This window comes from Neodiprion pinetum, chromosome 5 (genome assembly GCF_021155775.2).
Source record: "Neodiprion pinetum isolate iyNeoPine1 chromosome 5, iyNeoPine1.2, whole genome shotgun sequence".
In the NCBI taxonomy this organism is placed as follows: Eukaryota; Metazoa; Arthropoda; class Insecta; order Hymenoptera; family Diprionidae; genus Neodiprion; species Neodiprion pinetum.
Genome location: NC_060236.1, coordinates 25,868,813 through 25,999,117, shown reverse-complemented (window position 1 = coordinate 25,999,117; position 130,305 = coordinate 25,868,813). Strand labels below are relative to the sequence as shown.

The following is a 130,305-nucleotide window of genomic DNA, read 5'->3' as shown; positions in this document are numbered from 1 at the left end:
ATTACCCTGGCGCAATTTGAGCATTGCCTTTTTCTTTAGCGTATAATCTTGCAATAAATATTTATTCCAAAATACGCATCATTTGTCAATTTCCGTCGTTGTCGTTGTCGATATTTTGTCAAATTCGTAAAATACAAGCGTATAGAAAAAGAAATTAGATATATACATATATATATATATTAGGATGGTCCTTGTTAAAGTTGTTTTTGAACTTTTATGCTCCCAGGAGCGTAAGCGCTTGCAAATTCAATATTGTGCTCGCTGCATCAACTTTAAGATAGTTTTGCGATCGATGCAGCATATGGAAATAACAAATGGGAAAAGGGTTTTTTGGCTCTTTTAAATTTTACAAGTGCGTTGACGAATATACCGAAAACAACGGAGGATGCATATTTTCGCGGAGAATTGAAGACTCTCGACAAGGAATTTCCGATGCATAAAATTCGTAAATGAAAGCGTTCGTACGTAAATTACCTAATTTGATCAAACTTTGAACGTTAATTGTTAACATCGATTGTACAGTAAAAGAATGTGAGATATCTTCTTGGACAAATGGTGATTTCAATTGACAACGAATAGAATGCACAAGCCGAATATATTTTATTGGGAAAAAATTTTTATCATGATTTTATTATTCACCCAAGGAGCCCTTAAATACCTAGTTACGCCCCTGTGTCTCGGGTGTAGAAAAAAAAGGAATAAAATTGTAAAAAAATTGGGGAATTTATCGTGAGTAACTGGAAACGTCTTCTCTATGCTGCGAGTATAAACTACGATCGAGCGGACGGCCGACAGATTGAGGAATACTTTGCATATTTACGTCATGGTGAAGTAAAGGAATGTATCGTAAGGAAAAAAAAAAATAAAAATAAGGTAGAAAATTAAAGGTCAGTTGTTCTCAAAGCGATTCATTCAAAATTTACATTCGTCATCTTTTTCCCCCACAAACAATATTTTTACACATACGCTCGGGAATTTTGCGTACACTTTTAATTATTTTTTTTTTCTATTTTCTACAATCAACAAAGTAACAAGTACTTATCTTGCAAATGAAAAATGATTTATAAAAAAAAAAAATAAATGAATAAATAACGGAGATATAATAATCAGTCTGTGATTTTTTGTGTATTTTTTTTTTTTTGTTTTTCATTTTTTACGAAAAAAATACTACCTGCAGCCTTTATTCAATTCTCGTTCTCCAATTTTTGTACGTTTCGTTTCGCTAGTTTTCGTTTCATCTACAAAGAAAATTCCAACCAAACAAATCGCTGTACGTCAACTGTGTTTTACATGCGCTAATTACTATTGCCTTTTCAGTGAAAGTTATCGACGACTCGGTTCGTCGTTCCAGAAAATGGATTTAAAAAAATCCAACAACAATAAACATTTTTTTTTTTTCGTTTTACATCAATTCTTCGACATACTTTTACACCACGTATAAGCATGTATGACATTAATCTTTCTCGCTGAGTTCACAATGCTTGTAAACGCGTAGCGATGATGATAAAATTCGTATAAATTTCGATATTCAAAATGACAAAGAAATGTAAGCAGCACTTTAAATTGGTAATTTTTATATAATCTTGCAATAGATTCAATCAAATACATGACTAAAACGTAACGTATACTTTTTTATTGAACGAAATTGAATTCAATCGCGTCACCAAGTTGTAGGTAATAAATACAGTGTAATTTGAACGGTCAATTGAATTGAAAAGATATTTTTTCAACTCTGAGGATATTTTATTACTATTTTCAACTACAACTGGTAAATGTTCTCAAGTCATTTGAACCATAATGTTTGCACGCGTATAATCACCCACATTGTGTATAAAAATGAAAAATTACTAATAAAAATACCGAATCAAACCATCGATCGCTGATCACGAATCTAAAGTCGGAATCTGATCGTTTCTGAATCCAAGATGACGTATCCAGTACGGGAGATGTAAAATCGAAACAACATCAACGGATACCAGACTTTCCGTTAACAGCTAGAAAACTAATTTTCATTTTCCACCCGGAACAATATTTTTCGATCGTGGTGAAAAAGAATGAAAATATTTAAGGACCGAGCGACAATCGGAACTAAAAATTTCTCTCAGTGTACATTACCGATTGCTGGAAAGCCTTGAACTATCAAAATTCGATGATACTGGCCGTAAGTTAGATTTTTCTATGTTTCAACAGTCGTACGAAGTGGCAAAGATCATTCGAGGTTGTGAATAATATAAAAAAAAAAAAAAAAAACGTAGAATCCCGGACATCCGTCCAATGCACGCGTTTGACGGGACGTTACGAAATGCCTTTTCATTTTCCCCGTTTCTTCTTTTAATTAGCATCGCGTCAAAAGTGCAAAAAAACATCCACCGTCGCACGTCAATCAATGCGGATAAGATGAAAGCCATTGACAAACGTCGTCAAATTTCTCTGTCGGCGACGATCCTCGTACTCGTTCAAAGATCGATTTGTTAACTTTCCTCGGTTTGGAGGAGAAAAAGAAAATAAATAATTAAATAAAAAAAGAAAAAAAAAGAAACATAAATAAACAACCATTCGTTCATTCGCGTAGCGCGCGTTGTGTATTATGCGTCATATTTTATAAAAAAGTATGCACAAATTTATCCGTTCTGCGTGTGAATTTCTGCAACGAAACGTGCGATACAGTTTTATTTTTTCGGGATGGAAAATTTATCTTCGCTTGAAAAAAAAAAACTGCGCGCACTGTGAGAAATTTTCAGTTCCGGTTACCGCTCAGTTCTCAACTGTTTGTCACTTTTTCGCCTGACCGTTGCGAATATTTAACGCTTGCGCAACGATAAATTGACGTCAACGGCTTGTTTGATTTAAAACAATAGAGTAAACCGCACAAACTGATTTTGCCTTGCAATTACCAAAAAAGGATCGATAATAGCGCAAAATGTTTACGCGTACCTCGTTTGTCGTAATTCCAACGATATTCAAACAGTTTTTTTCAACGATACCCGTTTTACACAATTTTTCTAGTTACTGTAACGAATGAAATTTTTCTCACTGTGCTCATATCAACTCATATTTTATCACTTCTAATCAATTTTTACATGAAAATCCTTTCAGGATATGTTTCTCTTGTTTCTTTCTCTCGCCGATCCTTGTAATAAAATAAATCTTGAATTTTCAATCCAATTGCAAATACTGTTTTGAGCGCGGAAAAAAATTAAACGACTAGTTTGCACTCAATCAGAGATCGTTATTCTTAATTTCACTTAACTCACATCCAGGGATAATTGAAAAAAAAAAAAAGAAAATATACAGCAAAAACGTCGTCGTGGTCATCGGTTATTTAGCGATGTTAAAAATATCATGTTTCTCAAGTCTAAGCATGAAATAAAATCGGGCTGAACCATTCGCAACTTTCGAAATCGTTTTTTGCAATAACAACGTATACGGAAATAAGGCTTAAAAGCTAACCTGCGCTCTTGTATAAATACATTTCTATAAAAAAATAAAAACAATTAACTCCATTAAATATCCGATGCTGACCCTGCCGATTTTTTTATACGTGTAGAATCTTTTTTGATATGTAAAAAAAAAAAAACCAGCACGACATGCGAAGCCTAAAAATTTTCAAATTGCGTAAAAAAAAATTTGCAACTTTTTTCCGTTGCCGAATAAAGGTCGAAGATTTTATGGATGTGTGCGTGTGTGTGTGTGTGTGTGTGTGTGTGTGTGTGTGTGTGTGTGTGTGTGTGTGTGTGTGTGTGTCCTTTTTTTAATCCTTAATTTCAGCGCAAAAAAAAAAAAAATAACCCCCCTCCCCAAACAAATCTTTCGAATATGCGACATCGTGACATCACGTAAAAAGAAACCGAAGGTTGGGGGGATATCTTCGAGGAAACAACCAACGCGTTTTCAGCGATAATAAAAAGATTTACGACCGTGCGGTTGTAAGATCCGTCAATGAGCGAACGCGAGTGGGGGGCAAGTCGGCGAAGGAAATACAGCACGATAATATATATGGGTCGATCCATACCGTGAAGATACAGTCGGCGCAAAACTTTCAACCGTATCGTTTCGCATAGATTGACGAAAGTAGAAAGAAAAAAATAAATAAATTAAATAAAAAAAACAACATATTCGTGCCAAAGTCGCACAAGTCTCGTCCATTTTGTAATAAAAGTAAAACCGTGAGAACTGGATTAGAGTTTTCATCTTTTTTAAATAAAAGCACATAAAAATCAAAATATCTCATCGACAACCGCGAGTGGATAAAAAGTCGCAAGTAACAATTGCGTACGTGTATAAATTTTTTGAAAAAAAAAAAACAAAAAACAAAATCAAACAAATACACAAACAAATAATATAAAGAAAACCAGGCACAACTTCGACAAGAAAATGACGCCGTCAACCAAAACTTTCGCCAATCTGACGATTGCTCTGGTAATTTTTGCCGTAATTTACACCGAATCAGCGAATGTCGGATCGCCGAATGGAAATAAAGACTGCGTGTTGAGGCTACGGGATCCGAAGGAAGCGCCGAGCAACGAAACGATTGAAATTGGAAATAAATGCCTCAATCTTGCCCACACAGGAGCGGACAGTCTTCCTTGCGGTAACCCGTTCACCAAGAACATGGAGATCCAATTGGCCATAAATGCACGTTGCCACCTATATTTCAACGTCGAAGTCGTGAACAACGTCTACATATTATTAATCAAACCAAAGAACAGCGGGAAAAATTCTTAAGACTTGGCCGTTGTTTGAAACATCGCAACTACTTCTTCACCCGTGTAATCAATCCACCTGTAAGCTCAAACTTTTACAATGTTACAGATAAATTACCTGAAACGGTGTGAGAGTGTTATTTAAATGTATTTATTGTTCGTATCATACGAGCGAACGTAGTAGCGTAGACAATTAATAATAATCGATCTTAGATTAAACCGAATCGAGTAAAATCGATGATTTTTCCTAACACTTGGTTATCATTTTTTTACTTCCATGAACGATGCGATGCAATGTACTATATTATTGCGACTAAAGTATCGATTATTATCATCGTCTTACTTTTACGAATCACCCATTTGCTTTAAACAACATGTCAAACATCTTTATTATTATTACCGTTACCATTCATATTATTTATATTAATTTATTCGCATTATTTAATTTTCCAATCGACACACTGTCGGAGAACTGAAATTTCTGTACACAAAAAATTAATTTCAAAGCTCGTCATGGTCATATCAACCTCATTTCTTTTCTCAAGACATTACAAGTTTACCAATAATTTAAGATCAATGTAATAAAAATAAAATGTAACGTTTTACGTAAACGACAAGTATTATAATATAAGTAAACTCTACTCAATTGTATAGATTATTTATTAAAATTAAGAGAAAATTAACTTTACCGTATAATTTTATGATTAAGAATAATAACCCAGAACGCAACAGAAATCTTTGTAATTGAAGGACGAAAAAAAAAATATAACATACATACATATATATATATATATATATCGTCTATAAACATTCAATCCATTTCCTCGACCTCCTTTTCGCTAAATATTGGACGACAAACCTTTTTGAAACTTGGACTTGTTCCAAAAACTATTTCATAAGGTACATGATATCGAAGTAATGAGATTATATACTTATTGAATTTCATGATTTATAGAACTAGCTGCATATTATATATAACGAATAATAAAATTTATACCACTACAAATAATGAAAAGAACTTGGTATATTTAGAAAAACTAATGTAGTATCCTTCTCAATCGATTTAGGAATGGCAAAGTCGACTCTGACTTTGGTCAAAAACGGACTTTTCGTTGAAAATAGTCGATTGGTCAAAATCCGTCTTTCACGCTTCAAGCCGAGCTTTAAATGATGACTTTTCAACTTTTTTCAACTAATTTTAAATTTAATATCCGACGGTAAGGTGGTAAATAATTGATAACTCAAGTTCTTTTTCTTAGAACCCATTATCCCAAACTATAACCAACAAGAATGCTGTCTTTAAAAATGTTATTCCGCATTTGGTAATTTTCAACAAGATGATTGATTTACAGCACCTTACGCAACATCTTTCATTTACGATCGATAGGAATATTCAAAAAATCAACCTAAATCGAATTGTCGATTTTTAGAGACGATTAATCGATCTCGCAATTTGAAAGGTTTCGATCATTCGTTCAATTATTCTCAAGCCAGCATTTTAGACGTGGAACCATTGTATTACAATAGGTTATTGTTAGAAATGTGCAATATTGTTGCAAATCCCAATTCTGTCAATCGAAGACGAGATGATCAAATGTGTTCTATTCTCTAAACCAAAAAAACTGTCGTTGGGTGTTTTTATTCAATTACCAAACAGGATGAATGCTCGGGAGTTTCGTATCGCTGTTGTTGTGTTTTTTTAAAAATCAACTTTATGAGTTTTATTCGTTTATTCTAACGCGCAATCGTTATTATACTAGTTGGTTCTTTTTCTTCGTGATTTGAAAGTGTCGGTTCATTGTCAGGTAATTCCTCTCATGTATGTTAGCACAACATTCCTTCTTATTACCTAAACTTTTCACATTTAATTTCGTTATAACTAACGTTGTACATTATTTTTAAATTTTCTGTTCTCGACAGATGTTCTGAAATAAAATTGTTCCGAGGAGGGCCCCCATCCGGGCTGAAACGTTAACACAAAAAAAGTGTTTTTTGTTTATGACCTTCGTATCCAAGAATAATATTACTCAACAATATCTGATATTTGATTTTCCTTGAACTGCACGAATTTCTCAACATTACGAATACTTTTCGTCGCGATACTTTTTATTTTAAACAAATATAAACAATTTTTTCTCACACGGTACAATAAGAATTTTCATACGAAACAACCGATGCATTTGTTTCGAAAATTTGAAATTTATATAAGGACAGACCCGAATAATAGAAAGCCGAGAAATCACCGAACAAGACCAAGACAAAGCTTAACAGACCAAGAAAAGTCCAAGGCGAAAATGAGAATAGAGAATTTTCCGTGTAGGTATTCGTACGGATAGTTCTGCACTGTTGGACATGCGGTGTTGAATCGAATACTGAAAATATTCTACAGAAGTTCACGCTATTTTGGTGTTGATTTTAAGACCAGTTAATGTGAAGAATCGAAGGATTTACACCGATGATGTTTAATTTCACACTGATCGGTGTGAACTTTTACGGACACCGTAAATTTTCCGACAGTGCGAATCATTGAAAACTCCACGGGAGAATATATTTCAAATTATGAGCTTTTTCTTATACATTTTTCAAGATTAACGCTTCGAGCGGCGGGGATAATTTTTGTCTGAGTAACAAAAACGAGTGGAGTAAAGAATTAAAAAATACCGCAGCCAGACTTTATAGTGCGTCATGACAGGGTTTGTAAGATTTTTGTGTCATGCTTGAGGAATTTCAGCAACGCCGAATAAAATGGTCGGAGGGACGTAAACGTAATTAATTCGCACAACAGAAATTTAAAATTAGCACGATTGTATTTTATTTGCATTTCGAAATATAGAGTGTATTCATTTCTTATTTTTTTCTCTTCAGCTTTTAGGTACATTCGCAATTCTCTCGGTACATTTGCTTCGTTTACATGAAATTCCAGTCCCATGATTTAAATACATACGCCGTACACGTGATTTCGAAAGTCGCTGCAATTCAATCGCGATTTAAAGCTGATACGTGAAGTCTATACAAGATATACTTATATTACATATATTTTGTTCATACAAACTGGCGCTTAATAACTATACGATTGTTAAAATTTCACAATTCCGCTCGACAATCGTTGTCGATGTATACTTTATTAGTTACTGAAATCACTGAGATCAAACAAGCATTTGAGCATTCATTATTACTATACTTACAACTATACATTTATTATCTATTTTTGCACTTTACTAATACTGACAGTTTGACGATTTTGGCATTTAATTTCAAAGCGATGGAATGATTTTTTTCCGTCGACGTACAAACAACGAACATTTGCACGACCCGTGCTGTTAAACAATTAAATGAATAAATAAGTAACGAATGGTTGAACATGTTAATAAATAGTTGAATAAATAACGTTGTCGCAAGCGGCAGATGAAGTAACAAATACTTCCCATAAATACGAATCGAGACAAAGTCAAGTTTGACGCGATTGTAAGCTTTGTTGGGAATTGAGGACATCCAAGATGGGCAGGCAGATTCGACGTTTCTTCTCGGCAAGACGTTCCGACAGTCGTCTCCGTCGGCCTCCTTTTTGTCCCTTTCGATTATTCCAACGCGAGTCTCGCACGGTCTTCTCGGCATCTTCTAAGACGGTATCGTCGTTTCGCCGACCCGATAAATGTACACTCGTTCATCGTGTGCGGACTGATCCCATATTGCTACGTACGCCTCGTCCTCACAGTATGTCAAAATGTTCGGTTCCAAAGTCTTCGTTTCGAACGAACACACTTTCGACAAATTTTTTTGTTCAAGATAAGATCTAACCGCAGACACAGCAGGCTTGCAGCTCGATCGAATCGCGAGAGTGGCGAACACCAGCGTGATTACGAGGATAGTTTTCGGGCTAGCCATTTTCATCCGAAATCCCTGAGAGGTTCGCGCCGGATGCTCGAATTCCTTCGCTCGATATTCTTGATTATTCTCTTCACGAGCTTTTCGAGCTGACTGTTCGGAATATCGACTGTCGGCTTCTCGTCTACGATCGCCTCGTTCGAACTCCTTGTTCGAAACTGATGTCTTGCCTGTTTTTCCCGCCGGTTTTATCCACCGGCCACGTGCGGAAGCCCCACTCCTGTCTTTGAACGCGTGCCGCGGCTGCACGATTGTGGTTGCGACTTAACAAACCAACTGCGTCACTGCCGCCCGACGTCTTAGTTGTAAGATCGTATGCGTCATTTCTGACACGTCGATCGACTTTCCTCGTTTTACGGGACTGGACTCACGCCTCTCTCGCTGCATCCACGACCAACGCACGCGATCGGCAGTCTCACACGTTTTCTTACTCGTCCGACATCCTTGTTTCATAATCTCTGTATAATGACCGTCACTTGACGCGACGTCTTCGAATCCTGGAAAATCTCCATGACAAACCGAAGTTTGTATCCTCGGATGCGCGGTAAATACGGACAAGGCGTTCACCTCTTCCAATCGTAATCCGAACTCTCCAAGAGCCAAAGTGTCTACGACAGAATTTCGTTCCATCGTTCTTTTCTCTTCCTTCTTCTCTTCTTTCGACTTCTTTCTTCGACTTTGAATTGAAACGTATCGATGAAAGAAACTGCTCTGATAAACGCAATTCCTCTGGTTACTGATAATTGGACTTCGTCGTAATTGACATTTCAGAATTCAGATATCTCCACGTCTTCGGGGGATGATATTACTCTTACTGTTGATAACCAAATGCGATACGGTTATCAATCATTGGGATCCACAATCTGAATCAAAAGCTTGATAAGGCGGAACGTGTCCAGCAACATTATTTGCGTCAATGATATTCAATGCGGTTGAAAAGATTTCGTAAGTAGAATGCTCAAAATCCATAATGTCTGATGATTTTGATCCAACTAAAATGTGGCCGAGTTCGTTTTGTTCACCGTAAAAATCTCCAAAAATCGACAAAAGCAATTTTAGAAATAGTTATTTCCAAGTAAATGAAAACAGAATTTCGTAATTAAAGTAGAACGTATGTTCGTCAAAATTTACATTTTTGCATCAATACTATATACTATAATGTAAGAGTTCTCCAATATTTTTCAGTCAATTTGTGGATATCTGGTCAATGAGCAGAATTATTCCAAGAACGCCAGAGTTGATGACTTTAAATTGTGTAACTATTTGTAAACCTACTCTCAACTTGTTGAAATCTTATACAATCAACTTGCGTCATTCGAATTTGTTTTCTTACCTCTTGACGAAAAGATATTGGTCACAAATTCTCAAAGTGTGCGATCAGCTTGTATAAACCCGGTATATTAGTCTTCCTTTTTCTGTTACGTGAATCTTGATTTATATTTATATAGTTTTTGTGTATTCAGGACTATTAAAAATCAAAGCCGCAATCCATAATTTTTTTTCTTCTTTCATCATAATTATTATCGGTGCAAAGTTGGAGAACTGAATACAATTTAACGACTTCTACGGAATGAGGATACAAAAAAAAAAAAAAAATGCTCAGTGTGCAGGCGATTATGGAAAATAAGTTTTTGAATTAAACGAACTATCGTGGTGTAAAATGGAACGAATTTAATAGATTCAACAAAAATTTTTAAGAAACAATGTTTAAATGAAACATTCGCATCTATAAACAAGAAGAGTATCCGAACACCGGATCACGGATTCTGCTGAAACTTCCAAGGGTATTTTTTTTAACCCAAAAAATGAAGCTTCCGAGTAGTTTCATCCTGAGTGCAATGCACCAGATCCTAGTTAAATTTTTTGTTTTTAAATTTTCTTTGGGTTGGCTCGGTAACTTCAATGATCTACTGATTTTCCATTTCTCGATCCGATTATACCTATTCAGTAAAATACCGCATAATGGAGCATTTTACGTGACATTTACAAAACCCAAGCCTTGATCATATCGAATCCCATAATCCGTCACCGTTTACTCCGCTCTTATCTATAACATTGATAAAAACGCGATCCGAATTTCGTATTTCACGGATTACCAAATTTTTCAAGTCCTCGCAAAATGTGTCTCAATATTTATTCATCGTGCATAATATCGAAGCTTTCCAATTACCAGAGATGACTGAAAATCATATCCTAACTCTACCGAGAGCTGCCTAACACCCATCTTTCTTTGATCCACACACTGGGTTGAAAAGCATCGCAATTAATACCTGTGATAAAAAAGTGCGGTTCATTCGGTCGCTTCACAAATGAATTGCGAGCAGTTTTCTTTTCCCCGAGCTCAAAGTCCAGGCATCATCAAGTTACATTCCACATAATTGAGGATACCGACTCTTACTTTGGCACGCGTACAACAGGATGTATTATGCCTTCGGCAGGACTACTTTTTATCCCTCATATTACGATGAGGTTACATCGTACATGGTTTCGAAGTGGTCGGCAGTTGCGTGAAAAACCGCAGAGGAGGTAAAGTATGAGTTACGTGTTCGTGACGTCGTTTCATTCATGGATCAAAACTCCTCGACTGAACGTTGAGAGGAACTAACGAAAAGCTACATTAAGACACAAGTGGTCAACGTAAAAAATCACTCGTTTCCCCATTGCTCGATCCGATTACGCAACGCGTCTGCAATTTGGAGAACCAAACGCTAATGTGCAACAGTACCATGAGTCCGCCGACACACGACCAATGATTTTCAGTTACCCATATCTGCTTGGTAAATTAATCGTTACAATAGCCATGGTTTGAGCATACCGTGATAATTTGAGAAAACTATCGAACCATGTGACTAGTTTTGTTACACCATCGATATCTGTCAGTGGTGTAAGGTGGTCAATAACGAGTAAATGCACCGTCGAATTTCTCTCGTCGCTAAATGGATTCCGGTCCGGGCTGAGCAGCTCCTCCTCCAGGCATTGGTTGTGCATCGAAATGGACGACTTAAAACCTAGCTGCAACCACTCACGAGAGTTCCCAAAGAAGGCTGGGCGGATCAAATAACGTCCAATCGACCAGTCTCGACCAAACATTGGCCTTTCGGATCAAGCTTTCTATAAACCGATATAATCACCGATGACCTCGTACCACGAACTCATAGGAAACCAAAATGAGGATCCAAGTGCGCGTTCGTCAGGTTTATCATGATCTCAAGTACGGACGATAACTGTCATAATCAGCGAGCAAAATGTTGGATTCAAGACAGTTTCGTTATATTTACTAAATACTAAAATTAATAGCTAGTCTATAGTTCCATGATTTTTGTCCATCTCAATGTCTCAGTGACGTTTTAGTCTTCATACTGTGATTATTAGTAACAAATCAATCCAAATCGTGTGAAAATACGATTCACGGTAATCAAATTAAATTATACACCGTCGCATCATTGTTCATCGTTAAGAATCTTTTCGAAACGATCGGCAACGTCTATTTTTCAACATATCGTTGGAAAGATCATTGTTCCAACAAACATTATCTCGTTTTTCGTCAAAGTCTATGGATTTTTATGAAATAATTGTGACAGCATTTCCGTTAAAAGAAAAAATAAAAAAAAATTTGAAACAGCCATAAGCATGCTGTTAAAAATTCAACTGTCGAAAAGCTCGTTTTCGCGTTTTCAACCAGAAGGGATTCAGTTAATTCTTATTAACAATTAGTCTAAATCTCAATTACTACAATTAAGCTCTTTGGATTGACTATAAACGAACCACCTTAATATACCTACATGTGTGATAGTTTTTTCTTTTCTTTTATATACAGACGAAGTGTACAATGCCTTGTGAGTAACTTGGATTTGAAATCACCGGAAGTTTTTTACGCACAATATATAAGCACTATTTCCTCCTATGACCCGGCACGCGCATAACTGCAGAATGCGTTCAGATAAGACTCGATTTCCCGAAAGCATCAGGGACGTAATTCCGATGCCCACGAATATCTATATACGTCATGAAATTATACTTTGAAAAGGAAAGTTACGGCACGTAGCCACAAATCCGGAATTGCGGTCACGGTGATCAGACTTCCGAGGTTATTTATTTCTCCGATGTTTTCCTATGTCTCGATTCCGGACATGCCGATATTCACAATGAAAAATTCTAGTGAATAAACTTTTTTAACGTTGCACGCATTTTATCGACAGGTAAGGAACTTAAATTAAGTAGTCATTTTGAAAAACGCGTTTTATATCATATCTCGAAAATGGCTCGCTTTGGGATAAAAAAAAAATCCCATCTACGACAAATGTTCTCATGTTTTTTTATCCCAAAGTCAACTGTTTTCGATGTATGATAAAAAATGCGTTTTTCAACATGACAACTTACGCCGAATGGGTGTGACCGCAGACTTTTTAAATTAAGCTCCTTACCTGTCAACAAAACGCATGAAACATTAAAAACGTTCAATTAAAATTTTGCGCTACGGCACTATAAATTCAACATCCATCGATTGGACTATGGGCACAAGTTCGAGGAGGATTACATTCTTGAAATCATAAACAACAGAGAAAGTCTGTTTCGCGCGTTCTAAAGTTTCGAAAACATAAAGATTCGTTGAAAATAGAAAACGTAATATTCGATCGAAACCAATACCATTCTTATATCACGGAAGGTCATGAAAAGTAAAAGATGGCACGTCATTGATGACGTAAAAAATTATATATATATATATATATATATATATATGTAATACGTTTTCCTTTCGTCATAATGCAAACGTTAAACTTGATGCTATCGCAATGCAACCGCGGTAAGCGCGACAGAACGGAACCAAAAGCGGAAAAAGTAATACCCATAAAAAACCCAAACCCTTTATAAAGACCGCAGAGACATACTTAAAAACAGCCGCATCGCACACACGTATGAAACGAACAACTTTTTCTTCCGAGCGATTATTAAACCACAGGAGTTGACAATTTTTCCGGTACCGAGTTGACGCCTTATTCGCGTTGATAATATCAAAAGACAGAACGTGGCGTGCAAACTGACACTGAAAATCGTTCGGATCATGATGATCGCAATCTATATTAACAAAAATGAATGCTTCTTTGTTTGCTTCCTCAGTTTCAATACCTTTCATCCGATTGCGATGAATAAAGGTTGCACAACGAACTAGTACAACCATTTTACAATATAGGTGGCGCGCGAGTCGTTTCAACAAATGAGCATATTTCGCATAGTTTAAGGGCAGCTCGTTTGTTTGCAAATTTCTTTGGGGGTAACAGCTATACCCACCTATGCATAGGTATGTATGAAACTCAAAATCTTTCCAACGTATGTTTGCTTGTTACTCCAGAACGACTGAAACGATTCTATTTTTTCTGTGAATGGCTACAACGTCTGACCAGGTTTTAGGCTATGTTTCGTTTCAACCAGATTTGATAGTTTTTGAGAAGTAACGATATTTGTAAGCCAAGCCAGAATGGGATCACACACTTATGCGAACGCTGACTAAACTCTTACGAATAGAGGTTAGGTCGGGTTAGGTTAGGTTAGGTTCTATGTTAGATCAGATATTATCAGTGTTCGTTAGGGTGGTCCTGAAAAAGGTCTTCTTCAATTTTCACCGGTTCACCCCCTAAAGCAATTCCGAATAATTTAAAAATAAATCGCTACATTTTTCAGACTTTTATCTCAACTCTAACCCATGCCCGTAAGAGGGTGGAGTTTCCCATTTAAATTTTTCAAGGGTACGGTGAATCCAACAAACGGATTCGATTTAATTTCATATAGGGGGGATTTCTCGGATGCCTGACCTACGGACCTGAACTCGAAATTTGAAAAATCAAAATGGCGGATACAATATGGCGGATCAAAATTCAAAGAGCCGTTCGATTTCGATGAAACTCGGTGCCCGGGGGTTTTCGAGGTAGCTGATTACGAATCGGAATTTGAAATTTGCATAATTCAAAATGTTGAATCCAATGTGGCAGCATCAAATGATCTTTTAAATTTCGCCCCACCATATTCGATCCACAATTCTGAATTTTCAAATTTTGAGTTCAGATTCTTAATCAGCGACCCAAGAAACCCTCGTTAGACGAAATTTAATCGAAATCCGTTCGGTGGACTTAACGTACCCCTGAAAGAATTAAACGGGCAAATCTACCCTCTTGCCGGCAAGGGTTGAACTTCGGATAAAAATTTTTTTAAATAAGGAAATCATTTTCCAATTATTTGGAGTCGATTTAGGGGGTGGACAGGTCAAAATTCAAAGATGACCTTTTCAAGGACCACTCGCAGCTCTTCATTCAAATATTCTTAACTGTAGGTGTGATTTTTTTTATCTGTATAGAATTTTCATCTTATCACATTAAATCTGAATGCGAGCGAAGCTGCGACGGAATGCTGGTAAAAAATACATAAACCCAATCATTACCAACTGCGTCTGCAAGAAAAAATAAAGAGAAAATCGATGATGTTTGAAATTCGTATAACATGTAATATGTAACGATACATTTTTTAAAACCTTTATAATACACAGTTGTCTGAAATTCAATGACTCATTCAGATTTGTTATATAAAATTCCAATACCTATCAATTAATTATTAACGATAATTAACTACCGTTAACATGTTACGAATCTGTAATTAAATGAAACCGAACCGACTAAAAACGATTAAAAAAAATTACACCGAGACGAGATTGATCGTATTGAAGTAATACACTGTATAAACAGATTCTATACCAGAGTGATGATGTTACGAGTTAATAATAGCCTAGTTTTCCTTTTCGCGTGAAAATTATAACCGACAGAGGCTCGTTAACGCAACGGTATTGCTATAAGCTCGCATGAATTAAAATGAGCATTGCACCTTTTTGCGTAGGTAGCGGTCCGAGATTTCTTCCTGTTAAAGATTCCCCGTGCGCAAGTAAAACTGTGTGCACGCTTGACACGCGGACCCGAGGTCGCATATGAATGTGACATACATGTATTTATTATGTATCGCATGCGTCTTCTTGTGGTGTATGGAGAAAACCTAAGCTAAAATGCCCAAAGGCTATAAATAAACTGGCATGCGTTGTGAAAAACCGGTTATAAATACGAGTTATTCTTATTTGGTACGAAGCGTGATACTAACGATCATCGGTTTTATACCTGATTGTTTTGGAATGTACGGTATAACAGATTATGAGGGAAAATATTACGGTGAAGGTTAAAGGCACGGACTGAAACTTTATAATGTGTAGAAAATAAAAAAGATGTAAGGTTACACCGGTTGCCTCTTCACGAAGCGTGTTGGCTTTGGTATTTTTAGATTCATTCGCGTATGAATTCGAGAACCAAATAAAAGATAAACGAAAACTGGTATGTTCGGTTCATTCAAGCTGATCGCACAATCAAAGAATTTCTGACTATTATCGTTGGGTCGAGAGGTAGGGAAAAGCAAATTCGAATGACGCAAGTTGATTGTATTATTAAGATCTCGACAAGTTGAAACAGGGTTTTTAAATAATCGCGAAGTTAAAAATTATTAAACTCCGCTGTTTTTAGACTTATTTCACTCATTTACCAGACATCTACAAATCGTGTGAAATACATTTGAGAAATGTAACATTACAGTATGCGATATCCCGGGTTAGGAGATACACCTAGTTTATAAGTGTATATTTGTACGGAGATAAACACACACTCGGCACAGGTCTGATTGTAAGTGTCCGAGTGTGTGTGTGTGCCGGTAATCGATGGACAGTTACGACTGGGCCGTAGACGGGATCGGTAAAGCGGGATACCCAGAAATAAATACGTTTATAAATACCCCACGCATTTCCTCGTGTAATATCTCACACAGTATAGTATTATTAATGCAAAAATAAAAATTTCGACGAACATGTATTCTACCGTACTTACAGAAATCTGTTTTCATCGACATGGTAATAAATATCTTTATTCCTGACTCGACCATAATGTCAACTTTTTTTACCTGAAACGCTGAGACGATATTGGCATATTTATCCCTCCTCTTTTTTCCCCTCATTGGCCGGAAAATTGAGATTTGCGGCAAATATGATGGAATATGTAACAAATTGACGGGTAACATCTTAGCTTTCGGCATGAGGCATTTGGTGGGAGTAATTTCGCAAATACGACGAAAATTTATGACAGGAAGTAGGGAGAAGCGCACGATATTCAATTTACTATAATATGATTCTTCGGTGCGGCTTACTGTTGGTGTTTGTGCTACAGCGTGTTAGCAGCGAACACCTGCCGGATTTTTAAAAAAAATTTTCTTATTTTTGATAAAGTATATATTTAAGTGAGGGCCTAGTCATACTTTTCATTCGAATTGTGGGCCCCAATTATATTATCGATACGTTTCAATTCAAAGTCGAAAGAAGAAAAGAAGAAAGAGAAAAGATGAAAGAGAAAAGAACGATGGAACGAAATTCTGTCGTAGACACTTTGGCTCTTGGAGAGTTCGGATTACGATTGGAAGAGGTGAACGCCTTGTCCGTATTTACCGCGCATCCGAGGATACAAACTTCGGTTTGTCATGGAGATTTTCCAGGATTCGAAGACGTCGCGTCAAGTGACGGTCATTATACAGAGATTATGAAACAAGGATGTCGGACGAGTAAGAAAACGTGTGAGACTGCCGATCGCGTGCGTTGGTCGTGGATGCAGCGAGAGAGGCGTGAGTCCAGTCCCGTAAAACGAGGAAAGTCGATCGACGTGTCAGAAATGACGCATACGATCTTACAACTAAGACGTCGGGCGGCAGTGACGCAGTTGGTTTGTTAAGTCGCAACCACAATCGTGCAGCCGCGGCACGCGTTCAAAGACAGGAGTGGGGCTTCCGCACGTGGCCGGTGGATAAAACCGGCGGGAAAAACAGGCAAGACATCAGTTTCGAACAAGGAGTTCGAACGAGGCGATCGTAGACGAGAAGCCGACAGTCGATATTCCGAACAGTCAGCTCGAAAAGCTCGTGAAGAGAATAATCAAGAATATCGAGCGAAGGAATTCGAGCATCCGGCGCGAACCTCTCAGGGATTTCGGATGAAAATGGCTAGCCCGAAAACTATCCTCGTAATCACGCTGGTGTTCGCCACTCTCGCGATTCGATCGAGCTGCAAGCCTGCTGTGTCTGCGGTTAGATCTTATCTTGAACAAAAAAATTTGTCGAAAGTGTGTTCGTTCGAAACGAAGACTTTGGAACCGAACATTTTGACATACTGTGAGGACGAGGCGTACGTAGCAATATGGGATCAGTCCGCACACGATGAACGAGTGTACATTTATCGGGTCGGCGAAACGACGATACCGTCTTAGAAGATGCCGAGAAGACCGTGCGAGACTCGCGTTGGAATAATCGAAAGGGACAAAAAGGAGGCCGACGGAGACGACTGTCGGAACGTCTTGCCGAGAAGAAACGTCGAATCTGCCTGCCCATCTTGGATGTCCTCAATTCCCAACAAAGCTTACAATCGCGTCAAACTTGACTTTGTCTCGATTCGTATTTATGGGAAGTATTTGTTACTTCATCTGCCGCTTGCGACAACGTTATTTATTCAACTATTTATTGACATGTTCAGTCATTCGTTATTTATTTATTCATTCAATTGTTTAACAGCACGGGTCGTGCAAATGTTCGTTGTTTGTACGTCGACGGAAAAAAATCATTCCATCGCTTTGAAATTAAATGCCAAAATCGTCAAACTGTCAGTATTAGTAAAGTGCAAAAATAGATAATAAATGTATAGTTGTAAGTATAGTAATAATGAATGCTCAAATGCTTGTTTGATCTCAGTGATTTCAGTATCTAATAAAGTATACATCGACAACGATTGTCGAGCGGAATTGTGAAATATTAACAATCGTATAGTTATCAAGCGCCAGTTTGTATGAACAAAATATATGTAATATAAGTATATCTTGTGTAGACTTCACGCATCAGCTTTAAATCGCGATTGAATTGCAGCGACTTTCGAAATCACGTGTACGGCGTATGTATTTAAAACATGGGACTGGAATTTCACGTAAACGAAGCAAATGTACCGAGAGAATTGCGAATGTACCTAAAAGCTGAAGAGAAAAAAATAAGAAATGAATACACTGTATATTTTGAAATACAAATAAAATACAATCGTGCTAATTTTAAATTTCTGTTGTGCGAATTAATTTATATTTAAAATAAAAAGTATCGCAGTTCAAGGAAAATCAAATATCAGATATTATTCATTGCGGTTACCCTTTTACGTACTGACTAATCTTGGCGAGACTCTTGGCGAGGTTTGAGGGTAATCTTGGTATCTTCTTCATTGTTTCGAGCGTCATCTTTCGAGCATTTTTGACGTCGCTGAGGCCGGCAAGGGTATTAATCATACAAGGTGTGAATAAACAAGTGTGCCAAAGTTAACGAGGTAATAAAGTCTGCCTAAACAGGTGATTGAAATAGCCGACCCAGGATCTCGGAGGAATCGCGTTCACCTTCTACAAGGGATCGAAGTGAGCGGCCGTCGAAAGCTTTCATGGAGATAACTGACCGTTTGGTTTTCGATTTGTTTTATTTCTTTACGATAATTATACGAGTTTCCAGAAAAATCAACATGAACGTAAATTCAATGGGAATTTTAAATGTCAATCAAGTATAAGCATGAAAAGAGAGGAATTAATGCGGTAACTCTTCGAAATGTACTCGTTTCGGGACACTTAATCACTTTTATGAACCAGGAACTGCCGCATAAAAATTTTGACATTCGCTACACATTATAACTAGACGCTAATTGGGTATTAGTTGAATGGTTCATTGAGAAATTAGATGCACTTCGTTTTTACTCTTCATCACCTTTGGTGAGATAATAAAAGTACTGGTTTCGGTCAAAAATCACTTTTTCTAATTTCAACGAATCTTGACATTTTTGTTGTGGTTAAAAATTGTTGCACGAATAATTCAAATGCAAGTGAATCAAAAAATAACATTAGAAACTGATCACTTGGACCATGACATGTGATGGCAAAAAAAGAAACCAGTTTTAGTTTACACCTAAATACATTATTTAAAGCTTGACGTTCATTTAAATTAAATAAAAACGCAATTCAATTTTTTTTAACACTTTAGAACAGATGGAACATAAAAAATAAGCACTTATTGTAAATGAACTGATGAACTTTTCATTGCACGCAAGTCAACCATTTTTTCTTAGCCCCGCCCCCACGTCAGTTACCAATTGCTGCGACTTATTCCGGACGTCGCGAAACCGTTTCGATTGTGAGTCGTAAAGACGTAACGTTTGTATGTTGGGGCAGTGGGAGTGAGTTCGGAAACCTTTTGGAGGAGAAAATTTGCAAAAGAAACGATGTGACTAGCAGCAAGCATCTCCTAGAATTTCCCAAAATATCCCAACATGTCCCGCAATATTGCAAAATTTTCGAATGGAAAGGTTTCATTTTTTGAAACAATGATATAGAATAAAAATTAAATCTTTTTCAAAAAAAGTATAAAACTTCATTTATCACCCGAAGTGAAATATTTTTTATGCCGATTGCTTTGAATTAATGAAATCTCATAGGCTCTAAAGCCATACTTACACTCTTTCGTCGTGACAAAATTGTTTCGATGTAATTCTGCAGCTATTTCTTTTCTACATAATTTGAATCAATTCTCTATTTCTTCTAAATAAATTTCATATATATTTTCTTTGTCACTTGTCTCAAAAGCAAGTATTCTGAAAGTAGTTTGACCTTCTTCGTCTATTTCATCCTCTTTTTTAGAATATCTGATCGGTGGGATATCTCGATAATGAATGCGCTACTAAATTTAACGAAAAGAACACTTAACTTATATTTCGTCCTTCTTACCATCGACGCTACATGTCGGTTATCGGTATAGTAGAAGACCGACGAATTCCTCTTTACCGACAACGAAAGCCGAATGAAAACACGCGGATACATTTATACCGACAAAAGCAGTATCAACCGTTGGTAAGTGTGGGTATAGTACAAGAAGTAGGAAAGACTAAATCAGTCGTATACTTTATCTACGGAGACAGCAAGCAAAACACTTGCCAATACCTGCCGATACGTAGAATATTTCTGGAATTTTAGAGGAATGTAAAATATTTCTTTCATCAGATAACCCGAGAATGGAAGGTATTCGACATGTGGTATTCAACAATGATTTGGCAGTAATGATTAGGCGAATAGTAACATTTTAATAAAAATAATTTCATATAATTGAGTGATCAAAACTGAGAATATATCATGACATGAAAAACTTGTATACAATGGACGGATGGCATGACCGCAATACCGCTAAAACTCATGGTCTTTATCTATGATTCTGTGAAATATTCTACACATAACGTATAACAAGCGAGTCTTGACTTGAGCAAAATGTTGCCACTCGTATTCCTCAATTATGAAATTTTGCAATTTAAATATCATACGCGTATGTATTCGTCAGCAGTACGTGACAAGGAAAAGAGCACCTACTGCAATACTTTTATACGTGACTATTTAATTGCCTTCGCAAAAAGTTTGTAATCGCAATTGGTCTTACCACAAAAGTTTTATCCGTCGCGGTTTACAGCGACACTGAAGTTTCCTGTGTGGAATATTTTGTTTTTTGTTTGCAAATTGTTTCGATCGTCGTTTCGAATCCATGATACGCGTCGAGAAACTGCGAAAGCACATGAGACGTGAAAACTTCTGAAGATTAAATATAAATGAATTTTTTTTAAATTATCAAACGGTTACCAACTTTACTAAAGTGCGTACCAATGAAATTGTGTTAATTCAAACACATACACACCGAAATAAACATTGCACTATTAACTCTTGACCTAATACTCCTTATTTTGTTCCATGAAAAACATTTGTAGCATTCAACAACGTTGGTTATCTTTTTCTTTTTTACTTTGAAATACAGAGAACATTTTTTCACTGCGATCTAGTATCAACTAAGTATGAACACACATATACAAATATGCTCACTGTGTTGGTAAATATTTTGAACAGAGGCAACACTTGTTCTGTAATATATCAATCATTGATATTAATTATAAATAGAATACCGAATGAAAAATTACGTTAGCAAAGAAAAGGAAAACGAAATAAAAGTAACCATACGGTGAAATTTAACAGTAAATCGACAAATATTTGCGACTGAAAAACTTAACACGACTGTATTTGACTAACCGCCGACTCAGACTACTCTTCGTATTATTGTAGCTGGGTAAAGTCACGTAACGCGGAAATTTTCCATCACGTTATGTAATGGGTTTTGGAATTTTCGTCACTGGTTTAGCAAGTCTGTACAATTAAAATTTAAACGAATTAAGTTTCGGCATTGTATGTTAACTCCGTATCGTACGCGTCATATAACTATACATATATGCAAATATCATCTATTCATAAGTCTTCCACTTTCATAATGTATTCGAGTACGGATTCAAAAGCGCATGCGTCGCCACAAATGAAGAGATACAGTGGCATTACCTTGGAGTCGCGAAGTATCAAGTCCACGCACTAAACGCCACAAATCGAACCACTGCAACCGTTAAAAGTCTACATAAATATGGTATAAAAAAAAAAATTGGAATTTGTAATGTGTAATTGATTTCATTTGATTTTATCAACCAGAAATTCATTGTGAAACTAACATTACTGCAATAACGTGTTCAGATATTGTTCGAATTGCAAAGAAAAGTGGTATAAATAAACGTTGACCGTAATTACAGTTCTCAATACTGTATTTCTTAGCAAATGGGTCTTTTACTTCTTTAAGTTAACTCTAATAATTGTCCGGTTGAGTAATGACTTGAGAACGCTTTATTGTTATACCAACGTTAAATTATTGCAACAGTCAGAAAAAAATATGATACGTGTAAATGTAAAAACAAATATACATATATATACACACAATCGCACATTACCAATTTCCGACCATACTCTTTAGTAACTATTGCAAGACTTATTTTCATGCTGCACCCAGAACCATAGTTTCCGGTAACGAAAGAAACGGAAAACAGTTAAGAATAACCTGCGCGAAGTATTTGTCCTATCGCATAAAGCATTTTTTCATCTAGGTTGGGTAACAGGTTGACGATAAAGTGGAGATATCCAAATTCCTATCGTCAAAAGACTTCGCGTGGCGTTAAGACGCAATAAGAGTGAATTATAGACAAAAAAAACAAACGAAGGTATTTACGGAACATGTGCCTAATGCAAGTAGATCTTCATAGTAACATCACGAAATTTCGAGACATGTATCAACTGAAATTCTGTTCTATATTAGAGTTTTTTCAACGATATTTACGTGGCAAATTTTCACCACAGACGCCTACTTTTGCAGGACTAATCCTTTTCATTCATACATTAAACACGCATTATTGTACAATGAGCTTTGTATTCAAGTAGATCTAAGTAAAGCTCACCAAACGCCGACGGAATGTTGTCATACACCTTAGCACAGCTGCATTCTCATGCTCGTCTCAGGCTGCGACGCACTTGAATCTCACCCCAACACTTTCAACACTGCACATGTAAACACATCACCGAGAGAGGTCACGCCGGCGTTACGAATATTGAATTACCTCAGAAATCGCATCTCGGATAAACACCTGAACTGGATAAACAAATATTGTCATTTGATTTAGTAGAAATTAAAAGAAAGTCGAACCTCTTACGTGGCAAATGCGCAACGACCGTCACTCGCGAGTCTTTTTTTTTCAAGTTTGTAAAACATTCGACCCCACGACAAGGAAATGAGCCTCTAAGAGCTAGTCGATTGCTTAAAGGAATGTTCTAATTATCACGCAAAAGCAAATGGTAAAATTCTAACGAGTCAATCAGCCGATAGTACCGTCGTTCGGAAAACCACCCAAACTTAACGACGTTTGGGCAACTTCTGGCCACCGAACAGCTAACGCAATGCACGCGTCGGCAAGACTCGACAACGCTCGGTTGTTTTCGACCAATCGCGTCTTTCACTAGTTACCATTCGCCATCTTGTATCTCTGTTGCTCTGTCGATTCAAACGAAAGCTCTTGCTCTACTGCGACTGTATTTTGCTGCCCGTGCAAATCCAACCTACAGATGCATCATTCAGATAGAAATGAATGCAGAGATTAAAAAACGGAGCTTACAGACTGCGAATTCGTATTTCTGTTAACTGGAAATTGATAGACAGCTCGCTACGGGCAATTTGAAGCAATCAAAACGGCGTGACGGGCACGGGGGTAACGGCAGTACCGTACATTTACTAACTCACTTATAGGGGTTGCGATGTCAATTGAGTCAGTACTGTAGGAAATTTTTACACAGCAGCTTCCTCACTTACTCACGAGCTTTAAATTGCCCCATTTAGCCCAGTATTTTTAGCAAACTTCAGTCAACGAACAAACCCCAACAATTGATACCACTGTCCCGGTCACTGTTTACAACCATAGACTTTAGAGATAGACGGCGCGGTCCGTGTAGCTAGCTGAAGTCGTAAGAGAAAGAGTAACACCTGGAGCCAGCTCCTCACTTAATGGGTGACTTGGCGGGGAAAAAAAAACATAGCTTATACGAGTATACCTCCCCGCGTACCTTATTGCTTTCCCCGCCTAGCGGCTACACAACATTCTTTCGGTCGTACAAGCGAGAGATCCGGCTCCTACTGTTGCTCTCTCTTTCTAACTACGGTTTCTGCTCGGTGCACAGACCGCGCTGTAAATATAAGTCTATGTTTACAACATGGCGACGTAGATTTGTTTTGTTCGTTGTCCGCACTTTTTACACCGCGACGCCATCGCGACGCAACGAGCACGTGGGACACGTCACCGATTAAAAATTGAGAATAACGACATACACAATAGAACAAACTTTTAATTCAACCACTTTTTCCGTTTCATACATGATTATTCACCCCATAACTGCATGGCATGATGGTTCACGCAACGGATTCCAGTGATTCTGCAATTCTGCTGTCAAAGCCCAGCGATGAGAAACCCGTCGTCTTCGAAAGAACAATCGTCGAGTACGAAGACCTGTCCGAAAGATTCAAACACGGGTCAAAAGATTTCAGCAGACAATTTTTCCACGTTTATTCTATCAGACTCAGAGCTCTGACGGAACCGCTCGCTGAAAGAGCTAAGGCGAAGTGGGGTTAGTTTCCTTTTTGCAAATTATTCGTTCGGATCTGGTATTGGCTTGGAAATGGTGTACTGAATTTGGCTGAATTCAGTCACACATTTTCATGTTTCTGTCTAGGTTGCCTTTAGGCATGACTGAAATATCATTTTGACAAAATCAACTTCTCGCTTATTGATAGGAAATGTCACGATCTACAAGCTCGCCGACCTGGAGGATGCTCAGGGTAAACGAGCCGTTGTAATCGGAACACTCTACAAGCACCAGGAACTAAAACCGTCAATACTACGTGAGCTCAGCGAAGAACAGCAGCTGGCACCCCCGACACCCAGAATCAATTACTGTTCTAACAAAGACCAATTGTTTTTGGAGGATGAAATGCTAAGGATAAAAATTGTCGGGAATCACGTCAACATAAAGGATATGGTTACTGGAATTGTCTGTGCTGTTATAGGCAAAGAAAATGAAGACGGCACCTTTGATGTAAGATAGGAATATGAAAATCAGTTTTCAAGATTGACAATTGTATGACACCATTAATCATTTTAACATGAAATTTCGCACAGAAAATCAATTAGAATCTATTACAGAAATTGAGAGCTAGCTGCTCAGTACATGAAAGAAACAAGCGTTGCATTTAGCTGGAATATTCCATACATACATTCACATAACTATTTCTCAGGTAGAAGATTGGTGTTTTCCTGGCTGTGTGCCTAGACCAGCCATCTCAGCTTCACAAAATGCTGGCAAATTATTATTAATTTCGGGATTGGATCTGGCAAACAGAGTAGAAAGTATGTCGCTAAACCTTTTGACCGAGTGGATAGATGGAATGATAGGGGATCCTGCCATTCAAAGAGAGGAAGCCTCAATTGTCAGAGTAATCATAGCCGGTGATTGAAGAAACATCAAATTATCCATTGTTCTTTTTCCTACCACATTCTTATTTATGAAACTTTTCTTTCCCTTTACGAAATCACCTAAAATTCAAATCAATAATTCAAGGGTCTTAAACGTGAACAGGAAACAGTATCAGAGGCAGTGCTGAGATACACACGAGCAAAGGACATTCGGGTGGTAAAGCGCAGGATTCGGCAGCAGCTAAAGAAACGGCATTTGCTGCACAAAGATTCGATATGTTTCTGAGCCGAATTGTCGAATCCTGCTGTGTCACTCTAATGCCAGGCCAATTTGATCCGACCAATCATATGATACCTCAGCAACCGTTGCATCCATGCATTCTACCAAAGTCAGCCAGGTAATTTCTTATCGTCATGTTAGCACGAATTAGAGAAGAGCCTCAAATAGAAACGAACCATGTATTTGTGGTCCGTTTTCCAGATTCAAAAGCCTGCAAGGGGTGACGAATCCATGGGTCGGTAGACTCGGCTCTCGCATTGTGAGCGGCACAAGTGGACAGCCTATTGAAGATATAATGAAAGTGTGCGACGTATCCAATGTCTCGCCGCTTGTTTGGTTAGAGCGAACCTTGAGTTGGAGACATTATTGCCCCACGGCACCGGACACTCTATCGTCTTATCCGTATTATGAAAAAGACCCTTTCATTATAGAGGAATGCCCGGATATATATTTCGCTGGAAATATGGAAAAGTACGAGAGCAGTCTGTGGAAAGGTAAAGTCATGTGTGATAAGAAGAATCATTAATATTTTACAGGTCCCCCATAATTAACTAATCTTCACATTGCTTGACATAATTTTGAACGATTTTCCCAGGTGAGGATGGACAGACAGTAAGATTAATTTGCGTACCTCGATTCTGTGATTCTGGTACTGCGGTTCTAGTTGATCTTGACACGTTGGATGCTCAAGCTATATCATTTGGCTCAAGCTGAATCGTTACATCATAGTTATAATCACTAGTAAGTGCCTTACTTTTTCCAATTCAGAGTGTTGCAGTCTTCCTGAGTATCATGTTTAGTGATTTAACAACAATAAACCTTTCACAAGTTTTGTAAATATTTTTACATACGTTTAATTTACCACCATTTCAATCGTGCATATCAGTTTTTACCACGTCATAGATAAACCTTATTCATTTTAAAGCCCAAAAGGCAAAAATACACCTTTGTACATGTCGTTAAAATAGTGACTCTATGTCGGCGTGAAAAAATCCACAAATGTATTTCATCTAATCAGTTATCACTCTAAACTCATTCACTGAGCGTCAATATAATCACTTACTGATCAACACTTTTGATCGATTTTAATCATTAGATAAATTCTTTACGAATATTTGCATATGCTTAACCTATGAAAATTTACCGAATTGAATGTAAGAGAGACAGAGGGCACTATGATTAAATTGTTGCTGAAATTTATGAACGGAATTTTGGCACTTTTAGCATGCGATAAATCATGTATTTATTATCACGATCGAATTGACACATAACGCCAATTAATCAGAATATAATCTCTCTCAATTGAAGCTTTAATAATATAATTAATAGGATATTTTCTTTAAACCGTTGGGTATCGACAGATATAGACACAGTGTATACATGTGAATGTATGTAGATTATTTTAGAATATAATTTAATATACTTGATATCAGGAAGCATATGTGGAAGGTTGATTGTATTTGAATTAGAATTAGATGACTTTCTTCATTTTCTTCACACTTTTCTAACTGGCTTAAAATAGCTATAATTTGTCTAAAAATATTGTTTTACGTATTTGCATATGAGAATTTGTATCTTTTTTTTCCTCTTAGTATCTTCATTTTAATCGCTTACAATAATACTGTTATAGGATATTTTTTTTCATATAATTTTTGGCACTGATTTTATACACTAAGCTACGGTATCATTATCTTTCAACATTTCTTATTTTTTTGTGATACGCCTTGCACTCCTAAAATATACATATGAGTAGTGCAAAATGCTCTCACTGATTAGCTACAAATCAAACTATTATCACACTCAGATGAAAATCACGTAACAAAATATGAAAAACACGGATTGTGCAAGTAATTTATAACTCAACCTGCCATCGTTTCAACACCTTTAAACAATATATACTTGGTACAAACGAGGCATAGTGTGTGTATATATATATATATTTACTAATGGAACTACTCGAGTGCATTTTGCTAAAATATGTACGAATAATAATATAGTTTTCTTCTTCTCTTTATAGCCTAGGACTAGAATTACATCCCAAAATTGTGAGACATCTGAATTATTAATAATACCTTAAATTTGTCATTAGCATCTCATATTTGATTAAAGTTGAAAATATTCGAGCAGTCAGTATTGTTCGTTGATCTTTCTCTCAAAATGTGTGACAACCGTCCGAGTTTGCTTCCCATGGTAGCTTATCGTCATTGCTTTCGTAAAAACTCTGCATATCAGGGCTTGAAGATCTCGAAGAGCTTGGCGTGTTGATGTTTATGCGAACCGTTGTTCTCGTTTGGTTCGACACTCCTTCCTGAGGACCCTCTGGTGTTTCTTGATCTGCTGACTGCTCGTCGTTTCTCATAGCGCAAATCACATCAGTCAGAGCCACTATGTAGTTTTTGGCCAAAGTAAGTGTCTCTATCTTGGATAAACGTCTTTCTTTACTGACATGCGGTATCACCTCTCTCAAAGACTGAAACATAATCGAATATACGTTTTTTCTTTCAATTCACAATCAAGCAAGGAGAGAAATCTCACCTGAAACGCGTCATTCAAACTGTGCATCCTCATTCTTTCTCTTTCATTACTCTCCAATCTTCTAAGTGTTTTTTCTCTTGGTGTTCTCGTTCGGGAAGCCCTTGATGATTTGAAATTTAGCCTTTCTGTTCTCCTTGTCGTTCTTCGTATCATTTTACCCCCGTTTGTCTTAGTTGAGGACCAATCTTCTCCCAAACTATCTTCATTTTTAAGTCCAGACTTCATTTCGTCTAGAACCACTGAATACAAAAAATTTTTCTCTTTTCCAATTGTTCACTCTTTCACTTTTATAGTTAAACTTTCTTCTATCCATCCATCTTATGAATAATAAATATAACGAAATAATGTAATCCAAGTTGTCAGAAATTTGGAGACAATTTGAATCAAAGTTAACGATTTGAAGTGATCTTAAATTGTACAATATTTACATACGTTAATTTGAAATTCGATATTAAAGTTATTAACTTCACATGTTATCATGCAATCTAAACGGAATGTTTAAAGAAAAAACCGTGCGTTAGTAAAAAAAAAAAAAAAACCGACAATTTCATAAATGAAAATTGTATACGACATATTCTTAAAAAAGTAATAACACCGATATCATTTAAATAACTATACGTAATTATGTTCACCTGCGTGTAAAATTAGCGGCAAGACGCGGGTGATTTTTGTTCCAGTTTTAACGATAATTGTCTACTCGTTTTTTTCTATCTACAACGGAACAGCGAAATAACCAGAAATAATTTTTGAACCAGAAAGTCCCGGAAGAAACTTGTTGAGCACCGTCGAGACGACGACTGATGTCGCGACGTCGGGGTGCGGCCGGCGCCGTCTTTCACCCCCGCGAACTATATTCTCGAGGGTCGTATATAGCGCACCTACACTGCCATATTCCTCGTGGCACGTAAGGGGTGTTTTAAAAAAGCTGCGTCCTTACGACGATTCGAAATTCGAAAAGCGTCCGCACGATATCGGACGAACAGCGAAAGTTAAGAAGATGCTATAATCAGACGTAGTTACCAGCCGAGTAAAATGTCACTTACTTTGATCTTATTATTATCAAAGCCTACGTTTCACTAACGTGAAGATACCGTTAATGAAAATACCTTTGATGAAAAATTACATGCATCGCCAAACGGAATTCAAAAAACTTTTGCTTCATGCGAGAATAAAATGTATTATTGCAGCAAATGGTAGTTCAATTAACGGAGTACATTTTTTGACATTGTTGTTACGCAAAACAAAACTTTTTCTCGATATCTGTATTCGGTATTGCATATAGAATTGCGCTGACTGCGGCATTTTTAAACTAGTGTCGCGGAAACTTTGATAATAGTCAAAATAAATAAGTGACATTTACTCGGTCAGTAAATACTAACTATAACATCCTTTTCAAAAATATTTCGAAAAATAAGGTCAAATCCCTACAAACCATGTTTCTCGAGTCAACGAGCCTTGTGGTAATAATTGTGTCAACACAAATCGATTCGTTATCGTCATTCTGCGCGAATTACATTCCTGCAACGCACACCCGATATGTGGGAAAATACAGGGGTTGGTTTGTTGAGCGTTTACGTGCCTACAGGTGGGCGTATGACGTCAGTCGCCCACGCGGCTCCTTTATCTGTACCCATTATCGCGACAACATCCCGGCCTCATGTTGCGGGGATGCGACGCGACGCGTCGAAGATTCGCGCGGCTGCGCATATCGGGCGGCGCAAACGCGCCGCTATTTAGGTGAGGCCGGGGCTGATTCCCAGTCAAAATGAATTTTTTCCACCACACCTGTTGCCTGATATTGTTATTCAAATAGAAATCGATTACAGAGATGGGGGACAAAAACGCCCACGTGATGAACAAAGTCCAGCTAAGCTTAGCTTTGGCTTTGAATCACTTCCGCATTTTGGATAATGAAGCAATGGATCACAGAGCTTCGCAGCTTACACCAGAGTTCAAAAATTACAGACTTGATTTAGTTTGTTTTAAGATCATGTTTATTACTCTCAATAACAACATCCCGCAATTACTGATGTTACATCGCAAATTCAAGACTGTATTTGTTCAGGAGACGGTACTGGTAAATAATGTACGCGTACCGACAACAAATTACACGCGGAATGTCAAGTGAATCTTCAATTTCAAACTATTTTTCATTTCAAATAGTGAAAATCCTATTTCCTCTTATCTTCTAGATAACGACGTAGATTAGGCAAAGTTAAGCATACAACTTTTAGACTAGTGAACGGAAAAAATTCAAACGATAATCTGAAGGGTATACGGTTTACCTAGATTTCACGGTCGATATTCCCAGTAATTACAAAATATTCCTGATTCTTGCATTCACTAGATACATCATTAAAACTAAGTATAAACGTTTCAATACAAATATCAAATAGGATAGAAAAGACATTTATTTTTCATATATTGAATATTGGCTATTTGACTTCCTTGCACTTTCCACAGCATGCATCGGTCTGTTTTTCCAAATCTGCAGGTTTATGGTTTGGTGTCCACGGGCCTAAACTTGCAGAAGCATAAAAGTCCATAGGATATGGTCTGTCATTGTCCAACTCTGCTAGCTTCAGAGAAACTGAACCCTCGTAGGGCGTCAGTAAAGGCTTTTCAAATGCTGTACCCCAATCTATGCTCAGCCTTGGACATGCGACCTATGAAACAAAGTGTGTAATATAAGAAAACCGATTTTAGACTCGCAAAACTTGAAAAGCCTCGAACGTTACACAAAAGAAAGGTAATCTCAAGTTATATATATCTGAGGAAAAAAGACAGACAATGTATAATTTCCATAGCAAGCTAAGTATCGTACCTGTATAAATGCATCAATATCGTCAAATAACTTTAGTTTATCAGGAAATATTTCTGAAAGAAGAATAATAACGGCTTCTTTCTTCAATACTTTGATCCGTTTCTCAATAGTCTTTAATACATCGGGATTTCCCTGTCGACCCAAGGTGCCTAGTATAAGTCCAAATTTCTCCGCACTTTTAGAAGTTTCAATCGCGGTTCGTCTATTACTTCGCATTCTTTCATGGTCATAGAATTCCTCAGTTAAACTCTTGTCGTAAGGATCGTAACGATAGGCCCGCAATTTGGGGTTCGCAATCATTGCTGCCTCCAAATGAAAACGACCGTCTCCCAAGTATATGACCGCATCTGCGCAGCGAATCTGAGGCGCCGTACACCCGAGCACCTGATTAAGAAATGAAAGAAATTAATGAACACATTCATTAATATATTATGGTTAGTCAATTATTTTAAGACGTTTACTTCGCCAGGGCTAAGAGGTCTGCTTTGTGGTACGGTAACTTCATATCCAGCTTTTCTCATCTCGATAGCGACAGCCTGGAGCGTTGAGGCAAATTGAATAGTGCTGACTAATGCTATTTTCGTTGTTACCAACAAGTTTGCCTGCAAAGACTTTATGCAATGCATTGCATCGATTTTTATATCAACAAATATATACAGGACTTTGATTCCCACTGTTTTGTCAACTGGTATTAGGCAGGAATGACCATAATGGACAAGCAGATCGACCCCGAGAGCCTTTGCCGTATAATCGTCAATGCAGCAAGCACCTGGAAGAAACATTCACCGTCAAACGTCATTGTTGTCCTATTTGGTAAAAGAGTTTAAATTTACTAAATCTAAATATTTGAGATTATAGCTTCAATCAAGCATAGATTTTGTCAATGTATTATTCATCATATTTAATTTTAACATATTTGTAAATTCAATGGCCTAGAGACGATATACCATAAAATTTGAAGTTTCGGAATAGAAATCAAACTTGAAGTGAGATTCTAATGCAAACTAAAACCGAAAAAACACAAATCTAAAACAATTTTGATTGTAATCGTACCATAAGTAACGTCTCCCATAATGACAGTTTCAGCGCAAGTGAATTCTTCTATAATGTCAGAAATGGTGGTCGCAAAAATAAGGAGACCTTCAGGCATTTGAAGAGCTACTCTTTGTGACTTGAGTTCTTTTATTCTCCATATTGTTTTGTGAATTTCAAAGTTATAATTTGTCGGCAAAACTGCAATGGCGGCATTTAGCAACGGGTCGTTTAACTGCTCAGGGGGTATTTTATTTACCCTCACCGGGGCCTTATAAACCCTTCTTACTGGCTTTGCCTTCACCACAACAACTGTGGATTCACCTTGCTCACTCATTGTTATAATTCACGATATCAATCTGTAGATGTGCACTTTTGAACTGTTTTGTAATAAAAGTGAAGTTTGGCTACTTTAAATATTTTCTTATCAATTGTTCATCTACTTTTGTTACCGATTCTTCATGAAAGTTGTCAATTTACTTTATCTTTTCATTTTTTACTATCCACAATGTGCGTATAATGTATCCGCTACGTTTTTCCTACTTTTTCCATACCTTACGAGAATACTTCGGACATCATTGTTTACACTTTAAACTAATTTGGTAAATCCACGTTAAGAGGTAACTTTGCTTTTTGGACGTTTCATTTGCTGTTAGATTAGGTTAGATGAAAGTTGAAAGGTTAGGAAGCTTCATCTTGAAAAAAACGGATAGAAGAAGATCACCTTGATTCCAAAACTGGACTACAAAATGTGGTCAAGTCGGTTTCTACCTTAACCGCGAAAGGCAGTCATACAACAAGTGAGATCAAAGATGACGTTTGTACTTTGCTTTATTACTTGTTTATGCTGTTATTCCTGAGCCTCGCCAAATCTAATTTCCTTTGTAAGGAATAAATAAATTTTTTGATCCCCAGAATCTATTTTTTCACGCTCTTTTACGCTGCTAGAAACAGGCGTTTTTTCCCGCTGTTTAAAGTCCATAAAATGAATACAAGTAGAATTAGCCTTGTGCCCAGTTTAATTAGCGGTAAAATTTCTGCCAGTGGTTACAAATAAGCATCTAGAAATTATCGTCAATACATCTAATTTCCCGCTGAAAGAAGAACGGGGCTTTTTCAGAATGCATTAAATGCCCAGTGCGCATACGCCAGAGTGTGTAGTTTTGCTGTAAAAATTGGAATCCGATTCGGTTCTCGGTTCTGTCATTGTTTTCAGCCTACATGGCAACAATCAGTTCTTAACCGAAAATTTACCTCGCGTCATACACTCAAAAGCGTCATGCACAGCGTTATAATAACTAGATACATATGCACGCAGTTCTAAGGATGGTCCGATGCAGCGATACCGAAAGATTCTTTTATTAGGTTGTAAGTCTCGTTCTGTTCGATCGTTCGATTCCGAAACAATACGTCTGATCATCTAAGCCAGCTTCGCTGTGAGGTATGTAGTTAACAATCGCAAATTAATTTTCATTTACCAAAAATTGATCGAATCCTTTTAGTATATTCGTTATTTTATCAGTGTCGCGTGTGCCTTGTACGGTACATGTGTTTATGCTTGCTTTCTGCTTTCACCAATGTATACAATCAGTTCTGCCTACAATGTTTTGCAAAAATTTGTGCTTCCACCAATGTATCCAATTAGTTCTACCTCCAATGTTTTGCAAAAATTTACTAATACCTGTTACGATTGTTTTCATTAATGTTATTTAATCTATTTGAGAAATGTTCCTTAGCGTGTTGTTAAGATAATAGTAGAACATTATTTTTATTCAGAATGCTTTCTTTTTTCGAAAACTTGGAATGCACTGCCGGCCCACATTAACCCCTTAACATACGATTTAAGTTCCGAACGCGCGGGCCCATAATCAACAGCAAGGTCGGTCATACGTGTAAATACCACGGCTCTCACTCGTGATTCTCATGTTTGGCCCGATCGACGTAGCACGTCTCTCACACGAATATTGTAGGTGAAGGGGTTAAGAACTGTAACATTATGTACCGCTCTAAAACTAGTCTGTGGAATTATACTGCAAAATTTTAATGTATGTTGTATAGTATTAGTGAGTAAGTGATTGCCAAAGCTTGTGTACTCGTCATATGATATAAATTATATTTCTGCACCTATTGATAATAGCTTAACTATTTACCATATGTATAGGACAGTCTTACCTGTTGATTATTTATAAATAAATAAATAAATTATTCTGGAAGAAAGATCAATGTATCTTGTTGGTTTCAAATAACTTTACAGTATTGTTGCAATCCTTATTATTTGTAATATCTTATTTACCCAACATTCAACCATTAGTGATTTTTAATTTTCAAGTAAGAAATCACATTTACCACAGTCTTTAGTTTTGTTCGTTTAATAGAATAATCAATTTTCCTTCCAATGAAGACAAAAATTGATAAATTTTCTGTTTTTTTTTTTTTTTTTTAATTTCAACGTTTTATTTTTGCAGTTAGTTCATCCTGTCTTAATACTGTAAAATCCAACATGCCAAGACGAAAGCAACAGAAGAAACCAGCGATTGGTGAGGACACCAGAATCGCAGTGAATTTAACAATCAGAAAGCTTCTGGCTGCTCCGGAACAAAAAGAATTAGAGTTTCCGTCTTCTTATACGGCTGAGGAAAGAGCTTATATCCATGATCTTGCCAGAGAACATGGACTCAAGTCGAAAAGTCGCGGGTAAATAGAGAACAAATATTGAAAGACATACATGCGTAGCTGGAACTCTAATATAAGCTTGGTACACGCAATTACATTTTATCATTTTTTTTTTTCGTTTGCAATAGGAAAGGAACCAACAGATTTTTAACTGTTTACAAGCGGGAAGGATCAACTATTGTTCAAGCAGATGCCATAATAAAGCTACAAAAGTCCTCACGACAAGGGATTTATAATTTAATACAGAAATTTCCCTTGAGCAATAAGGAGAGACAGGATTTACTCCCACCCACAGAGAGGGAACGCATTATTAACACAGAAGGTAAATTTACTTAGTAATTTTCAAAGAGATATCTTGATACTAAATTTTGCAGGTAAACTGTTGATGTATTTCAATTTAATACCATTGCAACACACATCAATTCCCAATAAATATAATTTACAGTCAACACGAATACGAAAGCAATGGGCCGTTTGAATGGCGGAATACCGCAGGTACCACAGCTTAAGACAAATATGGATGTTTTACCATTTCGCGAATGTCTACCAGTCTATAATATGAGAGAGGAGATAATGCAGGTTCTACCATCGAGCCAAGTAATTATAATAGCAGGAGAGACGGGAAGCGGAAAAACAACCCAAGTTCCTCAGTTCATCTTAGACTACTGTCAGCAGAGGAATCAAACATGCAGAATAATATGCACTCAGCCTAGAAGACTGTCAGCAGTCTCGGTAGCAGAGAGAGTAGCTTTTGAAAGAGATGAAAAAATTGGGCAAACATTTGGGTATCAAATAAGGCTGGAGAGCAGAGTATCTCCGAAAACGTTGCTCACTTATTGCACCAACGGTGTTCTGCTCAGAACATTAATGGGTGGTGATTCGGCGTTGGCTACAATAACGCATATAATCGTAGATGAGATTCACGAGCGAGATAGATTTTGTGATTTTCTTTTAATCGCACTAAAGGATGCCCTAGTTAAGTTTAGATCTCTAAAAGTTGTCCTGATGAGTGCCACTATGGATACAAGCATATTTCTGAAGTACTTCAACCACTGCTCAGTAATTAACGTCCCTGGTAGACTTTACGACGTCGAGGTATTGTATCTCGAAGATATTCTCAAAGTGACTAACTACATGACTAAGGATATGTCAGCTAAGAAGGAAAAAATGGTCAACAAAAAGGACCAGAAGAAGGTTCTAGAGTCTTGGACCCAATACAAGCCTGTAAACTCAACCATCAATTACATATCTGAAAGAAATTTAATACCAGCACCAATTCTGGGCCAGCAAAATCAACCCGTACCTGAAAGAGTTGAGCTTGAGCCAAGACTGGTAGATAAAATGGATCGGTCAATATCAGAAGCGTGGCTGTGTGGTGGCGAAGACAACTTCACACAGTTACTGTATTTCATACAGTCGGAAAATGTTTCTGTTGATTACCAGCACTCAAAGACGTCGGTAACACCACTGATGGTTGCAGCAGGAAGAGGGTGCATCGACACGACGGAGCGTCTCTTAAATCTTGGAGCAAATCTTAATATACGCTCGGTTAATGAATGGACGGCTTTGGACTGGGCAAGAAAAATGAACCAGGTTGAATGTGCCGAGCTTATAGAAGCCTATATGAAGACGTATGACTGTGAAACGGCGTACGAGGATGTTCCTCTTGATAAAAACATCCCCATTTCGGAAGAAGACAAAATGCTGCTCGACGTTTACCATCACACATTCAATGATGAGAATGTCGACTACGATTTGATGTTTTCTCTAATTCTTCACATACACACGAAGATGCCGTATGGATCAATTCTTGTTTTCTTACCTGGGTATGATGACATAGTGACTATGAGAGAGAGGATAAACGCCGAGGAGAAGAGGATGAGTGAAAGATTCCGCTACAATTTGTTTGTCCTGCACTCTAACATGCAGACTTGTGACCAGAAGCGAGTTTTCAGACCTAGTCCTCAGGGGACGCGGAAGATAATACTGTCCACTAACATAGCGGAGACTAGCATAACAATCGATGATGTTGTGTATGTCATTGACTCCGGGAAAGTGAAGGAGAAGTCTTTTGATGCTATGTCTGGAGTTTGCACACTCAGATCCAACTGGATATCGCAGGCATGTGCCAAGCAACGTAAAGGAAGGGCTGGCAGATGTCAGAATGGGATTTGCTTCCGTCTATTCTCTTCGGTCAGATTCAATTCCATGCAGCCTTACCAAACGCCGGAAATACTTAGGCTACCACTACAGGAATTATGCCTCTATACCAAACACTTGGCTCCTGGGAATACTCCAATAGCTGAATTCTTGGACAGAGCATTGGAACCGCCGTCTAACGCTGTTACCCGCAACGCTGTTCAACTCCTGAAGACTATAGATGCTCTAGATCCGTGGGAAGACCTGACAGAACTTGGAAGTCACCTCTTAGATCTACCTGTCGAACCTCGACTCGGCAAAATGCTTTTATACGCAGTTGTGCTGAAATGCCTTGATCCAATTCTCACCATCGTTTGCAGTCTTGCTTACAAGTGAGTGTCAGATCAGTATCCAATTATTTTAGTAACTAGACCTCTAAAATCAATTACTTTCAATGTTTTCAAAGTTTTATTTATCGTAATACTGCACAGTCAGGATAAAATAACAAATTTCTCTTTACTTTGATAATTCTCTCAGGGATCCGTTTCTCTTGCCTTCGCAACCATCGCAAAAGCGCGCAGCCACTCTGTCTCGTAAGGATTTTTCAGCAGGTACATATTCAGACCACATGGCTGTTCTGCGAGCTTTTCAAAGCTGGCAAACAGCTAGAGCAAACGGTAGAGAGCGGCTCTTTTGTGAAAAGAATTTTATCTCTGCTGCAACGATGGAAATGGTCGTTGGAATGCGCACTCAACTTCTTGGACAACTCAGAGCCTCTGGGTTTGTAAGAGCAAGAGGCTCTGGCGATATCCGCGACCTCAACTCGAACTCCGAGAATTGGGCCGTGGTGAAAGCAGCACTTACAGCTGGACTGTACCCAAATCTGATCAGGGTAGACAGAGAACATTCGCAGCTTCGAACACAGTAAGTTTCCCTTTTTTTCAATTCCAATCAAAGACAAAAGTCAGTGTCAAATCAGTACCTAATTATTTTACTTATCAGTCATCTAAAATCGACCACTTCCAATGTCTTATTTACCATAATACTGCACAGTCGAATTGAAATAACTAATTTTTCCTCACTTTAGTAATAATTGTTAGAAGTCTGTTTCTTCTGCCTTTGCAATCATCTTGAAAAGGAAGCCCTGAATTTTAAGTCATTAGCTTAACATCTTAATTTTACAGAAAAGAAGTCAAGGTAGTCTTTCATCCTTCCTCCACGCTTCGAGATAACCCAAAATCACCTCGTACTACATCCGCACAGACCCACTCTGCTAATGTTAACGCTTTACCATGCGATTGGTTACTGTATGAAGAAATGAGCCGCTCCGGGCGTTTCTGTCACGTCAAAACAGTTACCCTCGTCAATCCTATCACAGTTGCGTTATTTAGTGGACCAGCACGGTTACCAATGGACGTAATTTACGAGGCCGAAAGTAAGGCGGAAAATTTTTGGAATTTTTTTCGTCTGTTCCTCGGACATTCAGAGCTGAACAATGATTTTTTTTACATATTAGCTATTCCTGAGAGTGAGTCGGACTCTGAGGCAGATGAGGCACAAGAGGGAACAACAATTTTGAAATTGGACGACTGGGTAGTATTCAAATTGGACCCTGAAGCAGCTCAACTTATTTTACACCTGCGACAGAAGTGGAACGCTCTGTTCCTTAGACGAATGAAAACTCCAAGCAAACCTATGTCGCAACTCGATGAACAAGTAGTCAGAACTCTAGTTTCTGTTATTACTAATGAAGAACAAGCTTGTGGTCTTCATCAACCATCTGGAATTGGGCAAAGACCACGTCCCTTGATCGTTGACTATTATCCAGCCAGCGCTAGGCGACCAGATGATTATGAAGAGGTAATGTAGTTTATTTTTTTCAAATGTAATTAATGGTTTTCTTGGTCACCTAATGATTTGAAATCTTGTCAATAAAGAACAAGTTCACGGCGACCTAAATTCTGTACTGAGAGATAAATTTTGTAACTTCGATTTACGGCTTTGAATTATGCAACTATTTAGTTTGGTTCAGAAATTCAATTGAGAAAACTGATTACTCATTATCTGTTTCAGAGAAATTTCTAGAATTTTGATAACAAAGACTTCAGGGGATGGAGAAACTTACGATTCCAGTTTCCTTTACTCCATAGACTGATTGCTATGTCCCTAAACTTTCTCACTTGGAAATTTTTTTCTTCTACTCATTCTACCAAGCAATATTCTATCGTAAAATCAAACTATGCATGTGAGAAATGTCGAGGATTTGGACCTCTCGATAATTGGAAAACGAAATCTCAGTATAAACAAAGGAAAACTTCACAAACTGGTGAGTACGGAGCATGTCTATAAAACGAAACGAAAGTTAATATGCAGATTTTGCATACGAGAAAATAATTTAGGACTAGAGGATTCAGACATTGATATTTTTTGTAAATTAAGTGCAGGTTCGGCGTCAATGCTGGATCTCGTAACGATAATACCTAAGAAATTTTGTAATTTTCATTGATACAGAAACGCGGAACTGTCGAAGCTGGAATACCTGGGCAAAGAAAAATTTAACGAGCGTAATTTTCATATCACGAGAAGTTTGCTGAACCCACTTGATTCCGACAACAAGAGGGTACGGTACGGTAAAATTGGCAGGGTAAGTGCTTGCTGAGTCTGTAGTGGAAAAAATTTTTCGGATCATTTGTTGATCATTTTTTTCCAGCAGTTCAGAGTACTGGTAGCTAGGAACTAATATATGTTACAGAACCCATGAGTATAAGTGGAACTGAACGTGTGCACTTTGAAAACTTGTCGTGATTTTGTACGGTGATATCGTAATTTTAACATTATGCTAAGGAAAGTGGCGAGTCGCTAATTTTTAGTTCGTTTCGACGTTATTTTTCTTATCACTACATAGTTGGTTTTAGCAAAGCCTCAATTTTATAAAACCATAGAGCTGTGTAGGTCTGTTCCTACAGCTGGTGACTTTTAGCTTATATTGAAAAGTCCGAATGTTGTTGAGTCAATCAGAAAACAAATCAGCCTCGTACATTCTCACATATTTACATGTTACCCATTGCAAATTCTAGGCCATCGATTGTATTTGTTGATAGATATTATATAATGTGATATTTTCTAGTTGATGGTCGTAATTTCAGATTTCAATAACTGGTCTTATAACAATCGCATGGAAAGTATATTTTTACGTTACATACCCCTTAATTTTAAATCATTATTCACTATATGTGATTGATACTACTTTGTTTTAAATATGCGTGTAGTACTTAACAGTTTCAAGACTGAACTGAGCCCTCTATTCAAAACTCAGTGATGGTTCCAGACAAATGAGCATTGTTTTTTTTTCCGTTCAATAATCGCGCAATGTAACTAAATTATGCGTATTTATAATTACACATTCTTACAATGTTGTTTTTTATTTTATATATTTCAAGTCCGTCCCTCACTAAATATGTACAAAATTTGTCTTTCATATACGTAGGTTGAGCTAGATCCAGGTGAACGTATGCTCTAAAACCGTAAAGTTTCTCTTTACTTTATTTCCTTTATTCTTACCATGCAAAAATCTAGTTACTCCTTCTTACTAACTCACTTTTTTTTACGAGATATAGCTGTACGTACATACCGTATCATATATGGTATCTGATGCAAACAAATGCTTAAACGTAATGCATGTACACCACAGAGATAAATATTTGTAACAATTTTCGGTACACAATATCTTCTGGGATCTATATTATTTTACAGCTTCTTGTATATTTGTGATACTGTTTTATGTATTAATAAACGTCACCGCCATACCAAATAAATTAATAAATAGCTATCTTCTAGCAATTCGTAAACGCCTGGGTGAAATTGAAACAAGTAATTAACTAACGGTAATAAATTTAACATTTCATATCGTGCCCCCGAATTTAATTAAAGTACTGTACAACTTAAAAAAAACTGTAGTTTCCCTTTATTTACAACGTTCCATGAAATCTGGTAAATCATTTGTAAATAATTATTTTTTGGAGACACAATTCGAACTCTGTAATGTACGAGTCATTTCATACCAAATTGACAAATTTTAATTTTCAGACGCAATGGTTGAACGAAATATGAGTCAACGATTTATAGCTCTAACATTTTGTATTAATTCGGAATAAATATCAATTTTATGAACTGAATATTTCGCAAGAACGGTAATGTCAATATCTTCGAGATGAAGCGGTGCCTTTATGCGGAATCATTTGTGTGGAAATTTACAGGAAAGGCTGTGACAAGGTCCATGTAATAGTCAAGATATTGGATGCAAAAACTGTTTATTTTCAGAAAATACCATGAGGTGTGAGAATCAGAATAAAAATAAAATCGAAAAGAAAACTGGGAATGTGAAAATTACCAAGTGAGAAATATCGTTGTGTCATTCAGGAACAAGATTAGTATTCTTCTGCTCCTTCGCCCTCCCCCTCAGCAGAATCCATGCCAACCTCTTCGTAGTCTTTTTCAAGAGCAGCGAGGTCCTCACGTGCCTCGGAAAACTCGCCTTCCTCCATACCCTCACCCACATACCAGTGAACAAAGGCACGCTTGGCGTACATCAGGTCAAACTTGTGGTCAAGCCGAGCCCAGGCCTCAGCGATAGCCGTGGTGTTGGACAACATGCAGACTGCACGTTGCACCTTGGCCAAGTCACCACCCGGAACGACGGTTGGGGGCTGGTAGTTGATGCCGACCTTGAAACCGGTGGGACACCAGTCGACGAACTGAATCGTGCGCTTGGTCTTAATGGTGGCAATAGCCGCGTTAACGTCTTTCGGGACTACATCGCCTCTGTACAGCATGCAACAAGCCATGTATTTGCCATGACGGGGGTCACACTTGACCATCTGGTTAGCTGGCTCGAAACAAGCGTTGGTGATTTCTCCGACAGACAGCTGCTCGTGGTACGCCTTCTCTGCAGAGATGACGGGTGCGTAAGTGACCAGTGGGAAGTGGATACGAGGGTAGGGCACCAAGTTGGTCTGGAACTCAGTAAGGTCGACGTTTAGAGCACCGTCGAATCTTAGGGAGGCGGTGATAGAGGATACAATCTGGCCGATGAGTCTGTTCAGGTTTGTGTATGTTGGCCTCTCAATGTCCAGATTTCGGCGGCAGATATCATAAATGGCCTCGTTGTCGACCATGAAGGCGCAATCGGAGTGCTCGAGGGTTGTATGGGTTGTCAGAATCGAGTTGTACGGCTCGACAACGGCGGTGGAAACCTGGGGTGCTGGGTAAATTGCGAATTCCAGCTTCGATTTCTTTCCATAGTCAACAGAGAGACGTTCCATAAGCAGAGATGTGAAGCCAGATCCAGTGCCTCCTCCGAAAGAATGGAAGATCAGGAATCCTTGAAGACCAGTGCACTGGTCGGCCAATTTTCGGACACGGTCCAACACTAGGTCGACAATTTCTTTTCCGATAGTGTAGTGACCACGGGCATAGTTATTCGCGGCATCCTCTTTGCCAGTGATCAACTGCTCAGGGTGGAAAAGCTGGCGGTAAGTTCCAGTCCTGACTTCATCTACAACATTACAACAAATTCTAGATGGTTATTATTAGATAAAAAACTCGATTATTTCGTGTCACCAATGCCTGAAAAAACGTGATAAATTAGAATGCTAACAGTACGTACCAACAACCGTTGGTTCCAAATCAATGAACACAGCTCGAGGAACATGTTTTCCAGCTCCAGTTTCGCTGAAGAAGGTATTAAAGCTGTCGTCTCCCCCACCGATCGTTTTGTCAGATGGCATCTGTCCATCGGGCTGAATTCCATGCTCAAGGCAGTAGAGTTCCCAGCAGGCATTACCAATCTGGACACCAGCTTGTCCAACATGGATTGAGATGCACTCACGCTAAAGCAAAACAGAATCAGCTTTGTTACAACTTTCAAGTATCTACTTCTGTATTCACATTCATGTCGGCACATCCTGCATCAGATGAAACAGCATAGTATGCATTCCCCTTTTTCAGAACATACATATCGAAATGCGGAAATTTTGAAGTACGACACAGCGGTCAGCTGAACGGTACTCGCTCTAACTTTTTTTGCTTGGCTTACAAGATCAATGTCTCGGTTTATTTGTAATATTGTATCTATCATGCATTATCATTTGCATAAGAACCTTTCTGAGACTGGACAGTTGTTTGGATTTTTTAACAATTAATCTGTTCAATATCAACATTGGTAAACTTTCCTCTACTTTTTAGCTATCCCCCCCACCTCCCAATTAGCCTTCAGGAACCGCCGTAATATTTAAAATTGTATAAAACGTACGATTACATTTCAGTCTTACTAACACCACAATGATATGTAACCCGATTCAACCGTTAACCGCGTTTCCGTTACAGGATACGCGTTTGCACGCATGACCTCCCAACGCCATTGAAAGAACGCCACAGCAACGGAAAATCGATTTAAAACGCTTTCCGATTTTCTCGTTGTTATATTATCCTTACTACAGTGCACGAAGTAAATACTATTCGTGCTACAGTGTAACGGTTTATAAAAAGCTGCCATTCGGTTTTGTGTACGTAAACGAGGTGTCGAAATGAGCAAAAATATTCACCGATTTTAACCATTTTCGAACCGGAACGCTCTTTAGTTACATTTTAGGAAACTCAATCGGACCCATATCTTAAGCATGAAGCCTAATCTAGGCCTTCTAAATCTCAGTTTGACTAATGTATAGTCTGCCTTCAAACTCGTTCGATAACAATTACGCGCTTTCTTCTCATAGAACGATCGTGGCAAGTCAAAAGATTGTTTCAAAACACCCTGGAGCCGCTCAAAGCACGTGAAAACGTTATAATCAATCACCTTTTATCCTTTTGAAGTTCAGATATAAAAATTACACTAATAATATAAAAGGAAAATTTGTATGATACGAAATATTTTTCAAGATTACTAATTCGGTATGAACAATACATCGCTGCGTTAATCGGTATACGATCGCGACGTACGCTAGATGCGAGAATGAACTCATAAAATCATTGTGAATTCAAATCCCAGAAAAGTCACGGGTTATTCCAACTTACATGATTCGAATGTATTACATACGTAAACAAATGAACGAGAAAATAAAAATTGTCATACGTCGAAGTGTAGGCAGAAATATAGCGACAAATAAGGTCACGATCGTGACTCATCACCAGCTCAGCAAGGGTGGAGCCGGCCGGCTTATCCCTTGTCAAAATGGCGAGGCAATGCGGTCGGCAACGAGCCTTCAAAATTCAGCTAGTGGCGAATCGCGAGTCCGATAAACCTTTATTGCGGTCAAAGAGCTGATATAACTCACCATTGTTGATTAAGTGATTGGTGTTTGTCGGAAGAGCGAAAAAAGACAGTTGAAGGACAAGGAGATTCAATAGAGTTAGCGGAAGCAGGTAATGGAGCTTCTACAAACGGCTATCGCAAGTCCAACGACCGTCGACGACTGCTAACGTAATGGTTCGAAAGAACAAACTTTGACGCATTGCAGCTGCCACTCAGCTTTATACCGGACCCCTTCCACGACCGACGTTACGTTCTGATTGGTCCGCAGAGCGCAGCTGCGACTGCGCGCGACCCCTACACCAGGGACAAAGTAGTCCCTTCTCAGTCGTCATCGGCATTCGATTTATAGGTAAAATAGGACGTTTTTGCCTGGTGAAAATAACGTACTTGGCGTACATATCGCCAGGATCGCGCCATAAATACGATGATTTACCCTATTGCATTCAATCGGTTCTGTTCATTGTTTGGCAACCGCCGATCAAACGCGACCCAGCTTTTAACTAATATTATACACATACGAGGCAATTCGTCCACTCGTTTAGGTGCATAAGTATCGTGTACGAATCGCCGGGTTTCACATCACCGCTGAAGGGGCGTCGACCGAGGTACACGACGCTCGGCTCAATTATGCTGTAAATTTACGTACACTTTTATAATGCGCAATTTGAGTTTAGATTTTCGTACGATTTCAGAACAATTATTCTACTAGCCGCATATTCACATGTATTTAGTGCATCGCACATTGATACACTGTATTTTGGTACACCACGCATGGTACGTGCGTATCCACCCGTATACATAGGTATATACGTGCGTGGTATACCTACAGATACTACACGTTCCATTCTAACAGGAAACCGGCGATATTAATTTACCAGGAAGCTGCTATCTCGTAACGGTTTAAGCCTGCTTTTTCGTGTGAAATGAAATTAAAGAAGCACATCTCAAAGAGAGTCTCACACATCTTTGGGTGGTTGAATAATGCTACATATACTTTATTTTATTTTATTTCCCAAGTATAATTTTTCACAAAGTTTTTTCATTGATACATCGGCAGTAATAACTAATTCAAGCGTCGTTTATCGGGGTGGACTGAATTTAAAACTGTCAAACCGATACGTTTTCTCATCTAAAAGGTATTCGAACGTTTTGATATTGTCAAATAACGAATGAGCCTAGTTAAATTCCCAACAATGTCTTTGCCCTTTGGTACTTTCTACACTCAAAATTACCACAGCGTCATTATCATGATGGATGTATTGTGAGAGAAGAGAGTGCTTTGTAACGATTAACTTCAGTATCGAGCGTTTCCGAGCAGTGTTACGTGCCTCGCCTGATCGTATACAACACGACTTACATTCCTGTTGTCAATGTTGCTAATCCGAGTGCGCGATTGTACTGCTGAACCAGGCTGAACTAATTAACCAATTAAAAATGGTCGCCTAAAATCCTACATAACCTTGAAGATACACTGGCGTGACCATTCTCCATTATGTGTATGATGATGGCTTGTGTTATGTTTTTCCAGCTTTGGAGTATTCGAATATTCGATCAACGTTGATCCAACTTGATTTTGTTCAGCGCTGGCGATATTCCTGTGTTTTAAATTAGAATTGAATTATAGGGATGAATTTCTATCGTCATTGCGAATGCATGGACGGCTCGAAATCAGGAACGTCCACCTTCCAAATAAACATAAATTGCGTCATCCCGATTTATAGCTCTGCCCACGGATATGGTCGACTTGCCGTGTTTGGAGTGAACGATCACGCGTACTGAGCTGTCGGTGACCATATATTTTACACTCATTGCATTTCACGTGTATGATTTACAGTGGCGTACGCATGACCGGAAGATACGAGTGTGTAAGTAAAAATTCCGTGGCTCCACTTCCACGAATCTCTAGAGCTAAAGTATCAACTGTGAGCAGCTCTTATGTATATGCATGAAATTTAATAATTACAAGATTGTATTATTTGCGTTCCTTTAATAACCTTTAATGGAAACGGGGAGGTATTACGTCAGTTTGTTCAGCTTATTTATCGTAGGTATATAACACACAGATATTATTTTAAGTTATACATTTACGTATCTATAATACCTAAAAATTGGAATGGTGTAGAAGGTCCCAATGAAAACTCTCCATCTGTAGCTAGAGGATGTAATAGATGAGGCAGTAAAAAATTATTGATAGTGTTTGAATTGGGTTAGAATTGGTTTTATTTCCATCAATGGTTTTCAGCGTTACACGAGTTAGAAAAGATAGCTTGAGTTTCGTCGTAAGACGTTACCAACGAGATTTTTATCGTGCAGAATAAAGCCTGTGATACAGATGCAGCGCTCAACTTTTGGTAAATTCTCAAGAATTAGCTGCGGGTTTAGAATTCTTCTGCTCCTTCGCCCTCTCCCTCGGCGGAGTCCATGCCGACCTCTTCGTAGTCCTTCTCAAGGGCTGCAAGATCCTCACGAGCCTCTGAGAATTCACCCTCCTCCATACCCTCGCCGACGTACCAGTGGACAAAAGCGCGCTTGGCGTACATCAGATCGAACTTGTGGTCAAGACGAGCCCATGCCTCGGCGATGGCCGTGGTGTTGGACAACATGCAGACGGCACGTTGCACCTTGGCCAAGTCACCACCGGGAACGACGGTTGGGGGCTGGTAATTAATGCCGACCTTGAAACCGGTGGGACACCAGTCGACGAACTGAATTGATCGTTTGGTCTTAATGGTGGCGATGGCGGCATTGACGTCTTTTGGAACTACGTCACCTCTGTACAGCATGCAGCAGGCCATGTATTTGCCGTGACGAGGGTCACACTTGACCATCTGGTTAGCTGGCTCGAAACAAGCGTTGGTAATTTCTCCGACAGACAGCTGCTCGTGGTACGCCTTCTCTGCAGAGATGACGGGTGCGTAAGTGACCAGTGGGAAGTGGATACGAGGGTAGGGCACCAAGTTGGTCTGGAACTCAGTAAGGTCGACGTTTAGAGCACCGTCGAATCTTAGGGAAGCGGTGATGGAGGATACAATCTGGCCGATGAGTCTGTTCAGGTTTGTGTATGTCGGCCTCTCAATGTCCAGATTTCGGCGGCAGATATCATAAATGGCCTCGTTGTCGACCATGAAGGCGCAATCGGAGTGCTCGAGGGTTGTATGGGTTGTCAGGATCGAGTTGTACGGCTCGACGACGGCGGTGGAAACCTGGGGTGCTGGGTAGATTGCGAATTCCAGCTTCGATTTCTTTCCATAATCGACGGAGAGCCGTTCCATGAGAAGAGAAGTGAATCCGGATCCTGTGCCTCCTCCGAACGAATGGAAGATCAGGAATCCCTGTAGTCCGGTGCATTGGTCGGCCAGTTTCCGGATGCGGTCCAGCACCAGATCGACGATCTCCTTGCCGATGGTGTAGTGGCCACGTGCATAGTTGTTGGCTGCATCCTCTTTCCCAGTGATTAACTGCTCCGGATGGAAGAGTTGGCGGTATGTCCCGGTTCGAACCTCGTCTACATAAAACACAATAGTGTCTTTAATATGCCGAGCTTACCACATCGAAACTCATCCGGTTATTAGGCTTACTACTTGTATATGCAGAATATATACTACACGAAGTAACACATCCAATAAATTACTCGGACTTTCAATGTCAGATTGATTTTGATTGATCCGCTGTTAATTATTACGTTTTATACCAGCCGTACAAACGACCGCTGCCTGAATGTTTCCACTGGCGCATCACCATCCGCAATATTCCCATACAACTTTATGCATTTCATTACGCTATACGCAAACTTTGCTCGTGCCTCAGGCCTGCAGCTACACATTGGACTTACCCACAACTGTTGGCTCTAAATCAATGAACACCGCCCTGGGAACGTGTTTGCCAGCCCCAGTCTCGCTGAAAAAGGTGTTGAAACTGTCATCCCCCCCGCCGATGGTTTTGTCAGATGGCATCTGTCCATCGGGCTGAATACCATGCTCAAGGCAGTAGAGCTCCCAACAGGCATTGCCAATCTGAACACCAGCCTGTCCAACGTGGATGGAGATGCACTCACGCTAGAAATTGCACGAACGAACGACACGATAAGACATCTTTATTTTATTAGTAAAGAACAGGAAGCACTCCCATTAAAGTTTTGCCATCCATGCCCTCGAAAATTCCGTCGCGTCGGATCAGTCTTTCTCTGGAAGTAACAGCTACAGCCATAAAAATATTGAATCATATCCAAAAAGAAAACTAGGCTTTCGATCCAAAGTTCCCTTTATACAAGGTAGATCAAGTATTGATCAACTGTCAGATCAGGAAGGCTCGTTCAAAATTACATGAACCACAATCTAGCGCCTCAAGTTACTCAAAGTTCCACAATGCACAGCAAGGTGAATTTCCAAAAACAGTCGTATGCGCAATGACTGCTAACTAAATACATAGAAGTGAAACGAAATTGAGAAAAAAGTTGTGATTTTTTTGAAAGAAACTTACCATTTTGATTGTTCGCGGTAAGTCGCAGTACGTGTATTACAATGAGGTGAAATAAGAGGTTCAGACGAAGCTGGCGATGGAGCTTCCCTAAACTCTGCAGGTTTCGAGCACTCGTGAAAGAAGCACCCCGCCGGCACACCCAGCCGCAATATATACTCCGGTCACCCTACCATCCGGACAAACCATGCGACGATGGGCGCGGGCGCTCTGACTCATACATCCTGCCCGATCAATAATCCGCTCATTCTCATACGGGGTGTCTCGCTAGGATGGCTTCTTGGCAATGACGTACCCCACCTTGGGCATCCCCAGTAGGTTTTTCAAAAAATAAAGTAATTACCCCAGTCGACGCCGAGGAGAAATTGAATAAAAAATAATTCTTTCGATTAGGAAATGCATATTATCAGATGAATTAGGATTCTTCACGTTTTAGAACCCCTGTGATATTCTTCCATCAACGTTCAAGGTATACGGGTTTATGGATTATTACAGAACTTTTGAACCAACGTAAAATGTCGAGAATTTCGACGGTTGTTTTCTTTCTCTGCTCTCCTCATTTTCATATCTCGTCCGTATGCTGAAAAATGCCGAGCACTTAACATTATCGTAAAAATGTCTTGTTACGGTACTGGGTATGGGTGCGATCACGCGTATCTTGGAGTGGCCGTAAATATTACTTAAGTTTTTGTTACAGATAAGTGATGATCCAACCCAGACGACGAAGACCAAGAATAGGCATGTGAGCTTGACGACGATTTTCTCTCGTTTCTTGATTATTCCATTGCGAGACATAATGTACCATGTGGTTCAGAAATTTCAGTCACAGACCATGTTTCATAATTGTTCATTCACAGCATCAACAAAAATGATCACGGTAGAAAAATTTAACCGGGATCCCACTCTGATTCAACCCTTTGAAGCATACATTTTTCCTTGTAGTCAAATTACTTGAAACTGGGTATATAAGGGTTCTCAAGGTCGTTGATATAAAAAATATCTGAGAAATTTTCAAGATTCAAAATGGCGGATCTAATATGAGCGAATGGGATAAATTTTTATATTCTCAGTCCACGGTATTGGATCCGGCATCCTGAATTTAAAAATTCTAACGTTGGATTCGTTTTCAGCGACCCCAAAAACCCTAGATTACAGAGTTCCACTTTTTTGGTCTCCATAACCTTCCAACAATTACATTTATTCTGTAAAGACAGGCATTTTCAATACTTTGTTTATTTATAGCGCTCACTATATTCGCAGAATTATCATAATCCCTCTTAAAACATGAACATTGACATTCTAGAAGTCCAATTATGCAAAAAAAAAAAAAATTACAGCGATATCTCAAAAATTGAATATAAATGTTGAGTAACCGATTCAAAAAAGGTATCTCATATATGAGACCCTATGTCGCAACGGGTTAAATCTCATTTCATTCTCCGATTGGACGGTAAGATTTTACCGAACCCAGAGGCATACCGCTGACTGCACGTTATAATATCGAGCTCCCTACGTAGGTGTTGGGGTAGGCAGCGTCATGTCTGAATATCCGCAGTACGGATATCCGCGGTGTATAAAGTCGATATTCGTTTGTGCATAGGTATCCATATTTGAAAGTTGAACGCAGAAAACTTATACACGTGGAGGTCCCCATAATCGATGTGCTTCTCTGCGTAATACTACACATTATGGCTATAAACACCGCGACTGTCTCTTTGAAAAATTGATATTTGACCAATTGTTTTGCATTCCAATATTAAAATGCTAACTGCCAATTCGCAAATTCAATACAAATTAGGCTAAAAACTTATGGCTTTATTCAATCTACAATGCTCGTTGCGCCTGCAGAGAAAAAACCATAATCTGTCAATTCTATTCACCTACGATGTCAAGTGCGCTCGATCAAAGATCGCATCCGATAAGTTTCTACTTCAATACACTTACTCTCTGTATCGTATACCTACTTGATATATCGGAGAACACCAGTTTTAAGTTATTGGAAACGTAGCTAACAGAGTACAACCTAAGTAGATTGATTAACGACATGAAAGAGGCAATTTCCCGCAGCAATCTCGCTACGAAAACCTACGTTCGTCTGCAGACTGCACGCGTTTAAAACCTACGCGTATTTAGGCTATTTGAAAATCACCCGACAAATTTTATTAATAGATCGTTATCACCAGTTGGGCTAGCGGTTTTCTCTCTCCATCCTGCATTGATACATATGTTACGTAAGTACGTTGTACATCGAACACCGGACGCGATACCCTGATCGCCAGGGTTTGATATCGAGTAATTTTTGAAACATCGATGGATTTGATTTGAATAAATTTTATATGTATTAGAATTAGGTATTCGTAGTGCGAGGCTGAAAGATTTATTACAGCAGATATATCGATTAAACACAAATTTCGTCAATCGAACGAACGACCCCGAAATGCTGTGTTCTAGATTCGTGAAGTCTGTTACGAAGAATTAATATTCTGAATAGTAAAAGAGCATGACGTTCGGGTGAAAACGGTAGAACCAACAGGAAACTAAAACCAATGTTTCAACTGGTTGTGTAAAGCAAGGGGGAGGAATCGATGCGGTAGTAAATATCAACTAACCCTTCGCGATGCCGCGGAACACATGTAACATGGTGTAAGGCGAATAATTTAAGCTCGATTACTGCGCAACAGGTTTTGTACCAGACAAAGGTTTCAACTACCTTCAGGATACGTTGCATACAGGACAAACCAGTGCTTATGATTGGAAATATTAAAAATAAAATGAGGAATCTGATATTTGTATAATTATTATAGTCGGGTTACTTTAGACGGTTGACGGAATAACCCACATGGACAGGTGGATAATCTGGTTCGGTAGTACATGCACACTTGGGGGGATTTTAGTTGCTTGATCGTGATGCGAGAGGGTAAAATTCAACGAGAAAATATTTACAGTTTAAAGGGAAAATCATACAACAATTTATTTTCAAAATAGGAGTTGTGGAATGAAATCAGATTATATTTAATATTGCAGTTCGGTATATTTTTCAGACTGTTTTAAATAGTCGTGTTTAGTATTCTTCGGCTCCATCGCCTTCGGCATCAACGGAGTCCATGCCGACCTCTTCGTAGTCCTTCTCAAGAGCGGCGAGGTCCTCACGTGCCTCCGAGAACTCGCCCTCCTCCATACCCTCGCCGACGTACCAGTGGACGAAGGCACGCTTGGCGTACATCAGGTCGAACTTGTGGTCAAGACGAGCCCAGGCCTCGGCGATGGCCGTGGTGTTGGACAACATGCAGACGGCACGTTGCACCTTGGCCAAGTCACCACCCGGAACGACGGTCGGGGGCTGGTAATTGATGCCGACCTTGAAACCGGTGGGACACCAGTCGACGAATTGAATCGTGCGCTTGGTCTTGATAGTGGCAATGGCCGCGTTTACGTCTTTCGGGACTACATCGCCTCTGTACAGCATGCAGCAAGCCATGTATTTGCCGTGACGAGGGTCGCACTTGACCATCTGGTTAGCTGGCTCGAAACAAGCGTTGGTAATCTCCCCAACGGACAACTGTTCGTGGTATGCCTTTTCGGCGGAGATGACTGGAGCGTAAGTGACCAGAGGGAAGTGAATACGAGGATAAGGCACCAAGTTGGTCTGGAACTCGGTAAGGTCGACGTTCAGGGCACCGTCGAATCTCAGGGAAGCGGTGATGGAGGATACAATCTGGCCGATAAGTCTGTTCAGGTTTGTGTATGTCGGCCTCTCAATGTCCAGATTTCGGCGGCAGATATCATAAATGGCCTCGTTGTCAACCATGAATGCGCAGTCAGAGTGCTCAAGGGTTGTATGCGTGGTCAGGATCGAGTTGTATGGCTCAACGACAGCGGTGGAAACCTGTGGGGCGGGGTAGATGGCGAATTCCAGCTTCGACTTCTTTCCGTAATCGACGGAAAGTCGCTCCATAAGTAGGGAAGTAAAACCTGATCCGGTGCCTCCTCCGAATGAGTGGAAAATTAGAAATCCTTGCAGTCCCGTGCATTGGTCGGCCAACTTCCGGATGCGGTCCAGCACCAGATCGACAATCTCTTTACCTATGGTGTAGTGACCACGAGCATAGTTGTTCGCAGCATCCTCCTTACCAGTGATCAACTGTTCAGGATGGAACAACTGACGGTAAGTTCCAGTTCGTACTTCGTCTACAATTGCAAATAAAATACATAATTAATTATATTTTTTAATATAACAAGAACAATTCTATCGATACAAAGATTTTGAACTTCTTACCTATACATCGATTTATTGTTTTTTAATAATGATTCAAGACTATAAAATCTAATGATACAAACAAAAGGTTGCATCCGTTTCAGTTTTCGTCACCTAATCGTATTGTGAGAAATATGTTGTTTTCGATTGAAAATGACGTATTCTAATTTCAACGGATCAACGTTTTCAGGCCTCTAGTATTCGAAAAACAGTTTTTTTTTTGAAGATTTCTGTCTATCTGTCTTTTACAACAAACTCGCGATAATCTTAGAAACGGCTCAATAAAAAAATCCGAAATTTATCGGACTTTATATTCAAATGATAGATATTAAAATTTGGATTGGTTTGTTCGGTGATGAAAAGTTCCGCGAAAAATGTTGATTTTACAGCTGGTTTTTCATACTTCCTATAGTACTGTTATATCCTATTGTATCCTTTCTACATATTTTACTATATTTCCATATTCCTATAAACATATTTCAAATATCCAAGTCAAATCCGTACATACCGACAACGGTCGGTTCCAGGTCAACGAACACGGCCCTCGGTACGTGTTTACCGGCTCCGGTCTCACTAAAGAAAGTGTTAAAACTGTCGTCCACAGCTCCCAGCAATTTGTCGGACGGCATCTGCCCATCAGGCTGAATTCCATGCTCAAGGCAGTAAAGTTCCCAACAGGCATTACCAATTTGGACTCCGGCTTGTCCAACGTGGATTGAAATACACTCACGCTGCAAAAAATTAATACATAAATATTGGTATGGGGTGATTTATGGAAAAAAAAATTCATATAACAGTTACAAGAAATACAGCAGTTACAAGAGTACAGTAATATTAATCAAAACGCCTTTCATTGTAAACTTCGAACATTTATTCGGAAAAAAATACTCCATATATCAATGTCAAGCCTGCGTTGAGCACAATTTAACTCCTGACAGGCAAACATCCGAACTGTATACCTCTCGTATCAATGAGTGTAAAAAATACCCACTGCAAATTAATTTGAAATATCTCAGCTTCTAATAAAGCTAGCGACATTTTTTTTTTTAATTAAAGTAAATATAATTCCGCAGAAAATGGTTTTATTATGAAAGTAATTAAATTAAAGTAAACAAGTAAGAATGAACGGTGAAGGGGTTCAATCCGTACAGTCTGCTTCAAGAGTACAAGATGGGGGGGGGGGGGGGGGGGGCGATTTTACCCTCATTGCGTATCAGGGGTTAAGAAACTGCACCTTTAGCGTTGCCTTTAGTCAGTTTAGACGGATCAACTCAACGTATTGAAAAAAAAAATAAACAAAGGTAATGGTAATCAAGGGTGTTTTGTACCGACTTGGACGATTCAACACATTATCTAGAGAAAACAATTGAAAACTAACCTAACCGTTGATATGATTTAAAAGCTACGAAAGGTAATGGTTGAAATGAATTTTTGGTACGAGTATGCTTATAGTATAGAACAGGAGACGTAACCCCCTTTCGCGCAACTCGCCATCAAATACCGTTAGGAAAAAGAACGAAAGACGTCCGCCCGGGCAAATGGCCGCGTCACACCTCTGTCTCACCTTGACAAAACTTCTACCAGGCGAGAGCTGTCGACGGATTACCATAAGCCGTTCATACGCTTGGCTAGAATTTTAAGTCCATATTAAACCGGAATTAGAATCGCACGGGTAGAAAAATGATGTTATTGAAAACCCTATGAGTAAAAAATAAGAACCGCTCATTTCCGATGATAAATCACACAATCAGTGAGTGTCCAGCAGTCAGTAGATTGGAAAAACGTTACGATAATAATTTGTTACAGCTCTTAACTTTTGTTCACATTTCTTTCGTTCTATACAATTTTATTACGCCATGTACACTATTTGGCTATATACACGTTCGCTTCGTTTGGAAAATAATCCAGGCCAAAATAAGAGGCCTGATCGATATCGCCCGGCTATCCGATTTCTGGAGATCAGATCGTAAAGTGCGTGCGGCCGCGGATGATACGCATACGTATGTACGCACTTCAGTGTAAATATATGTAATTAGGCTACTCTACTTACCATCTTGGAAAGTTGATAATTTAGTTTATCGAAGTATCGAAAGAAGAAGTCGTGAGAACTTGCTAACGACTGCTGGTGTCACTGTAGATTTTAAAATGGTTTAGAGCAGCTGGCGATGAAGCTGGTCTGAACAATGATGACGGAGATGTGGCGGCATCCGAGAAAGCGCGACCGTTTTATCGTCTTGGTTCTACCGTCTCGAAGCGAGCTCTGATTGGCTCAACGAGATCACATGGCACGTTGTTTCGAACGTCGAGAAACATAACTAGAAATCACCCCGCCCTAACCGCGGGCCATTATTTCAAATAATATTCGACAAACGGTCATGTATTTGAGGATCACTTACGTCGAAATTTTTTACATAATGCCTAATTCTAGGGTATCGATGCCGATTACCTACAATTCGTTGCACATATTTACCGACGAGTCGAATTAACAGTGGTTTGTGAGACAATCGCCTCATACCTATATAAGGATAGAATAATCGACACGTCAGCTTTAAAATTAGCTATTCAAATGATCCCTGTCTCATTCACTTGGCCGTTGGTATTTGGATCTAGATATCATGTCAAACCCACGCCAGTTGCAATGAACTAATTGAACGCGCCTACATAGGTACATACATACGGACATATTTATTCTCCGCATACTGAGTAAAATCGATTGAAATTGAAAGCCCTACACCCATTTAAACTGTGCTCATATTATCTGCCGTACGTTCATATCTTCGTGAATACCGATAGAACTGCACATACATCAGCTTCAAGATTAGAGATTGAAATGCTGCGGTTTTCAATGAAGTCAGCGAACATAACTCATGACGCTCGTTATAAATATCACGTAAAACGACGAAGGAGTGAACCGATGCACAATCATGATTAGTAACTGTTACCAACGATTTGACGATTGTAACTTAGAAATCAGAAGATGTGAACGCAGAAGTACGATCGCGTAGCCTCGCACAGCTGTACATTTACGTATTTTACCTCCACAAAAGGGCAAACGGTGTTTCAAGTTGCGTAATATTCTGGAAAACGCGTAATTTTTATTGCGAAATTTGATTCGTGGTTTTTTTCTTGAGAAACGCCCAGATGTAAAACTTTTCAATACATACGGTACTGATATTGGAGAAGACTATTAGCCAATCTAGATTTTTGGGTCGGATTTGAGCAAATGAACTGCAGTCACTGCTGCATTTTGAAGATATTAATGTAGCAGCTATTCTAGAGGGAAAGACTTACGTCCGGATAATCTTGAATCATGAATAACACTTTAGCTTTCGAGGAAGGGCAACTGAATGAAGCGGGGTGAAAGGATTAGGATTACGAAATAATACGTGAATAATGTAGGAAAATAAAAGTGCTGTTTTATTGAAAACAGTAGACAGAAATTTAATGACAACAGAATTGGACATCTGGGACTGATATTCAGACTTATAGTTGCGGATGAATATAAAAAAAATCAGATTTTATAACAGAATATGCATATGAGCTAGAATACGTGGAAATCTTGTCTAGTATTCCTCAGCTGCCTCGCCTTCGCCTTCAACCGAGTCCATGCCGACTTCTTCGTAGTCCTTCTCAAGAGCGGCGAGGTCCTCACGTGCCTCGGAGAACTCGCCCTCCTCCATACCCTCGCCGACGTACCAGTGGACGAAGGCACGCTTGGCGTACATCAGGTCGAACTTGTGGTCAAGACGAGCCCAGGCCTCGGCGATGGCCGTGGTGTTGGACAACATGCAGACGGCACGTTGCACCTTGGCCAAGTCACCACCCGGAACGACGGTCGGGGGCTGGTAATTGATGCCGACCTTGAAACCGGTGGGACACCAGTCGACGAATTGAATCGTGCGCTTGGTCTTGATAGTGGCAATGGCCGCGTTTACGTCTTTCGGGACTACATCGCCTCTGTACAGCATGCAGCAAGCCATGTATTTGCCGTGACGAGGGTCGCACTTGACCATCTGGTTAGCTGGTTCGAAACAGGCATTGGTAATCTCGGCTACGGACAGCTGCTCATGATATGCTTTTTCGGCTGAAATGACTGGAGCGTAAGTGACCAGAGGGAAGTGAATACGAGGATAAGGCACCAAGTTGGTCTGGAATTCGGTAAGGTCGACGTTCAAAGCACCATCGAATCTCAGGGATGCGGTGATAGAGGATACGATCTGTCCGATAAGCCTGTTCAAATTTGTGTACGTTGGCCTCTCGATATCGAGGTTTCGGCGGCAGATATCATAAATAGCCTCGTTGTCGACCATAAAAGCGCAGTCCGAATGTTCGAGAGTCGTATGGGTCGTTAGAATTGAGTTGTATGGCTCAACAACAGCGGTGGAAACCTGAGGGGCTGGGTAGATGGCAAATTCGAGCTTAGATTTCTTTCCGTAGTCGACGGACAGACGTTCCATAAGAAGAGAGGTGAAACCAGATCCAGTTCCTCCACCGAACGAGTGGAAGATCAGAAATCCTTGTAGCCCAGTGCATTGGTCAGCCAATTTGCGAACGCGGTCCAACACAAGGTCGACGATTTCTTTGCCAATGGTGTAGTGCCCACGTGCGTAGTTGTTCGCGGCATCCTCCTTTCCAGTGATCAGCTGTTCAGGGTGGAAGAGCTGACGGTATGTTCCCGTTCGTACTTCATCTGCAAAAATAAAAGATTGTTACAATATATTCGAATTTTTTTCAATAAATATGAATTTATTAAGCGCCTCTAAACAACTAGCCCACAAACGGAGATGATAAAAAGAAACCTTTCACAATATCGCCGAAAAATTAGAATTAGGTAAAACGCATAATTGATAAAATATCGCGAATAAAAATGATTATCGCGATATATCAAGTGCAATGTGCATGTTCTGTTTTGTTTATAACTATTGGAAATGTACTGCACAAACCCAATGCATAACAAAGTACAATCAACATGCCAATCTCGATTTAAATATGGAGAAATATGCTCCTTTTCTTCGAGTTTTCCTCTTGCAAAATGATTCTTTTATTAAATTGTAAAACCGAAACGTACCAACAACGGTGGGTTCCAGGTCGACAAATACGGCCCTGGGCACGTGTTTGCCAGCACCAGTCTCGCTGAAGAATGTATTGAAACTGTCGTCCCCAGCTCCGAGAAGTTTGTCAGACGGCATTTGTCCGTCAGGCTGAATTCCATGCTCAAGGCAGTAGAGTTCCCAGCAGGCGTTACCAATCTGGACTCCAGCCTGTCCAACGTGGATAGAGATGCACTCACGCTGAAAAATAAAATGATGCCGATATTAATAACATAATGAATACGCTAAAACCATGGCAAGATAAATTTTCCAGTTCAGCAAGGTATCACGGCTAATAGGTTTGCTGGAGCACCGAGAAGACATAGCAATCTGCCGGCTGACGGCGGCCATTTCGCGTCCCGGCGGAAAACCGCGATCCGCAACCTCCAAACTATAGAATTACGAACGTGGCTGACTACCTACTTTCTCGAAAAATCCATGATTCAAAGAACAAATTCATCACGTCATATTCTCGATGAATTGCGACCGAGACACATACTGGCCGCGTCATCGAGGCCGGGCTGTTGCGCGCGTGAAAGTAGTCCGCCGGTTCACGCGACACGAATATCTGCCCAGCAACAGAATAAAAACTACAAGACAGAGAAATTTTTCAGCTATTGGCGTGATTTATCGTTTCCCCGATTCTGCAAAGTTTCGAAAAACTCCGATTGCTTTGAGTTAGTCTCATTGCTGAGAAGTCTTACGCGACGTTCTACGCGGCGCGCGTCGGGACGCCCTTGAGTAAAACCGCGGTGACCGTTGCATCTGAGTGCATTTAGCCGGTCGACGAAGCGGCGTTTTTCAGCTGTTAAGTTGACGATACTACTTGGGCAATTCACTAATATGCTTACCATTTTGAAGTGTTGAACACGAGTCACTGATATACGACGAAAATTAACTCGTAAGGCTTTGTTCGTTTCCAAGGAAGCTGGCGATGGAGCTCCTCTAAACGATGTAGCGGTTATGGCGCCGCCGACCGGTGATCACGGGGTTTTATAGACGCGTCAGCCTCCGCGCCCATTGGTCCTCTCGACACGAGGAGCCGAGTCATCGCCTTTAGAATTTACGCTGCGATGCTTACGGACTATATTTCGACCCTCTGAATTTCATTCCTCGTACGGATAAACGACCAACTCCACGATCGGTGCTACACAGCAAGCTAGCACCCTTTCCACAAATATCGGTCTAATCATTCGTCGAGACGTTAAATAGAAATACGATTTCGGTCGAGGTATTATGCCGGCTACTAGAAGCTGATGTCCAGACAGTAAATTCGAGTTTTAAAGAAGTTTAAAGCCGAACTACCTATTCCATCAAAATCTTGTACTCTGGCGTTAAAATGCGCGCACGCCTCATTGCGCCCATCGATTATTTGCTTTAATATGTATATTGCAGTCTAACAAGTAATAGCCTTGTCTTCAAACTATTGTTAGACGTGTACCTAGTGTAATAAATTAATGCTAAACGCTGAGATTATCATTTGTTGCTTTATAACCCTGACTAAAAACGATTCAAATGATTCAGTTTCATTTTTCTCGACCTGCAATCTATATGCATTCGTGTTTTGTACGCATAGCGGATCCGTTACATTATAATACACGTAGCGTAGGATTGTAGAACCTTAGCGTACGCGTTCTGTCGTCCAGCGGTCGTTTATTCCAACCAGACTCGACATGTGGGCTCTTGTATTTATAGGTTAGCTTTGGGGGATGCTTCTCGTCGTTTCTTTGTTTCGCGGGGGCCCCCGTCGTCTTGGGGACTTCAAACCTGGATGCTGCGGACTTCTCCTACCTATTCCAAAATGCTACTAAATTTCTGTCATTAATCTCATATTGCGTGTATACCTGCGCGACTAATAAATTGTCAATTAATGATCTCTTGCAATCATCTGCCGACGCTACAACGTGTTTGAAATACAAATAACCATGGTATTCTAAGTCATGTCGAGTGCATTGCCCTCTGTCCGTTACTGCCAACGTGCATATTATACCACGCCTCGCTGCAGGCATAGTTCATGTACAAATAAATGAAAAAGAATTGCCAAGAAAGTTTCACTGAAATTAAAATTGTTCAAATTAATCAAAGCACGCGCTTAAGTATATCGAGTGTAATCCTATCGGTTTATACGTCACTAATCACATCCATTGTACCTGTTGTATCTATGTAAAGTTCTATGTTTTTGTATTGAAGATATTGCTATATTTATAATCCTGAAAATTCTGAAAATTGAACTCTGCGTTAATATATGTAGGGATAGAATACAAAAACCATTCTCAACTGTAGGTAGATAATATGCCTGTAGGTGTACCAAACGTGGGTGATACTTTAGAAGTCGGAGCCTTTTACGTCCGTTGATGGTTCCTGCTGCTGAAGCATTCAGCAGATCCATTCATTCATTCCTACCCAACGCCTAAACAATAATTCGTCTATACATATCCGTTCGGTAAACAAAAGACAAAAAAAAAAAAATAGCACAATGAAAAAAAGGGCTAGCCCAGAAAAAAAACACAGATGACATGTAAGTATAAAATTATAGTGTTTAAACAACGACGGAAAAATGTAACATCAGCCGCAATTTATGCGAGTGTATGCGTTCACGTGGCAATGCGGGCGCCTGAGCCCATGTTGTATCGATGTACGTAATGTTTGTACAAACATTGGGTATAAGCATGTACACAGATTAGATAAGCTATAATGAGACTTGTGACCGGATTACGATAGTCGAAACCAACAGAAGCAGGTGCCGATCGCCACGTTTTAACGCGCCTGCGGCGCGTGTAAGTGTATATGCACATATTAAGTGACGAGTGACGTCACACATCCCATGAACCGTAAATGGCGATGAGCTCACGAGAAGGCGTCCTCGCCAAAGCGAGTTTGGTCTGGCGACACTTGGTACCTGCTTGTTCACTCCTGTTATGAGACGAACTGTGACAGTGACGTAACTGTTGCAGTATAATGGGAACGAATTAGGGAGTCCTTCGGTGACCTGCGTGTACGAAAATGCATCAACGAATGTACGGACCTTGGTAATAACCGTGACGCATTGCTAACTTTGCGGTTTCGATTTGGATGCATCGAATTCTAGTGGATCGGTTGCTATATCTGCTTCCAATTCAAATTGTTAGAAAAAAAATAAAGTCTAAATTGATAACGAATTCATCGTGCACTTTAATCGTATTGGGCGTACTCGGGACTCTTTTTCCATTTCCCGATCGCAATAAGTAGATCATGTAACGTATGCCCGCGTATACATATAAATTGAAGATTTATTTTCTTCGAACGGAGGTGCACTACCTCATTCACCGTAAAAGGCGATCCGGAGAAACCGTGACAACATCCACGTATACTTGGTTGGTGTATATCCGACGATGAGAGTAGTACGCGACTTTTTTCTCCCACCTTATATTATACGTACGCAGAGCCTATTCATGCGTATGTGTACTGATCGCGCCTATAACGCCCATCTCATACCTTTACGTACTGCACTACGTGTGAAGGCTAAATTTTATCGTAAGTTTTGTTGCAGGACGACTAGCTAATACTGATATCGCTGAAATTTTTGGAAGAGATAAACTGTGAGGAGAAAAGATGCGTGTATAGTAGTGTTTGTTGTTCTTTAATCGTGTATTTAAGAAATTATTGAGGGTTTTCCAGGAGTCGGATAAAGCAATAAAATATGCAGACAATATGTGCATACGTGACATGAAACTCACGCATTGTTTTAACATCTGCGTTTCAATTTTGATTAATACATTTATAGCTTTGCAAATTCCCCAGTACGGATGGTCAATCTCCTGGTCTTACTTAATGTTGATATTAGCATATATTCGCTTTCACACAGCGCTGCAGCGGTTCGATCGCCTTTGCTCTCTGTGCATATACGTGCACGTCATGCACGTGTATATATCCGGTAGGGATGTACTATAAAAACGAAATCTCCATTGTGCCTGTATTGGACAAATTTTGTTGGCCCACGTAGCGGTGCATACATGCAAGTCTTGGGCCGAGATCGGTGTTGGAAACAGTGACGAAGTTATGCCAATGCGGTAGCAAGGGGGCCCCGGACTCAAGAGGTCCCCAACTAGGTACCAAAAAAAAAAAATTTTTTCTTTAAAACTATTTTCCAACGTGGACCCTCAACCAAAATCAACTCAATAATTCCACAGCAAAAAAAAAAGTATCGTGAATTGAGCCCACGCGACTCGAACTTCAAAACTTTTTACGTTGAATATGAATTTAACAATATTTTATATTGGAATTAACCGAATTTCATCAACATTTTGGTCAGTCACTGTCTCGTCTTTTACATATAGTTTTTTTTTAGGTAGGGGGGGGGCATTCTTCAAGTTTTTTCGCATTGGGGCCCGTAAAGTCTAGTTACGACACTGGTTGGAAAGTAACGTCAATATTACATTTGCCAGGGTACAGAGTGGAGCCGATTTTATCTTATGTACGTATGTACCGGAGAAAATTATGGATTTTTCTGTACATATTTGAAAGCCTCCATAGAGTTCTTTACTGTAGTTATAATAATAATAATCCCGTTTATATATATATTATATATAATAATAATCCCGTTATTATATATTTATTATATATTAAAAAAGAAATAGTTCTTTGCGATATATGAATTGAATAATATTCTTGATCTTCAAACGTCTCACGCCACAGTGCGTGCCGCAAAGAACTATTTCTTTTTTGCTAACCGCATCATGACGACATTGTAAGTTTGTAACGGATACAAAACGCTAGAAGAACTCTGGCATAATCCTTGAGGTCCATGGGCCAAGGCCGTACGGACACAAATTATTCGACAGTTAACACTGGTTTTCAAGATTTTTGATGTATATCCATATTTTTGGTTAAATAAAAATTCTGTTACAAGTTGACGATTTTTGCTGAGCGGGCCGTCCGTATTGACAAAGGAACTTAAACACGGCTACTCCTGGACATTCGGCATTCTGTAGCAAAGAGGATGAGATCTTTGTTCTAACATTTCTCTTCACGAGAAATCCCTCATAGATTAGCGGCGATATCTAGAGGTGATGCAACGTACTAAAAAGCTTTACAATGTTTCCTTTTTATCGACAGAAAGTAACACCGATGCAGCTGAATCCTATAAACTTGTATTCAAATTGGATTATTATATATTTTAGTTTGGTTTCTTGAAACAAGAGTGTCGGTCACGTGATTCAACAAAAATTCTATATCTCAATTAAGTTCGTAATTGAAATGAACTTGTCTGTGAACTGAAACGCTGTAAACTAAATTCTTTTTTCCTCCAGTTATCGAATTTTGCAATAAATTAATTTGTTTCAGGTCTGTATGCCTCGGAGTTTCTAAAAGAGATCCAATTATGTATTTGCAAAAGTTTCAAGTTAGTTTTAAGTGAATCTTGAATACCTCAACCAATAAAAACAAGAACTTGAGAAGTACGCCGTACAGACATAACAAGTGTAAGTGGACATTAATATCTAGAGATGTCAGTAAATAATGAATTGATTTAATTTAGTTTGATTTATTAACTAAACGTATATATCAGTAATTGGCGAATAACTTCCATTGCAAGCTTCTTTCCACTGGTGTATGTATTGCATACAAAGAGAAGCACAGAGATGTTAATCCGAATATTGGTTATGTTACAGTTAAATTATGACCAATGTACACTAGGAGCGGATGAGATGTGGCTGTTCGGGTGATCATTTCATCTGTTTTTCTAGCTCCGTCATCTCAACTGAAAATTACATACATTAAATTTAATCAGGTGGTATGAGTATATGGCAATAGAAAGCAGTCTACTGTGTTCGTTACTCTTTATGGTCCATAGAAACTTAGATAATTACTCTCAGCTAGACGCTTCTTTTCCGCTGCTATTTTTGCATCACGGATCGGCTTTTCCCTGGCCTCGACCTCTTGGAAAGCGGCTTCAAGTTTTGAAAATTTGTTCTGATGGTAGATACCCCAGAGGATACCAGCACCGAGGAAGGTCCATCGCCCAAACTATATGACACAAAAAAAATTATACAGAATTACTTACTACAGTTACAGCACAGGCGTGTTTCGAGCCAACAATTTATTTCTCTCCGTTGCGTTTTTGTCTATTTCGCGGAGATAATGAAAACACGTCGCCAATTCTTCAACTGTTTATTCGAACGTTATACGAATAATTATGTAACGCTAGGTGCAATGTAACTACTGTGAGTGCAAAAGTATCATCGTCTGCTAAACAGATGATTGATGTCAGTTATCCATGACACGTAATTAGCAGAATGAAACCACTACACAGAATTTTAATCGCCAAATGTCATGGCTTAATAATAACACCGGAATACCTTGATTAGGGGAGAAACGCGAACGGGCCTCGGATTCAGCTGTGCGGTCGACATTTTGATGATCGAAATGTAACTACAGCACTTCCAGCGGGAAAAGACTGTTCATTGGTCGATATTGAGAGTGTTCAGCTTCAAGCTGAGGCCCGTCTCCGTATTTCGCACACCTCGGTCGTTGCGGCTTCTTGACAGTAATACCAACTATTGCTATCCATTCCATTGTAACCAATTTTAACCTACCTTGTATGTAACATTAGTATTTATTAAGGTGCGGTAAGTCTGAATCTGTGCCTTGCCTTTGGAAGTTACATAAAGTTCTGTCTTACACATTTCTAGTCTTATTGACGTCATTTAGACACCCTCCCTGGGCTTCTAAAGTTTTAAAATAAAGTTCAGTTACTTTCACATCATGTTTGATTTTTTGTTGTTGGTACGACCGAGATGCAGATAATCAACTTTGAGGGTAATACCTTGTTCCTTCTTGGCCGACTGTAATTACCTTCATTACAGCGTTGACCGAAGATATATACCTCAGTCAACGATTACCGTTTTCGGAGTTACTCCTAAACGTTGTTTAATGAAGAGCAGCCAATGTAAACTGCGTGCGCAAACATAGCGGAATCTAAAACAGTTTGAAAATTTTCCGTATAACCGAAATTCACGATAATTGTTATCAAATGTAGGAATATTGAAGTTCAATTTTTCTCCGTTAGATATCCCTATATCGCTGCTCCCTCCTAGTCCGTTTCGACCCGCGAGTCAATGGGATATCGTCTAGTCTAGTCCGTGTTCTTCGTGGTTGGTTGCCTTTATAATTCAGTACCTCAGTGATCAAAATGGCGTTACTGTGGTCGGTGGTGTCGGTCGGTTTCTCGCTGCTATTGACGCCGTTTTTGATGTTTCTACTGGCGGTGCTATTTTTGGCATCGATTGGAAAGTCGCTAGGTGTCAGGAGACTTTACGTTAAATTGTTACTGGCAATTTTCGAGGTGAATAGTATAGCGCATCTATTTTTATGTATTCATAAACGTGAGACAGCTTATAAATTACCAGTACGTAGGGCTATAATACTCCTCGATATAAGGCTGAATCAGTCTTGTTAAAAGTTCAATTGACGAAGCGAACAATCCGGCCGTCATTTCCTTCCGGCAGTAATAGTCGCCGTAATAGATGATCATCAATTATTGTCAAACGAGTGTCCTACACCTGAGCAATCGATCCCGCATTTGTACGTTACCTTCGTCAAATCGTAACCGTACCGTCTATGGTACATACGATAGTCCTTAATTTTTTTTCATCCGCATGATTCCAACCAATGATTGCCTTACGATTTGTTTACGACTTGCTCTTTTTTCACTTACCGTGAAGTTTGTCTCGCGTAACTTATACTTTTATTAAGAGGCTGAAGTTAGTAACGTTATCGTAACACAACATCGGAGAAAAGAATCACTATTTTCATAATTTTACAGTGTTTTTGAAGGAACAAAGATTTCGAAATATAAGTGTGTTTTTCGTTCTATTACGGTTTACTAAATTTCAGACAATACCAAAATCGTGAAATAACGGTTTTACCTCAGCATGAATCGTTACGATAACGTTTACGTCCTTCACGTCGTTCGATTTTCAAGCCGTTTTTCGATCTTGAATTTATCCAAGGTTTACAGGTTTTTTACGAATGTAATTTTTTCACGGCCATGTTTCAAGTGCTCGATAAATTTCACATGTCACACCTACCTGAATCCAGTTAGGTATGCGATATTCACCTTCCTGATTTTAATTCCGTGTGACTAATTCAATCGAATAAATTACGGCCAGGGGGAGAGATGATACCAGTCATCGCGATCTGGATACATTATGCAATGATATAATTTCTTTGGTTTCTATACATTCTATTGGCTGTTCAATTATCACACCATATTTTGAGTCGTTTGAGCTTTGCCTACTTCTCTTTCCATGCTGTTTTATGTCTCGTGTTTTTATCTCGCGATCTAATGTTTACGCAATCCTCGCCGCACACTTTCGTGACGTTTTATAACTCTGCGTAAGTACGACAAGTAGGTTGGTACGTATATTATTTTGATGAGGCAACAATTTGTAATTTTTCAGGAATTTGGACTAAATCCGTGCATGTCGGCTGTCAGTAATGTATTCGTGAAAGAGCTTGGGTTCGAAACCACGATATAATTAATTTCTAATTAGAAGAGATCAGATTATCTATGCCAGGGTCTCGTTTTGTGCTGATAGATTTTTTTCACGCTTCCAAGTCGACAATGTACTCATTTCTCGCGATAATAGAAACGGGCAAAAGTTAATCATTTTATGTCTGTCATTGCCGCAAAGTTTCAACCGCGGTTTTTTTTTTTTTGATTTATTTTTCTTCAACTCGTTTGAAAGAAAGTTTAATTCTGTAATAAATCGAAGTTAATTTATAAACACCATACAGGCACGACACACGCGATGAGCTAAGGTCCATACGTGTTTTATGTATGTAACAAGTATGTGCAAAGGTCGGAAAAAATATCTAGCATTAATTCGTAATAGAAATCGTGTTGTCCTCCCATTTATTGCGTCCTTGTATTTACCGTTCAGCTGTTAGAATATTTTATTCAATATCGCATAAAGTGTCGCGTATATAGTATATGTACCGTTAAGACAAATCTTTTTTCATTCCTCTAGAATGTTGTTTTACCGGTTAATTTTTTATGATTACGCGGCGTACTGCTACTAAATAACAATTCTCGATTGTTCACTAATTCCGTTAGTAACATGGTAATTAATCAATATTCAAATTTCGCTAACACTAGACCGGTTTACAGTACTTACAAAGACAGCTATATGTATATGTATAGCTCTATTGAGTGATTGTGTATCCGTAAATCCTTACCTATTGTGTGCTGAATGTATTATAATATTTAATATCACGACTCGCTTGAATTTTGAGCATAAGGTGCTGGGAATAAATGGCAATAAAATTCATATACTTGTCATACAAATTATTTTGTCTACCATCGTAAACGTGGAATAAATAAATTGTTATCAATTTTTTTTTCTCACTTAGTTTCAAAATCGCGAGTGATAAAACTTGACCTGTTCGAATAGTCAAATAAAGATTCTTCTAAGGTTCTTTAAACATAGTTTTTTCTTCGATCGCTCAGATGGAATCTTAATTACTCTATCTGTTTTTTTTTTTTTTTATATATATATACCTATTCTAACCTACTTGAGTTCAGAGATCTAGTTGGTTTACATATAAATCTGTATATTCGCATAATATAACGCGCAAAAAGGAGCAATGACTTGCAAAAGGATCGGTCAGATATCTGATACGTCTTTGGACGCATGCTCGGATTTTGCAAAAGTCATAGTATGCTTGCTGCTTGAAATTCTCTGTCAGCTGTTGACCATGTGGTCAAAGTGATAAGGTGCAATTCTATATCATTTCTATATTCTATATGTAATGATATTGCGCATTGAATTTATAAACTTTTGTTACTGTATTACCAAAGGCCTCTGTTTTATTTCCGGTTATTCGCTTTGCTTCATCAGTAACTTCCATTCAGAGATAAACAAGCTTGTCTTGTATTTCAAAATTGGTGTTGAATATGAGTTATGCATTATCGAACCTGCTTATGTACAGTATTGACATTTTAATGTCATCAGTAATTGATGACTATAAAGCTTTCCTCATCAATCACTCTACTTATTTTATTGCCTTGTCTTTATTGTCTATTTCTAAAAATTGACATGAATTTAAAGTGACTAAAAAGAAAAAGTTTCTAATCAAAAAAATTTACCAATTCCTTAGTTAATTCTTAATTCTTTACAAAACTTCATTTTTCTCTTTCGTAAAATATTACGAGAGATATTAAACTTGGTTCTGGTGTTTAACAAAGCAATTATTAGGTGGCACTGGTATTAAACTCTGGCGGTAATCTTTTTTTTCTTCATAAGATAACATTGTTATCTACTGTTCAAAGGGCGTTCTGCATAATGCTTGTAAAAAACGAGTACTCCTTGCACCTGGTTGTTTTTAATTATCTCTTCTGAGCTTTGAACAACGACAAACTTTTACTATCGGTGATAAATCATCGCATTATCTAATTAAATTAATGGTGTGTTCTTTGCCAGGGTATTTACTCGACAAATACTTGTAACTCAACTCTGGTTAAGCTTATCAATCAGGATAAATTTTTCCATGGTGAATTGAAAAGAAAATGACTTTTGACTTGCGATCGCCTTTAATGACTGGGATTATTCATGCTTTCCTGTCACGTCTGTTAAAATATTCAAAAGTACACTCTAACCCGGCTCGGCTCTGAATAAATAACACTCTTGTAACAATTCACTGTGTACTTTGTTTCATCATTGCGTTAAAAGCAAGTATGTGTCAAATGTTTTTATTTGTGCTGTTAAGATAACGCAATATGTGCTTGCCTAAATTCCAATACCATTTTTTTCTTGTTTCTTGAGGCAAGTGCAAAATTTTTAATATTGAAAAAAATTTATCTGACTATTTTTGAACAAATACTAACCAATTTCTTAACGACTCTGATTATTTCTCACTTTATTCATGACTTCTTTCACGTTATTCCAACACTTTAAGAGATTTGATCAAATTTAATAGAAATTTTTTAAACGTTTTCAGTTTTATTTAAGAAATTAAAATTGGAAGGGAAACTTGTGTAAGAATCAAAATTTAAATTTCATACAATGATTTCTCAAAAATCTATTTACAAGGCTGATGAGTAAGAAAAATGATTCGGAAATTTTTAAAGAAAATTTTGCATAACATTTAAAAAAAAATTTTAAAACATTGCACGAGTACCCTCAATTTTGTTTCGTCAAGTTCTATGGCAATATGTGAAAATTTATTATAAAATTTTTGAGTGGCTCGAATTAATTGGCTGTATTGTCTGTCCTCAAGTCCACTTGCAAGCAAAGATTCCTCATTTCTTTATTGCTGATGTAGTCTTGATTATGCATTTCGTTATTATTGATTGTTGTTTGGGTTTTTTTTTCTTTATTAATTCTATGCCCCTGTGTTTGTGCTACCTGTATTATCATTCCATGTTGTCATGGGGTTATTGCATATATTATTGAATTAAATAGATGAACACATACAAAACTCGATCAGATCTCTGAAAGGGTTCGAATCACGTGAAAGTATTTAGAATATAACTAGAAACAATCGATATTTACAAGACTGTTTCAAAGTCGTGAAATTTTTTGAATAAAGTAGATGGAAATATTTGTTCATCAAGGTCAATATATCGCCAGGCGTTGAAATTATCCCGTTTTCTTACTGCTTGAACAATTCTCTCCGATTGTAAACACATGTCAGGTATATGGCACTCTCAGCTGATGATGCAAATTGAATAGTAATTCCATAATTACTTTAGGAACCGCTAAAGTTACGCAATAATTTTGAGTAGCGACGGAACAATGGAGTGCCAATTTGCATTGCTCAATCAATGATCATATACTTCGGGTTCCTAATGGATATTACATATTCCTTCCTCGTTTTCTGTTTCTTTTCTCTTTCTGTGTTTGTTCGAATCACTTTTAAAGTGCCTTAGCTGAGGAGTCGACAAAATATTAACAACAGCTTATGCAATGAGCTAGAGTAAAAGTCAGCAAATGCTCATCAAAAGGTATTCTTAGCTCAGACTACATTGACATACATACGGAACTTGATTCTTGTCAGTCTTTCCTTCTTTATCAAAGAAGAAGGTACATTTTTTCTATTTTGGACAAATCGCAAGAGTTTTTCGAAAATTTGAAGGACTTTCTACCATGACAATAAAATATATGCAAAGAATAAACGAGTCTCAGAGTTTAAGTTTAACAGGGAAAAATAAATAAATTCATAAACATCATTGCCTTTTCTAAACATTCGTGTCGTTAAATTTGACACATTGAAGGTACCATGAACATTAATATTTACATTGTTTGCTAATGAAAGTATAAGTGTGAGTTTGTTCAATATATAAAAGGCCACTTATCTTTCTGTTGATTGTAATTTGTAATCTGGATTTATTAGGGCGCTGGTATCTTTCAGTAACAAGTTGGAACGAATTGATAGATAAGACAATATCAAAGCTAAAAAATTATAGCATTTTCAGTTTGCATGTACTACCTTATTAGTTTTTTGATCTGTGACGTAATTGAAACTGACCACTTATATCATTCATATAAGAAAAAGTGCTTCAAGTTCAGATATATTTCTGCAATCGTGTAACTTCATCCAAGATTGATTGAAATTAGATTTGTATGTGTTAGAAATTCGAAACTGTTGTATGGAATCTATTAACAGCTGTGCCATAAGTTAGTCTGCACTCATCGTTAGTGTTGACTTCTGGAGTCTATTTTTACAGTTTTTTCATGGGTGTGAACTCAACGCTAATATTTCTCCCAAAATATATTTCTCGGTTCTATTTATGCACCCAAAGTCGCATTTTGTTAGAAGTTCGGAATAGCTTTACCGAATTCATGGTCACATACCTTGATTTATTCTATGGCCTGACCACTTTGACATTTTTGTTTCAAATGTAGATTATTCGAATTTATGACTATGTGATAAATTTACATTAATTTTACCTATTCTGATTTGCAGTTTGGAAGACAAAATATTGAGAAAGTCAGAAAAAGCAATAGAAATTGGGAACCTGATGAAAGTGAGGATGAAAGCGGAACCTCAGAAGATACTGGCAACGACACAACGTCTGCTAATCTTCCCAGAAATTACAAAAAATACAATGCGGCGGAGAAGAAAAAGAATGGAGTACTTGGAAATTCGGTGATTGCCAGATCGAAAGACCTGATTATGGTTCCAGAACCAGAAATGAATAACAAAAATCACATCAATCACGTCAATCACAGTCATTCTTATCAAAATACGCTGGAAGTAAATGGTAACAAAGAGGTAAAATGTTATCCATTGAAATTGAGCGCAATAATTAAATTTAGGACTCGAGGAGCATCATTTTTTATTTATGCCGATTGCACTTTATGGAATTTGAGTACGATACAGAAGTTTTACAAGGTGTGCAATAAGATCCAGCAGTTTTTTTTTGTTGAGATTTTGTTGTGAATGTATACCTATGAGTATATCATCATAGTTACAAGTGAAATATTTGTTTTGAATGCAAAGCATTGTTCCCACATGAGCTTATACATATACTGTCTATAAAACAAACGATAGGAAAGTAAAACATTTTGTGATTTCCTTAAAAGTTCAAAAGTTTTAGGAGATAATAAAGAGGTATTAAAAAAATTAATTTTTGTCGATCAAGAGTTCGACTTGTCCAGATTCAGGGATTGCTTGTACAGATTAATTATTTGCAAAATCTAATATCATATTGAATTATATATACAAAATATGAAAATCTCATTATCAATCGATGCGCACAGGCTTAAAAACCTATTGATCAGACAAAATTGTGTACATAGTATACGATATTTTTATTATTCCAGAGTAGTTTACCTAGAGAAGACTCATTCGAGATGTTGAAACGAGAATTTGACACATCGACCTGTTTGGATTATATCAAGGCCGGGGTCGAGGCCATTATTGAAGATGAAGTAACTTCCAGGTTCGAGGCCGAAGAACTTAAGGTGGGAATTACCGATAATGTTTATTATTTCATCATAATTGACGTTAATCAACAATACCCTGGTAGTTTTAGTACACACAAGTACCTACGACTATCAAAAGTAGGTAATGAGTGTGATGATGGATATTATTTGTTTCTGGTGCGATTTCTCACCATTTTTTGCCCCACATGTTGGTTCTTTGTTTGAATCTTTTTTAATTATTTTTTTATTTCCCTCAGCTTTCAGGAAATTCGTTTGTATAAAGTCAATTTGCACTTACAGAATTGGAATCTCTTAACAAGAACCAATAGACACTACGAGTTCATATCTTGGAAGTTGACAGTCATATGGATGTTTGGCTTCCTGATGCGATACTGCTTCCTTCTCCCTTTAAGGATACTCATCTGTTTCATTGGGGTGAGTTTACACGTTCTAGAAATATTTGTTGTAATTTTGACGAGAGCTAAACAAGCTCATTCATTTTTTATGCGGAATAGAATAAAAATTGGAATTATACAATCTGGGCACTATTAATACTGATTAAGCTCTTTAGGCAGTGTGGCTGGTGGCTACGACATTTCTTGTTGGCTTTATGCCAGACGGAGCAATAAAACGTTGGCTAAGTGAACACGCTTCCTTGATAGCGTTCAGAATTTTTGTACGTTCTGTATCCGGCGTTATAACCGTACACAATCCAGAGTATATGCCGAAAGGAGGAGGAGTATGCGTTGCAAATCACACGTCCACAATAGATGTTGGAATATTGTCTGCTCAGACAACATTTTCGTTGGTAATTCAATTTAGAAAATTAAACAACTTTGTTATTAAAACTACATTAGTCGTGTCCCGGGATATAATGTTCTGCGTCCAGCTACATTTCCATCCATGTGTACGTGTGTGTATGTATGGGATAAATATAATGCAGATGACATGTGCTTCGTGCTTAATTTTCACTTACCGGTCAACGAGAATTATCATAAATTTTTGTTCCGGTTATTTATGTGTCTGTTGCATATATACTGTGATTCTTCTTATTACAAGTACTACTACCGTAAGTCTCGATAGCGAGGAATAGTAAAAATGATGCAAATGTTTGATGTGGAGAAGGTTATGTATGTGTAAGTCCGAAAATCCAAGTTTACTATTTCCTTCACTTATTAAAATATTCCCTAATTGGTGTCAATGTGAATTCTTTATCCTCCTGTACAAAAATTCCAAATTTGTTAAAACCACCAATTGCGTTCTGGACAACTACGTATTTCGATATATACTGGAATATGAGGTTATTATCGTCCATGAAAGAAGTAGGTATTTTTTTTTCTTCTTCTTTTCCAAGCTTCAAGCTAATTTCTATTAGATGATGTTCAATGCAATGGTTATCCTCACATTTATGATAGAAAATCCACTACCGCACGGATTAGTTGCATTAGCAGAACTGATTGATAACGGCAAGTTGACCAACTGTCGACTACTTTTTACTGAGTAGCTGTATACAGCTATCTAAATGAAGAGAAAGGAAACGAGAAGATGATCTGTAATTTTCCTGCAAAATGTCTTCCTCAATATTATTACCATATTGTACATTGCTTTGCTAAGTTGTGAAGGTTGTACTTGCAGGTGATGTGGCTGACGGCGTGTACAGCAGTTGTGGGATATGTGCCAGAAGGTAGATTCAAAAGATGGCTGAACCACAGAGTATCGATAATGTGCTTCAGCGTACTATCCAGTGCGCTTTCCTCAGTTATCCACTACCACAACACTGAGAACCGACCACTGAGGGGTATTTGTGTCGCCAATCACACATCACCTATCGACGTGCTTGTTCTCATGCGCGATAACTCTTATTCCTTGGTATGTCCTCTACTTGCTCAGAGATTGAATTGTTAGAATTTTCTTTCGATATTTTACTATATACCAGCTATTAACTATTTTTACATTTTCGACTTGTTATACATAACATTGTCACACTAACAATTTTATTAATACCAGCAATTATGTATTAGCTAATTGAGCTCAAATTGGAATCAGTCGGAACTTCTCTAAAGCTGTACCCTCTGACTGATTTACAAAGGGTGGTTCAAATTTGGCTAGTTCTCGTCTCTCTTATTTATCTTTCCCATCCTTCTCCTAAGCTTTGTCTTTGTTTTATTCTTCTAATTTTAATGATCCTCTATGGTGCTTTACTGTTTTCTTCTCGACAGGCTTGTGAGTTGGGGTTTTTTTTTTGTTTTTTTTCCGTTTTCACTGGAAAAAATTATTCTTTTTTTTATACAAATTTTATACCCTGGTAGTGATGCAGATGTATTTATTGTTACTTGTTTTGATGGTTGCGTTTATTCATTTTTTGTGTATAAAATTTGCTGCATGCATGATTTTTTTTCTGCACTGTATAATTTCTGTGGAAATGAAGACGTTTTTTTTTGTTTATTGACACTTATGTTTCGAAAAATTGCATCATTTTAAATCAAGAATTTAATTATAATCTCATTGTTACTGTTGAGATTGCTGAAAGACGAATTGGTCCTAAGGTTTATGTAAAAAGTGCTAATTAATGCATTGGCTCAATGTTTGGTTGTTTCATAGAATTATTAAAACTTCGTTGTCAGACAAAATAAGGTTCCTAACTTCCTTTAAAACCATTCTTATAGATAGGTCAACGACACGGCGGGTTTTTAGGGATTCTTCAACGTGCCCTTGCTCGAGCTTCGCCTCATATTTGGTTTGAAAGATCAGAAGTTAAGGACAGAGAAGCTGTTACAAAAAGGTATTGCTATATTCTAGTATATGATAATCACAAATATACTGAAAGGGTAGGAAAAAAAATTGAAACCTTAAAACTTTCCAACAGGTTAAAGAAGCATGTCTCAGATCCTACGAATCCACCGATATTGATATTTCCCGAAGGAACCTGTATTAATAACACTTCTGTAATGCAGTTCAAAAAAGGCAGCTTTGAAGTAGGAGGTGTAATATACCCTGTTGCCATAAAGGTACAATGCATTCGTGTTTGAAGTTTCGTCCTCTCTCACACGATTTTTTGTTGAATTAAAAATTCAAATGCAGTGCTACGATGTCATTGCTACAGTCGAGAAATTCACGAACATGCAATCTGGCAAGTCTCAAATAGGCAAAGAAGTCATTTAGATATTTTATTTTCCTCACAGTACGATCCAAAGTTTGGTGATGCTTTTTGGAACAGTAGCAAATATTCAATGATCCAGTATTTATACATGATGATGAGTAGCTGGGCGATAGTCTGTGATGTTTGGTATTTGCCACCCATGTACAGACAAGATGGAGAGAGTGCAATTGACTTTGCTAACAGAGTCAAGGCTGTAATCGCCAGGCAGGGCGGACTTGTCGATCTCCAGTGGTAAATTCAATAATCTCTTCTTTAGATATTAATATTGAAGCGTTTCTCATCATAAATGTTGTGATGCTGCTTTTGAAATGCATTTTATATGTTTTGGTTGTAATATGACAAACCTATAGCCACTTATTTTTCTTGACTTTAGGGACGGTCAGCTGAAAAGAATAAAGCCAAAGAAAGCATGGAGGGAAAAGCAGCAAGAAGAATTTAGTAAACGAATAAAATTTGAATAAGTATTTAAAGAAGAAAAAAACGAAAAAAAAAATCTTTAATTCTAGCACAAAATGAGCGAGATTGGGCCATCCGATCTTAGGATATAATATTGATTGGAAATTGGAAACGTTTTCAAAAATGCAGAAAATTTCATTTGTGCAAAATCTGTCTATTTTCACGCAGCTTTTGCTGTGAAATGAAAAAAATAAGAATCCTTTCTTATTCAAGTCATTTGACTCGGTGCACTCACATTTCTTTGTTCCATCAATATCATCTGATGTACGACCAGCAAATTCTAACTTTCATGTCTTATTTTCTCAGATGTAGAATTTCGTCAATATAATTGAATGTATAGGGAAACATGTATTACATTGTGCACATATTTATACTGCAACACAAGGCTCTGACAATTTTTCGTCATCACTAACTAACAAGATTTTGTCAACTGAAATAACTATTTGTGAATACTGTCTCGATTTTCGTTTCTTTAGGAAACAAACGCGAATTGAGTGTCATTATTTCTTCGTTGTCAATAATCAATACATTTGTTGGAAACTAACTCGCTACAAGCACAAAACAGTGGTGTGAAATATTGTTTTAGTGGGGACAGAAAAAAAAAGTAGGAAAAGAACATTGTCATCACACACTAATAACTACCACTAAAAAAAAGTCAGTTGTCTTAAACAAAGTTTCTATAAATATGTCAATATTTCATCAATTTTAGTTCTTGGTATAATTATATTAAGAATACTTGCGAGGCAACAAAGGGGATTTGCGGGCGAATGGTTAGTGTAATTTATGTACAATAGAACATTAATAAATTAATGTTTTATTAGATGTACGTACTGTAGGTTGTGTGAAAATTTATATAATATGCGTGTGCGTGTGCGTGTTGTGTAGGAAAAATTCCGAATAGTGGGTTTTATTCTTTTTTCTTTTGTCATACTACTAGAAAATTGACATCTATACAAAAGAAAAAAAGAAAGTTATGTTAAAATCCTCAAACCCGTAACACAATGGAAAAAAAATAATCGGTTTATAATTGGGAAATAACAATTATTCTTCAATTACGGGGTAAATGGAAAACCGGAAAAAATTGAATCACTGTTGATCAAAAAATAATTCTCATTTTCCATTCCTGTTCCAATGTTTGGTTATTTTTTTAAAATTTTGTAATGGGCATAATAGGTACCTTAAGTAAGCACTAAAAAATTACCTAATATTTTCAAAACTAGATTGGATTTATAGTGTTCAAAAAAAAAAAAACTAAGTTAAAATTTGAAATTATTTATTAAATTATCAACGAAGTACGATGGCAGCCGGTTGTGAAGATGTCAGATGTATCAGTTGAACATCGCTAGTTAAAATTTTTGGTTACTTGATACTTTTGCCATTATGATTCGTTACCCGTAAAACCAAAAATAATTTAAAAATGTATTTTGCTACTTTTATATTATTATTATTGTTGTTGTTGTTGTTATTATTATTATTATTATTGTGGCCATCATCATCATTGTCACCAATATCATCACGATCGACCTTTGATCGATTACGAAGTTCAGTCATATAATGCATCACACTTTTTTTTACTAATCTTTTAGTTTATATTGTAACAGTGATATTAGCAAATTTGTAAATACATAACACATTGCTACCATAGTCGTTTAATTTCTGGATTATTCACTCATATCCTATGTTTGAAACTTTTCACGTGAAATTGACCATGAAGTTCTCATGATTGTGCACAAATATTTGTGAAATTAAATTTTATGCACTCTTCATTTTCAAAGATCAACTTTTTTTAAAGAGGTATGTCCATTTTGTGGCAGGTTTTACATTGACGAGAATACCTGTACAAATAATCACTGTTTTGTTTAATCCATCTATTGACGCAAGAGATGGAGGAGACAGTATAGAGTTCTAGATTTATCTCTATTTTGTCCACTGGTCCAGAGGATGCTACATGTCTCATTATCAACCCAAACTTCTATCTATAGCATTCTTAACTATCATTGCAAATAGTATGCCAAAGAAGTTTGTAGTGATTGAAAAAAGACGCGATAGAATCAAAAAATAATGTAACGTGGTTTGAAAGATTGTTAAATTTATTGTGAAAATTTTTGTCAATGTGGTTATCTAGTTCATGCGTGCGAGATAAAAGCTGTGCATTTTTCCCTTTTTTTTTGTGGTAGCGCGCGTAGATTTTGTAAAAAGAACGGTTTTTTTGTTCTGATTTTTAATTAGGATTTACTCTTTACTACAAGCTATATATTTTTGTAAGTTAGAAATGTGTAAGCCCTTTTTAAATACATGATATGAATATACGATGTATCGTGAACCATTAAAAAAGTTCCCTTATAAGATGTGCAAACTGATATAGTAGGGATAAACGAATTATTTTTGCACAATTTCTTTTTCTTGTTGTAATCATATGACTAATGGCTAAGTATTAAGTATTGGATAGAAAGTTAATTAAATAACAATTGATCGTTTTCGAGTTACTTGACTCTAGGATTGACACTAAATGTCAAAGATCAATTGTTATACATTTGAATTTTCTATTGCAAAGAAAAGAAAAACTGTGCCACGTACTACTTCATAACAGCTGGCATGAAAGAATTAACATTCAACAAAGTTTCTTGATGTTTTGATATCGAATATACTTGTTATTTGGTAATCGTTTGAACGTTGTAATTCGTATAAAAATGTACCTATACAGTATAATAACCGATAAACTTCTAGTTTATAAATACGTATGCCATTGGTTTCCTTCCAGCTATCAATGGATCAGAAGTATTGATCACATTTTTCTTGGTCAGAGCAGAGAGAAATAAAATCTTGTATATTACCAAAATGAAATGACTCGAGGTTTTTCTCTTTTCTCACAAGTTTCCTTTACTAAATTGAGAAAAAACACAATACGAGTGACTAACGACTGATGCGTTATATGGAGCGATATTGAAAAGTAAAATATTTTCTTTTGACAAAAGTCAAACTGATTTGTTAATATATATATATTTCCTATTTTTGAACGTTAAAAAATTTTAGTAGTGTAGGAGTCACAACATATGTGTATCTGTTTATACCTTAACTCAATAATATAAATAATTCCGAGCAATACCCTGTATTCGCTGTACATACAAACCGATATTTCGTATTCGTTCGTTGATTTCTTCTTCAAATTTTGATACTCGCTGTATATATATAATAATTAAATAAACAAATTGTTAATTACTATTTGCTGACGAGTTTTAAAACCTCATCATCCTTTGAGCACGACTTAGTTGAACATCATTAAAACGTGCACAAGTAAAAACCATGAAATTGAAATAAGAGTGATAAAAATGCATAAATGTTACAGGTATACTTCGTTTTATTGGAATGAAGTGATACAGCATAATGAAACGCTATTATATGTACAAAATTTGAAAAAAGCGACCCATCATCTGGCGTCAAACACGTAAAACATCATTAGTTACATTACCGTAATAATGTATTTTTTTAACTCATGGTGGTTAGTAGTTTCTTTTTTTTTTTTATTGCGTAAAAGAGAAAATATCGATCTTAACAATGCGAATGTACCCTATCCATGGAAAGGTGTACGAGTGCATTGAAAATACTCAATAAACTCTAATCACCGTTCCCAAGCGGTTAAAATAATTACTTATACAAATTCGAACGGGGTGTAGACTCGTGGTATTACGGTAATATACGTTGATGTACATAGGTAAGTAATTGAATTGAAAAGTAACTCATTATGATCAATTATACACATACGCGCTAAACTGTGTCAGCTAAAGCTTTTTCTATCCTAACGTGAAGTCACGTTTCAACGAAAAAACAGTCTGCACTCCTGGTGTTAGTTTTTTTTTTTCCAAATTTCAAAGTAGTTTTTAACTTATTTTTAAGAAATGAAATCTCTATTACATCAACAATCATTAATCAACATTGAACGAATAACTTGACACAATATTTCCGTTCCTTGTGTTTTATTAATTTTTTTGTTCTCTGAAAATTTTTCTGTGCTTCTGTCAGTAATACAGAGCGAAACAACGGAAACTTCAATACAGACCACAGCCATTATTATTATAAATGTGTTATGACGAACAGTCACCAACGTGTAGCAATTTTTCAAGTGGAATAGTGAGCTAAATAGTAATTCAATAAAATTTATTCGTTACTTCAATTTGGGTAGGTATAAAACAGTATACACAAAGGGTGGTGAGGTATCCTATAATAAATGGATCACAAAATTGGTCGATGTGATCACGTACTCACTTTTTGGGTACAGTCGACAACTTGATTTTGCGTTTCAAAGGGGATAGTGACAAGAAAAGTAACTAACAATAACATTTGTTTCGTTAAATATCCGAACTGATAGATAGTAAGTTATTATTTATAGTGCAGTGGTGTGTGTCGGTAAGGTATATCAACTTTGGCTACATACATTATGAACGACCCTATCAACAATTTCTCTTCTGTTTGTAATTGTATTTTCCTTTTAAAACTATCAAACAGCTACGCTTTTTTGAAATTGTATAAATTAAGCCCACTGGTACTTAGGGTTGGATGTAACATCCAGCGGTTGATGGATATAAGTATCCTGACGATTTATCCTGAGCAATAGGATAAACATCGAGTTTATAAGTCCTTCAGCATGAATATCATTGCCAATTATGAGAATAACGTTTATGTTGTAACAGGAGATGAACTTGGCCTAAGATCGTTTGAAAAATTGCTTTACCTCTATTTCGGTTTTTTTTTAATGAATAAAAAAAAAGAGTTTACATGCTCGAAGGACTGGGCTGGTCACAGCCGTTGTTAGTGATTGGTAACGTGGCTAAAAGCGAACAACGTTAGAAGCCTTCTTGATACTGTTTCGAATCTAGTCGCGTTTGAATACCTTCAAGCTGTCTTTTAGCTTCGCATTGAGGGAAGTTCTGCAAATCGTAGTATTGGGGTGCGATTTTAAGTAACCAATCGGCTGAAATGAATATGCATACATTGTTAGAATATTCGGTGTTTCGGTTTTTTTCTATTTCATTGAAGAAAAAAAAAAAGAAAGTTTTTTACAATGGTACTCACGTTTTATGTCTGTTACTGTCCTGATGTAATTTTTTGTCGTAAGCACGAATTCGTTGTAGATTACCCACTCAGGTTTATGGTCAAGGCAACTGCTCGGATGTAATTGCACAACCTGATTGTCTTTTATTGTAAGATAGTGTCCCGTCCTTTCTAAATGTGCAACCTGGTATAAAAAAAAAGAACACAATTCATTATTATTCATTAATCTTTGTCATTTTCCGCTTAAAAGTGATTTACTCTCATAAGACCAAATCAGTGGGAAGCTAGAATCAAGCTTCTTGTCTGAACAATTTTTCATTCATATATTAAAAAGAGACGCATCAACACAAGTAGAGTAATACTCTTACAAATGTTTTCGATTTCTTACCTGCATGAAGAATCCGTTGACCAATGCTTTTCTGATGTTTATGTAATAGTCTTTGGACGTGAAATCGGTTGACGTACGTTTTAAACTGAACCTGTCCATGATCCTACTTAATTGCTGTCTAACGTTATCTCCACTCTTAAGTGATCGGTAGTTCACAAAATGCTCATAACACCATTGCGGATCTTCCATATCTGAAAATTATTAAATTTCTGTGTTAACACTCATAGTTCAAATTTTTCATGTTTCAGAAAAACCATAATTGAAAAATCACAGCCATATTTTATGCGAGTGCCAAGAAATTACACAAACACAGAGATGAGGAATGAATCATCAATTTTGAAAAGTCATTCAATTAGAAACAAAAGCTTTAAACACTCAATCACGTCATAGATTTACACTATGAGAAAAGGCTGCAATTGATTTTAGAATTGTTGAATATTGTACTGTAGCACACTTGTCCTCGTAAATGACATTAATTTTTTTACTTACTCTGTTTAAAGGCATGATATACATTAAGAAGAGTCAGATGATCGCCATCGATATGCGCGAACCGCATTTTTGAGTCATCTGCAGCTTTCTTAGCCTCGTTTGGTCTCACAAAACACTGTGGGACTAATACCATGTCAATTGTCAATACATAACCATGTTACCTCACCACCATCCTAACTTGAATCTACTGTAAATTGCCAGCTTTCAATACATTTTATATTTTCTTACTATAGACTATAACTGATTTAGCGCTTTAAATAAGGAAGACACATGAAAATGTCTGAACAACATCCTCGACTATGGGGAATTTCTTATTTTCTGAACTTTGGAGCTGACGTTAAGCTAAATAAGAGAGATGTTAGAAAATTATGTGAATCTAAAATTAAAATAGAATCAACAAACCCCAATACAGTACCTGAAAGCATCGCGGTGATGCTGAGTATTTCATTACTGCAGTTATGGTTACATGAAGCTATTAACATTTTTGCCAGCTGAGGGTCGAGCGGAAATTCAGCCATAACTGCACCTAGGTCTGTTAAATTTCCGTCGTCATCAAGCGCCGCCAAGTAGTTGAGCAGCTCCAGTGCTCTCATAAGTGTTTCAGGCGCTGGAGGATCCATGAAGTCAAAATGAACCTGTAAAATTCAAATTTTGATTCAAATAATTGTTCATTTCATTTTATTAACAGTAAAAGAATCGCACTACTTACCAGATCATCAATTCCAAGCTTTTTCAATTGCAAAACAACACTGCCGAGATTTGAACGAAGAATTTCTGGATACGTGTTGTCCTGCATCTCATTTTTGTATGCTCTTTCTGTATAAAGCCGAAAACATTTCCCTGGACGAGTTCGACCTGCTCTACCAGCTCGCTGTTGCGCAGATGCTTTACTGATTGGCGATACCAACAAAGATTCTACGCGAATTCTCGGATTATAGACCTGTGGTAAGTGATACCATTTTCGTTAGAATATTCGGATTTAGCGTGTCATTTTTCAATACATATCAACATTGTAATTTCTGTGGGTGACGAAATAACTACCTTTTGCTTCGCAAACCCTGGATCAATGACAAAAACAACACCATCAATGGTCAATGAAGTTTCTGCAATATTTGTGGACACTACAACTTTTCTTCCAATAGCTCCGTTGGGTTTAGTAGGTGGAGCGGGTTCGAATATTCTTTGCTGAAGATTCGGTGGAAGTGTAGAATACAAAGGGATGCATTTTAACTCTCCAACTTCAGGTCCTAGATTGTCCATTTCTCTCTTGATTCTCTTACAAGCTTCCTCGATCTCCTCCTGTCCAGTCAAAAATAAGAGAAGGTCGCCAGCCACTTCTTCGCACATGTGAATCTGTATTACTGTTCTAATTGCAGCCTCCAAATAATCCCTTTCTGGTTCTGGTGTGTAAAATATCTCTACAGGATGCGTTCGACCAGGAACGTTCATCAATGGTGCATTATCAAAGTACTGTTGAAATTTTCCTGCGTCTAGAGTCGCACTCATTATAACCAGTTTCAGATCTGGACGCTGTTTCACAACTTCTTTTAAAACTCCCATCAATAAATCTGTCGCCAGTGTTCTTTCATGAGCCTCATCTAATAAGATTACTTGATACGCTTCGAGCATGGGGTCAGACATCCCTTCTCGAAGCAGCATACCATCCGTCATGTACTTAAGCACAGTATTTGCAGAGCTGCAGTCCTCAAAACGGATGCTGTAGCCTACCTCTTGACCTGCAAAAAGGTAACGAAATTATTTGAATAAAGTATAGCACTCGATGATTCAATTTATAAATTTTGCCCATTTCACTGCAGCCCTGGTACTATTTGTCTGGCCCGGAAAATTTGGCTCTTATGGAAAAGGGTACTACAATTTTGGATCAGGACAGAACTGAGATAATGCTCTAAAAGTGATCTTCTAAGTGTATTGAAAATTATGGATTGATGTTGACTTTGTTTAAGCCTTCCCTTAGTCCATGGGGCCATATACAGGCAAGTATTTCATGCTTTAATAACACTTGTTGCGATATTGAATAAAATTGTCAAGAAGGACACGATGGTACTTTTTCGCATGTTTATCTAGTCCTATGAAAAAATAACCTTTCACTTTTACTAAGAAGCACGGTATTATCTTTAACATCAACTTGGCCATATTAGAAACAATTGCGTGAATATTTGTATGATAGTCCTTGAATTATTATTAAATTTTGTGATTCGATTGCAATAATGAGGCATAATTCGACGCATAAAAATATGTCGTGTGACTGATTTTATCAATAATAATCATATTAATTTTAATCTGTGTACCCAAAGCGACATCCATTTCTTCTGACACCCTCTGGGCAACTGACATGGCAGCTACTCTTCTCGGCTGAGTACAAGCCACAGCTTTCAGACCCATAGATCTTGAGTATTCGACACACCATTGCGGTATCTGAGTAGTTTTACCAGATCCAGTTTCACCAACTAAGACAATGCATTGATGCAGCGCTAAGAGCCTCATGAAGTCTGTTCTATACTCGAATACTGGAAGAGTTATTCTCTTCTTATAAAATTCATGATAACGTGGCGTATATGGAAGACCGGTATATGGGTTATGCTGAACTTGATTTTTGGCCGCCGTTGAAGTTGGCATGTTATTGGCGACTGTTCCATCTCTGTTAAGAAGTAAGACAACATTTATTTTAACAATCACTGTCACGTTGTTTTATAACTGAAACAATTTAAGGTTAGGAGTTACCAGTAAAGCATCAAGATGATGAACAATGAGTGAATTTATTGTGAATAATAAGCATACATAGTTTTAAATAAATTACATCAAATCCAAGTTGAGCACCTTTGCAGTAGTTCTTACAGGTATGTATGTACTGTATGTATATAAAACATTACTTGCTAATATAGAAGTTCGAGTGGAACTAAAGAAATCGTGGAATACAGTTAAAAATATGCAGAATGATGGGTGAAAAAGTTGAGGTAAAAATATGTGTATATATGTGAATAGATGTAAAATTAGATTTTCGTAATGAGAAGGATCGCGATGGAATTTTAACAATGCACATGGCAAGATTTAGTCTTCCAGTTGTTTAACCGAGGTGATAGATGTGCTAGTTACTTACTTCTTTCGTTTGATATATGGATCCACCACTTCAATCCTCCGCTTAGACATCGTGTGATCTTTATTTAAATGTCTAATTTAAACGAGTATACTGTTTACAAATTATTTATGTATGTACACGCAAAGCAGCGTCACAAAATGGCAAAACCAGCGGACATCCGAAGTCAGTGCCTTACTGATCATTAAAAATCTCTCGGCAGTTTTTGCGGCAAGTCCGCGGATAAGACGATACTCCTAGATCTAGCTGGCTGTGGACCAACCAATTAATTCGAATTGTCCGTATCACCAATTGGTAGGTATATACCTATATAAATTAAATATATATATACCCGTGTGTGTGTGTGGTGTGTGCAATATACACACTGACTATTAATAATTCAATAGGTGAAAAGTATGTTTAAAAGTAAACAAAAAAATTAAGGTACTTGACGCCGACAGGCTACATTATGGGTGCGTTCCTAGCTCCCAGCGCTGTCGACGATCCTTTATCTCTTTTGCACTGCTGAGTTCGTGGGTGGCTTTGCCTCTGTCAAAGGGAGTTTGTTAACGCTGCCAGCTAATTTCGGAACGCATCCTAAACTAGAGTTGTGGCGTCATAGGCCTGCGTCAAGCTATATTTTCAGAGTGTCAAATTGACGCGAATAGCACTACGACGTCGCAGGAAAAGTTGCCCCTGAAAATGCCGCGCGTCAAAACCCACGTGATTAGGTCAACGGACCTCAATAACATTTCTATTCGCAGATTTAAGAAATCTAGGATTACTAATTGCAAGTGTGAAAAAATGGTGAAAATGAAGAAGCAAGATGAAGTAGCTCATAGCGTGTTCTGACTGCGCGCAATTTATTCCTCTCGCAAAATTACGTCGATATAGTGCATCAAAGAATTCATGCAACTATTTTTCAAAATAGGCCAAATTTCGACCGTCTAAATACAAAAGGGTATAGCCTTGCTTGTTTGCGATTTTCAGAGCTCGGAAAATTTTCGTCTTACAATCAGAATCTGTTCAAAAGCCCTTTCTAGACTAATTGGACCCCAAGGATTGCATGCAAAAAAGGTATTTATTGGAGCATCGTAGGATCAACACAAGCTGAGAATATACGGAAAAATATGATGAAACTTATTTTGGTATTATTCATTTTATTCTAAGTTACGTGCAATAGTAACAATACAATATCATACATCTCGCATCCTGCACAGGTGCATTGCCCCTATACACAGGTTGGAACTCAAATTGCGTACACAAACTACCTTAATTACTATCTCATACAGCATTGCTCATATTCTGCTTCGTGGCTTAAATGCAATGTATTTCGCAGAATTTTCCCCTTACTTGTATCGTCGACTGAGAATGTATAAAGTCTGATAATCTGGGATATTTTCACTGATATATATTAATACCTATATCAGTGGTTATTTTGCGTAACAGTTTGCCGGGTCGGGTGGGTTTGAGAGTATTAGCAGTTTCCCGTATTATCAACCAATTAGCAACTGACCACGCCGGTGAAAGAAGTGCCTCATAACCTACACTATCGCGTGCAAAACGTTGGTAACATACCTTCGTCATAGTGAAGTTGAAAATTTGACAAAATCTTGTTCAAGAAATGTCTGTTATGAGTGGTCAGGGAATTCATACTTCGCCTGACGTCGCATATTACGGCAATGCTCTAAACATATTTTGATCGCGTTGCGCGTAGCTTACGTGGTGTTTTCACCCGGCCGTTGAGACCATAGGGATACATAAAATAAAGCATAAACAACGGTCTAAGCGTCCCGTCAACGGATTCGAATCGGTTCTCTAAAGGACAGAAGATAATAATTCTTCCGCCCTCTCTGTCGGTCTGCTCATGGAGTGGGGGGCCACGAGAGGGGAAAAACAGCTAGGCGGGCGTGTGCAGCTACCCCCACTCCATGGGAAGAGCAGCATAGAGGGCGGGAGAATTATTATCTTCCGTCCTTCACAGAACTGATTTAACTCTCTTCTGAACGTCGTGCGGAATCAGTCGTTTCCGAGAGATGAGAACGGCGGAATGTGTACGCAGGATTATTTCAACATTCAGACCGCGTTGTTCGATCAGTGTACTTGCACCATACTCATCTGTGAACAATACACGAAGAGCAGCGTGTAGCTTGAAGAGAAACCGAGTTACTGAAATGAAAACATGTTCAAGGTGAATTTCGTGTCTCGAGTTTCCATTGTTTTGTGTACCTTTAGGTATCAGTGATGTCTATTTTAGCATCTGTGCGTCGTGTGTCAGTTTCATTTTATTTTTTTTTGCTGATCTTCGGTAAATGCGCAGTTGTATAGTTAAAAAGTTTATTCAGTCGGTTCAGACAGCTACAGCACACAAAGTGAATGAAGCCTCGAGTGTTATTACGGTGCGGATTTTTGGACTATGAGAGTGACGATCTAAATTACGTGAAACGTGCTTCGCTTCTCCAATAAACTTCAGATGTTGCACGAACTACTACATGTAAAAGTGTGGAGCAGCCCAGAGTCGAGGTAACAATACTTATTTTCATTATTGTTTGATAATTCAAGGTGGTACATACAAAGCCGAACTTTTGTTCTTGCATAACATGCGATGAATACGAAACTGGACAACAGTAATAATTAATTTGCAGACTGAAAAGCCATTTTATTAAATTAATTGAAATGTTCTGTTTTGTTTTTTACAGATCTAAGCAGAGACTTCCGAGTTCTTTTTCCATTTCTCGGCAACGTTGGTGAGTTGCACGTGTTAGGTTATGGGTATTTCCCTGGGATTTCTCTGTCACGTGGCGTGGCGGTAACAATTGTTGCACAAATCTTCGATTTCTTAGCTGCATGGATAGGCTCATTCACGATCACAACTTGCTTGACCTTTAGTCGAATAATTTTTTCCTTCGCAATTCAATTTATCGTAGCTTACTTAAAGTTATAAATTTTGCACGTTGCTAAAAGTGGAATGAGTATCGCGACAGGCAACCATCACTTACTCGGCACTCGCGAGATCGAATTGCGTTTCACACTGTTGTAGTAATCTACGTTTGACTTTACCGATGATGTCGTGTAAGTGGTGGGTTCACCTGAGGTTTGAACGTATTCAATTATTCACATTATTGTTAAATCGATAAAATTCCAAAGGCTGGCATAACGTAACGTAATGAAATTGCATCTTATATTATGTATCATTTTCAATCTTTAAACAGCCAACAAGTATTGATCAACTGCAGGCTTAGCTCGCTTAGAAAAATGCTAATTGGCATACAGGACGTTTTTAATCAATTTTACAAAAGGTTAATGTACCGATAGTCTGCCAAGATTTACTACAATATTAGGGTTGGCGGAATGCAACTGCGATACTATATTCTGAGTAGGCAGACTATGATACAAAAACATTTTGCTCCCAACAGGTAACCAACGAAAATGTAAGTCGGTGACCATGGCGCAAATGATGAAGAATGACGTGTGTTGGAAAAAATGGAGAATCGTTTAGATCGAATATAGGTAACCGGGTAGGTAGGTGGACGTTTTGGGATACGTCGCGGGGCTTATGCATGCGTGTGTGAGTCTCTTTTCCGTTGGGTGGTTGCGTTGGGAAACAGGCAAGGGTAGGAAGGTCGCGATGTACCGTGATGTTACTAACTTTTATAATCCACAGCGTCAAACGATCACAGAAATTGTTTACCCAAATGACTCCGTATTCGAGTCTCTCAATCATTTGTGAGCATTTGAATATTAAAGAGATTGAATTTCCTATTTCTTGTCGCTTTGCAACCATTTTTCAATCGTCACTCAATTCAATTCAATTCAATTATTTAGTCATTAGCGACCATTATTGCATGAGGTTGACCTCTGTGATCGTCTGAATGAGCAAAACGCATCTCTGGACCATCTATCGCGTTCCGTGGTACGCTAGATGGAGAGAAATGCTGAGCTCGAAGACTTCGCGTCGAAGAGGACCGCCGACCGTCACGCCACACAATAATGCATGCCCTCCAACCTCCCTCCCGATTTCGATTCGATTTATGATCTGAGAAGAACAATCCGCATAGCAATGTACTTAATTCAAAAAGATACAGATGTGGATTGGGTTTCTACAGAATTTTTGGGACAAGTCCCAGGTAATACAAATTTTTTGACACTTTAATCTGTCGCGCCTTATTGCGCGTAGATTAATCATGAGAATTGGACGCAGCCTTTTGCGCGTAAATTAATAACGGGAATGGGACACGTTTTTTTACTCGTCGATTTTTCAAACAGTATATAAAAGAGTTACGCACTCTCGATGTGCTGATCTTTCAGCTCTTCTGTCAATTTGTTTACAAATAATAAAGTTTTCAAGTTCCACGGCGCCTTTTGCGCGTGGACTTGATATCTTTTAGTTATGAGAGAAAGCGCAGCATTTGAAACCCGGCGCTCAACGCGCTGGTACAAAAATCTCGATAGTGTACAGTGATAGTGGAAAATCTTGGCGTAAGTATTTATGAAATATATCTGAAATGTACAGAAACACTTATTTAACTGATCGCATTATTTTCTGTTTCAGGGCAACTTGACCAATTTTTTTAACAAACGCACTGAGAACTAAAGAATTTTCAATCGAAAAAAATATTTACTTCAATAACTCAAAGCAGAGAGAGATGTCTATTTAAAAAATTTAGAATGTTTTTTATTGATCAATACAATGAATAATCGAAGCAACGTATATTAAAGCGAATATGTTGGACTCAACCTATTTTTTTGTCAGTACATGGACTTATGTGATTGTGCTAACCATATCTTCGTCTGTTTCAGCTAATCAAACTTTTTGTCTATTTCAGCTAATACAACTTTCAGTCTGTTTCAGTTAACCAAACCTTTTGTGTGTTTCAGCTAATCAAACTTTCTGTCTCTTTTAGCTAATCAAACTTTTTCTCCGTTTCAGTTATCAAACCTCTTGCCTGTTTCAGTTAATCAAACCTTTTGTCTGTTTCAGCTAATCAAACTTTCTGTCTCTTTTAGCTAATCAAACTTTTTGTCCGTTTCAGTTATCAAACCTCTTGCCTTTTCAGCTAATCAAATTTTCTGTCTGTTGAAACTAACTAATTTGTCTCTTTTTGGTTTATTATATTTTTTACTTATCTAAGCTAAGTATATTTTTGTCTGTATCGATATATGTCACTAATTATATTTTCATATGTTTCAGGTAAATGAGTTTTATTGACTGTACTACTGAAAAATTAACGTTACCATTTTTAGATTTAGGTTTGGTTCAGGTCTGATTTAGTTGTCACCGATACATAGATTTAGCGATGTAGTTCAGAATCATCATGATCACAAAGTGCGGTCAAATTTTTTCTCCTGCAGTTTTTTTAAATGGTTATACAGTCTTTTATTGCGATTGTTTTAGTCTCAAGAGTTATTTTTCTCGAATCGCTTATAGGTCATGTTCGGTTTGTATTTCACTGTAGAATTATACAGCTCCGTCGTATTTGGGTGGTTGTGCTTATACTCCTCCGATTTGTTTTCATTTCTTCAAAGATTTCTGCATCGTCTTCCGGTAGGTAAATGCCAACGTCTTACAGCGATTCGCGTTTTCGATCTTGGTTTAGTTGATTGTTTTGCATATTTACTGAATTCTCCATTTTAGTGATTATCTCATACATCATAAGAAAAAAAACCGAACATCCAAAGATCAGCGTTCGCTTACAACATAAAAACAATCACCTTTCATCCATAATTAAAACAATCATCTTCCATCTATAATTTAAACAGTCATCTTTAATTTATAATAAATAGTCAGCGGGCCATACTAACTGAAAAATTTCGAACAAACTGCGAATATACGCGAGTACAAATTGATTGGGAAAAACAGTACACCATAATTAACACGTGAAACATAGTTATCCGCAATTTGTCGAAGAACGTAAGATCGATCTTGCTATTATTCTCCGTGGAGTAGGCCTACTGGGGATACCACGTAAAAAAAAAAAACGCGCCGCGTGCTCTACCGCTTGCGGTGGTGTGGAAACGAGCATAAGTGAACGTATTTTCACTGGTCAAATGCTAACATATTGCAGTTTTTCAAATGAGAATTGTATTCTTGCGTAAATTTAACTCATTGTCAACAAAACTCGTGCCTCGATAATATTCCACGCATGTGGAATCGTAATACCTTCGGATTTCTCTAGTTTAGTCAGAGTGAATTTCACGTAAATACATTTTTGTCTTTGATAAATTTGATTTCTTAATTAAAGTCAAGAAGGTGCACATACGTTACCTTCGGCAATTCCAACATCTTTCTCCCCTGCTTGACCTTCCGCAATCGACACGAGTTGTTACAATAAAACACGAGATTTGAATACCAAATGAGCACATCTTCCATGACAAACGATAAAGAACAAAAAAAATTATTAGGTGTTACCGGAAAAATGCGGAAATTCCGCATAAAATAGTATCGACTTTGTCGGGAATACATATTCTCAAACTCGAAATTCGTAACAATCAATACGTATGAGCATCTCGTACAGAGGGATGCGATCGTTCTTTTCTAGTTGTATCGCATAATTTGTCAAGTAAATTTCAGCACAAAGAGATATGCGGCCGATAATTGTTATAATTATTATGAGATTGAAAAACGAGTGTCAATTTTATTAGAAAATACAGACGGGAGCGTTTAATTACAGTTATTATGAAATAAGACACAATATTGTACAAGTATATCATAAATGCAGTTGTTTACACTGCGATATTTTTAATGACATACATAGCTTCGTTGTCACAGCCAAACAGTAATGTGGACCTGTCAACATCGATTGTATTGATTGGCTTGTGAAGCGTTGCACACATTGACGTTACATTCACTTTTCCTTTTGTACTGATTGTGTTGAGCCAATGCGTGTCCCCTGAATCTGTAATATAATTACATATATTAATCATAATTAAAAAGAAATTACAGTGACTTCGTTGTCTCAAATGATCCAATCTTAAAAGTAGAATAAAGTATAGTAACAGAAAAATTGAGAACTCGCGCGCTATAACAATCACCTAATTTCAATTTAGTGTTCTGCGCATTGTTCCAGTGCCATAGCTGTCCACTTGACGAGCACGAAAACAAATTTTCCGGTCTATCAGGATGAAATTTTATTTCGCTGACCGAGCTGGAATGGGCATTTAATTGAGAAACCGGATATGTGTTATGCCTCAAATCCCACACTGTCAGGCTACCGTCACCGCCACCAGCAACTACAATGTGTCTCTGTGTAGGATGATGTGCTAAACTTGTGGCTTCGGTCTGAGAAAATAAATAGAACAAATTTTGACTTATGAAATCAGTTGCCACTTCGACAAATGAAAAAGTATTTAAAATCTTACCTTTGTATTTGCAGAGAGTATAAAAGTAGTAGAGGGAACGTCCTGGTTGTTTCTTAAATCCCATACTTTCATGTGCCCCAATAAATTTCCTGTCAAAACTTCACTATGCCTTAGAAAATCAACACAGTGCATGGAACAGCTATCTGATTTTTCTAAAAAAAAAATAAAGTAGGCAAAAATTTGGCAAGTTAGATACAATTTTGCCAGACAAATGAATATTCATTAGTGATTTTAATCTGATATTCTTTTTTACTTTCTGTTTACTTACCAATTGTTCTCACCGGAATTTTCTGATTGGCTGTTAACAAGTTGATCGTACCATCTTCTCCCACTGTGACTATGTCTTGCTCGAAAGTTGAGATGGCCGTACAAGAAGCGTAATCCGATGCTCTGAAATTGTTCAACGTAATGTTTAGAGTCTAATAAACGGATTCAGTCAAATGTCGGATTCTCAGATGCTTGAGCAAAGGGAATCATATAAATGGGAAATAAAATTTCTTACGGAAATTTATGTAAAAAATTCCATGACAACCGTTCCTTGAATTGTGCATAAGGATTTTCTTGAATTTGTAACAATTGTACAGTACCAATAGAGGATGATGCCACGAACAGATCCTTGCTGATAAACTTAAACACAGAAAATTATGAAAATGAAAAACCAACTTTGTTTTAGGATGAAACACCGAATATAATTTACAAAATTACTGTTTATAGCGTTGTAATATCTGATCGTTATTTAATGCTCATCTATACTTATTACCCTTAATTCTGTAACGTCGCCGAGAAATGCGTGGGATGATATTATCACGGGATAAGACTCGTCGTCTTCTTCATTTGTGTCGAATGTCCAATATGTTATATGGTTCACCTGTGTGATTTGATCATATTATAAAAGCTGAATGAAGAAAAATTCAAAATGCTATGGCTATTTGCATAGCAGAGTGACAGTACTGATGGATTCAGGTTCTACCCTTAGTTGCACTGTTTTGAAATCCATGAACATGATAGGTAACGTATATGATGGTTTTGGACAGCGATAAAATACGATTACTCATGAACTTTGGCAACGGTATATGAGAGCGCAAATTAATCCTAAGCTTAACCCCTGTGTAAACGCCCACATTCAATCAAAAACTCCGGGTTTCTTTCTTCGTTATTACAGTTTGCTTGACTGTTGTGATTAATTTGCAAGAAATGAAGAAACACGTAATACCAGAGAAATACATCTAAAGTATCGAAAATTCGTGAATCAAAAATCATATCCAAGAATGTAAATAATACTTTAAATTGCTGTAAAACAAACTACTGAATAATAAATAGGTGATCGGCGTAATTTCTAACCTATCACCTAACCCTACCGGATTATCCCAGCTTCCAGTTAAAAACGATTTTGCTTCAACAAAGTCCTCGGGTTTCCATCTGATCTTTGATACTTTTTCGGAAATAAATGTTCCGTGAATATTTTCACTCATTTTAATTGCCACAACCTAGATATCTTGTATCTGCTTATTTGAATTCTGATTGTTGAGGTTATCAAAATCGTTTTTCCCTCAAACCATTCTGCCACTACTCGGTTCTCGACAAAAACTGCGCACGCATCATGAATAAAGGACTGTGGCCCACTGATCTCATTTGGAAACGAAAGGCTTAAAAGAAGCTACCGGTTGGCTGATTTTTAAATATTAACCAATCATATGAGTCTTTCAATACTTTCGTTTCTGAAATGTGGTAAATAAAACACACCCACCGAGGATGGGTGTTGATTTGGAGTCAGGTTAAAGGCGGCCAGTCGGGTTGAACTTTGATGTATGTACCATGAAATAGTTGTTGCAAATTTCTTTGATACTAATTTATCAGTACTATTGTTTTCTGTAATTATCTTTTAGTCACATCCGGTTCACAACGCTAATCGAACTTTAACCCGACTCAAACGACTGACACTCTCTGTCACGTCTAGCAAATACAGCCTCATTGCTCCGTTTTCCAGTTGTTATACCTATGTTAAAAGTATAAAATACGAGCTATATTTTGACTATTTGAACAAGAATAATATTCTGACTTTGTGAACTGTTCTTAATCTTGAGAAAACATGAAAAGATTCATAGCGATTCAATCTATAGTATCCGTGATTCAATTTCCGAGCAATGAGGTTTTAAATACTGGATTCAACGGGGCACCCAATCACAAATCGTAAACAGTCAAAGGGTCTTATCATACGACGTCATCACACGTGAAGGGACATGATGACGTAGCGTGTGACGTGCTTTCCAAAAAAATTGAATAGCGCTGGATGAAAGTCATACATATATACCTATTTATGCTAGTGTAGGTTAGGTAGAGGCGTAGGCGAGATGCATCACGTGTATGCGTACTTATAGCACCCGCACACATACGTATACATACATAGGTATACAGCATGCATGCATACGTCATCTAGTACTCTGCGTGCGTGTGCCCCAGTGTCCGTAGTCGCAAGTTGGTCGCTGGGCTGTGTTCCGCGGTTAGAGAGCCGAAAAGTTTTTCGACATATTCAACGCCTTTCGCAACACATTATCAACTTTATCTTTTAACGAAAATCAACTCCATAATTACAGTCAGCTCAGTTTTTAATCAGCGTATGCGACACTGACCTAGCGCAGGTCAGTGATCTCGTAAAATTACATTGAGATGTTAACTTTACAACAACTTTCCGGCTACTAGATACTAAACGAACCTGCTTCTCATCGAAGCGTCTGTAAATTGATTGTGAATAGTACATCCCATCGATATACAATTCGTCATATTGACACATGTATTCACGTCCGTTTGATATCCGATATTGCACTTTGGACAGGTTGTTAATACAACACTGTTGTGATCGATTGCGAACGTATGTTACGAAGGACACGTTTGTGAGTCAATCGATCTCTAACCTTACGTATGTTTAGGATGTAATGTGTTTATAAATGTTATCTTATCACCGGTGGCATTACTACTGTTATTACATCGATGTAAACGATTTCTATTTCCTTATAGTGCATCGTGTTTGCGCGATACGTCAACTGCAATTTAAGTTCAAAATCTGATCCACCTAATTCTCTGTTACTTGCAAGAAAATCAACATTATTATTTCCTTACTTGCCACTTGGTCATTATTACGCTGAAATATTTCGGTGAAACACCTTTGTACACATACATTATGGTCATTCATCTTTTGCTAATATTAACACATATCTTTCCATGTTCTCTGAAGTCCTCATCTGTTTTCCCAAACCAGTCAAGTATTTAATTTTGTATTTAATCAGCTGGATAATTGTGTTCTATTAGCTCACCTCTCATTCCACGTAGTTATTCTCAAGTGTTGACGTGTACTCGTTAGCAGTTTAAAGAATTTCCCAAACAGGCACCTGTCTATTATTTTGTAATCATTATCACAATTATTAATAATATTACTGTTATAGTAATTTATAACTTCTCTTGTCTTAATTTTTAGAAACTGAAGCAACAAAATGGAATTAAAATGTTCAGTCCAGTCATACGAGTGGGGGAAACGTGGTATCGAAAGTACTGTAGCAAATTTGGTCAAGGCAGCAAATCCAGATTTTTCTTTAGACGAGAGCAAGCCTTACGCAGAGCTTTGGATGGGCACGCATCCCAATGGACCATCATATTTGAAGGAGGGGAACAAATTATTGGCCGAATATATCGAAGAGCACAACCATATGCTGGGCAATGGTGTAAAAGAAACGTTCGGCCCTCAACTGCCATTTTTATTAAAAGTTTTGTCGATTAACAAGGCTTTGTCAATCCAAGCTCATCCCAACAAGGTGAAAACTTTATTTCCCACCGATGCCGACCATTGAATCGAAAATTTTGAGTCTACAAAGTAATAACACTGGTTTTAGGAAGACGCTGAGAGGCTTCACAAGCTGAACCCTGGCGTTTACAAAGATCCAAATCACAAGCCAGAACTAGCGATTGCTCTTACCCCGTTTGAAGCTCTGTGCGGATTTCGTCCAATATCTGAAATCAAGCAGTTCTTTAAGGTTGTTCCAGAATTCCGTGCTGTTGTAGGAGAAGATAAAATATTGGAACTGGTTAATTCGGATGAAGTAGGTCTTCATGCAGCTCTCAAAAACTGCTTCAAAAATATTATGACCTGTGATCCAGGATTTGTTGCATTGCAACTCAAAAAATTACTGAACAGACTATCGCACTTAGGTTGGTATTCAGGCATCTGTGTTGAATAATCTTGTAACTTCTACCCATGATTTTACAGGCCAAGTTGTCTTGTTTCAGATGAATCAGGTAGGCAAGCCCTCAATGGCAGCTTGCTAGAGAAATTACACTCTGAGTTTCCTGGAGATGTTGGATGCTTTGGTGTTTACTTGTTTAATTGGGTAACGCTACAGCCTGGGGAAGCTTTATTTCTAGGACCTAACGAGCCTCATGCATATCTTTCGGGTGGTGAGCGAGTCCTTCCAAATTTCTGTCATTGAAATTTTTCAGTATCTACTTCTTTATTCAGAAATATTTTCAGTTTAGTAAATACACATTCTTTGTTTTATTATGGTAATAATGAATATAATAACTTTTGCTATTTATATTTAGATTGTATCGAGTGTATGGCTTGCTCAGACAATGTTGTAAGAGCAGGATTAACCCCAAAACCAAAAGATGTAAATACATTAGTAGATATGTTGACATACAACTGTGAGCCAGCATCTGCCAAAAGGTTTCAACCGTCACGGGAAGATGAGTGTACAGAAATATTCAGACCTCCAGTTCCTGATTTTGCAGTTGCAAAGATTACTGTGAGTGCTTTATTATTTTATGTCAATTCAGCGTAATATCAATGTACACAAGTTTAATCGAAATATGTTGCAGATACCACCTGGAAGAGCAGTATACAATTTAATACCAAGAAGTACAGGCAGCATTTTAATTATTGTCAATGGCAAGGCAGAGATTGGCCCCTCCATAGTTCTTACACGAGGTTCCGCGATATTCATACCAGCTAACGAGAAGATTACCATCAAAGTGCTATGCGGTTGTCATCCAATGCTCATGTTTCAAGCAATGGTAAACCTTTGAGGATAACAAACGCCTTGTAATAAAATTGGAACATATGCGACTTATGGACACATTCGGGAGATTAGATGATGTCTCATATATGAACAGCGTTGGGCTAGGTACATTCCATACTTTCTTAAAATATGTAAGTATGGAAATGTAATAGAAATCGAAGAACTTATTTAAAAAAGTGGCATTTGTTATCTACATTACCCATCAGAGCAATTGCATTCATACCGTGCACAACACTGTCGACTTTTCAATTTACCGATAATATTGCTTTGAATCTTTACACAGCGATTAGTGTCGGTGAACTGGAAAACTCACATCGATTACAGATTCGATCATCCAATATGTTCCTAGTCGGTAAACTTGCTTGTTTGTACCTGATAATTGTGAAAGTTTTTCGAAATGAATTTTGCTCTATCAATCGTTTTGATATTGTAACATACAGACGATAAGTTGGTGTAACAAGCTTACCACTCTCGATGAGGGTATAAAGTAATCTTACAACGTCACTACTAGATATATTGACGAAATCTCGAATAAAAGTTTTAGATTGATCTATATATTTGATTGAGACTTTTTCGATTTCAGTTGCATTCAAGTGTTGAGTTAAATCTAAAGAGTCGAAGCTTCTCCCGAGAATGCAAGTCTCAATGTCAAACAGACGGAAGCCCTAATTTCTAAGCATCGTGTAAATTGTGTACATATTTTTAATGAAAGCTTTGTGCATTGTCATCGTGTAAGCCGTTTGATAAGAATTTTATCGACATTTTTGGTTGTTTCTTCTCGTATTAACTTATTAGTAAGAATATATTTTTTTAGCTATTAAACAAGAATGACTAAACCCATGATGCTGTAGATATACCTGCAGTACTTTGCCCATTAATTTTTTTCCGTTTGTTTGATATTTACAGTCCCAGCTGCGGAGTCGTAGTCGAGAAACTTCCGATTCTAAGTCAGCATAACACAGCGATTTTTCAAATTTGCTTACCAAACGAGTCATATCACGATCCGTTTGATATGACTCCAGAGCCCGGGCAAGCTCAATAGTGAAAAGTGTAAAAAAAAAAAAAAAAAAAAAAAACGATTTCCGCAAAAGTCTTTTTTCTAAAAGATTTGTCGTACGATTGTCATGTCGAGGTTCTGCAATGCTTAACGCTAAAGTTCATTGCAAAAAGGTGCGTGCGTATCAATTCTTATACCAATTCTTGTTTGTGCCATATTAATCCATCAAGTTGTTTACACAATTAGTAATTCCGTATTATTCACCAGCAATCAATTGTCAGAAATCACTCTACCGGTGTTGTACACAACAGGTATAATATTCTACTTGATCATCACGCTACGTATGTACAGTAATTACAGGTTGCACGTATGTAATAACAGTCCATGTATGGTTACCGTGTACATACACCTACCCATGTGCGTTGAAATCCCCTGCAGAGGACTCATTAGATGGCTGTAATAAAACCCGATGCTTTATTGTAGTCGTCTATTTGTTGCCGCGGACAAGTGTGCGCGAGTGATATTAAGACGCACACAACTGTGGCCATTCCTCGTTTGCGGGAAGACTTGAACCGCGGTATAAAACAAGTCGTTCATCAGATTCAACAATCACATGCCTCAGCGCATTTGCCAAGTTAGTGTTCCTCAAATATTACAAAAATTTAAAAGAACTCTGAAATTAAATTGAATTTAAAAAAACTTTATTGTGACAATATTTTATTCGTAAATTAGATGCACAGCGAGATTTACTGTATCCTTTAGTGAATTATTTTAGTGTCATTTCAACATTCAGACATTGAGTATTGAAGAATTGATCACGGTTTTTCACCGAGGCGAGCCTTACATTAATTGCACGGTTGGTATAATATTCAATTTCAATATCGAAACTATCGTGGCAAGTATGATTATTTAATGAAAAACGAACGCGATCAGCGATTATACAGTAATCTGCAGTATACAGAGTGTTTCATTTTGAAACTAAACAATATACGAAATATTGTTTACTACAAAATATTCATGGTTTAAAGGGGGGGGGATACGAGAGTGTCAGACTTTTCGTTAGTGGAACACCCTGGGTCAAGTGAAGGTCAACTTGGTTTTTTTTAAATATCATTGCCCTGAGAAGTATCAACGATAAGAACAAGATACCGTTAAATAAGTACACACGAACGATTTGAACTAAAGTTGGGAAATTAAAAAAAAAATTGCGCTATTTTGTGGTAACAAGTACAACTTTATAAACTTCACGTAGAGAACTATTCTTATAGTTTCCGGTATTAGAATACTCGAGTCTTCAAGTATTTCCACTGACCCAACGACACTGCTGGGTAAAATGCTTCAATTAAGCTACTTAAAATAAGAAATTGATAATGCTTTTCAAAACATAATTTAAATGGGTAAATGTGAATGATTACTTTAACAACATTTAAAATGTTAAATGCAAAATGCCATTTATATTTTAAATGAAACCATTTCAAATATTACCCAACAGTGTCAGACGAGTTTAGTTGGTTAATTCGTAGTACTTTATCACCCAGAATTTGATACCCTTTCAGATGCCTGTACAAAAAATATACTTTTCCAGCTAGGGGAAAAAAAAAAACAACATTTTTTCGTATATTGTTTAGTTTCGGAGTAATCTGGGACGATCAAAATGAAATACTCTGCAGTTGTTCAGTTATCCTAAGGATAAATAGTCAGGACGTGATACATCATCGCATATCCGGGATTCCGATGACGATCACTCGTCGTCAGGTGTTACTAACTACTGTAATCCGCATAGTGTGCATGCAATAGAATAATTTGGTCTGAACATGAAATACGTTTTTATACGGTCAGAAATATAGGGAGGAAAACAATTATCTCTATTAATGTAAGCGGACATAAAAGAAGAGTTAAACGTTTCTTCTAAAAAATAGTTTATCGACCGGCGTGACTGCATAAAGTTGGAAGAAATAGTACAAAACTCATCAGGATACAGTTACGTACTTAAATATCGCTAATATGTATGAGTGCCAATTTAAGTACGTACAGCGTTACCGAAGACTACCATCAGCCTCGGGTTATTCTCATCTGGCATGTTTTTTTTGTCAGTCTATAGATATTAATGATACAATATTCCCAACGGATTTGCATTTTGGCCTTCACCTTGCGAAGATATACATATATGTATACTTGACGTTATACGTATAGAGAGGGCAATTATCTCTATGTATTACATTTACCGCGGTATTATACAGCAATGGTAATCAGCTTTCGGGTAGTGTTCATCTTTTGCCGAGCTATAATAAGTAGGAAATAAATTGAAAAAAAAAAAACATAAAAATTATAACCGGACCGACTATCGTAACATAAGAATCTTGAATTGCAAAATATTAATTTGAATATTTAGCATTTACCGCCGGATGCAAAACTGACTTCATCAATTACTATCCATGTAAAATAACGCAGCATTGTTCTTCGAGATTTATTATACGCCATAAATGTATTGTGTAAATAAGACAGATGCGAGAATGGGAATTAAATTATTCAGAAATCATTCACGAACTAACGTGACGCGGACCATTTCGTCGTGCCAAGCTGTTTCGTTGAAATATTTTTGTTTTCGCTGTTTGTTTGCCGAACAGTTGAGAGATCCGATAACTCAGAGATCAGCGATTAACCGGAAAATTTTTACTATAACCAGCTCTCATTTTACAATAGCGTGTTATTAATATGTTTATTTTTTTTCTTTTGTTTTTGTGAGTATCGATAATTACCTTTCCGAGAAAACACAAATAAAGTTAACAAGCCGGAATTTCTATTTTCAAAAGGATTAATCAGCTGTGATGATATATTTAATTCATTAACATTTGTTTCCCATACCAGGGACTTGTAGATTTCTAAAAGTTGAAAAAATAATCGCTTCAGACGCACTTTATCGGCATTACGTTCTTGGAAACATAATCCGTAATCTATACTCAACGGTAAGTATGAACTTGTGAATATCATCTGGGTCATTATAAACAATAATATTATTTGTAAGTCGAGTTCTGCGAATTGTGAATCCCATTAATTATAACGTTGGTCAAATATATGTAAATATTTATATCATGTAGTGATAAATACTATACACATATTTAAATCGTAACATTAGCACTGGTGGACTGTAATTATTATCTGTTTTTGGAACGTTTGAAATATACTGATACGACGTAATGAATAATTCATGTACATCGCGTTATAGTTATACGTTAACCAATGTATCATGTGGATATACCGTGTACATCACAAAGTGCGCAATTACGTTCGTAAAAAAGGCGTATTTTTCTTTTATTCACACAATTTTCTTACGACGATCGGTAATGACCATGTTTCAGTAACATTGCACGTGGACTAGTACTCTACACTATGACTCAACCTTTGGCCTTTATTGTGCTCATCGTGGCCGTAGGAATCTGCGAAATCAGTTACGCCAGGGTCATGGACAGGCCACGGTGGATACAGTGCCAAAGTAACTCGGAGTGTACGCCCGGATATTGTTGTACAATCGGTAAGACGCAGACTGTACTTTTAAGCATCTCAATTATCGTTCAGTCCCAACACTTCGAAACTCTTAGGAGATTTGTCCGAATCAACTGAAGGACGCACCATTATTTCTATTCCACGTGAAACGATGCAACAGTCGGAATTTGCAATTTTGTTACAAATATACACGTATTTTTATGTTGAAAACGTCGCGAAGCGTAAATCTAAAAATCTCATTTTAACGACTTTGCAATTCTTATCGCATGGCATAGTTACATGGAATGAAAAAATTTGCGAAGCTTCTGAATTGTGAAGATTTTCATTCGAGTCATGTAAAATACAAAGGGAACTATGCCGCAGTACGGAAGCTGGAATAATGTATTTTGTGACAAGGGACAAATGTTGGCGGTTGCGACGAGTCTGAAGTTTGCGCCTGAGCGAAGCAAGGGCGACAATCACACGAGTTGCGATTGCCAACTTTCGGCCCGAGTCACACACGATAGTTTTTATAACAAGCGAATGAAAAGTCTCGGGACTTTGGGAGGCAGTTTTGCTGAACGCGAGTGGTCAATTTCTTCTCCCTGGGGATAAAAGTGAAGCAATCGTGGACTGCGCATGCGCCATTCTATCTTTACAACACTGGAATGAAATTAGCCACTTTCGTCCCGTTAGACTGCTACGCAAAGCCCGACTTTTCATACACGTGTGATAAAATCGATTTTGTGAGTCGACGGTAAATCTCAGCAGGTAATTAATTATTCATGCCGGAATTTTGTTTCTTCTGCCGTGAAGAGTTTGGCACCGAAACGACATAATATAGCTATATAAGTAGGTATGCAATACGCATCGTAACATTGAATTTTTGCACGTGTGTTAATTAAGGAAAACAGAAATTCAGCATTCCGCAGTGCAAGCTGATGCGCGACATCGGCGACGTTTGTCGACCGGATGGTTCGATAACTCTAAATACCACATTGATGTACCCGGATGGATCTCAGATTGAACTTACCGAAGTCCACGATATGTTTTGCCCCTGTGGATACGGGCTGAGTTGCGATCGTCGAGATGCCGTATGCCGCGATCCGAGTCAGGAAAGAGGATTCAATCACTTGCCGGGAGAAGGAATTACCGAGGACGATTAATTGCAATGCTAAATTTCGAACGAGAAATGCGTTAAAATAATTACCTAATCGCTGAACAAACAAATGATAATTGGCTGGTTAATAGATTATAAAAAGTGATTGAAAAACATCGATGTATTGCTTTGAAATACCGGTGACTGTATAGTATTATATTCATACGGATGTATGTGGAAATTCCGTAATGATCGAATCAATATAGCATTTGTATCAATTGCTGGTGAAGAAAATGTGCAACCCAGTAACTATAGCGGTAGGGCGACTGGAGCCCTTGTCCCAGGAGTGACGCATCATATTATGATCCAGGGGATAACATTCTAAGATGAGAAAAAAAATATATTAATTATTTAACGATTACCCTGTTCGAAGATTACATTAATTTGTATAATTGAAATAAAAACCAATTTATATTACCAAAAGCATACCGATAATTGGTATTCGATCATGTCTTTCCTGTCATTGTCATGCGCGTTCAAACGTTTTTTCTTGTGTAGTGAAGTCGAGACGGGGCCTCTCAATTTGACCCTGGCGGTTTTCCAAATCGATCAAGACTTTGCATTAAAAAAAAAATCCAAACGGAGTGGCCTTACTTTTTTGCGATTTTTGGAAAGAAAAATTTTATGCCACTGAATCGATCTGTACATCCCTTTTTCCAGTAATTGGACCCTTAGTAATCCAAAAAAGACGTCTATCGGAAATAGCTGAGGTAATACAACAAAATCCAAAACGGATTCTTTTCGCTATTCTTAGAAGCCAAATATTTTTATTTTAGAATGGATTCGTTGGAGTGTATTTATGACTGAAAATTCCAGCCTGTCACGGCAGATATTTCCAGCAGTACATTTGTACTGTAAAGCTACAACAAACGTTTTCCAATACCGACGCTGATAAATTGATAAACGGATTGTAAAAGACTCACCTTCCAGTAATAGTTACACAAAACGTGCTTACCGTTATATATAATATTATACTTATACAAGGTTTCCGAATTTTCTTCGTCACACGTGGCGTATACAGTACTATCATATAAATGTGCATATGTGTTTTTATTTTTCACTTTCAATGTGATAACCTGAGAGTGGAGATCAACTTATGTGATGGGGCAGTGAACCAACACATGTTGCTTGATAACATTGCGCATCTATTTAGCGGTGGTCGAGTTGCTGGATCCTTGCTTCGTGTGTTCCTGGTGTGTAGAAATCATCATATACGCATAATGATCGTGAAGAGTAAAGTGGTACCACCGATTTTATGTTATCTCCTCGCAATGAAACAGTTCAATATGCAAATCAGCGCAAGTCTGATGTCAATATCACGCCAACTAACATTTGCGTAGAACACACGGAATATTCGCTTATAGACGTGTACATACATGCGCAGACACTTGACAAGATAAAGTGGTCACTTTCGATCCAATCCTCCCAATAATTATTCAGTTCTCCATTTATTCAAGGTATCGAAATTTGAATGCGGATTTTGATCAATCAGCTGGCTTATACTCTGCAAATCACCGTTGCAATTAGCGAATCGGTTCATGTTCGACCAAGTTCAGAGACCCAAATTGCTGTCATACTTTATTAGAAGCAGAGAAGACTTGTTAAATATTTTTACACATATGCAGTTAATAGCAAAAGAATACAGGATTCGGTAATTTTTATATCGTTTCCTACCACGTTGGTTGAAGAATATTAACCACATTTCAAACGGGAAATACTGTAAGTTCGGCTATCAATTCATATGATGAAAAGACAGAAACGAAATATTCAAGGAGTTGTACCTTGTTAGGATTTTTCAAAATTGATTTGTTTTATTTCGTTTTCAATAAATAAATACATTCAAGTATATGCACAGAAAATTTCACATCGACGTTACGCGCACATTTGCAAAGATACCCCGGAGCGTTTGAAAATGCTTGTGAAACTGAACGCTTTTTTCTTAAAACTATATGTTCAAAGTCGGAGTGAGCAACATTTCTGGGGAACGGCTGATCCGATGAGTCTCAAATTTTTGCACAACCTTTATGAACATATTTTTCAGTCCTTGATCGAAGATTTTTTCTCGTCGATTAATATTTTCCATTTTACAAACAAATTAAGGGGACATTTTTTATGGAAAATCGATTTTTGTTCGAAAAGCTGCTGTTTTTCTAAAAATTAATGTTTTGCTCGTTCCTTCGATCGAAGACTGGACAATACCTTATATCATGCTCACCGCAAGACGCCTGTTTTTTTTTTAGAGATGCTCCCGGAGATCGGCTATAGCAGCTTTAAAAATCATTATTTTTACAATTAAAAAATATCAGGACGAAGTTCAATGTTACCCCAATGTGTATATAAATTTTTACATTATCAAATTAAAATGTCACTTCATGAGAAATCCTTGTAAAATCGCCTTTTTTCGGCCTTCTGATTGGGTATAACTGGGTAAATATGATTTGACGGTCATGCTCGTCATTTCCACAAAATTACGTACTATTTTATTAAATCTTATCTAAAAATATGATATATCTATAAAAATGACTCTCAGAGATATGAAAATTGCTCTGAACTCGTCAGATTCGCTCACCGCGGTTATTCTCATAGAAATGAATTATCGTTAGTACAGATCACTGCAAGTATGAGTTACCAATCCCAGATATGTGAAGTCAAAAAATTAAAATATATACCAGTGGCACATATGTACATATCTCATTATATGGATAAAATAATGGATTTGTCAATCCTTTTTTCTATTTGAAAATCTGTCACATTGCACAAAATGGGATTGGTGAACAATCGTTTTATAATAAAATTATTTCATAGTTCAGTTCATTCGAACTAATGCCCTATTGTTTAATAAAATTTGTCTCGGATGCCCGTATCCGGTGCATCGTATCCATTATACTAAATACAGTTATAATTTACGTCTCCTTCAAATTTTCTTTGGTACATCAATAAATGGCTTTACCAAAGGATACGACGCTTGGGTTGAATGAAACATCACTGGGTCATTAATTCTACAAACGGTATTTAGACGTGATTCCGAGGATGGAGATGATCTATTTTCCGTGTCGTTGATCCTTGTACGCCCAGCTCCGCCTTTAGCCATTGAAACTACATGTACCGAAAGTTTACATCTAGTCGAACCTGAATTCGTAAGGACATCCTAAAAATTGAAAAGAAACACTTGTGGTTATTCACGGTAAATTATTTATTATAACGTAAATTTATTTTTAAATAAGACGACACCGCAATATGTCAAATAAAACGTCGAAATACTCGTGCACACCTTATAAAATTTGATAACCATTTCTTTCGTTACAGTTCTCATGTAGGATACTTCCATGTTAGCCCTGTCGAAATTGTATCGTTGCTCCCATATTTCAGACCAGAACAAACTCGTCAGAGTGCCCAGCATTGTCGGTTTCTCCAATTTTTTCGTAGCTAAGGCGTCTTTGTGACTTGAGAATTCTTCTTCCGGCATATCAACTAACTGGTTCTGAAAGTGAGAGTAATCGAAAGTACGAAGGAATTCAAATTCTGCAAATGCATTGGAAGTATACACCCAAAAATTCGAGTTTAGCGATAGTTCAAAAGAAGCTTGAAAACACAAGCAAATCGCGTTTAACGCGATCCAGGAAACTTACCAACATCGCTTCCAAAAATGCTTCTATTCTTTGATCAACATACTGAGGATGTTTGTCACTTTGCACAGTAAATTTCAGACCTTGCGCACCATTTATTCGTCGTACACTGATGTAAACGATGTAGCCAAGCTGTTCTTTGGTTCTAATGGTATCAAAGTAGGGTTCAAATATTATTTGATTCAGGAGCTCCGAGAGTACGTTCGACTCTATCGTCTCAACACCACATTGGTAGTACACTTGGACGCAGGAACTTTTGTGCAATCTATTACCGACATCGTAAAGAAAGTTACAACCTGAAACATTGTAAATGAAAGTCAAAGTATAGTAGAGAAACAATTTTAACAACAAATGGAGAAAGTCTAACTAATTGATGTTGCACTTACCATCATCTAATTTCACATGTCGACATCGAATTAATTGTCGTGGTAGTAGCGGTGAGAATTGTGGCAACGCGTTGATCAATTTAAATTCAAATATTTTGACCATATCTAACGCTTCCGACTTGGTCACATTTCCATGTATTAAACATTCAATGTGCACCTTACTTAGCATCTGTTTTATATAATGTTGTAAGTTTTCCGCTGTCAATACTGAAAGCATGGAAATTTTGGCGATCAATACTCAAATTTGGACGCAAGTCTGTAGGATTCAGCCCTTTACGCAGTTGGGTATAATATGAAACTCGCGTGTTACTTACGTGAAGTTGATTTCAGCAAATCATCTACGGTCCATTTAGTCTCTGACAGCAAAACCCCCATGTGGTAGTCAGCACGATAGTAAGGCGGGTCAGCTTTCATATTTTTCAGACTCCTAATATACTGAAACCAACACGGTGAGGAATAAATCCATTGAGCATCACAGTATGTAAGTAATACCCACATCACATGATGGTACAAGAGAAATCGTCGTTCTCGCGACATCTTATACTTACACTTTCTTTAAAGGTTTGGAATAGACGCGGATTTACTTTAAAATTGGCCATCTCATCAACGATTTTCTCGAGCAAAATTCGCTGTTTGTCGTTATAGCCCTCGATTGTTAACTAAAGAAAGCATATAATCATTGCATTGCGTAAAATGGCGATATACCTCGTGATATACCTATGTACGTATATATTCACCTAAAGATATTGCCTATGATGATCAAAAGAATATAAGGAACATATTTAACGTCAACTGTAGATACTCACGGTCATTCCGTAATCGTTATGACTAAGAGACCAACAGAGTCCTGCAAGACGGGCAGCATAAGTATATTCGTTCAATGAATCGTAGAACAGGTCCACGAATATGTATCCCAGATTGCAATTAACTGGATCGATGCTTGTGAAAGAACTGAAAATATGTGTCATGCTAATAACTGATGTTAAAGTTTTCTTTATTGGAATTTTTAGATCTTTGAATGACAATTCTAATGTTAGATTGAAGTCATGATAAAAATCAGATCAACAGATCAAATGCTAATTAATCACATTGGTCAGAATTTTTCAATCCATTCACATATGGGGTAAATAGTTACAAATGCATTGTCTAAATTCTGCAACTTAATGCGGACAATCACATCAAGACTTTGTATAAAATCAAATAAATTGCTCACCTAACAAAATTGAATCTAAGATTAGCTTTAGGCAAGAGAAATTCATCATCTTGCTTGAACCAAACTCGCATCAGCGCTGTGTCTTCAATAATTACTGGGAATTTGTTCGCCTGTAAGGCCAATTGTAATATTTCATCAGATCGTCGAAAGATTTCGCTGATAAAAGTAAATTATTAACTAATCGAAGAAGCTTGGTACTTACGTCAGGCTCTCGTGGCTTCAGCTCAAAATTTGTTGGTATGAATTCGTTTTCAGCCGGAAGTCGTAGGATCCCGCTTAGACCTGCATCCATCCAGTCCACAACAATTTCATGTGGTATTTTTTCTATCATATACTTGGTTTCATACCAGGGTTCCGTATCATTAGTCATATTCTTACACCACCGAGCTACGACAGAGATTCTAACGTATACTGGACTCAGATATTCCAGTAGATCCTTGATCAAGTCCGGATTCCATTCGTTGGACAACCGAGGTCCTGTCAAGACTTCCCGCGCGGGGTATTTTCGCATACAACGTGCAGTTGAGTTGACCAAATCACAAGGTGACGATTTCTCTTCGAAACGGAAATTTATATTTCGCATTCTTTTGCATTCCTACAATAAACGTATACAAGAGGCATAATAAGGGATCAGATTGCTTTATAGCCAGACAATCAAACGAATATACTGATAAGAAAGCGAGTTGATAAAAACGTGGTAAGAATAGAAGCCCCGTATAATTGATTAATAAGCACTCACTTCAAAAATCCACGGAATAGGACCTTCTTCTTTCATCAAATTAATGTATTGAAACGTCAACCAGACAATATCACTGACTTTTTTTAGTCCATTTTCCGTTAGGTCAAGATTGATGTTAAAAAACTTGAAACCTCTAGCTCCTCTTCCATATTCAGCTTGTAAGGAATTACTCCAATTATAGGTTTTCAACGCAGACAACAGAGAACCTTTACCTTCATGTCCAAGAAGATGCGAGATATAATGCACCGACTAGCAATGAGAATAAAAACAGTTCAGACGACATTATCTAATTTATTATTTTATAGATAATATCATTGCGAAAGGTTGACCTAAACTTTAAAATTAACTACAATGGCAGAAGCTTATGGATTTGTTTGTATCTGGGGTAGTCCAGACGATAGTACATGTTATCTAAAAATGAATTGAAGAAAAGTTGCGGCCAAATGTTACAATCCAATAACATGCACATTGATGTGCAAAAACAAACGTAGCTCCCTAACGACCACCGGGCCCATTTGGCGTCAGGTATAAAAAAGTTTTCTTTTTAGTCAGTGAAAATCCAGAAATAAATTCAAATTTTTCGGAAACTGACAGGGTGGCCACTCAATTCCGCTAACGGAATTCCCTGACATTTCCCGGTTTTTCTTGATTAAAATCATTATTTTTCCCTAACATTTTGATGGACAATTTTTGCAGAAACCACTAAAAACCATAGTAACCAAGGTAAAGTATGGCTCAATATATTAAAGTTATAAAAGTTTTTAAAAATTGTTCATTCCGTTCATTATGATTTTTGAAAGTTGACAAAAACTGAAAGTTTCCATTTGCTTGGTCTTGTTAAGTATATATTTAAGAAGGAGCTCCAAGAAGCGAAATATTTTTAGAGCTATTATTTGAAGATTCATGCTGTTTGCAATGAAAATCGAGGTTCGAAGAATCATGACTAATTAACGAATGTGTAACTTTTTGAAGTATAAATTTAAAAATTTTTTCCCAACCGGACATTTTTCTTTTAAGCGTTAAGAATACACCTCAATCTATCCAAATTTTGAAATTGATATTCAATACAGCAAAACAATTATATTATGCGGTGCACTGTCTAGACGCGGCGCGTCTATGCCGTAACAGTTGCGCAGAGCCCTATGTTCAGCGTTAAATTAAAATTACTAATACCGAAGATAGAATTCCGGGTGCTTGTAATTTTTTATTCGATATTTCCTCCTCTTTAAGAATGTTTTTGAAATTTTCGCTAGCGCTTTTACTTTTTGAGTTATTGCCAAAAATCTGAGGCTTCGTTTTTTCTAGACTATTAGGCGTCGGTGAACTTGCGTCTCCACACGCAGTGACGGCCGTAGATAAATCAAACCGATGTCTGGTCGTACTATTGAATTCACGTGACAATCAGCAACTAAGCTTATAATCGTCAATAAGAAAAGAAGAAAAATTGTGACGATGCGGTGATAGCATCTCAATTTCATGGACAAAGCTTTTGAAATCCGTGAGTTCCATAAAAATTCCCCGACATTTCCCTGACTTTTCCCTGACATACAAAATTCCCTGACATTTCCCGGTTTTCCAGACGGGTGGCCACCCTGAAACTTGCTTTGCGAGAAAAAACGATTTTCATACATTTTTCGTTTAATACAATGGTTTACGATTTCCAGAAAATTCTGAACATATTATTTTCGACCAATATATACAAAAACACATTGTTTTCCCGTTTACAACTTTGCCCTAAGTGGACAGTTTTCGAGTAGTGGAAAATGATATCTAAAATATCCACTCTTAAACGGCACGTGAAAATAATTTGAATATGCAAATTTGGGGGAGTAGAAGTAAAGAATGAATCGGTGACCAATTGTTCACGTTAATTCGGACTAACCTATATATTATATACACACAAATCGCCTAATCAACTAAACTCACTGTAGAGCTGAAATATTCTCCCATGTCAGGTAACGGGAACATTATGCTGAGATATCTGACATCCTTTATGGGTACGGCGTACACTCTTGTTTGAAGATCAGAGAATGGATGGACGATCCAGGATGTTGAATGAACATCAAAATTTTGCAGATTAGTAAAAATTGTAGTAACTAGAGCTTCCAATTCATCGAGATTTTCTAAAAAAATGTTCATTCGTTAGAACAAGCCTAATTGATTGTACATTAAATTCTAAATTGTGCAGTAAAAATATTACTATTCTCTGACCTTTTCCAATTACGCTGAGCGTCATGATGCTGGCTGAATACCACGTTTCGTGAAATTTCAACAGTTCGTCTCTGATGTTGATATCAAGCTGCCTCGGGATTGTGCCCAACGTCTCTTTATTTCCCGTTCCAAATTTCGAGTACGGGTGCATGGGATTTGCCAATGATTTATGTAACTGCCTAATTCGCCATTTATCGTCCATTAGGTTTGATTCATGCTCAAGATCAACAACATTCAATTCCCTCTCGATGGCTGACTCGGTGAACAATGGGTTCACAAAAATCTGAGAAAACCGGTCCAAGGCCCCGGGTAAATTTTCGGGGTTTACATCAAAGTAGTAATTGGTGAAATCGTCGCCGGTAGATGCGTTACATGTTCCACCATGGTCGTAGATGTATTTCGTATAATCATTCTCCGCTGGATATGCCTCTGTTCCAAGAAAAAGCAAGTGCTCGCAAAAGTGTGCCAGACCTGGTAATTGTATGGGGTCATTCATACTTCCTGAAATGAGTATGAAGTTGCTGCGATGAGGTGAGTGAATTAATTGGAAATGAAAACATTTTCACGGGTTATACGAGTATAACTTACCGACTTCAACGTTGAGAGATGCAGCGCTTTTGTCAGTCGTTGAATCGCTTATCAGTAGTACCCTCATATCATTCGGTAATATCAGACCTCTGTAAAGTCTTTTGTCGTTCGGAGATTTGATTATATCATTAAAGCGTATTCGATCGTTTATCCCGAGCAACCTTTGTCTTGAAACGCATTCAATTATAACCAATAATTAATGAATGAGTACTTGGTGAAAAATACCGTGTTTGTAAAATTAAAAAAAAAATACAAGTATTCACTAACTGGGAGTAAATAGTCGCTTTTCTCTGACTGGTATTGATACTTTGACATAGTTCCTCCATAATTGCAATCCGATCAGAAGTGGACAATATGTAAATATCTGGGATAGGTGTCGTGAAGTAACAGGAAATCTGGAAGAACACGAAACCTGTTGTGTACACGGAAATTAAGCTCATCATGTATGCTTAAAGTGCGAGGAGAACACGTTAATCTACGCCGAATTTGTGAAACTACCGAAGATCATATCAGCACCTCACTTAGTTAGAGAATTGAAGTAATATTCGATGGATAGTAACCATCTGCGTATAAGGTTTGACGTGGTAGAGAAACATCCAGGGTACGCGTAATCACGTATTTAAAATACACCAAGTGTATTTCTCAGCAAAATAACCAAGTTTGGAGTCCTTACGATTACGATTACGTGACCGATGTTTTAAATAAAATTGTTCTAAGGAGGGCTCCCATCAGGGCTGAAACGTTAACACAATAAAAAAAAGTGTTTTGATGTCTCGACCTTCATATCCAAGAATAATATTATTCAACAATTCACCAAGGTCAAGAAAAAAATCGTCTTCATTATGTCTAACGTTGCTGCTCCAAAAATGATTGCGAGCATTGAAATCCCCACTAAGTAAAGTGATAAAAAAATTTAATCTGATAATCGGCTTTTCCATACCGAGAAATTTGATAAGGAGTTTGCAAGAAATCGAAAGACAAATTGTTTTGGATCTACAAGACAATTTAAAAATGAACAATCATGTACATTTCCGGACATGTAATTCTGTTTAAAAAGACTCCATGGATATTTATATACGCAGCTGCAGTAGAAATGTCATAATAAAAGTTTTATCTGTAATTTTGTATATAACTTATTTCACCAATATGATACACATGTATGAAATTTGAAAAAACAAATTTCTGCAATATTTCAGAAATATCTTAGTTCTTACGCAATGAATGGCGGAGACTCGGACATTGCGGTAACATTACGCAATATAAGCGCAATCATTGCCAATGTTGCAAAGTTATGTTGCTGCAACGTCTCGATGCTGTATGGGATGATAATATCAACATTGCTGTGCTGCCACAGCCATGTCTCAATTAAACGTACGATATTGAAATTCTTTTCATAAGGCAGATTTTACCAACGTGTGAGAATTAAACTGTCCTTTTTTGTAGTACTATTTAAAATTTCATACGAGTAGCTTTCAGAGCAATAAATTAGTGACTTGACGATATTTTTCCGCTAGACACGAATGATTTTTCAACATATTTTCTCCGAATAAATTTTAACGTGAAGCATGCAGGCCTTTTCCTATAAAAGCTACCTATTTCCCACACCATTTGGCACATGTATACCAGAATTCATGAAATTCAATTCCAGCATAATTATGACATTCAAGTTCGCCCTGCGCTGCAACGTAACATGGCCGATGTACCGTGAGATATATCGAGCCCAAACATAGAAACAAGCCACCTCGACGCCTACACATAGGCAACCAGGTGTTACAATTTCGTTCCTGAGACGGCAAATTGTAACTCCGATTGCCTCTCTGTAGGCGCCGAGGTAGCTTGTTTCCATGTTTAGGTCAGGCTGGCTAGGCAGACCGGCACTTTTATCCTGTTTACAAGGTTATCACCTTGATCGGTAGGTCAGAACGTCCCGCGAAAACATGAACCTAAAGTAATCTTATGTTATGATGATCACCTAACGTAGTGATATTAATCACAAAAGGTATGTAAGCACTCTAAAAACTATAAAAGTTTTTCTGAACTCTGTACACATAAACACACCTACTTTCTACCGCAAATCTGTGGACAAAAAACTATTTTATTAGTAATTTTATTCTTATATCTGAGGATTGATTGTTAAATTTATGACATACAGTTAGACACTCGCACAAACGATATATTTCCAGCAGCACAATCTGCAGTTACCAAAAATATACCAAAGTTGGTATATTTAATATGTTTGAAAATCCGGCACGCTTTTATAGTTATATCGTGATCGTGTAAACTGTACACACACAATTCATGAATAAAAACAAGTAAATCCAAATGAACTTACTAGGAACAAACTATAGGCTTATACCACTACTTCGAAATGATTAAAGTGTTTTCAAATATCCGCGAGAAAACTCGGAAAGCAATAATCGTACAATTGTATCGCATGATGTTTCCTGTACAGAGTAATTTGACGACTGTCACTGCCAACCAACACCGAGTACACTCGACTGATATCCTGATTGTGAGACTAATCCTTAACCATTGTGAACATCATCCTTCTCCCAACATGTCGTCAAACTGAAAAAGAAAGAGTTAGTGTCATCACTTTCTTGACTTCCATGAATAATAATCGTACCTATAAATTTGACTGAATTTTTCTCTCCCGTGGAGGAAAAATAGCTGTTACACAGCCTGGTGTATGACACATCAATACGTTATTTCGAAACCTCATAAAAAGTAACACTGGACGTACCCGTGCACCCAAAAATATAAATTGGTTACGCACTTAATTATCGACATTCAAAATTTGGAAAAGATTTTCAAACTTTTTCGACTGAAAATCACTTCCTTCTCGGTGAATTTTTTCAAACGTCTGCCGTATTAGTTTTTTTTTTTACACTGTGAGCCAGGCTCGCAGCGTAAGAGTTTACTCCGGAAGACAAAATGTATAGCTAATAATGTGCAGTTATATGCAATTGTATTAATGAAACGTTTTTTGTGTCCAAGGAAAGATTTTTCATGCAAATAACGGTTAATGCTATTATTTCCGACCAATTCCCGTTGCATCAACTCAATTTTCTGGTTAATTGTCTACCTAGTGTAACAAACTGGCCGGAATCATTTTTTCCTCATTTGAATCATGCTAGCTTCAAGCAATTGGAAGTTTCAAGCTTCCAATTGGTTTTTCAGGATATTTTTCTTTGCAAACTCTGGTTTAGTTTGTTCAGTCATGACATTTTGTTCAAGGGGTTTGGTGGGTTTCAAAAGCTCAAAATAGGTGCATTTTTATGAATTTTTTTTTATTTAATCAACAGAATATTTCATTCCGTCAATTTAACACATAAAACATACATATTTTATAAGTAGTTTGTGAAATTTTCATTGAAAAATATTGAAAATTAAGGCGTGGACACGTCGTCTGCTATGACCCCTCAACGACGGTTCGACGTTTGTCGACCGGATGGTTCGATAACTCTAAATACCACATTGATTTACCCGGATGGATCTCAGATTGAACTTACCGAAGTCCACGATATGTTTTGCCCCTGTGGATACGGGCTGAGTTGCGATCGTCGAGATGCCGTATGCCGCGATCCGAGTCAGGAAAGAGGATTCAATCACTTGCCGGGAGAAGGAATTGCCGAGGACGATTAATTGCAATGCTAAATTTCGAACGAGAAATGCGTTAAAATAATTACCTAATCGCTGAACAAACAAATGATAATTGGCTGGTTAATAGATTATAAAAAGTGATTGAAAAACATCGATGTATTGCTTTGAAATACCGGTGACTGTATAGTATTATATTCATACGGATGTATGTGGAAATTCCGTAATGATCGAATCAATATAGCATTTGTATCAATTGCTGGTGAAGAAAATGTGCAACCCAGTAACTATAGCGGTAGGGCGACTGGAGCCCTTGTCCCAGGAGTGACGCATCATATTATGATCCAGGGGATAACATTCTAAGATGAGAAAAAAAATATATTAATTATTTAACGATTACCCTGTTCGAAGATTACATTAATTTGTATAATTGAAATAAAAACCAATTTATATTACCAAAAGCATACCGATAATTGGTATTCGATCATGTCTTTCCTGTCATTGTCATGCGCGTTCAAACGTTTTTTCTTGTGTAGTGAAGTCGAGACGGGGCCTCTCAATTTGACCCTGGCGGTTTTCCAAATCGATCAAGACTTTGCATTAAAAAAAAAATCCAAACGGAGTGGCCTTACTTTTTTGCGATTTTTGGAAAGAAAAATTTTATGCCACTGAATCGATCTGTACATCCCTTTTTCCAGTAATTGGACCCTTAGTAATCCAAAAAAGACGTCTATCGGAAATAGCTGAGGTAATACAACAAAATCCAAAACGGATTCTTTTCGCTATTCTTAGAAGCCAAATATTTTTATTTTAGAATGGATTCGTTGGAGTGTATTTATGACTGAAAATTCCAGCCTGTCACGGCAGATATTTCCAGCAGTACATTTGTACTGTAAAGCTACAACAAACGTTTTCCAATACCGACGCTGATAAATTGATAAACGGATTGTAAAAGACTCACCTTCCAGTAATAGTTACACAAAACGTGCTTACCGTTATGTATAATATTATACTTATACAAGGTTTCCGAATTTTCTTCGTCACACGTGGCGTATACAGTACTATCATATAAATGTGCATATGTGTTTTTATTTTTCACTTTCAATGTGATAACCTGAGAGTGGAGATCAACTTATGTGATGGGGCAGTGAACCAACACATGTTGCTTGATAACATTGCGCATCTATTTAGCGGTGGTCGAGTTGCTGGATCCTTGCTTCGTGTGTTCCTGGTGTGTAGAAATCATCATATACGCATAATGATCGTGAAGAGTAAAGTGGTACCACCGATTTTATGTTATCTCCTCGCAATGAAACAGTTCAATATGCAAATCAGCGCAAGTCTGATGTCAATATCACGCCAACTAACATTTGCGTAGAACACACGGAATATTCGCTTATAGACGTGTACATACATGCGCAGACACTTGACAAGATAAAGTGGTCACTTTCGATCCAATCCTCCCAATAATTATTCAGTTCTCCATTTATTCAAGGTATCGAAATTTGAATGCGGATTTTGATCAATCAGCTGGCTTATACTCTGCAAATCACCGTTGCAATTAGCGAATCGGTTCATGTTCGACCAAGTTCAGAGACCCAAATTGCTGTCATACTTTATTAGAAGCAGAGAAGACTTGTTAAATATTTTTACACATATGCAGTTAATAGCAAAAGAATACAGGATTCGGTAATTTTTATATCGTTTCCTACCAAGTTGGTTGAAGAATATTAACCATATTATAAACGGGAAATACTGTAAGTTCGGCTATCAATTCATATGATGAAAAGACAGAAACGAAATATTCAAGGAGTTGTACCTTGTTAGGATTTTTCAAAATTGATTTGTTTTATTTCGTTTTCAATAAATAAATACATTCAAGTATATGCACAGAAAATTTCACATCGACGTTACGCGCACATTTGCAAAGATACCCCGGAGCGTTTGAAAATGCTTGTGAAACTGAACGCTTTTTTCTTAAAACTATATGTTCAAAGTCGGAGTGAGCAAGATTTCTCGGAAACGGCTGATCCGATGAGTCTCAAATTTTTGCACAACCTTTATGAACATATTTTTCAGTCCTTGATCGAAGGTTTTTTCTCGTCGATTAATATTTTCCATTTTACAGACAAATTAAGGGGACATTTTTTATGGAAAATCGATTTTTGTTTGAAAAGCTGCTGTTTTTCTAAAAATTAATGTTCTGCTCGTTCCTTCGATCGAAGACTGGACAATACCTTATATCATGCTCACCGCAAGACGCCTGTTTTTTTTTTAGAGATGCTCCCGGAGATCGGCTATAGCAGCTTTAAAAATCATTATTTTTACAATTAAAAAATATCAGGACGAAGTTCAATGTTACCCCAATGTGTATATAAATTTTTACATTATCAAATTAAAATGTCACTTCATGAGAAATCCTTGTAAAATCGCCTTTTTTCGGCCTTCTGATTGGGTATAACTGGGTAAATATGATTTGACGGTCATGCTCGTCATTTCCACAAAATTACGTACTATTTTATTAAATCTTATCTAAAAATATGATATATCTATAAAAATGACTCTCAGAGATATGAAAATTGCTCTGAACTCGTCAGATTCGCTCACCGCGGTTATTCTCATAGAAATGAATTATCGTTAGTACAGATCACTGCAAGTATGAGTTACCAATCCCAGATATGTGAAGTCAAAAAATTAAAATATATACCAGTGGCACATATGTACATATCTCATTATATGGATAAAATAATGGATTTGTCAATCCTTTTTTCTATTTGAAAATCTGTCACATTGCACAAAATGGGATTGGTGAACAATCGTTTTATAATAAAATTATTTCATAGTTCAGTTCATTCGAACTAATGCCCTATTGTTTAATAAAATTTGTCTCGGATGCCCGTATCCGGTGCATCGTATCCATTATACTAAATACAGTTATAATTTACGTCTCCTTCAAATTTTCTTTGGTACATCAATAAATGGCTTTACCAAAGGATACGACGCTTGGGTTGAATGAAACATCACTGGGTCATTAATTCTACAAACGGTATTTAGACGTGATTCCGAGGATGGAGATGATCTATTTTCCGTGTCGTTGATCCTTGTACGCCCAGCTCCGCCTTTAGCCATTGAAACTACATGTACCGAAAGTTTACATCTAGTCGAACCTGAATTCGTAAGGACATCCTAAAAATTGAAAAGAAACACTTGTGGTTATTCACGGTAAATTATTTATTATAACGTAAATTTATTTTTAAATAAGACGACACCGCAATATGTCAAATAAAACGTCGAAATACTCGTGCACACCTTATAAAATTTGATAACCATTTCTTTCGTTACAGTTCTCATGTAGGATACTTCCATGTTAGCCCTGTCGAAATTGTATCGTTGCTCCCATATTTCAGACCAGAACAAACTCGTCAGAGTGCCCAGCATTGTCGGTTTCTCCAATTTTTTCGTAGCTAAGGCGTCTTTGTGACTTGAGAATTCTTCTTCCGGCATATCAACTAACTGGTTCTGAAAGTGAGAGTAATCGAAAGTACGAAGGAATTCAAATTCTGCAAATGCATTGGAAGTATACACCCAAAAATTCGAGTTTAGCGATAGTTCAAAAGAAGCTTGAAAACACAAGCAAATCGCGTTTAACGCGATCCAGGAAACTTACCAACATCGCTTCCAAAAATGCTTCTATTCTTTGATCAACATACTGAGGATGTTTGTCACTTTGCACAGTAAATTTCAGACCTTGCGCACCATTTATTCGTCGTACACTGATGTAAACGATGTAGCCAAGCTGTTCTTTGGTTCTAATGGTATCAAAGTAGGGTTCAAATATTATTTGATTCAGGAGCTCCGAGAGTACGTTCGACTCTATCGTCTCAACACCACATTGGTAGTACACTTGGACGCAGGAACTTTTGTGCAATCTATTACCGACATCGTAAAGAAAGTTACAACCTGAAACATTGTAAATGAAAGTCAAAGTATAGTAGAGAAACAATTTTAACAACAAATGGAGAAAGTCTAACTAATTGATGTTGCACTTACCATCATCTAATTTCACATGTCGACATCGAATTAATTGTCGTGGTAGTAGCGGTGAGAATTGTGGCAACGCGTTGATCAATTTAAATTCAAATATTTTGACCATATCTAACGCTTCCGACTTGGTCACATTTCCATGTATTAAACATTCAATGTGCACCTTACTTAGCATCTGTTTTATATAATGTTGTAAGTTTTCCGCTGTCAATACTGAAAGCATGGAAATTTTGGCGATCAATACTCAAATTTGGACGCAAGTCTGTAGGATTCAGCCCTTTACGCAGTTGGGTATAATATGAAACTCGCGTGTTACTTACGTGAAGTTGATTTCAGCAAATCATCTACGGTCCATTTAGTCTCTGACAGCAAAACCCCCATGTGGTAGTCAGCACGATAGTAAGGCGGGTCAGCTTTCATATTTTTCAGACTCCTAATATACTGAAACCAACACGGTGAGGAATAAATCCATTGAGCATCACAGTATGTAAGTAATACCCACATCACATGATGGTACAAGAGAAATCGTCGTTCTCGCGACATCTTATACTTACACTTTCTTTAAAGGTTTGGAATAGACGCGGATTTACTTTAAAATTGGCCATCTCATCAACGATTTTCTCGAGCAAAATTCGCTGTTTGTCGTTATAGCCCTCGATTGTTAACTAAAGAAAGCATATAATCATTGCATTGCGTAAAATGGCGATATACCTCGTGATATACCTATGTACGTATATATTCACCTAAAGATATTGCCTATGATGATCAAAAGAATATAAGGAACATATTTAACGTCAACTGTAGATACTCACGGTCATTCCGTAATCGTTATGACTAAGAGACCAACAGAGTCCTGCAAGACGGGCAGCATAAGTATATTCGTTCAATGAATCGTAGAACAGGTCCACGAATATGTATCCCAGATTGCAATTAACTGGATCGATGCTTGTGAAAGAACTGAAAATATGTGTCATGCTAATAACCGATGTTAAAGTTTTCTTTATTGGAATTTTCAGATCTTTGAATGACAATTCTAATGTTGGATTCAATTCATGATAAAAATCAGATCAACAGATCAAATGCTAATTAATCACATTGGTCAGAATTTTTCAATCTATTCACATAAGGGGTTAATAGTTACAAATGCAGTGTTTAAATTCTGCAACCTAATGCGGACAATCACATCAAGACTTTGTATAAAATCAAATAAATTGCTCACCTAACAAAATTGAATCTAAGATTAGCTTTAGGCAAGAGAAATTCATCATCTTGCTTGAACCAAACTCGCATCAGCGCTGTGTCTTCAATAATTACTGGGAATTTGTTCGCCTGTAAGGCCAATTGTAATATTTCATCAGATCGTCGAAAGATTTCGCTGATAAAAGTAAATTACTAACTAATCGAAGAAGCTTGGTACTTACGTCAGGCTCTCGTGGCTTCAGCTCAAAATTTGTTGGTATAAATTCGTTTTCAGCTGGAAGACATAGGATCCCGCTTAGAATTGCATCCATCATGTCCATAACAATGGCAACTGGTATTTTTTCTATCATATACTCGGTTCCATACCAGGTTTCCGTTTCATTAGTCATATTCTTACACCACCGAGCTACGACAAAGATTCTAACGTATATTGGACTCAGATAATCCAGTAGATCCTTAATCAAGTCCGGATTCCATTCGTTGGACAACCGAGGTCCTGTCAAGACTTCCCGCGCGGGGTATTCTCGCAAACAACGTACAGTTGAGTTGACTAAATCACAAGGTGACGATTTCTCCTCGTAACGGAAATTTATATTTCGCATTTTTTTGCATTCCTACAATAAACGTATACAAGAGGCATAATAAGGGATCAGATTGCTTCATAGCCAGACAATCAAACGAACGTACTGATAAGAAAGCGAGTTAATAAAAACGTGGTAAAAATAGAAGCCCCGTATAATTGATTAATGAGCACTCACTTCAAAAATCCACGGAATAGGACCTCCTTTTTTAATCAAATTAATGTATTGAAACGTCAACCACACAATAGTATCGACATTTTCTAGTCCATTTTCCGTTAGGTCAAGATTGATGTTAAAAAACTTGAAACCTCTAGCTCCTCTTCCATATTCAGCTTGTAAGGAATTACCCCAATTATAGGTTTTCAACGCAGACAACAGAGAACCTTTACCTTCATGTCCAAGAAGATGCGAGATATAATGCACCGACTAGCAATGAGAATAAAAACAGTTCAGACGACATTATCTAATTTATTATTTTATAGATAATATCATTGCGAAAGGTTGACCTAAACTTTAAAATTAACTACAATGGCAGAAGCTTATCGATTTGTTTGTATCTGGGGTAGTCCAGACGATAGTACATGTTCTCTAAAAATGAATTGAAGAAAAGTTGCGGCCAAATGTTACAATCCAATAACATGCACATTGAAGTGCAAAAACAAACGTAGCTCCCTAACGACCACCGGGCCCATTTGGCGTCAGGTATAAAAAAGTTTTCTTTTTAGTCAGTGAAAATTCAGAAATAAATTCAAATTTTTCGGAAACTGACAGGGTGGCCACTCAATTCCGTTCACGGAATTCCCTGACATTTCCCTGACTTTTCCCTGACATACAAAATTCCCTGACATTTCCCGGTTTTCCAGACGGGTGGCCACCCTGAAACTTGCTTTGCGAGACAAAACGATTTTCATACATTTTTCGTTTAATACAATGGTTTACGATTTCCAGAAAATTCTGAACATATTATTTTCGACCAATATATACAAAAACACATTGTTTTCCCGTTTACAACTTTGCCCTAAGTGGACAGTTTTCGAGTAGTGGAAAATGATATCTAAAATATCCACTCTTAAACGGCAGGTGAAAATAATTTGAATATGCACCTTTGGTGGAGTAGAAGTAAAAAAAAACATGAGAGCTGTCATGGGACAGCCGGTACGAACGAAGTTCCTTACGCTATATTACTGCTCATTGAATAAATTAAGAACGTTTAATTGAAGAATAATTAAATGAAAAATCAAATATATGAAGGAATGGTAATAAAATCGTACGAATGTGTTTTTGAAAGATATAAAAAGAAAGAGAGGCAAAGTATAGACGTACGCTGTGAGAGAGCGCGCTGCGGCCCAAAGTATAGTTGTACGCTGTAGGAGAGAGAAAGAGGGGCGAAGTATAGTCGTGCGCTGTGAGTGAGAGAGACCGCTGCTGCCGTCTCCCACCCCAAGCGCTGAGACAGAGAGAGAGAGCGCGCGCACACGCTGGAATAGAGAGAGAGAGAGAGAGGGAGATCGCGCGCACTATAGCAAACGAGCACTATAGCCAAAAAGTGTCGGTTTTTTGGTGTCGTTTTTTTCCGCCTAGCCCCTACGGTGAACGAGCGATAAGGAACTTCGTTCCAATAAATCGGTGACCAATTGTTCACGTTAATTCGGACTAACCTATATATTATATACACACAAATCGCCTAATCAACTAAACTCACTGTAGAGCTGAAATATTCTCCCATGTCAGGTAACGGGAACATTATGCTGAGATATCTGACATCCTTTATGGGTACGGCGTACACTCTTGTTCGAAGATGAGAGAATGGATGGTTGATCCAGGTTGTTAAATGAACATTAAAATTTTCCAGATTAGTAAAATATGTAGTAACTAGAGCTTCCAATTCATCGAGACTTTCTAAAAAAATGTTCATTCGTTAGAACAAGCCTAATTAATTGTACATTGAATTGTAAATTGTGCAGTAAAAATATTACTATTCTCTGACCTTTTCCAATTACGCTGAGCGACATGATGCTGGCTGAATACCACGTTTCGTGAAATTTCAACAGTTCGTCTCTGATGTTGATATCAAGCTGCCTCGGGATTGTGCCCAACGTCTCTTTATTTCCCGTTCCAAATTTCGAGTACGGGTGCATGGGATTTGCCAATGATTTATGTAACTGCCTAATTCGCCATTTATCGTCCATTAGGTTTGATTCATGCTCAAGATCAATAACATTCAATTCCCTCTCGATGGCTGACTCGGTGAACAATGGGTTCACAAAAATCTGAGAAAACCGGTCCAAGGCCCCGGGTAAATTTTCGGGGTTTACATCAAAGTAGTAATTGGTGAAATCGTCGCCGGTAGATGCGTTACATTTTCCACCATGGTCGTAGATGTATTTCGTATAACCATTCTCCGCTGGATATGCCTCTGTTCCAAGAAAAAGCATGTGCTCGCAAAAGTGTGCCAGACCTGGTAATTGTATGGGGTCATTCATACTTCCTGAAATGAGTATGAAGTTGCTGCGATGAGGTGAGTGAATTAATTGAAAATGAAAAAATTTTCACGGGTTATACGAGTATAACTTACCGACTTCAACGTTGAGAGATGCAGCGCTTTTGTCAGTCGTTGAATCGCTTATCAGTAGTACCCTCATATCATTCGGTAATATCAGACCTCTGTAAAGTCTTTTGTCGTTCGGAGATTTGATTATATCATTAAAGCGTATTCGATCGTTTATCCCGAGCAACCTTTGTCTTGAAACGCATTCAATTATAACCAATAATTAATAAATGAGTACTTGGTGAAAAATACCGTGTTTGTAAAATTAAAAAAAAAATACAAGTATTCACTAACTGGGAGTAAATAGTCGCTTTTCTCTGACTGGTATTGATACTTTGACATAGTTCCTCCATAATTGCAATCCGATCAGAAGTGGACAATATGAAAATATCTGGGATAGGTGTCGTGAAGTAACAGGAAATCTGGAAGAAGACGAAACCTGTTGTGTACACGGAAATTAAGCTCATCATGTATGCTTAAAGTGCGAGGAGAACACGTTAATCTACGCCGAATTTGTGAAACTACCGAAGATCATATCAGCACCTCACTTAGTTAGAAAATTGAAGTAATATTTGATGGATAGTAACCATCTGCGTATAAGGTTTGACGTGGTAGAGAAATATCCAGGGTACGCGTAATCACGTATTTAAAATACACCAAGTGTATTTCTCAGCAAAATAACCAAGTTTGGAGTCCTTACGATTACGATTACGTGACCGATGTTTTAAATAAAATTGTTCTGAGGAGGGCCCCCATCAGGGCTGAAACGTTAACACAATGAAAAGAAGTGTTTTGATGTCTCGACTTTCATATCCAAGAACAATATTATCCAACAATTCACCAAGGTCAAGGAAAAAATCGTCTTCATTATGTATAACGTTGCTGCTCCGAAAATGATCGCGAGCATTGAAATCCCCAATAAGTAAAGTGACAAAAAAATTTAAACTGATAATCGGCTTTTCCATACCGAGAAATTTGATGAGGAGTTTGCAAGAAATCGAAAGGACAAATTGTTTTGGATCTACAAGACAATTTAAAAATGAACAATCATGTACATTTCCGGACATGTAATTCTGTTTAAAAAGACTCCATGGATATTTATATACGCAGCTGCAGTAGAAATGTCATAATAAAAGTTTTATCTGTAATTTTGTATATAACTTATTTCACCAATATGATACACATGTATGAAATTTGAAAAAACAAATTTCTGCAATATTTCAGAAATATTTTAGTTCTTACGCAATGAATGGCGGAGACTCGGACATTGCGGTAACATTACGCAATATAAGCGCAATCATTGCCAATGTTGCAAAGTTATGTTGCTGCAACGTCTCGATGCTGTATGGGATGATAATATCAACATTGCTGTGCTGCCACAGCCATGTCTCAATTAAACGTACGATATTGAAATTCTTTTCATAAGGCAGATTTTACCAACGTGTGAGAATTAAACTGTCCTTTTTTGTAGTACTATTTAAAATTTCATACGAGTAGCTTTCAGAGCAATAAATTAGTGACTTGACGATATTTTTCCGCTAGACACGAATGATTTTTCAACATATTTTCTCCGAATAAATTTTAACGTGAAGCATGCAGGCCTTTTCCTATAAAAGCTACCTATTTCCCACACCATTTGGCACATGTATACCAGAATTCATGAAATTCAATTCCAGCATAATTATGACATTCAAGTTCGCCCTGCGCTGCAACGTAACATGGCCGATGTACCGTGAGATATATCGAGCCCAAACATAGAAACAAGCCACCTCGACGCCTACACATAGGCAACCAGGTGTTACAATTTCGTTCCTGAGACGGCAAATTGTAACTCCGATTGCCTCTCTGTAGGCGCCGAGGTAGCTTGTTTCCATGTTTAGGTCAGGCTGGCTAGGCAGACCGGCACTTTTATCCTGTTTACAAGGTTATCACCTTGATCGGTAGGTCAGAACGTCCCGCGAAAGCATGAACCTAAAGTAATCTTATGTTATGATGATCACCTAACGTAGTGATATTAATCACAAAAGGTATGTAAGCACTCTAAAAACTACAAAAGTTTTTCTGAACTCTGTACACATAAACACACCTACTTTCTACAGCAAATCTGTGGACAAAAAACTATTTTATTAGTAATTTTATTCTTATATCTGAGGATTGATTGTTAAATTTATGACATACAGTTAGACACTCGCACAAAAGATATATTTCCAGCAGCACAATCTGCAGTTACCAAAAATATACCAAAGTTGGTATATTTAATATGTTTGAAAATCCGGCACGCTTTTATAGTTATATCGTGATCGTGTAAACTGTACACACACAATTCATGAATAAAAACAAGTAAATCCAAATGAACTTACTAGGAACAAACTATAGGCTTATACCACTACTTCGAAATGATTAAAGTGTTTTCAAATATCCGCGAGAAAACTCGGAAAGCAATAATCGTACAATTGTATCGCATGATGTTTCCTGTACAGAGTAATTTGACGACTGTCACTGCCAACCAACACCGAGTACACTCGACTGATATCCTGATTGTGAGACTAATCCTTAACCATTGTGAACATCATCCTTCTCCCAACATGTCGTCAAACTGAAAAAGAAAGAGTTAGTGTCATCACTTTCTTGACTTCCATGAATAATAATCGTACCTATAAATTTGACTGAATTTTTCTCTCCCGTGGAGGGAAAATAGCTGTTACACAGCCTGGTGTATGACCAGTGGCGTAGCTATCATAGGGCCAGGCGGTGCAGTGCACCAGGGCCCTGGAGCTCAGGGGGCCCTCTAACCTCAGCTTTGAAAAAAAAAATTTGTACGAAACAACGGATAAATTGAAAAAGTATCGAAATGACTTCGAGTCCTTCAAATCCAAGGCTACCGAAACCGCGAGAAAATACGATATCGATCCTACCTTTCCAGAAAAGCGTCGGAGAAAAACTAAAAAGCATTTCGATGAATTGGCTTCTGATCACCGATTTGAAAACCAGGAAGAAGTCTTTAGAGAAATTATTTTCAACAATGTACTCGACATAAAATCAATCAGTTAGATGCGCGTTTTATTGGTATGAGTGCAGTTTGTAAATCGTTCGACTTCCTGATGCCAAAAAGTTTGCTTAGCTGGAATGAAACGATTTTACTCCAGAAATGTGATCAGTTTCAGAAGAAATATTGCGATATAATTGGAACCAATTTTTCGCTCTAATTTCTTCTTAATGTTTATCATCTGATCCTCCCTCAATTGATGAAGACGTGGTCTATTCGCCAGCTTTGCAAAGAAATTATAACGAAATTTGGCGTGCTCGAATGTGACCTTACGGAAGTGTATACAGCGATGCTTCTGTTTCATACAATTCCCGTTACTTCCGCGGCAGCAGAAAGATCTTTCAGTGAACTAAAGATTATAAAATTAATTGAAGAATAATTAAATGAAAAATCAAATATATGAAGGAATGGTAATAAAATCGTACGAATGTGTTTTTGAAAGATATAAATATACTGATGCCGCTTGTTTTCTTTCCGAGCGCTGTGTGAGAGAGAGAGAGAGAAAGTGGGAAAGCTATGAGAAAGAAAGAGAGGCAAAGTATAGACGTACGCTGTGAGAGAGCGCGCTGCGGCCCAAAGTATAGTTGTACGCTGTAGGAGAGAGAAAGAGGGGCGAAGTATAGTCGTGCGCTGTGAGTGAGAGAGACCGCTGCTGCCGTCTCCCACCCCAAGCGCTGAGACAGAGAGAGAGAGCGCGCGCACACGCTGGAATAGAGAGAGAGAGAGAGAGGGAGATCGCGCGCACTATAGCAAACGAGCACTATAGCCAAAAAGTGTCGGTTTTTTGGTGTCGTTTTTTTCCGCCTAGCCCCTACGGTGAACGAGCGATAAGGAACTTCGTTCCAAAATTATTTAAGAAACAGCATTCGACAAGATCGCCTCTGACATTTATCGTTAATTGCAATAGAAAATGAGGTGGCATCAAACTTGGATTTGAGTGAAATTATAGACGAATTCGCAAAAATTAAAGCGCGCAAGAGATTGTAAATTGGGCGGCGAATTCTGTTAAAAATCGTTTTTTCCCTTAATTAATCTCATCTGTGTAATAAATATTTTATATTGTCATGTGCGTCGTTGTTTATTTATTCCCTTTTTCTTCTATTAAACACATGGAGATTCTAATAGAGACGACGTATGGATTTAGCCTACAAGGGATAAGTTCAACTCACTGTTTCCTATTCTTATTCTTATCAATAATTTTGAAGGCCAATACAAGTTCAACCTACGCGGAAAGAGGGGAGGAAAAGGGCCCGATTCTTTCCCTATGCACCAGGGCCCTTGTCCCCCTAGCTACGCCACTGTGTATGACACATCATTACGTTATTTCGAAACCTCATAAAAAGTAACACTGGACGTACCCGTGCACCCAAAAATATAAATTGGTTACGCACTTAATTATCGACATTCAAAATTTGGAAAAGATTTTCAAACTTTTTCGACTGAAAATCACTTCCTTCTCGGTGAATTTTTTCAAACGTCTGCCGTATTAGTTTTTTTTTTTACACTGTGAGCCAGGCTCGCAGCGTAAGAGTTTACTCCCAAAGACAAAATGTATAGCTAATAATGTGCAGTTATATGCAATTGTATCAATAAAACGTTTTTTGTGTCCAAGGAAAGATTTTTCATGCAAATAACGGTTAATGCTATTATTTCCGACCAATTCCCGTTGTATCAACTCAATTTTCTGGTTAACTGTCTACCTAGTGTAACAAACTGGCCGGAATCATTTTTTCCTCATTTGAATCATGCTAGCTTCAAGCAATTGGAAGTTTCAAGCTTCCAATTGGTTTTTCAGGATATTTTTCTTTGCAAACTCTGGTTTAGTTTGTTCAGTCATGACATTTTGTTCAAGGGGTTTGGTGGGTTTCAAAAGCTCAAAATAGGTGCATTTTTATGAATTTTTTTTTATTTAATCAACAGAATATTTCATTCCGTCAATTTAACACATAAAACATACATATTTTATAAGTAGTTTGTGAAATTTTCATTGAAAAATATTGAAAATTAAGGCGTGGACACGTCGTCTGCTATGACCCCTCAACGACGGTTCGACGTTTGTCGACCGGATGGTTCGATAACTCTAAATACCACATTGATTTACCCGGATGGATCTCAGATTGAACTTACCGAAGTCCACGATATGTTTTGCCCCTGTGGATACGGGCTGAGTTGCGATCGTCGAGATGCCGTATGCCGCGATCCGAGTCAGGAAAGAGGATTCAATCACTTGCCGGGAGAAGGAATTGCCGAGGACGATTAATTGCAATGCTAAATTTCGAAGGAGAAATGCGTTAAAATAATTACCTAATCGCTGAACAAACAAATGATAATTGGCTGGTTAATAGATTATAAAAAGTGATTGAAAAACATCGATGTATTGCTTTGAAATACCGGTGACTGTATAGTATTATATTCATACGGATGTATGTGGAAATTCCGTAATGATCGAATCAATATAGCATTTGTATCAATTGCTGGTGAAGAAAATGTGCAACCCAGTAACTATAGCGGTAGGGCGACTGGAGCCCTTGTCCCAGGAGTGACGCATCATATTATGATCCAGGGGATAACATTCTAAGATGAGAAAAAAAATATATTAATTATTTAACGATTACCCTGTTCGAAGATTACATTAATTTGTATAATTGAAATAAAAACCAATTTATATTACCAAAAGCATACCGATAATTGGTATTCGATCATGTCTTTCCTGTCATTGTCATACGCGTTCAAACGTTTTTTCTTGTGTAGTGAAGTCGAGACGGGGCCTCTCAATTTGACCCTGGCGGTTTTCCAAATCGGTCAAGACTTTGCATTAAAAAAAAAATCCAAACGGAGTGGCCTTACTTTTTTGCGATTTTTGGAAAGAAAAATTTTATGCCACTGAATCGATCTGTACATCCCTTTTTCCAGTAATTGGACCCTTAGTAATCCAAAAAAGACGTCTATCGGAAATAGCTGAGGTAATACAACAAAATCCAAAACGGATTCTTTTCGCTATTCTTAGAAGCCAAATATTTTTATTTTAGAATGGATTCGTTGGAGTGTATTTATGACTGAAAATTCCAGCCTGTCACGGCAGATATTTCCAGCAGTACATTTGTACTGTAAAGCTACAACAAACGTTTTCCAATACCGACGCTGATAAATTGATAAACGGATTGTAAAAGACTCACCTTCCAGTAATAGTTACACAAAACGTGCTTACCGTTATGTATAATATTATACTTATACAAGGTTTCCGAATTTTCTTCGTCACACGTGGCGTATACAGTACTATCATATAAATGTGCATATGTGTTTTTATTTTTCACTTTCAATGTGATAACCTGAGAGTGGAGATCAACTTATGTGATGGGGCAGTGAACCAACACATGTTGCTTGATAACATTGCGCATCTATTTAGCGGTGGTCGAGTTGCTGGATCCTTGCTTCGTGTGTTCCTGGTGTGTAGAAATCATCATATACGCATAATGATCGTGAAGAGTAAAGTGGTACCACCGATTTTATGTTATCTCCTCGCAATGAAACAGTTCAATATGCAAATCAGCGCAAGTCTGATGTCAATATCACGCCAACTAACATTTGCGTAGAACACACGGAATATTCGCTTATAGACGTGTACATACATGCGCAGACACTTGACAAGATAAAGTGGTCACTTTCGATCCAATCCTCCCAATAATTATTCAGTTCTCCATTTATTCAAGGTATCGAAATTT

General features: G+C 37.6%; 15 protein-coding genes across 36 annotated transcripts; 4 read left to right on the top strand and 11 right to left on the bottom strand.

Moving 5' to 3' along the window:
* Positions 1-24,313: 24,313 nt before the first annotated feature.
* LOC124219760 (DNA polymerase delta subunit 2) lies at positions 24,314-26,701 on the top strand. Its single transcript, XM_046627839.2, has 6 exons — positions 24,314-24,736; positions 24,903-25,204; positions 25,404-25,614; positions 25,745-25,979; positions 26,063-26,355; positions 26,457-26,701. The coding sequence occupies exons 1-6, from the start codon at positions 24,514-24,516 to the stop codon at positions 26,573-26,575; spliced, it is 1,383 nt and encodes a 460-aa protein (XP_046483795.1). The 5' UTR covers positions 24,314-24,513; the 3' UTR covers positions 26,576-26,701.
* Positions 26,556-29,520, bottom strand: LOC124219765 (protein dimmed). 2 transcript variants are annotated; one of them, XM_046627848.2, is made up of 3 exons: positions 29,029-29,520; positions 28,397-28,635; positions 26,556-28,331 (listed from the first exon to the last, which is right to left on the bottom strand). In XM_046627848.2, exons 2-3 carry the CDS (start codon positions 28,619-28,621, stop codon positions 28,014-28,016), a joined length of 543 nt encoding a protein of 180 aa, XP_046483804.1. In that variant the 5' UTR covers positions 28,622-28,635; positions 29,029-29,520; the 3' UTR covers positions 26,556-28,013. The 2 variants fall into 2 exon arrangements, with proteins under 2 accessions (XP_046483804.1, XP_068992415.1); XM_069136314.1 differs by lacking the exon at positions 29,029-29,520 and having other exon boundaries at positions 28,397-28,788.
* An 842-nt stretch (positions 29,521-30,362) lies between these two features.
* Dph1 (diphthamide biosynthesis 1) lies at positions 30,363-32,920 on the bottom strand. Its single transcript, XM_046627841.2, has 4 exons — positions 32,274-32,920; positions 31,682-31,989; positions 31,221-31,604; positions 30,363-31,062 (listed from the first exon to the last, which is right to left on the bottom strand). Exons 1-4 carry the CDS (start codon positions 32,587-32,589, stop codon positions 30,832-30,834), a joined length of 1,239 nt encoding a protein of 412 aa, XP_046483797.1. The 5' UTR covers positions 32,590-32,920; the 3' UTR covers positions 30,363-30,831.
* Positions 32,921-32,922: 2 nt separating this feature from the next.
* LOC124219758 (3'-5' RNA helicase YTHDC2) lies at positions 32,923-41,890 on the top strand. 2 transcript variants are annotated; one of them, XM_069136817.1, is made up of 10 exons: positions 32,923-33,052; positions 33,571-33,693; positions 34,718-34,946; positions 35,054-35,247; positions 35,371-37,456; positions 37,602-37,988; positions 38,249-38,499; positions 38,581-38,924; positions 39,138-39,390; positions 39,576-41,890. In XM_069136817.1, the coding sequence occupies exons 3-9, from the start codon at positions 34,753-34,755 to the stop codon at positions 39,147-39,149; spliced, it is 3,468 nt and encodes a 1,155-aa protein (XP_068992918.1). In that variant the 5' UTR covers positions 32,923-33,052; positions 33,571-33,693; positions 34,718-34,752; the 3' UTR covers positions 39,150-39,390; positions 39,576-41,890. The 2 variants fall into 2 exon arrangements, with proteins under 2 accessions (XP_068992918.1, XP_046483791.1); XM_046627835.2 differs by lacking the exon at positions 32,923-33,052 and adding an exon at positions 33,058-33,136.
* LOC124219761 (tubulin alpha-1 chain) lies at positions 41,358-44,572 on the bottom strand. Its single transcript, XM_046627840.2, has 3 exons — positions 44,396-44,572; positions 42,730-42,952; positions 41,358-42,618 (listed from the first exon to the last, which is right to left on the bottom strand). Exons 1-3 carry the CDS (start codon positions 44,396-44,398, stop codon positions 41,492-41,494), a joined length of 1,353 nt encoding a protein of 450 aa, XP_046483796.1. The 5' UTR covers positions 44,399-44,572; the 3' UTR covers positions 41,358-41,491.
* Positions 44,573-46,575: 2,003 nt separating this feature from the next.
* On the bottom strand, positions 46,576-49,013 carry LOC124218899 (tubulin alpha-1 chain-like). Its single transcript, XM_046625809.2, has 3 exons — positions 48,853-49,013; positions 48,206-48,428; positions 46,576-47,878 (listed from the first exon to the last, which is right to left on the bottom strand). Exons 1-3 carry the CDS (start codon positions 48,853-48,855, stop codon positions 46,752-46,754), a joined length of 1,353 nt encoding a protein of 450 aa, XP_046481765.1. The 5' UTR covers positions 48,856-49,013; the 3' UTR covers positions 46,576-46,751.
* A 2,781-nt stretch (positions 49,014-51,794) lies between these two features.
* LOC124220519 (tubulin alpha-1 chain-like) lies at positions 51,795-55,315 on the bottom strand. The gene is made up of 3 exons (XM_046629555.2): positions 55,155-55,315; positions 53,613-53,835; positions 51,795-53,037 (listed from the first exon to the last, which is right to left on the bottom strand). The coding sequence occupies exons 1-3, from the start codon at positions 55,155-55,157 to the stop codon at positions 51,911-51,913; spliced, it is 1,353 nt and encodes a 450-aa protein (XP_046485511.1). The 5' UTR covers positions 55,158-55,315; the 3' UTR covers positions 51,795-51,910.
* Positions 55,316-56,495: 1,180 nt separating this feature from the next.
* Positions 56,496-59,203, bottom strand: LOC124220518 (tubulin alpha-1 chain-like). The gene is made up of 3 exons (XM_046629554.1): positions 59,046-59,203; positions 58,173-58,395; positions 56,496-57,794 (listed from the first exon to the last, which is right to left on the bottom strand). Exons 1-3 carry the CDS (start codon positions 59,046-59,048, stop codon positions 56,668-56,670), a joined length of 1,353 nt encoding a protein of 450 aa, XP_046485510.1. The 5' UTR covers positions 59,049-59,203; the 3' UTR covers positions 56,496-56,667.
* Positions 59,204-63,699: 4,496 nt separating this feature from the next.
* Positions 63,700-64,691, bottom strand: ATPsynE (ATP synthase, subunit E). The gene is made up of 3 exons (XM_046624936.1): positions 64,530-64,691; positions 64,041-64,197; positions 63,700-63,931 (listed from the first exon to the last, which is right to left on the bottom strand). Exons 1-3 carry the CDS (start codon positions 64,581-64,583, stop codon positions 63,897-63,899), a joined length of 246 nt encoding a protein of 81 aa, XP_046480892.1. The 5' UTR covers positions 64,584-64,691; the 3' UTR covers positions 63,700-63,896.
* Positions 64,692-65,332: 641 nt separating this feature from the next.
* Positions 65,333-77,012, top strand: Gpat4 (Glycerol-3-phosphate acyltransferase 4). Of its 8 annotated transcripts, none has more exons than XM_046624929.2 (10): positions 65,333-65,515; positions 71,140-71,448; positions 72,000-72,140; positions 72,402-72,536; positions 72,673-72,909; positions 73,737-73,970; positions 74,768-74,883; positions 74,968-75,109; positions 75,284-75,492; positions 75,635-77,012. In XM_046624929.2, the coding sequence occupies exons 1-10, from the start codon at positions 65,363-65,365 to the stop codon at positions 75,720-75,722; spliced, it is 1,764 nt and encodes a 587-aa protein (XP_046480885.1). In that variant the 5' UTR covers positions 65,333-65,362; the 3' UTR covers positions 75,723-77,012. The 8 variants fall into 8 exon arrangements, with proteins under 8 accessions (XP_046480885.1, XP_046480884.1, XP_046480889.1 ...); XM_046624928.2 differs by having other exon boundaries at positions 72,000-72,143; XM_046624934.2 differs by lacking the exon at positions 65,333-65,515 and adding an exon at positions 65,580-65,754 and having other exon boundaries at positions 72,000-72,143.
* A 1,510-nt stretch (positions 77,013-78,522) lies between these two features.
* LOC124218455 (DEAH-box helicase 15) lies at positions 78,523-84,928 on the bottom strand. 2 transcript variants are annotated; one of them, XM_046624926.2, is made up of 9 exons: positions 84,762-84,928; positions 83,953-84,302; positions 82,685-83,379; positions 82,353-82,583; positions 82,059-82,278; positions 81,644-81,766; positions 81,155-81,345; positions 80,788-80,950; positions 78,523-80,686 (listed from the first exon to the last, which is right to left on the bottom strand). In XM_046624926.2, exons 1-9 carry the CDS (start codon positions 84,809-84,811, stop codon positions 80,559-80,561), a joined length of 2,151 nt encoding a protein of 716 aa, XP_046480882.1. In that variant the 5' UTR covers positions 84,812-84,928; the 3' UTR covers positions 78,523-80,558. The 2 variants fall into 2 exon arrangements, with proteins under 2 accessions (XP_046480882.1, XP_046480883.1); XM_046624927.2 differs by lacking the exon at positions 84,762-84,928 and adding an exon at positions 84,462-84,593.
* Positions 84,929-91,347: 6,419 nt separating this feature from the next.
* On the bottom strand, positions 91,348-93,764 carry LOC124218749 (nucleoporin Nup43). The gene is made up of 7 exons (XM_046625526.2): positions 93,455-93,764; positions 92,857-92,964; positions 92,599-92,723; positions 92,365-92,486; positions 92,097-92,248; positions 91,770-92,016; positions 91,348-91,633 (listed from the first exon to the last, which is right to left on the bottom strand). Exons 1-7 carry the CDS (start codon positions 93,566-93,568, stop codon positions 91,461-91,463), a joined length of 1,041 nt encoding a protein of 346 aa, XP_046481482.1. The 5' UTR covers positions 93,569-93,764; the 3' UTR covers positions 91,348-91,460.
* A 17-nt stretch (positions 93,765-93,781) lies between these two features.
* Positions 93,782-101,560, top strand: Mpi (mannose phosphate isomerase). 10 transcript variants are annotated; one of them, XR_011177102.1, is made up of 9 exons: positions 93,782-93,902; positions 95,569-95,902; positions 95,981-96,296; positions 96,375-96,542; positions 96,687-96,889; positions 96,963-97,157; positions 98,069-99,015; positions 101,028-101,125; positions 101,519-101,560. XR_011177102.1 is itself a non-coding variant. In XM_046625515.2 (7 exons), the coding sequence occupies exons 2-7, from the start codon at positions 95,585-95,587 to the stop codon at positions 98,117-98,119; spliced, it is 1,251 nt and encodes a 416-aa protein (XP_046481471.2). In that variant the 5' UTR covers positions 94,533-94,735; positions 95,569-95,584; the 3' UTR covers positions 98,120-99,016. The 10 variants fall into 10 exon arrangements, 1 of the variants encoding a protein (XP_046481471.2); XR_011177105.1 differs by lacking the exon at positions 93,782-93,902 and adding an exon at positions 94,518-94,596; XR_011177100.1 differs by lacking the exon at positions 93,782-93,902 and adding an exon at positions 94,532-94,841.
* A 3,457-nt stretch (positions 101,561-105,017) lies between these two features.
* LOC124220471 (insulin-degrading enzyme-like) lies at positions 105,018-114,220 on the bottom strand. 3 transcript variants are annotated; one of them, XM_046629409.2, is made up of 16 exons: positions 113,897-114,220; positions 112,081-112,298; positions 111,832-111,959; positions 111,565-111,731; positions 110,977-111,477; positions 110,692-110,888; positions 108,766-109,014; positions 108,229-108,621; positions 108,027-108,136; positions 107,620-107,764; positions 107,362-107,472; positions 107,128-107,248; positions 106,814-107,020; positions 106,431-106,723; positions 106,073-106,282; positions 105,018-105,949 (listed from the first exon to the last, which is right to left on the bottom strand). In XM_046629409.2, the coding sequence occupies exons 3-16, from the start codon at positions 111,888-111,890 to the stop codon at positions 105,716-105,718; spliced, it is 2,997 nt and encodes a 998-aa protein (XP_046485365.1). In that variant the 5' UTR covers positions 111,891-111,959; positions 112,081-112,298; positions 113,897-114,220; the 3' UTR covers positions 105,018-105,715. The 3 variants fall into 3 exon arrangements, with proteins under 3 accessions (XP_046485365.1, XP_046485366.1, XP_046485364.1); XM_046629410.2 differs by having other exon boundaries at positions 112,086-112,298; XM_046629408.2 differs by lacking the exon at positions 112,081-112,298 and having other exon boundaries at positions 113,897-114,219.
* A 2,781-nt stretch (positions 114,221-117,001) lies between these two features.
* LOC124220470 (insulin-degrading enzyme-like) lies at positions 117,002-126,157 on the bottom strand. The gene is made up of 15 exons (XM_046629407.2): positions 125,898-126,157; positions 123,832-123,959; positions 123,565-123,731; positions 122,977-123,477; positions 122,692-122,888; positions 121,167-121,415; positions 120,630-121,022; positions 120,428-120,537; positions 120,021-120,165; positions 119,763-119,873; positions 119,529-119,649; positions 119,215-119,421; positions 118,832-119,124; positions 118,474-118,683; positions 117,002-118,350 (listed from the first exon to the last, which is right to left on the bottom strand). The coding sequence occupies exons 2-15, from the start codon at positions 123,888-123,890 to the stop codon at positions 118,117-118,119; spliced, it is 2,997 nt and encodes a 998-aa protein (XP_046485363.1). The 5' UTR covers positions 123,891-123,959; positions 125,898-126,157; the 3' UTR covers positions 117,002-118,116.
* Between the last annotated feature and the right edge of the window lie 4,148 nt (positions 126,158-130,305).

Excerpts from the sequence above, each read along its gene's own strand:
- Mpi (XM_046625515.2), top strand. The coding sequence starts at position 95,585 with ATGGAATTAAAATGTTCAGTCCAGTCATACGAGTGGGGGAAACGTGGT. Across the intron at positions 96,297-96,374 it reads GAACAGACTATCGCACTTAG|ATGAATCAGGTAGGCAAGCC; the intron begins GTTGGTATTCAG and ends GTCTTGTTTCAG. Across the intron at positions 96,890-96,962 it reads TTGCAGTTGCAAAGATTACT|ATACCACCTGGAAGAGCAGT; the intron begins GTGAGTGCTTTA and ends AATATGTTGCAG.
- LOC124219765 (XM_046627848.2), bottom strand. The coding sequence starts at position 28,621 with ATGAAGTCTGGACTTAAAAATGAAGATAGTTTGGGAGAAGATTGGTCC. Across the intron at positions 28,332-28,396 it reads GTTTGAATGACGCGTTTCAG|TCTTTGAGAGAGGTGATACC; the intron begins GTGAGATTTCTC and ends ATTATGTTTCAG.
- LOC124218899 (XM_046625809.2), bottom strand. Across the intron at positions 47,879-48,205 it reads TTTAGAGCCAACAGTTGTGG|ACGAGGTTCGAACCGGGACA; the intron begins GTAAGTCCAATG and ends TGTTTTATGTAG.
- LOC124220471 (XM_046629409.2), bottom strand. The coding sequence starts at position 111,890 with ATGGAGGAACTATGTCAAAGTATCAATACCAGTCAGAGAAAAGCGACT. Across the intron at positions 111,732-111,831 it reads AAAGCGACTATTTACTCCCA|ACAAAGGTTGCTCGGGATAA; the intron begins GTTAGTGAATAC and ends ATGCGTTTCAAG. Across the intron at positions 107,473-107,619 it reads ATAACGATTACGGAATGACC|TTAACAATCGAGGGCTATAA; the intron begins GTGAGTATCTAC and ends TGCTTTCTTTAG.
- Dph1 (XM_046627841.2), bottom strand. The coding sequence starts at position 32,589 with ATGAGTGAGCAAGGTGAATCCACAGTTGTTGTGGTGAAGGCAAAGCCA. Across the intron at positions 31,990-32,273 it reads TATGGGAGACGTTACTTATG|GTGCTTGCTGCATTGACGAT; the intron begins GTACGATTACAA and ends TGTTTCTTCCAG. Across the intron at positions 31,605-31,681 it reads GACCTCTTAGCCCTGGCGAA|GTGCTCGGGTGTACGGCGCC; the intron begins GTAAACGTCTTA and ends TTTCTTAATCAG.
- LOC124219760 (XM_046627839.2), top strand. The coding sequence starts at position 24,514 with ATGATGGTTCACGCAACGGATTCCAGTGATTCTGCAATTCTGCTGTCA. Across the intron at positions 25,205-25,403 it reads ATGAAGACGGCACCTTTGAT|GTAGAAGATTGGTGTTTTCC; the intron begins GTAAGATAGGAA and ends ACTATTTCTCAG. Across the intron at positions 25,980-26,062 it reads ATTCTACCAAAGTCAGCCAG|ATTCAAAAGCCTGCAAGGGG; the intron begins GTAATTTCTTAT and ends TCCGTTTTCCAG.
- LOC124218455 (XM_046624926.2), bottom strand. The coding sequence starts at position 84,811 with ATGTCTAAGCGGAGGATTGAAGTGGTGGATCCATATATCAAACGAAAG. Across the intron at positions 82,584-82,684 it reads CAGGGTTTGCGAAGCAAAAG|GTCTATAATCCGAGAATTCG; the intron begins GTAGTTATTTCG and ends CACTTACCACAG. Across the intron at positions 80,687-80,787 it reads GACAGTAACAGACATAAAAC|CCGATTGGTTACTTAAAATC; the intron begins GTGAGTACCATT and ends TATTCATTTCAG.
- LOC124219758 (XM_069136817.1), top strand. The coding sequence starts at position 34,753 with ATGCCAAGACGAAAGCAACAGAAGAAACCAGCGATTGGTGAGGACACC. Across the intron at positions 34,947-35,053 it reads CTCAAGTCGAAAAGTCGCGG|GAAAGGAACCAACAGATTTT; the intron begins GTAAATAGAGAA and ends CGTTTGCAATAG. Across the intron at positions 38,500-38,580 it reads CGTAATTTACGAGGCCGAAA|CTATTCCTGAGAGTGAGTCG; the intron begins GTAAGGCGGAAA and ends TTTACATATTAG.
- LOC124218749 (XM_046625526.2), bottom strand. The coding sequence starts at position 93,568 with ATGAGTGAAAATATTCACGGAACATTTATTTCCGAAAAAGTATCAAAG. Across the intron at positions 92,724-92,856 it reads GCGACGTTACAGAATTAAGG|TTTATCAGCAAGGATCTGTT; the intron begins GTAATAAGTATA and ends TCTGTGTTTAAG. Across the intron at positions 92,487-92,598 it reads AATTTTTTACATAAATTTCC|AGCATCGGATTACGCTTCTT; the intron begins GTAAGAAATTTT and ends GAACAATTTCAG.
- ATPsynE (XM_046624936.1), bottom strand. The coding sequence starts at position 64,583 with ATGTCGACCGCACAGCTGAATCCGAGGCCCGTTCGCGTTTCTCCCCTA. Across the intron at positions 64,198-64,529 it reads GCGTTTCTCCCCTAATCAAG|TTTGGGCGATGGACCTTCCT; the intron begins GTATTCCGGTGT and ends TGTGTCATATAG. Across the intron at positions 63,932-64,040 it reads AAAGAAGCGTCTAGCTGAGA|TTGAGATGACGGAGCTAGAA; the intron begins GTAATTATCTAA and ends TGTAATTTTCAG.
- LOC124220519 (XM_046629555.2), bottom strand. Across the intron at positions 53,038-53,612 it reads CCTGGAACCGACCGTTGTCG|ACGAAGTACGAACTGGAACT; the intron begins GTATGTACGGAT and ends TTGCAATTGTAG.
- LOC124220518 (XM_046629554.1), bottom strand. Across the intron at positions 57,795-58,172 it reads CCTGGAACCCACCGTTGTTG|ATGAAGTACGAACGGGAACA; the intron begins GTACGTTTCGGT and ends TTATTTTTGCAG.
- Gpat4 (XM_046624928.2), top strand. The coding sequence starts at position 65,363 with ATGGCGTTACTGTGGTCGGTGGTGTCGGTCGGTTTCTCGCTGCTATTG. Across the intron at positions 71,449-71,999 it reads AAGTAAATGGTAACAAAGAG|AGTAGTTTACCTAGAGAAGA; the intron begins GTAAAATGTTAT and ends TTATTATTCCAG. Across the intron at positions 72,537-72,672 it reads TACTCATCTGTTTCATTGGG|GCAGTGTGGCTGGTGGCTAC; the intron begins GTGAGTTTACAC and ends TAAGCTCTTTAG.
- LOC124219761 (XM_046627840.2), bottom strand. Across the intron at positions 42,619-42,729 it reads TTTGGAACCAACGGTTGTTG|ATGAAGTCAGGACTGGAACT; the intron begins GTACGTACTGTT and ends GTAATGTTGTAG.
- LOC124220470 (XM_046629407.2), bottom strand. The coding sequence starts at position 123,890 with ATGGAGGAACTATGTCAAAGTATCAATACCAGTCAGAGAAAAGCGACT. Across the intron at positions 119,874-120,020 it reads ATAACGATTACGGAATGACC|TTAACAATCGAGGGCTATAA; the intron begins GTGAGTATCTAC and ends TGCTTTCTTTAG. Across the intron at positions 119,125-119,214 it reads ACATGTGAAATTAGATGATG|GTTGTAACTTTCTTTACGAT; the intron begins GTAAGTGCAACA and ends ACAATGTTTCAG.